The sequence below is a fragment of the Bos mutus genome, chromosome 10, assembly GCF_027580195.1.
Source record: "Bos mutus isolate GX-2022 chromosome 10, NWIPB_WYAK_1.1, whole genome shotgun sequence".
NCBI classification, from domain to species: domain Eukaryota; kingdom Metazoa; phylum Chordata; class Mammalia; order Artiodactyla; family Bovidae; genus Bos; species Bos mutus.
In genome coordinates, this window is record NC_091626.1 from 34,007,227 (window position 1) to 34,151,405 (window position 144,179).

Here is a 144,179-nt window from a genome sequence, read left to right on the forward strand (position 1 = left end):
AAGAACACTGGAGTAGGTTGCCATTGCCTTCTCCAAATATGTGTTCAGTTAATGAATATATAGATGCTTTACATTTTAATTCATAAACTTTCCTAAATCCCTCAAAGGTGAATGTTATATTTCATCCATCTATGGATCTTCAGCTTCTGTGGCCTCTGCTCTCATGAAGCATACTCTGTGGAAGAGATAGAATGTAAGTAAGTAAACAAATGAGGTGACTTTTAGGTGGTGAGAGATAAATCTATGGAGACCACAGCCATATTAATTTTTCCCAGGGCTGCTTTTACGAAGTATCCAGAACTAGGTGGCTGAGAACAACAGAAATGTATTGCTCAGAGTTTTGGTGGCCAGAAGCTCGTAATGAAGGTGGCTTGTGGGAGCGTAACTTCAATTCTTTACCTGGTATTTTCACTGTATACATGTCACAGTTAACTCGCCTTAAGTACTAATACTCTCAATTAATTTATAAATATTTCAAGGTGAAAGACCATGTTGATGATCTCACATTCCATGTATGTGATATTCAAATTGAATATGTATCTAGAAGTAAATAGAATCATTTTATTAGAGAGCAGTTAGCAATTGTTAGAGTGAATAGAAATTTTAAAATGTTGTACATTCCTACTGTAAACTGAACCCAGAAGAAGCTGGAAATAAATTGTTTATCAACAGAAATAACATTTTATGGCCCAGAAATTTGCTTTAAACATATCTTAGCATATGAATTTAGATATTAGAAATTGTCAGTGGTATACACAGAAAAGATCTATTGAATGGAGCTATAATACAGATATTGACAAATAAAAACTTCTCAAAAGGACATTCTGTACCTTCAACCTTTCTTTCTCAGCTAACTAACCTGATAATAGGGTTCTGCTATGTCATTAATTAGAGCTGTATTGGAGCAATCAGCCTGCCGTATGCTTCTCCACCATTGCACTGCATTTGTATGCTTTTGCTGATGTTTGGCTTTATGATTCTTTAGAATGATCTTTACCAAAGATGGGAGGCTGAGAAGATGAACCAGTGGGGACTTTTTATTTTAGAAACTCAGCCCTAAGTATCTAAGAATAGAATTCCAGGGACAGTTTTACTTTACCCTCTCCTGAGACAGTCTTCAGGGAACAGCACATTAGCCATCCAACTCTGCTATGCAATGGAGTAATTTCTTACACATGCTAATCAAGGTACTTAAATTCTGAAACTGAAACAGCTTTGTCAGGTGGTAATTTTACCAGTTGTACATAAGTCTGGAAACTTAGATAATTTTTTAAAATTTATTCATGCACTTACTTTGGCAACCTGATAAGAACTGACTCACTGGAAAAGACCCTGATTCTGGAAAAGATTGAAGGCAAGAGGAGAAGGGATGACAGAGGATCAGATGGTTGGATGGCATCACTGACTCAATGGACATGAGTTTGAGTAAACTCTGGGGGTTGGTGATGGACAGGAAAGCCTGGCATGCTTCAGTCCATGGAGTTGCAAAGAGTCAGACACAACTGAGTGAACTGAACTTACAGATAGAAAATGTCCTTTATGACATTCTATATATTTGATTATATTTTCTAGACTTTATGGACCCTCTGTTTTCTCTTGGGATTTTAATGGACTTTCCAGAAAGTTTCAGGTATATAGGATCTTCTTAAGGAAAATAAACACTTTTGTTAAAACTTTACATCAAAAAAAGTTTCTGTGAAAGTGTGAGTCACTTAGTCTTGTCCAAATCTTTGTGACCCTATGGACTGTAGCCCACCAGGCTCCTCTGTCCATGGCATTCTCCAGGCAAGAACACTGGAGTGGGTTACCATTCCCTTCTCTAGGGGATCTCCCTGACCCAGGGATAGAACTCAAGTCTCCTGCACTGCAGGCAGAATCTTTACCGTCTGAGCCACCAGGGAAGGAAAAAAAGAGTTTCTATAGTGCTTATTGAATCCACAGTTTGTACTATCTTTCTTGAGGAATTTTAGCAACATATCTCAAAAGCTTTAGTGTTTTGCCTTTCCTATGAATTAATAATTCTATCTTTAGAAATTTATCATACAGACATAATCATGAATGTGAATAAAGAGTTAGCTATGTAAATGTTCATCAAAGCTCTGCTTGTAAGAGGGGAAGTATAAGTTGTATTTAGCTGTAAGGCACAGAAAATCATATTAATCATGTGGAGATAGTCTAGTCCTAGTTTTTTCTGCAATCTGATTGAGAAACTATGCTCTTTCTATCCTTCTTCCTTGCCATCCTCATCAGGCAGCATTTCTTAAATTATTTCTCTTGGCCACGGATCCAAGCAACAACCTGGAGAAAAAGAAGTAAATTATAAATAAAGCTCCTGATCTATTGTGTGAGGAGGGGTGATAGTTCCAGAAATCTCCTGACCTCAGTAGACTTGCTGCTACTTCTTATTTGCCAGAAGTGGGTCATATAGCAAATACTAGATGCAAGGAGGCTGGGAAAGTCAGTACCTGGTAAAAAGAGATTTTTCCATGATTTATTTAATATTTGGAATCCTCTTGTATCATTTCCTATGGGCTAAATACATTGAACCTCAAAAAAATCAGAGTTAAATTATCAAGAAAAGGAGAAAGAATGGCCATTGGGTAGGTACAAACACTCTTGCCAATTGTGTGTGTAGTAATTAGGTACAGATACAATAAATCTTTTAAAGTTATGTTATAAATGTGTTTAATATCATGGAAAGTAATTGTTAAATTATAAATATTACAGTTTATTGTACTTTGGAAGATTTTTTTAAAAATTCCTAGATTCAAAACAGGGAAGGAAGACAGAAAGGCTTTGCCCTAAAGTGTTCTGATAATCATCTCTGGGTAGAAGGAATTGTTAGGAATCACAATGAGATTAGAGTTCTGATAGGTAATATTAGACCAGGTAATCAAATATTCCATCCTATGTTTTAGTCATTCTTCTACATGAACCCTCCAAGGAATGAATTTTTTATCTGTCTGTATATCTGAAATCCCAACAGGCTGGTGTCCCAGGATAGATATCTAAGTAATCTCTTAATATCTAATGCCCTCTCAACACCCATTTCCCTATACTACCAAGCCCAACCTTCATCTTTGAACCTTAGTTTCTGGTGGCAGAGAAAAGCAGGCTGGGTCTAATGAAAGGCCTGGATTCAGTTGCAATAACCTCCTATTTGGAGGTTTGAGAAGGAAAAAACCTTCATCCAGGGTTTAACTTTTTAAAACATAATGACTCTAACCATTGGAAAATATACCCTAGCAGCATTCCAATCGATGGCCTATGATGTTAATCGTCTGTTCCATAAAGTGAAAGAGGAGGAAGAGAAGAGAGAAAAAAATGTTTCCCTCTCTTGGTCCACAGGATAATTTACATTTCATATGAACCTTCTAAATTTTCTGCATTGAACATACTTTAATTCTATAAGGAAAATAAATATTATAATAGCATGTCATTTCTGACACAAGCTGCATATTTAATGAGATGTTATTTCCTGAAAGAATGAATGCTGTTTCATGTTGTTTCACTCTTTTGTTTCAAAAGTCATATTTTTTGCTGCAGTAAATAACATATAGTAGTCAATACAGGGAAAGTTATAGAATTTGAAATTAATCTTTACAACAAAGGAAAATAAAATGAATTTTTAAAAGTAGGAATAGGATCAAGAGAAGGAATATAAACAAAAAAATAACAGGTAGAAAAATAATGTTTTAGATTAGAGATGAAGCTTAGATGTTATCTACTTATTCTAATTTTTCCCTCACAAAAGGCACTTCCAAGATACACCAGGTTTTTCTTGGTTCCCTGAATAAATGGGATCTTTTGGCTTTTTGGGGAAAAAAAAAAAAAAGCAATCACCTCTACAACACCCCAAACATAGTCCCTTAAATTCTGCTTGAATTCTTTCAGTCACATTTGTATTCATTATTATTTATATTAGTATAAGTTATATTATCACTGTTTATTTATTACAGGTGGTTTTGGGGTTGTACTGGAAGCTTTTATTTTAAGATCCCACCTCCTCTCCATCTCATGGTCTAAACTTGCAAACTTCCAAATAAGTGTCGGGTGAGATGGATTAGATGGATGTGTACTTTCTAAAAGTTTTACATAATTTACTTTTGCTCAAAAGAGCAAAATTTCTATGACCCCAGTATTATTTAAACCCCCATATCTTCAAAGTTAGGTGCAATGTTAATATTCCTTACTCATTCATTAATAGATAAATTTATTCTTATTTGGTGAACTTTGTTTTTAATACATCTTACAAGTTATGTCTCTTTTTTTCGTGATGCCTTTCCTAATTCTCTGTGTTAACTATCTGGCTTTGTTGTTGAGTCACTAAGTTGTGTCCAACTCTTTGCAACCCCATGGACTGCAGCACACCAGACTTTTCTGTCCCTCACCATCTCCTGGAGTTCACCCAGGTTTGTGTCCTTTGAATTGGTGATGCTATCCAACTATCTTATCCTCTGCTGCCCTCCTCTCCTTTTGCCTTCAATCTTTCCCAGCATTAGGATCTTTTCTAATGAGTTGGCTTTTTGCATCAGGTGGCCAAAGTATTGGAGATTCAGCATCATCCTTTCAATGAATATTCAGGGTTGATTTCCTCTAGTACTGTATGGTAGGATCGCCTGCTGTCCAAGGGACTCTCAAGAGTATTCTCCAGCACCATTTAAAAGCATCAGTTCTTCAATACTCAGCTTTCCTTATGGTCCAACTCTCACAACCATACCTGACTACTGGAAAGACCATAGCTTTGACTATATGGACCTTTCTTTGCAAAGTGATGTCTTTGCTTTTTAATATGCTGTCTGGGTTTGTCATAGCCTTCCTTCCAAGAAGCAAGTGTCTTTTAATTTAATGGCTGCAGTCACCATCCACAGTGATTTTGGAGCCCAGGGAAAGAAAATCTGTCACTGTTTCCACTTTTTCACCTTCTATTTGTCATGAAGGATGGGACCGGATGCCGTGGTCTTATTTCTTTAATGTTGAGTTTTAAGCTAGCTTTTTCAGTCTCCTTCTTTCGTTTTCATCAAGAGACTCATTAGTTCCTCTTCACTTTCTGCCATTAGAGTGGTAACATCTGCAAATCAGGTCGTTGATATTTCTCCCAGAAAACTTGATTCCAGCTTGTAACTCATCCAGCCCAGTATCTCACATGATGTACTCTGCACATAACTTAAATAAACAGGGTAACAATATACAGTCTTGTCATACTCCTTTCCCAATTTTGAACCAGTCAGTTGTTCCATGTTATGTTCTGTTGCTTCTTGACCTGCATATAGGTTTCTCAGAAAGCAGGTAAGACTGGCATTCCCTTCTCTTCAAGAATTTTCCAGTTTGTTGTGATCCACACAGTCAAAGGCTTTTGTGTAGTCAATGGAAGAGAAGTAGATATTTTTCTGGAATTCCCTTTCTTCATGATACAAGGAATGTTGGCAATTTTATCTCTGGTTCCCCTGCCTTTTCTAAACCCAGCTTGTGCATCAGGAAGTTCTTAATTCAAGGACTGCTGATGCCTAGCTTGAAGGATTTTGAGCATAACCTGACTAACGTGGGAAGTGAGTGCAATTATCCAGTAGTTTGAACATTCTTTAGCACTGCTGGCTTTGTGCCACTTCTTCATTCTCCTTATTGATGACTTTATTATACTAGTTGCTTTATTACTGTGTAGCTGTGTCACAACAGAGGACAAAAGTGTTTAATTTTTTTCTTTGTAAAGAATTCTGAATTATTCAGATAGCCTTTATGTTACAAAGTTAGCTCTAGTATGTTTCCTCTGCTCTTAAAATACAGGTGGAAGGTTCCATGTCTTAAACAAATTTTTGTCATTCAGTGTTTAACAGGAAACTTAATTATAAAGTCTGTCTCTACATAGAGTATATAAGGAAGCATACTATATTCTTAATCTATACTATAAATGTGTAGATCACAATAAACTGTGGAAAATTCTGAAAGAGATGGGAATACCAGACCACCTGATCTGCCTCTTGAGAAATTTGTATGCAGGTCAGGAAGCAACAGTTAGAACTGGACATGGAACAACAGACTGGTTCCAAATAGGAAAAGGAGTTCATCAAGGCTGTATTGTCACCCTGTTTATTTAACTTCAATGCAAAGTACATCATGAGAAATGCTGGACTGGAAGAAACACAAGCTGGAATCAAGATTGCCGGGAGAAATATGAATAACCTCAGATATTCAGATGACACCACCCTTATGGCAGAAAGTGAAGAGGAACTCAAAAGCCTCTTGATGAAAGTGAAAGTGGAGAGTGGAAAAGTTGGCTTAAAGTTCAACATTCAGAAAACGAAGATCATGGCATGCGGTCCCACCACTTCATGGGAAATAGATGGGGAAACAGTGGAAACTGTCAGACTTTATTTTTCTGGCCTCCAAAATCACTACAGATGGTGACTGCAGCCATGAAATTAAAAGACGCTTACTCCTTGGAAGGAAAGTTATGACCAACCTAGATAGCATATTCAAAAGCAGAGACATTACTTTGCCAACAAAGTTTCGTCTAGTCAAGGCTATGGTTTTTCCTGTGGGCATGTATGGATGTGAGAGTTGGACTGTGAAGAAGGCTGAGCGCCAAAGAATTGATGCTTTTGAACTGTGGTGTTGGAGAAGACTCTTGAGAGTCCCTTGGACTGCGAGGAGATCCAACCTGTCCATTCTGAAGGAGATCAGCCCTGGGATTTCTTTGGAAGGAATGATGCTAAAGCTGAAACTCCAGTACTTTGGCCACCTCATGCGAAGAGTTAACTCATTGGAAAAGACTCTGATGCTGGGAGGGATTGGGGGCAGGAGGAAAAGGGGACGACAGAGGATGAGATGGCTGGATGGCATCACTGACTCGATGGATGTGAGTCTGAGTGAACTCCGGGAGTTGGTGACGGACAGGGAGGCCTGGCATGCTGCGATTCATGGGGTCGCAAAGAGTCGGACACGACTGAGTGACTAATCTGATCTGATCTGATACTATAATTATTATATATATATATATGTGTGTATATGTAATCAGAAGTATATACATATATATATATATATGATAATGAGAAATTTACAGTGAATCTTGTAACTAGAATTGTTTATCTTTTTGAATCTTTAAGAAGCCCTGACATAAGCAATATTAAGATCTCTGCCAACTCTTAAACTAGTTTATAGTTCTTCCATAAGCAAGCTTTTTATTCCTGATGATAATTTCTTAAGAGTACTGAAAAATAATTTTTAAAAAGAGAGTATTTCAGAAAAGACTGTTCAGTAAAAGAGTGATTACAAAACTATGAAAACAATAAGGAATTTTGAGTCACAGACATACACAAGAGTATAGGATTGATCCTCTTGCCAGACTCATGCTCTGTACATTTTGTGAAATTATAGTTCTTTCACATAAATAAGATCATTTTTGGAATATGCCAAGAAAGATGCTAATCTATGCTTTTGCTTATACTGGTGTATTTGTTCTTAAAAGACAAATACAAAATTACTTATCTTTATTATTCATGCATCATCACACAAATATAAGCACTCTGTCTGGTTTTAATTAGTGATTCAGATAAGAAATAAATTTAGCTTGAAGGATCTTTTGGATTTCTGTTACTGAATTTCCATTTATGGCACAGATTCCAAAAGTCACCCATGAGTTGATTTGACAATTTTATCACAATTTTGGAAGAATGTAGAATTTATCTGCTCTAATTAAAGATTTTACACTCAGCCTTTTTACCCAAACAAATATTTAAACTTCCAAATATTCACAGAATGTAAATTTTTGTTAAGTTTCCTTCCTTTGAAAGAAATCAATAGGGAAAAAGGCTAACTAAATGCACATTACCTATCAAATAATAAATACATTATTTGGAAAGTGCACTAATGGCATTGCTTTGTGTAATTGACATAAAGACGAAGTGTACAGAAAAGTGTATCATTTTTGAGGTCACTCACTTGATTCAAACTCCAGGTTGGTCTGTCACTGTCTAGAAGTGTGATCTCATGATATTTATTTAGCTTCTGCCTCATTTTCCTTATCTCTAAAATGGGGATGATAATACCTATCTTTTAGCATTGTAATGATAATTAAATGGAAACATGTATGCTTAACTTAAAGCTAGACATATACATTTTAACTATTATAATTAATGTAAAATATAGTTTCTGTTGAATTCAAAATTCTATTGGAAGTTCTATCCAGAACAACTGGAGAAATAACAAATAAAAGGCACCCAAATTAGAAAAGAAGATGTAAAATAATTTCTGTTCACAGATGACATGATTTTATATGTAGAAGCACTAAAAATGTTAAAGGTAGTAAGCAAATTCAGGAGAGTTGGAAATATAAAATCAGCATGCAAATTCAGTTGCATTTCTATACATTAATAATGAGCAATACAAAAACGAAATTAGAAGACAACTTCATAAAAGGAGCATCAAAAAGAATAAAGAACTTAAGAATAAATTTAACCATGGTAGAAAAGATTTGTACACTGCAAACTATGAAACATTCCTGCAATATACTAATGAAGACATAAAAATAAATGTTTTAAAGTGTTACATTTATGGATTGGAAGACTTTAGATTGTTAAGATGACAATATTACCCCAAATTATTTGAAGATTCAATGTAATTCCTATCAAAATATCAACAGTGATTTTTTTTTTCCCATAAATAGAGAAAAAGAAAGTGAAGTCACTCAGTCGTGTCCCCCTCTTTGCAACCCCATGGATTGTAGCCTACCAGGCTCCTCTGTCCATGGGATTTTTCAGTCAAGAGTACTGGAGTGGGTTGCCGTTTTCTTCTCCAGGGGGTCTTCCCGACCCAGGGATTGAACCTGGCTCTCCCACATTGTAGGCAGACACTTCAGTGTTTGAGCCACCAGGGAAGGTATAAATAGAGAAACCTATCTTTAAGTATATATATAATTTCAAAGAAACCCAAATAGCCAAAACTATCTTGGAAAAGATAAAGTGGGAGAATTAAGACTTCTAAATTTCAGAATTTGCTACAAAGCTACCATAACACCATGATTCTAGCAGGGGAAACAGATACATACATAAGTGAAACCAAATAGAGAGTTAAAAAATAAAATATTGCCTATCTGGTGAGTTGATTTTTGACAAGGGCATCAAGACCATTAATACGAGAAGGGTTGTCTTTCCAACAAAGGGTGCTGGGAAAACTAGATATCCATATGTAAAAAAATTGAAATTGTACTCTTACCTTCTACCATACACAGAATTTAACTCAAAATAGATTAAAATTTCTAGTTTTGAATAAAATTTCAATAAAACTGAAACTGTAACAACTTTTTAAAGAAAAATTAGAGGAAAATATTCATGACAGTTGATTTGTCTATGATTTGAATATGACACTGACAAAAAGATAAGTAGATAAATTGAACTTCATTAAAATTTAAAACTTTGTCCATTAAATGACATTATCAAGAGAGTGAAAAGGCAATCCTCAGAGTGAGAGAAAATATTTGGAAAGCATATATTTGATAAGGGATTCATAGCCAGAATATATATAGAACTCCTATAACTCAGCAACCACTAAAAAAATAAACAATTTAACTTTTAAAAATGCATAAGGACACTTGGGTAGACATTTCTCCAAGGGGCGTATGCAAATAACCAGTGAGCATATGGAAATATCTCAACATCATTAGCCATTAGGTAAATTAAAATTAGAATCACAATGAGATACCACTTCATACTCATTAGGGTGGCCATTATTAAAAAAGGATGAAATAAATATTGGTGTGGATGTTGGGGAAATTTGAAATCTTGTGCATTCTTGATGGGTTATAAAATGGTTCAGCCACTGTACAAAACAGTTTGGTGGATCCTTGTAAAGCAATACATAGAAGAATCACTATATAATACAGCAATTTCACTTCTTGTTATATACCTAAAAGCTTTATTGAAACAGATACCTGAATGCCTATGTTCATAGATACATTATTCACAATAGACAAAACACTGAAATCAACCTAAATATCCACAACAGGTAAATGGATAAACAAAATATAGTATATACATATAATGGAATGGAATGGAATGGCTAAAAGGGATGAAATTCTGATACATGCTCCAACTTGGAGGATTCTTGAGAACTAAGTGAAATGAAGCCAGACACACAAAAAACAAACACTGTGTAATTTCACATATGTGGGGCACCACTAGAGTATGAAAATTCTTAGAGACAGAAAGTAAAACAGGCCCGTAGGGTGAGAGAATGGAGGGTTATTATTTAAGGGGTGCAGAGATCCTATTTGGGATTATGAAAATGTTTTATGGTTAGATGGTAATGATAGTTGCACAACATTGTGAATGTACTTAATACCACTGAATTGTACATTTTAAATTGCTTAAGATATTAAATTTTATGTATATTTTAACACAATAAAATATTTTCAAGGAATAGGAGGCAAAAGGATATCCCATGCACTAATCTATAGGAATTTGGAATAGAGATATTTTGTTAAAAAATGTTTATATCAAATCAAGTAAAATTACCAGAGGTAAGAAGGAAATTTCAGTTAACCTTAAACAACATGGGGATTAGGGATACCAACTCCTGCATAGTCAAAAATCCACATAGAACTTTACAGTTGGTCTTCCATAGCTGCAGTTTTACATCCAGATTTATCCAAATGTGGATTATGGAATATGTATTTATTGAAAGGGCTTCCCTGTTGGCTCGAGGGAAAGAATCCACCTGCCAATGCAGGAGATACAGGTTCAATCCTTGGGTCAGAAAGATCCCTGGGAGAAGGAAATGGCAACTCACTCCAGTATTCTTGCCTGGGAAATCTCATAGACAGAGGAACCTGGCAAGCTATAGTCAGTGCGGCCATAAAAGGGTCTGACATGACTTAGCAATTAAAGAACAGCAATTTATTGAAAATAATGCATACAAGTTGACCCACATAGTTCAAATCCCTGTTGTTCAAGAGTCAACTACATACAATCAAAAGTTCAGTCAGTAAAAAGACACAACAATCATAAATGTTTGCATATAGCAAATACCAATAGAATTTCAAGCTAGAAGAAACAAAAACTGATAGAACTAAAAGCAGATTTAAATAAACCAAAAATTATAGCTGGGAGATTAGAAACTCCTTTCTCAGTAATCAGTAGAAAGTCAGTAGGATATAGATAAAGATTTAAATAACACCAGCAAGCAACACACGTGGCATTTTGAAAACATCCCAAACCAAAAGATGAATATAGGTTATTTTCAAATCCTATGGATTATTCCCTGAAAGAGAGAAAACAAAAGAAAACTATATCTTAAAACAAAGCTACTATTATCATAAGCCGAATACTAAGCAAATTTAATATAATTGAAATCATGCAAAATGTTCTCTGACTGTAATGGAATTCAACAAGAACTTAATAACAGAAAGATAACAAGAAAATCTCCAAATACTTAAAAATTAAACAACATATCTAAATGATACCTGAATTTTAAAAAAAGTCACAGGTAAATTGAAAAATATTTGGAACTGAATGTGTGTGTAAGTCCAAATAAAAATTTGTGGGATATAACTAAAGCAGTGCTTAGGGTAAATTTATACTCGTAAATGCTATTAAAAAAGAATAAAGGCCTTCATTGAATAATCTTATTTTTTCACCTTAAAAACTAATATATACAAAATAACCCAGATTAAGTAAAAGAAAGGAAATAATAAAGACCAAATATATTCAATAAAATTGGAAAGAGATAAAAAAGAAAATCAGGGGCCTACGAATGTTCTTTGAAAACATTAATGATAGTATTATAATAATAAAATTATTGATAACTTCTGCCAAGACATATAAGTACCTACAGAGAAGCATTTCTCTTAAATAAAGATGAAAAATATCTTCAATATTATACTAGCAAAGCTAATAGAATTACATATAGAAAAAATACCACAACATAACTGAATGATGTTTATTCCAGGAATGGAAAGTTTGTTCAATATTTCAGTCAATGTAATCTATCATATTAACATAATAAAGAAAAATCACATGATAATGTCAATTGACACAGGAAATGAGCTTGACAAAATTCATCATCTATTCTTTCATCATAAAAACTCATCAAGCTGGGAATATAAGACACTTCCTCCACATATTAAACAATATTTACAAAAGCCTACCCCAAATATCACTTTTAAAGTAAGAAACTGAGGGTTTTCCAGGTGGTAGTAGCAGTAAAAACCTGCCTGCCAATACAGCAGATGCAAGAGATGTGGGTCCAATCATCAGTCAGTTCAGTCGCTCACTCCTGTCTGACACCTTGCAACTCCATGAATCGCAGCATGCCAGGCCTCCCTGTCCATCATCAACTCCCGGAGTTCACTCAGACTCACGTCCATCGAGTCAGTGATGCCATCCAGCCATCTCATCCTCTGTCATCCCCTTCTCCTTCTGCCCCCAATCCTTCCCAGCATCAGAGTCTTTTCCAATGAGTCAACTCTTCGCATGAGGTGGCCAAAGTATTGGAGTTTCAGCTTTAGCATCATTCCTTCCAAAGAAATCCCAGGGCTGATCTTCAGAATGGACTGGTTGGATCTCCTTGCAGTCCAAGGCACTCTCAAGAGTCTTCTCCAACACCACAGTTCAAAAGCATCAATTCTTCGGCGCTCAGCTTTCTTCACAGTCCAACTCTCACATCCATATGTGACCACTGGAAAAACTATAGCCTTGACTAGATGGACCTTTGTTGGCAAAGTAATGTCTCTGCTTTTGAATATGCTATCTAGGTTGGTCATAACTTTCCTTCCAAGTTTTAATTTCATGGCTGCAGTCACCATCTGTAGTGATTTTGGAGGCCAGAAAAATAAAGTCTGACACTGTTTCCACTGTTTCCCCATCTATTTCCCATGAAATGATGGGACCAGATGCCATGATCTTCGTTTTCTGAATGTTGAGCTTTAAGCCAGCTTTTTCACTCTCCACTTTCACTTTCATCAAGAGGCTTTTTTTTTTTTAAATTTTTTTAAAATTTTATTTTATTTTTAAACTTTACATAATTGTATTAGTTTTGCCAAATATAAAAATGAATCCGCCACAGGTATACATGTGTTCCCCATCCTGAATTCTCCTCCCTCTTCCCTCCTCCCTCCCCATACCATCCCTCTGGGTCGTCCCAGTGCACTAGCCCCAAGCATCCAGTATCGTGCATCGAACCTGGACTGGCAACTCGTTTCTTACATGATATTTTACATGTTTCAATGTCATTCTCCCAAATCTTCCCACCCTCTCCCTCTCCCACAGAGTCCATAAGACTGTTCTATACATCAGTGTCTCTTTTGCTGTCTCGTACACCGGGTTATTGTTACCATCTTTCTAAATTCCATATATATGCGTTAGTATACTGTATTTATATTTTTCCTTCTGGCTTACTTCAGGCTTTTTAGTTCCTCTTCACTTTCTGCCATAAGGGTGGTGTCATCTGCATATCTGAGCTTATTGATATTTCTCCTGGCAATCTTGATTCCAGCTTGTGCTTCTTCCAGCCCAGCGTTTCTCATGATGTACTCTGCACAGAAGTTAAATAAACAGGGTGACAATATACAGCCTTGATGTACTCCTTTTCCTATTTGGAACCAGTCTGTTGTTCCATGTCCAGTTCTAACTGTTGCTTCCTGACCTGCATATAGGTTTCTCAAGAGGCAGGTCAGGTGGTCTGGTATTCCCATCTCTTTCAGAATTTTCCACAGTTGATTGTGATCCACACAGTCAAAGGCTTTGCAATAGTCAATAAAGCAGAAATAGATGTTTTTCTGGAACTCTCTTGCTTTTTCCATGATCCAGTGGATGTTGGCAATTTGATCTCTGGTTCCTCTGCCTTTTCTAAAACCAACTTGAACATCTGGAAGTTCACAGTTCATGTATTGCTGAAGCCTGGCTTGGAGAATTTTGAGCATTACTTTGCTAGCGTATGAGATGAGTGCAATTGTGCCTTAGTTTGAGCACTCTTTGACATTGCCCTTCTTTGGGATCAGAATGAAAACTGACCTTTTCTGGTCCTGTGGCCACTGCTGAGTTTTCCAAATTTGCTGGCATATTGAGTGCAGCACTTTCACATCATCATCTTTCAGGATTGAAATAGCTCCACTGGAATTCCATCACCTCCACTAGCTTTGTTCATAGTGATGCTTTCTAAGGCCCACTTGACTTCACATTACAGGATGTCTGGCTCTAGATGAGTGATCACACCATTGTGATTATCTTGGTCGTGATGGGGAAACAGTGTCAGACTATTTTTTTTGCGCTCCAAAATCACTGAAGATGGTGATTGCAGCCATGTAATTAAAAGACGCTTACTCCTTGGAAGGAAAGTTATGACCATCCTAGATAGCATATTGAAAAGCAGAGACATTACTTTGACAACAAAGGTCCGTCTGTCTAGTCAAGGCTATGGTTTTTCCAGTGGTCATGTATGGATGTGAGAGTTGAACTGTGAAGAAAGCTGAGGGCCGAAGAATTGATACTTTTGAACTGTGGTGTTGGAGAAGACTCTTGAGAGTCCCTTGGACTGCAAGGAGATCCAAACCAGTCCATTCTAAAGGAGATCAGTCCTGGGTGTTCATTGGAAGGACTGATGCTAAAGCTGAAACTCCAGTACTTTGGCCACCTCATGCGAAGAGTTGACTCATTGGAAAAGACTCTGATGCTGGGAGGGATTGGGGGCAGGAGGAGAAGGGGATGACAAAGGATGAGATGACTGGATGCCATCAGCGACTTGATGGACATGAGTTTGAGTGAACTCCGGGAGTTGGTGATGGACAGGGAGGCCTGGTGCGCTGTGATTCATGGGGTTGCAAAGAGTTGGACATGACTGAGCAACTGAACTGAACTCATAGGCTGTTGATTAGATGAAAACACTTCCTAGATATGAAAGCTGTTGGAGATTTTGTTGCAATTATAAAGAATTTTTTAGACTCTCTGGTTTCTCAAATAGGGTAGTTATTTAGCTACGATGCTATCTCATGCTTTGGGGTTGGGTAGACAATCTCAGGAGGACATTTTAGCTCTGAAACTCTTAAGCATTTATAAATGTTTACAGTCCTCTTAAGTGTCATTGTAATAATCAGAATTTCATCTCTTTCCCTAGATACAGTTCAGCAGATTATTTTTATACTTTGACGTTATCAGTGTAAAGATCTATTGTCAGAGTGTCACTTAAGATTAAAAGCACATTATAAAGGCCAATGGTGTAATAGTCTAAGAACTGAACTATCTCTTAACATTACTTCTAGTTATGCTTGTAATATACATCTCCCCCAAGTCCAAATCAAAAATTGAATTGTGAGTAAATATTTGAAGTAGATATCAAAATGTGGTACATAGATCACAATTTTACTCTCTAAACGTGCTACTAGTAAAAGTTACCCTCTCTATTTGCTACTGGTAAGTTTAAAACCATGTGGGCTGTCCCTGGAAGTACTCTTTGTTATGCTTTTCAATTTTTGATCTTACATAGAACTAGATCTCACTAATGGTAATAACACTGCATTAAATGATACTAAAATTTAACTTTCCATCAAATTCCCATTAAAAGTGACACTCCTAGTTAATTCTTTGTTCTTATGAAACATGCAGTTTTTATATGGATGAGCTTAACTTGAACCATTATAACACTGCTAACATGATAATGCTGCTAATAATTGTAATGAAAGCTGCTATAACCTCTTATAATTGTTATATTGTACTTAACATGCTGAACCACAGATCATAAGTAATAAAAATTAGATGGTAGGTAGAGTAATTATTTTTATTATTATTTTGCTTCAGGGAGAATCTGTTTTGCAATATACAAAGTTTATCTGAAAGTGAACGTGCAGAGGCAGTCCACTATGCTGAGTTTAAAATGCTGTCATCTCAAGGACCTTCAGAAATGTAAATTCTAGTGCACTTGAAAATATTTTATTTTTTAATACATGAAAGTAAACTTCTTATGATAGAGCATTGTTTACTAGAAGGATACAAAGTAGAGCAGGAGATTTCAGGTTAAGATTTTAGTCTGACCCACAGCCTCAAACTTGGCTTCAGAAAGTGCTGGAAGCTATAAAAGGAAGACATGAAAACCAGGTTCCACTCAGTCCTAAAATTGCCATTCCTTTTATCTGCCAGAAGCTTTACTTTCTCCCTCTGCTGACTTTGGTTTTCAGCATGAATAAGGCAGAATTTTTCTTGTTGGTAATAGAAGAACATTTTTTAACAGGATTTGTCCCACTTCTTATTTATTTTGTTTTGGGTGCCAGAAAATGAGTTAACTAGTATATTCCAGGTTTCAGGTATGAAGGTAGGTGCTGGAGGAAATTACCACCATGAGTCTTCTTTCCTATGCAACAAATCCATATTCCTATCAATATGTATTTAAACTAAAGATATAATAGACAACTAAGGTGATGGCACCCCACTCCAGTGCTCTTGCCTAGAAAATCCCATGGATGGAGGAGCCTGGTGGGCTGCAGTCCATGGGGTCGGGAAGAGTCGGACACGACTGAGCGACTTCCCTTTCACTTTTCACTTTCCTGCATTGGAGAAGGAAATGGCAACCCACTCCAGTGTTCTTGCCTGGAGAATCTCATGGACAGGGGAGCCTGGTGGGCTGCCGTCTATGGGGTCACACACAGTCGGACACGACTGAAGTGACTTAGCATAGCATAGTATGGTGATTCTTTAAATGACTGCAAGCAGCTGAAATTTTTTTCAAGTTTCTAATGTGCTTAAATACATAGTAACTATGGCAGTGATACAAGCTAAATATGGTATAAATAAAATAATATTAAGAAACTATAGGGAATCAACCCTGAATATTCATTAGAAGGACTAACACTGAAGCAAAGTTCCAATACTTTGGACACCTGATGTGAAGAGCCAATTCATTGGAAAAGACCCTGATTTGGGGAAAAGAGAGGGCAGGATGAGAAGGGGGCAACAAAGGATGAGATGGATAGATGGCATTCCTGGCTCAATGGATATGAGTTTGAGCAAAGTCCAGGAGATAGTGAAGGACAGGGAAACCTGGCGTGCTGCAGTCCATGGGGTCACAGAGAGTCGGACATGACTTAGCAACTAAACAACAAACAAAAACATGAAAAAACTTTATTTACAATTACTTCAAAACGCTGAGTAGAATTCTAATGATGAGATATAACACTTAAATTTACTCTTGTAGCATTACCTAACTTTGTAGAACAGAAGTCTGAACTTTCACCTAAAGGGTAAGCCTGCCTGATATGAAATACTTTTAATTAGATTGAGCCAGATCCACAGGGTGTCTGAAAAAAAAAAGAGGAAGAATCTTCCTCAGAGCTTTTCTTCCACCACTGTCCTCCTGAATAGGCCTAGAAAATAGCCCAAATTTTCTCCTCGGGACAAAAACATAAAGACGTACCTTGGTTTCACGGTCTTAACATGATTTTCAACTCTATTTTCCATTTGGTAATGAACTGACTTATTAGAAGTCATTCTAAATGAAGTATAACAATGGGATTCTACATAAAAGACATTCTGGATTTCTGAATGGGCACCAAGAAGAATTCACTTGAAATGATTAAAAGTAGAATTTCTATAATAAATCTACCTTGTAGATCAAGTATGAAGATGTTTTGTTGGTTTCTGTTTCAACCATGACTTGCTGAAGACATTTATTCCCTCTGAGGACTCAGGGTTATTGCTTAAGTTAGGACTTATAACACATAAACCTTCTGACAAAAGATACAAGTCATTCTCCATATTACACAGATGACTGACTCCAACCTTATTTGGGAATAGGGATTTTTGCAGAAGTAATTAGACAAAATGAAGTGATTCTGATTAGGGTGGGCCCTAAATCCAATGATTCATGTCCTTGTAACAAGAACAGTCTGGGTCACAGAGATTTACATGAAAGGAGGATGCCATGTGAAGACTGAGGCAAAGGTTGGAGAGTTTCCTCCACAAATCACAGAACGTCAACAACTGCTCACAGAGAAAGCCCAAGAGAAAGGCTTGGAACAGATTCTGTGTCTGAGTCTCAGAAGAAACTAGTCCTACTGACGCCTTCATTTTTAGATTTTAATCCTCCAGCCCTGTGAGAGAATAAATATCTGTTGTTTTGAGCCACCCAATTTGTAGTAATTTGTTATGGGACTCCTATAAAATTAATATGATTCCCAATTATTTTTATAACCAAAATCCCCCAAGCCTCATTAACATTTGGGCAAGTAAAGAGTCACACAGGTAATCATAACTCATTTAATTGAGAATTACTCACACTTTCTGATGCAAGGTACTCAGGCCCTTTGGAAAGATTTCCCCTTCCTCACAATCCAAACCTCGTATTCTGGGCACCTCCAGGGAGAGTTTCCTGCGTATGCACAGATGTCTGCCCTCAAAAGACCTTTCCATGGCTGCTGTGGATATCTCTCTTTGCCTGTGTGTGCATGTGTACTCAGCTGCTTCAGTTATATTTGACTCATTTGTGACCCTATGGACTGCAGCGAACCAGGCTCCTCTCTCCATGGGATTTTCCAATCAAGAATACTGGAGTGGGTTGCCATTTCCTACTTCAGGGGATCTTCCTGACCCAGGGATTAAGGCCATGTCTCTGCTTCTCCTGCATTGCAGGTAGATTCTTTACCATCTGAGCCACTGGGGAAACCCCTCTGCCTGTACTGTCACTGAAAAACTGAAGATGCCAAATTTTCCAGGAGTCTGTGACACTGGAGGGGGGTAATCCTCTCAAACTCTTATGTGTTTCATTGAGATAAAGGAGTTCTAAAACATTACTGATTCAGTAGAATAGCTTTTTAAATTTCTACGTATGCCTTTCTCTCTCTCTAGAAACTAGACAAGGGGTTATGAAGGAAATAGGAAAAGTTCAAATAATATACATCAGACTGAACTGATGATTGACTTCTTCATCAGTTAAGGAATTGAATCTGGTCAGCCCATCATTCTCTCTTGGGATCAGTTTTCTCTAGGTTTTTCATCTCCTATCAAATGGATCTTGGTCAGTCCACCTGCCAGTTTGAGTATATCCAAATTTTAAATGTGAATGAATGAGATGAAATCTTCCCTGAATGTTTGGGTGATTCTAGAGTAAATTCAATGTTTCCTTTCCTTAGCATAAAATGTTTAGGATTCTCTTCTATTTTCCATGTTTTCCCCCTCTATGAGATTTTATAGAGTTCCTGTTTTAATATTGTGGCACGTTTCTTTTTTTGACCTGTCCTGTTTCTTGGAGCTGGTGGTGGGTGGGAAGTTGAGTGAAGAGAGAAAAAAAATAGGTCAACTCTTTTTAAAAAGGTCACAGTCATTATTATAAAAGTAAATATTACCTCAGGTACAATCTCTGTTGCTGCCACTCACTCACATCAGCTGCCCCTCTGCTCCTCCACAGCAAACATGAGAGCTACTGTTACTGCCCAGGGAATATTCTGTAATAGTTGGTCTTGCTGATTTGTTCTCTTACTGGTGGCTCAGATGGTAAAGAGTCTGCCTGCAATGCAGAAGACCTGAGTTCAATCCCTGGGTCAGGAAGATCCCCTGAAGAAGGAAATGGCAACACACTCCATATTCTTGCCTGGAAAATCCCATGGATGGATGAACCTGGTGGGCTACAGTCCATAGGGTCAAAAAGAGTCGGGCAAGACTGAATGACTTCACTTCAACCTTCAACAGGTAGTACTAGACATGATCGAAAAGATGCTGAAGAGATCACAGTTCTATACGAATCATTACTTATAATTTTAACAACTCCTTTTCAGCATGTTAGCAGCTGAGGAAAATGGCCTATATGTGGTTGTGGTAGGTAACTCAGATAGGTCTGAAAATGGAAATGTGCACAAGAGAGAGTGCTAAGGCTTTGATCCTTCTTTCAGTTTCTACTGTATTTGATTCTGACTCTTTCTCTTCTTAACTCCAACCTCTAGACTCTGTGTAATAATGACCCCATCTGTACTATGCAGTCCCCTCTAGGATACACGTTTCTATACACCCATAGCATTGAGACTGAATATGGTAAGAGGCAGACATGAGTTTCAGTTTATTTTCATAAGTGCCAGTTGCCATTCTGTGTCTTCTATTTGTGCAAGTTCCAGTTTGTCCTTGCTCTCATTCAACATCCATTTTTCCCACTGCCCCGCTGGCTAACTATTGTGACTTGAAGCTCACCATTAAACACAGAAACAATAGGCTGCTTCAACCACTCACACAATTTTATGATGTCCAATCCCTAAAATAAATTAATCATTCTAGATACTTGTAGCAGTTCTGTTTTTATGATGTAACCCTGACTGATATATTCTCTAATTAGGTAAATTTAAATATGCTTTAATTTCTAAACTAAGGGTGTGTCCTTGATTTATATTTATTCTAATTGTTTTCATGAGAATCAGCAAATAATTCTCATATAAAAAATTTGAATAGTTATATAACATACAGATGAAAGCTATATGTGGGAGGGACAGAAACATGTATTTATTTTTACATACTAATTAGTATATTGTCAGTGAGTTTTACTTTACTTAGGAATAAATATTTTTAATTTAATGAAAGTTTTAAAGGCTCAAGTTAATTTTAAGACTTCGAAACAAGTGCCCTAAGCAATGTACTTGACACATGCAAATAATATTGAAAATAATTATGGAAGATAATGAAATGCTATAGAGGTGTCTGGAAATGTAAAATATTATTCAATTAAAATATTTTTTTCTTTTTATATAAATTTGACTTTGCAAACTAATTGCACTCAAGTTTTGATTTCTGACAATAAGAGACAGCCAGTCTTCCTGAATTTTCCTTCCAAGACTTTCTGGAAAATAATCAAAATCCAATTTGTCTGATCTCTTGTCTGTCCTGAATGGAAGAAATGAGAAATCTTTGTAATTGCTTAAAGTCAGAATGAGCACATATTGAAGGTCCTCTTTGCATGGCATATGATTTATAATACATAATGTTTGTTGAATAAATAAATGGATGGGTGAACCAATCAATAAGTGAGAACATGGTCTGCACATATTGATCCCTTCTTACATTGCAGAAGAAGGGAGAGCACCAAACTTCTGATGAATTCCTGCCTCATTTTCTAGGTGGAAACTTTTCATAGACTCACTGTAGTTAACCTGGTCATAGGGTAAGACTAGAGACAACTGTGCCAAGTAGTACTCCAGTTAACAAAATAGGCCATAAGACTAAGAGAAGTTGATAATAGCAATATTTTATTTTCTTTGGTTTCTCCTTTATGTAATGAATTACACCTACTAAGATTCATCAGTGGCTTTTGTCTAATAATACAAAATATTGAGATGAGAGGCCAGACTATGTACATTTGATGATCTGGAGAATTTCATGAGTGTGAGCTAAAGGTAATTTAGAGTCAGATGACTTTTGAATGAAAAGATAAAAGTCCTCCAAAATGCCAGTTCCTCTGATTCTAACTACCTGGATTTTTCTTAGTGTGAGGGAATCAGAACCATAGAAGAATTTAGTTACTCCTTAAACATATAGGTAGATCTGATTCTGGCCAATTGTGTTAGAAGTTAAAAAGTGGAAATGAAACTGTGCTCTCATTAAAGGAGTAAAATTCAAGACAAGATAAAGATAGATAAAGGAGATCTAACCAGTCAATCCTAAAGGAAATCAAACCTGAATATTCATTGGAAAGTCTGATGCTGAAGTTTCAATACTCTGACTACCAGGTGTGAAGAACCAACTCACTGGAAAAACCCAGAGCAAAAGGAGAAGGGGGATGAAGATGGTTAGATAGCATCACTGACTTAATAGACATGAATTTGAGGAAACTCTGGGAACACACTGAAACCATACTCACAGAAAAGTAGTCAATCTAATCACACTAGGACCACAGCCTTGTCTAACTCAATGAAACTAAGCCATGCCCGTGGGGCAACCCAAGATGGGCGGGTCATGGTGGAGAGGTCTGACAGAATGTGGTCCACTGGAGAAGGGAATGGCAAACCACTTCAGTATTCTTGCCTTGAGAACCCCATGAACAGTATGAAAAGGCAAAATGATAGGATACTGAAAGAGAAACTCCCCAGGTCAGTAGGTGCCCAATATGCTACTGGAGATCAGTGGAGAAATAACTCCAGAAAGAATGAAGGGATGGAGCCAAAGCAAAAAGAATACCCAGCTGTGGATGTGACTGGTGATAGACGCAAGGTCCGATGCTGTAAAGAGCAATACTGCATAGGAACCTGGAATGCCAGGTCCATGAATCAAGGCAAATTGGAAGTGGTCAAACAAGAGATGGCAAGAGTGAATGTCAACATTGTAGGAATCAGCGAACTGAAATGGACTGAAATGGGTGAATTTAACTGAGATGACCATTATATCTACTATTGCAGGCAGGAATCCCTCAGAAGAAATGGAGTGGCCATCATGGTCAACAAAAGAGTCCGAAATGCAGTACTTGGATGCAATCTCAAAAACGACAGAATGATCTCTATTTGTTTCCAAGGCAAAGCATTCAATATCACAGTAATCTAAGTCTATGCCCCAACCAGTAACGCTAAAGAAGCTGAAGTTGAACGATTCTATGAAGACCTACAAAACCTTGTAAAATTAACACCCAAAAAAGATGTCCTTTTCATTATAGGGGACTGGAATGCAAAAGTAGGAAGTCAAGAAACACCTGGAATAACAGGCAAATTTGGCCTTGGAATACAAAATGAAGCAGGGCAAAGACTAATAGAGTTTTGCCAAGAAAATGCACTGGTCATAACAAACACCCTCTTCCAACAATACAAGAGAAGACTCTATACATGGACATCACCAGATGGTCAATACCAAAATCAGATTGATTATATTCTTTGCAGCCAAAGATGGAGAAGCTCTATACAGTCAGCAAAAACAAGACCAGGAGCTGACTGTGGCTCAGACCATGAACTCCTTATTGCCAAATTCAGACCTAAATTGAAGAAAGTGGGGAAAACCACTAGACCATTCAGGTATGACCTAAATCAAATCCCTTAGGATTATACAGTGGAAGTGAGAAATAGATTTAAGGGCCTAGATCTGATAGATAGAGTGCCTGATGAGCTACGGAATGAGGTTTGTGACACTGTACAGGAGACAGGGATCAAGACCATCCCAATGGAAAAGAAATGCAAAAAAGCAAAATGGCTGTCTGGGGAGGCCTTACAAATAGCTGTGAAAAGAAGAGAAGCAAAAAGCAAAGGAGAAAAGGAAAGATATAAACATCTGAATGCAGAGTTCCAAAGAATAGCGAATTCTTCAGCGATCAATGCAAAGAAATAGAGGAAAACAACGGAATGGGAAAGACTAGGGATCTCTTCAAGAAAATCAGAGATACCAAAGGAACATTTCATGCAAAGATGGGCTCGAAAAAGGACAGAAATGGTATGGACCTAACAGAAGCAGAAGACATTAAGAAGAGATGGCAAGAATACACAGAAGAACTGTGCAAAAAAGATCTTCATGACCCAGATAATCATGATGATGTAACCACTGACCTAGACCCAGACATCCTGGAATGTGAAGTCAAGTGGGCCTTAGAAAGCATAACTACGAACAAGGCTAGAGGAGGTGATAGAATTCCAGTTGAGCTATTCCAAATCCTGAAAGATGAAGCTGTGAAAGTGCTGCACTCAATATGCCAGCAAATTTGGAAAACTCAGCAGTGGCCACAGGACTGGAAAAGGTCAGTTTTCATTCCAATCCCAAAGAAAGGCAATGCCAAAGAATGCTCAAACTACAGTACAATTGCACTCATCTCACATGCTAGTAAAGTAATGCTCAAATTTCTCCAAGCCAGGCTTCAGCAATATGTGAACCGTGAACTTCCTGATGTTCAAGCTGGTTTTAGAAAAGGCAGAGGAACCAGAGATCAAATTGCCAACATCTGCTGGATCATGGAAAAAGCAAGAGAGTTCCAGAAAAACATCTATTTCTGCTTTACTGACTATGCCAAAGCCTTTGACTGTGTGGATCACAATAAACTGTGGAAAATTCTGAAAGAGATGGGAATACCAGACCACCTGACCTGCCTCTTGAGAAACCTATATGCAGGTCAGGAAGCAACAGTTAGAACTGGACATGGAACAACAGACTGGTTCCAAATAGGAAAAGGAGTACGTCAAGGCTGTATATTGTCACCCTGTTTATTTAACTTCTATGCAGAGTACATCTTGAGAAACGCTGGACTGGAAGAAGCACAAGCTGGAATCAAGATTGCCGGGAGAAATATCAATAACCTCAGACATGCAGATGACACCACTCTTACGGCAGAAAGTGAAGAGGAACTAAAAAGCCTCTTGATGAAGGTGAAAGTGGAGAGTGAAAAAGTTGGCTTAAAGCTCAACATTCAGAAAATGAAGATCATGGCATCCGGTCCCATCACTTCATGGGAAATAGATGGGGAAACAGTGGAAACAGTGTCAGACTTTATTTTTCTGGGCTCCAAAATCACTGCAGATGGTGACTGCAGCCATGAAATTGAAAGATGTTTACTCCTTGGAAGGAAAGTTATGACCAACCTAGATAGCATATTCAAAAGCAGAGACATTATTTTGCCAACATAGGTTCATCTAGTCAAGGCTATGGTTTTTCCTGTGGTCATGTATGGATGTGAGAGTTGGACTGTGAAGAAGGCTGAGCACCAAAGAATTGATGCTTTTGAACTGTGGTGTTGGAGAAGACTCTTGAGAGTGTTTGGACTGCAAGGAGATCCGACCAGTCCATTCTGAAGGAGATCAGCCCTGGGATTTCTTTGGAAGGAATGATGCTAAAGCTGAAAGTCCAGTACTTTGGCCACCTCATGCGAAGGGTTGACTCATTGGAAAAGACTCTGATGCTGAGAGATTGGGGGCAAGAGGAGAAGGGGATGACAGAGGATGAGATGGCTGGATGGCATCACTGACTCGATGGACGTGAGTCTGAGTGAACTCCGGGAGTTGGTGGTGGACAGGGAGGCCTGGTGTGCTGCAATTCATGGGGTCGCAAATATTTGGGCACCACTGAGCTACTGATCTGATCTGATCTGGGAGTTATTGAAAGACAAGGAAGCCTGGCATGATGCAGTTCATGGAGTCACAAAGAATTGGACACAACAATGAAGGTGAAAGAGGAGAGTGAAAAAACTGGCTTTAAACTCAACATTCAAAAAATGAAGACCATGGCATCTGGTCCCATTACTTCATGCAAATAGATGGGGAAACAATGGAAACAGTGACAGATTTTATTTTCTTGGGCTCCAAAATAACTGCAGATGGTGAAATCAGTCATGAAATTAAGACTCTTGCTCCTTGGAAGAAAAGTTATGACAAACCTAGACAGCATGTTAAAAGGCAGAGACATTACTTTGCTGACAAAGGTCCATCTAATCAAAGCTATGTTTTTTCTAGTAGTCATATATGGATGTGAGATTTGGACCCTAAAGAAGGCTGAGCGCTGAAGAATTGATAATTTTGAAATTGTGGTGTTGGAGAAGACTCTTGAGGCTCCCTTGGACTGCAAGGAGATCAAACCAGTCCATCCTAAAGGAATCATTCTTGAATATTCATTGGAAAGACTGATATTGAAGCTTCCACCTGACACAAAGAACTGACTCGTTAGAAAAGACCCTGATGCTGGGAAAGATTGAAGGCAGGAGGAGAATGGAAAGACAGAGGATGGGATGGTTGGATGGCATCACTGACTCAATGGACATGAGTTTGAGCAAGCTCCAGGAGATGGTTAAGGACAGGGAAACCTGACGTGCCGCAGTCCATGGGGTTGCAAAGTCAGACATGACAGGGCGACAAGCAACAATAATAGCGATTAAACAGCAACAACAAAGAATCTTTACTTTAAATTCATGCTCTTGTTGTGATACCATGATGGTTGTGATGGATGATGAGTAGTGAAATTAATTTGCAATGTACACATAATTCAAGAATTTTACATAATGATATAACATTTAAAGACTGTTCTTAAGGACTGAATGGTACTTCAATTACTTTATTGTCACTGAAGACTGAAACTCCAATCAGGTTTTCAAATAAAAATGACTAGATGAAAAAACCCAAAAGTTTATCTTAATGACTTAGTGTTGTTAAAAACATTTTTATTCTTATCTTGATGTTTTGTATTCCCTTAGGAAGAGATAAAATCAAAATTATTGAAACTGAATAGTCATCAGGATCACATTTATAGCCCATTAATATTAAGCAGCCAAAATGCCCTCTTTCACCTGTTATACTGAATGCATTTTGTGCTGAGTGATAGATATAATGAATTATCCTTTATTTCAGCCCTTTATAGGGGCAAAGAAGTTAACTGTATAATGGAAAAACTCTTCATAGCAAAAGGTCATGTTTTTCACTTAAAGATCATACCATTTAGTGTAATTGATTTAAAATATCAGGCAATGGGCAGAGAAGGGAAATAACTGAGAAAAGCAGAGGGAAGTCTTCACGTATAGGGAAGCTAGATCATTAGCATTTGAGTCCTTGTTTTAGGACCGCAGAAAGGACAAAGACAAGATGGTTAAGATACCCTGCTAAGTTGCTTCAGTCATGTCGGACTCTGTGAGACCCCATAGATGGCAGCCCACCAGGCTCCCCCGTCCCATGGGATTCTCCAGGCAAGAACTCTGGAGTGGGGTGACATTGCCTTCTCCATAAGATATCCTGCTGCCAAGTCGCTTCAGTCGTGTCCGACTCTGTGCGACCCCATGGACTGCAGCCTACCAGGCTTCTCCGTCCATGGGATTCTCCAGGCAAGAACACTGGAGTGGGTTGCCATTTCCTTCTCCAATACATGAAAGTGGAAAGTGAAAGTGAAGTCACTCAGTCGTGTCTGACTCTTAGCGACCCCATTGACTGCAGCCTACCGGGCTCCTCCATCCATGGGATTTTCTGGGCAAAGTACTGGAGTGGGGTGCCATTGCCTTCTCTTAAGATACCCTACGTCATGTTATTTGGTGTTTAAAATTCCATGATATAGCTATTCAAATTAATTCTGTGGCCCTTTCATCCCAAGGTGAGAACTGGATTCCTGAAAAAATTTGTGGGAGACTTAGACTTTGTGGTTAAGAAACTTAAGACCTTATTTAACAAGCATGGTTAAAATAAGCCAAATTAACTGTAGCACTTTTAAAATACAGCACTCAATTCGTTGAGAGGTGGGGGTGTATATTTCCCCTCTCTCCTTGAATTTGGGAGAACTTGTGACTAGTACTAGAGAAATGATGGTAAGTGACTTTTTAATCTAGATCACAAAAAGAACTGAGACTATTGTTTTGCTCACTGTAGCACTTGTACAAGAGCCCTGAGGTTGTCATGCTGTGAGAAGTCCATAGAGCATGTGCAAAATCACAGGGACAAGCTCCGAGACCGACTGAGAGTGGCCCTGCAGGCACTAGGTACTCCAGCCTCCTTCTCTTCCAGCTCCAGCCACTATTCAAGTGCAGCCTCATGAAAGACACCAAGATAGAACTTGCTGTCATGCTCTCTGGGAATTTCTGACCAGCAGAAATTGTGAGACATAACATAATGATCACTGTATTAAGCCATTAAGCTTTGAACTCATTTTCTGTGGGACAACAGATAATCAGAATATAATTTGGTATCTGGAATTGGGCTGCATTTTTAATATGAACCTAAAACAGCTGGCACTTGCTTTGGAGTCCAGTGGTGAGCATGAGTTGAGTGGACTTGAGGAGACTAAAAAGAAGCTAGGTGCACCTCAAGGAGACTGTTAGTGAAGGCCTAAAGGAAATTGAGAAAAACGTTATTCAAAGCTGGAGGAAAGGAAATTCATTCCATGCAGTGGCATAATGTTTAACAAAGCTCTTAATCATGGAATTATTAAAAAGAGAAAATGTACCTCATGAATTGATAGATCTGGCTAAGATTTGGGGGCAGGATATTGGAAGTGTGAGCTCTTTCAGCCATGCATGGTAAGTTATATTTAAAAACAGATGAAGCACGAAAAGGAATTACTCATTTTCAAGCATAACTTGGAAGAAATATAAAGGATTCAGGGCTTTCTTGGTATTAAGGTAAAATCGTTTTTCAGTCCCAGTTTCTGCAGATAGCAAAAATAAAATAATACGATGTTTAAATTAAGAAGTAACTTCAGGGCAAAGACTAAATCCAAAGTGAGCCTATAAGATTCCTTGTTAAAGAAAAGAAAGTGTTAGTTGCTCAGTGGTGTCCAACTCTTTGCAACCACATGGACTGTAGCCCACCAGGCTACTCTGTCCATGGAATTCTCCACGCAAGAATACTGGAGTAGATTGCCATTTCCTTCTCCAGGGGATCTTCCCAACCAAGGGACTGAACTTGGGTCTCCTGCATTGCAGGCAGATTGTTTACCATCTGAACCTCCAGGGAAGCCCTAAGACCTCAGAAAAATTTAACTGTGTCACATAAATCCTTTCCTTCCTTGTGCATGCTCAGTCCTGTTTGACTCTGCAACTTCTTGGACTGTAGCCCACCGGTCTCCTCTGTCCATAGGATTTCCCAGGCAAGAATATTGGAGTGGGTTGCCATTTCCTATTCCAGGGGATCTTCCTGACCCAGGGATGGAACCCTGGTCTTATGCATTGGCAGGCGGATTCTTTACCACTGAACCATCAGGTAAATACTTTCAAACAGAGAAACAAGACTTCTAAAGATTTTAAGGGCATCCCTGAAAGACCACCCCACCCCCTGCCTCACTGGTAGACAATAGGTCCCCAAGAACCTTAGGAGTATTTTCTCATAGATTCTTCATAGGGAAATCAAGGTAGAAAAGGGCTTATTGTGAAAAGATTGGTGAGTTTGATCTCTATCTGAAATAATCAGTTATAAATTGCTACACAGAAATCCCATAACATTTTCAAAGTAAGTGTGTCAGTGTGGATAGAATAGGACAAAGGAAACCAAAAATACAAAACGTGTTTGGATCTTTGAATCTCTGCAGGCAAGAGACAGTCTGAGAAAATGACTCAGTTCCATACACAGCCTCCTTTTTATGGGAAAGGATAACTCACATGGCAGAACAATGATCCAACAAGATGGAACCAAGAACTCTGGAAGATCAGCACCAGGTTGCAGCACTGGCTTCTAATCAAGGAACTGGAAATGTGTGACTGACTACCTTTAAATTGCTGTATGTCACTAACCCATGTGCTTCCCATTTCCACCTTCCCTCTCCTTCAGAATAGCAGTGTCTGTGGCATTTATCCTATGCCTAAACTACCATTACATATTTCATGTGTATAGGAGGAAAATAACTTTTCATTTTAATTCACACATCTTAAAATTAAGAGGAGCCACACCTGAAGAAATACATGTAAGGAAACTAACCCAGGGATATTCATGACATCTGTAATGAAGTGCTGGGCCTGAGACTGATGCTGTAATGAGATCAAACTTGCAGAGACTATCAGGAGAGAGTGATTGTATTTTGAGTGTGGGAATAATGCAAATAATTTGAGGCCAAAGTGAAGAATCTGGAGATTTAAAAACATAACACCATTTTGTTTGGCATTCCTCCTACTGAGAAGTGGAGTCTATACCCTTTGCTTTAAATATTTAAAGTTTTAAACATTGGAAGCAGTATGATTAGGGCAGAAGTAATATTATGTGATTAACAAGGCTGGGTAATAAAAAGCTTCTGATTGTTCATCAGTTCTTTCATACTGGAGCCCTGAGCTGCCATGTAAGCAGTTCAACTGTCCTGAGCTCACCAGAGCTGGAAGAAAGCCAAATTAATTTTAAAAAGCAGACAAAATGGAGAAGATCTGGAACTGTATGATGAGAGAAAGAGAGAGAGAGATCCCAAGCTTGCCAGCCCTTAGATGTTCCTACTCTCCACTGTTATAGATCCAATTATAGTTTGATGGCTATGTCATGAGAGACCCCTGAATCAAGTCTATTCAGTCTGAACTCTTACAAAGTTCTAACCACAGAGATGATGATAGATGATAATAACATGATTGGTGATGTTTTAAAACACTAAGTCTTGGGATGATTTGTTACATGGCAGTATGGCAGAAAGCAAAGAAGAACTAAAGAGCCTCTTGATGAAAGTGAAAGGAGAGTAAAAAAATTGGCTTAAAACTCAACATTCAAAAAACTAAAATCATTGCATCCAGTCCCATCACTTCATGGCAAATAGATGGGGAAACAGTGGAAACAGGGACAGACTTCATTTTGGGGGCTCCAAAATCATTGCAGATGGTGACTGCAGCCATGAAATTTAAAGACGATTGCTCCTTGGAAGAAAAACTATGAGAAACTTAGACAGCATATTAAAAAACATTTACAAAGAATCATTACTTTGTCAACAAAGGTCTATCTAGTCAAAGTTTTGGTTTTTCCAGTAGTCATGTATGGATGTGAGAGTTGGACTATAAAGAAAGCTGAGCGCTGAAGAATTGATGCTTTTGAACTGTGGTGTTGAAGAAGACTCTTGAGAGTCCCTTGGACTGCAAGGAGATCAAAGCTGTCAATCCTAAAAGAAATCAGTCCTGAATATTCATTGGAAGGATTGATGCTGAAGCTGAAACTTCAATACTTTTGCCATCTGATGTGAAGAACTGATTCATTAGAAAAGACCCTGATGCTAGGAAAGATTGAAGGTGGGAGGAGAAGGGGACAACATAGGATGAGATGGTTGGATGGCTGTAGAATCACCGATTCTACGGACATGGGTTTGAGCAAGCTCTGGGCGTTGATGATGGACAAGGAAGCTTGGTGTGCTGCAGTCCATGGCATCACAAACATTTGGACATGACTGAGCGATTCAACTGATTGAATAAACAACCAGAATGGTCATATAATCAAATCATGGTCAGATAAGTCAAATAATGTCCTTTCATTTGTTGTCCCCTTAAATGCAAAAGCAATAACAGCCTTTTTAAAAATGACATATAGTTAATGTACAATATCATATGTTTCAGAAGTACAACATAGTGATTCACAATTTTTAAAGACTGTATTCTACATATGTGCTGTGCTCAGTCACTCAGTTGTACCCAACTCTTTATGACCCCATGGACTGTGGCCCATCAGGCTCCTCTGTCTATGGAATTTTCCAGGCAAGAATACTGGGGTGGATTACTATTTTCTACTCCAATATTCCACTTATAGTTATTATAAAATGTTGACTGTATCCCTGTGTTGTACAGTATATCCTTGTAGCTTATTTATTTTATACACAAAAGTTTATAGCACTTAATGCTCTATTCCTAACTTAACCCTCCCCCTATTCCCTTTCTGCAGTGGTAACCACTCGTTTGTTCTTGTATCTGTATATTTCTGTTTTATATTCACTAGTTTGTTTTATTTTTTAGATTTCACATGCAAGTGATATACTTATGTATCTTTCTTTTACTCACTTATTTTTCTTAGCATGTGTATGTGTTTGTGTGTGTATTAGTCTCTCAGTCATGTCCAACTTTGCAATGTTATGGACTGTAACACACTAGACTTCTCTATCCACGGAATTCTCCAGGAAAGAATACTGCAGTGGGTTGCCATTCCTTTCTCCAGGGGATCGTCCCAACCCTGGTATTGAACCTGGGTCTCCTGCATTGCAGGCAGATGCTTTACAGTCTGAGTCACCAGATAAGCCCTCTCTTAGCTTAATACCCTCCAAGTCCATCCATGTTGTTGCAAATGGCAAAATTTTGTTCTTTTTTATGGCTGAATAGTATTCTAGTGTGTGTGTGTGTATCATATCCTTTTTATTTAATCATCCATTGATAGACACTTAGGTTGCTTCTGTATCTTGGCAATTGTAATAATACTGCTATGAACATTGGGGGTGCATGTATCTTTTCAAATTAATGATTTGGAGTTTTTTTCAGATATATACCCAGGAGTGGAATTTCTGGGTCATATGGTAGTTCTGGGGCTTCCTGGTGGCTCAGTGGTAAAGAATCTGCCTGTGATGCAAGAGCTGCCAGAGACACAGGTTCGATCCCTGAGTCAGAAGATCCCCTGGAGGAGGACAAGGCAACCCACTCTAGTATTCTTGCCTGGAGAATACCATGGACAGAGGAGCCTGGTGGGCTACAGTTCATAGGATTGCAAAGAGTTTGGACAGGTCTGCAGTGATTTAGCATGCATGCACATTGTGGTTCTATTTTTAGTTTTTTGAGACACTCCGTACTCTTTTCTATAGTGGCTGTACCACTTTACATTCCCACCAACAGTATACTAGTGTTTCTTTCTTTCTAAATCCTTTCCAATGTTTATTTATGTTCTTGTTGATGATAGCTATTCTGACAGGTGTGAGGTGATACCTCACTGTGGTATTAATTTTCATTTCTCTGATGATTAAAAATGCTGAGCACATTTTCATGTGCTTATTATCTGTATGTCTTTTTCAGAACGATGTCTATTAAGGTCTTCTGCCCATTTTTAAAATCAGGCTTGTTTGATATGAAGTTGTGTCAGCTGTTTACATATTTGGGATGAAAGTGAAACTGTTAGTGCTCAGTTGTGTCCAACTCTTTGAGATCCTATGGATTATAGCCCACCAGGCTCTTCTGCCCATGTAATTCTCCAAGCTAGAATACTGAAGTGGAGAGCCATTCTCTTCTCCAAGGGATCTTCCTGACCCAGGGATTGAATCCAGGTCTCCCGCATTACAGGCAGATTCCTTACCATTTGAGCCACCAGGAAGGCCCAATGTTTTGGATATTGACCTTTTAATGTGATATCATTTGCAAATATTTTCTCCCATTCAGGTTATATTTTCATTTTGTTGATGGTTTCCTTTGATGTGCCAAAATTCTGGGTTTAAGTATGTTAGATTTTTTGATCTTTGCTTTATTTCCATTGCTTTAGGAGATAGACCTAAATAAGTATTGCCACAATTTACGTCAAAAGTGTTCTGCCTATTTTTATTTTATGAACTTTATGGATTTTAATTTTACATTTAGGTCTTTAATTCATTTTGAGTTTATTTTTATTTATAGTGTTAGATAATGTTTTAATTTTATTATTTTACATGTAGCCTCCAGTTTTCTCAGTATCTCAAGATACTCTCTTTACTCCATGGTGTATTCTTAACTCTTTTGTCACATATTGACCATAGGTATATATTGTTTATTTCTGGGCTCTCTATTCTCTTCCACTGATTTGTCTGTTTTTGTGTCCATACCATGCTGTTTTTATTATTGTAGCTTTGTGTTGTAGTCTGAAGTCAAAAAGCATGATGCCTTCAGCTCTGTCCTTTTTATCAAGATTATTTTGGCTATTTGAGGTCTTTTCTGTTTTCATAGAAATTTTTAAATTATTTGTTCTAGTTCTGTGAAAAATTCCCTGGGTATATTGACAGTGATAATAATAGGCCATTTAATTAAGAGATTATCAATTGCATTATACATGTCTTAAATTAGAAATGCTAATTATTATCTGGGAGATTCCCTGGTGGCTCAGATGGTAAAGTGTCTGCCTGCAATGCAGGAGACCCAGGTTCAATCCCTGGGTCAGGAAGATCCCCTGGAGAAGGAAATGGCAACCCACTCCAGTACTCATGCCTGGAAAATTCCGTGGATGGAGAAGTCTGGTGGGCTACAGTCCATGGGGTCACAAAGATTATTATTCATCATACATTACTCACTGAAAATGTTTCAGTGTGATGCTGTAAATCCTTTGCAGAACTATGTATATTTTAATGCATGTAGTTCTCCATGCAAATAGTAAATATGTTTATTTGACTTCCTCATTTGGATATGTTAATGACTGATTCAGGTTCTGGATGTCAGAGATAGTAATTTAGAGGTTGTTAATGGAGAAGACATTAAAATATTTACAAGTAGTATCCCAGTAGAAGTTTCCTGAATTTCAAGTATACTAGAATTGATAGCCTCTGAACTGAGAGTCATATAAAAGTTGTATTTGTTTGTTTGCATAATCTACGTTTTTGCAAAAGAGAAATCCAAGGTTACAAAGATATTGAAGAATCATGGCTAATAACAAAGTTTCCAACATTTATATCTATAAATTGTGAAAACTAGGATCCCCATACCTCAACAGTTTCAAGCAGCCCATATCTATCCGTGGTTTTCCTTGAAGCAAAAGAGGCCGTAGATATGAGATGAGTATCTCAGAGGCAGGCAGGGATGAAAGGAGATGCAACTCTGGAGGGGTTGTGGTGTGGTTACATTCTCCCTGGAGAAGTGGAATATAAAGCTTTCAGGTTAATATTGTACAGTAATTGTATTTCTTAAAATGTTATCTGCTCCCTTTAGAAATGGTATGATAGCAAATGATGTTGGTCTGTCTTTCTGAGGGACTAATGAGAAGAGGCAAGAGAACATTCCTGTTGGTGCTACTTTATCAAGGACTCAAGAGTCAGTGTGCAGAATGTTACAGAAAAATGTTACCACAGCAGTGAGAAGTGTAATGTGGTTAATGGGTACAGTTCTCAGTACTAGGGTAAGTGTGATGTTTATGAGATTAATGTAAAGCCATGGGGAAAAAGAGGACTGAAATCCTCCCCATCTTAGCTGTATGCCATTGAGCAGAAATAATGTCTGGAGTAGGATGAACATGAAGGAGGGGTCCCAGTGTTTTACCAGTGAATCTAGATATCAGTTGAAGGAGAACAGGAGGAGGAGGAGGAAAACAAGTAGCTGAAGAATGAATACCTATAGCCCCTTGACTTTCTTGTTGGGCTAGGAAACTCTATGACCCTAACATATAGAGAATATGAATGTTTTTCCTTCTTCGTTTTTTAAATGAACTAGAAGAATGGATAGCAAATCCATGGGAAAAACAAAGGGAAAACCTTCGGAAACCATCCACCAGATAATGAGTCTTTTAACATCAAAATTCAGTTTTTCCTTATCAGTATAACTGAAAGTTAGTGAGGAAACTTGCTTTACTGTTTGATGAGTTATTTTAAGTTCCTCTTATTCTTTTTTCCTACTATTATCCTGCTGTGCCTTAGATGTATATAGCAATTTATGTTCACAGAGCTCAAAATATTATATGTTATCTCATTTATCTTCAATCCCTAGAATTTTATACCCATGTGAAATTTTCCTAGGCAGGTCCTATAAATTCAATGATATATATTTGGGCACATTTTACCCAAGGGGCTCTTAGATGTTAAGAACTGTCAGGGGCTATTTTTAGATTACAGGGAATTTAGCATTTCTAAAAATAAAGATTCCGCCGACTAGATTCCTCTGCATTGCTGAAAGCAGCCTTTGGTGCAGAATCATCAGCAGGAATTCAATAATCCCTGAGTAGAAAGGCCACAGAGTAGCATGCGAACTGACCTTCTCTCTTGGGAGTTGGTAATGAGGCAGATGGCTCCAAAATTAAAGGCATATTCTGCCCTATATTTCTGCACTGATGCTACAAAGAAGTGGATATATCACTTTTAGGATGACCTCTAAAACTATCTATATACCACAGTTGGATTTCAAATAGCAAGAAGCTATATATATTAGACGGAGAAGGCAATGGCAACCCACTCCAGTGTTCTTGCCTGGACAATCCCAGGGATGGTGGAGCCTGGTGAGCTGCCATCTATGGGGTTTCACAGAGTCAGACACGACTGAAGTGACTTAGCAGCAGCAGCAGCAGCTACATTAGAAAGAGTTTGGACTTTTGTGAGAATCCATATTTTAACTCTTACCAGCCCTTTTAAAAATGGAACAGATGCAGGAAAGAATGTATCTTATGGTTATGCCAAGGGACCTGAATTACTAGAGCATAGGACAAATGTGGTAAAGGTGAGTGATAAGTTAAGATGGAAAGGTAAGCAATGGCAAGACAATATATGGCATGAGAAAAATTCTGGATTTTATTCTGATATAAGGGAAGTTAGCAGAGAGTTTTCAGTCAGGAAGTTCTGGTCTACCCCTTGGAAATAGAGTCTAGAAAATTGCTAAGAGACATCTATGCCCAGCCTCATGTACACCCTTCACTTCTCCATGCAAGAGCCTGATGCCCTGCCACCCACAGTGCAGCTGTATGAATAGACCACAGTCTTCAGTGAGTATTCCTTTCTTTGGTTACATTTGTGGAGTTTCTGACAGGCAGTGGAGATTACTGCCAGGCACAGCACAGCCTCTTTGGAGACAGGTGACATACAGAAATTCATCACTGTTTACCAAGTAGCACCCATAAAATCAGCTAACCTGGAAAAAGTATTGAATTGAAATCTGCAGAATCTTTGCAATGAGTTCTAATCAAGATGGGATAAAAATGCAGCATGCTTCCTATCCATTGCCTTAGGATTATTGGACTGAAGGATTGCTGCTTCTTGTCAGGAAGTTAATTTCATTTGCTATTACTTCCAGCCCAAAGCACTGAGAATTTCAAATGGAGTATATTTAAATAGACCAGTTTCTTTGTGTTATTTTTTTCAATTTATAATTTTTTTTCATAACCCTATTGGATGAGGGCTGGATGAAGCACAACCTGGAATCAAGATTACCAGAAGAAATATCAATAACCTCAGATACACAGATGACACCACCCTTATGGCAGAAAGGAAAGAGGAACTGAAGAGCCTCTTGATGAAAGTGAAAGAGGAGAGTGAAAAAGCTGGCTTAAAACTCAGTATTCAGAAAACTAAGATCATGGCATCCAGTCCCATCAATTCATGGCAAATAGATGGGGAAACAATGAAAACAGTGACAGACTTTATTTTTGGGGTTCCAAAATCACTGTAAATGGTGACTGTAGCCATGAAGTTAAAAGACGCTTGCTCCTTGAAAGAAAAGCTATGATCAACCTAGATAGCATATTAAAAAGCAGAATCATTACTTTGCCAACAAAGGTCTGTCTAGTCAAAACTTTGGTTTTTCCAGTAGTCATGTGTGGATGTGAGTTGGACTATAAAGAAAACTGAGCACCGAAGAACAGATGCTTTTGAACTGTGATGTTGGAGAAGACTTGAGAGTCCCTAGGACTGCAAGAAGATCCAACCAGTGCATCCTAAAGGAAATCAGTCCTTAATATTCATTGGAAGGACTGATGCTGAAGCTGAAACTCCAATACTTTGGCCACCTGACTCATTGGAAAAGACCCTGATACTGGGCAAGACTGAAGGTGGAAGAAGAAAATGAAGACAGAGGATGAGTTGGTTACTTGATGGACATGAGTTTGAGCAAGCTCTGGGAGTTGGTGATGGACAGGGAAGCCTGATGTGCTGCAGTCCATGGCATTGCAAAGAGTCAGTCATGACTGAGCGACTGAACTGAACTGAACTAAGTTAACATGGCTTAAATAAACCTTCCAGATCCTGTGGAAGTCTCATACAAGAACATGAGATTTCCTATTAAATTCAATCTAACCAATGCAACCTTAAAATTTTTTGTAGAGAAATTTAAGAAGTAAGGATTTATTGCAATAGAATAACACGGCCCTTGTGGATAAAGAAGGCATTCATGTTCACAAGTGGCCTTTTGATGATGGTGTCCCACCATCTAGCCAGATTGCTGATGACTGGTTAAATCTTTAAAAAAATTAAGCTTTGTGAAAACATGGAAACATGGTTTTTGTGTTGCTACCAATGTGCAGGTCTTAGCAGAGTCCAGTGCTTGTCATCCTGATATTAACTGAAAGTAGAATGAAATATGAGGATTCAGTGCAGTTCATAAAACAAAAGAGGGGGTGGGGATTTTAATAACAAGGAACTTTTGTACATAAAGTATTGTTCTAAAATATGAATGTGCTTCAAAACTCCAATGGCCATAGAAGCAACTGTTGTAATCAATAAAACCAGCATGCCTAATGTTGCCTTAAAAGTGGAATTTGAGATAGGACCTAATTTGCCCTTCTTATTAGCCAACACAGTGGTTTAGTGAATAAGTCTTAGAGAAGCTTCCATAGTAGTCTGAAAAGTAGTTTCACCAAATCACAAGCTTGGCATAATTATAATCTCTGTGTCTCAGTTACAGTCAGCCTATTTTGATACTTAACAAAAGATTCTCATTGTGCAGCATTTAAAATGTACCTATTACTTGTGCCAGTGTGAAATCATGCAGAATTGTGTTGTCTTTAAATTGATTCTCATCCAGAATCTTACCAAAGTATAAAAAGTTTGGGATATCAGCTGCCAAAATACCCAAACACGATACTTATGTTTTTTTTTTTTTTTTTGTGATCAAGTATTGTGACCAATACTTGGTCATACACAATACTTGTATTTTTTTACTATCACAAGGAACTAAAATCCCAGGAACTATGAAAATTCTAATATTTATGTGGTTCATGTCTTCAGTCATTTCAAATACTGAGAGCAGGGCCTGTATGTATATTCACCTGCTCAGTTTATGTTTACATCTCCCATACTTGTACCAGTTCACATCATTTGTGAACAACCATTGGTTTTTATTGAATTTTTACCAAATCTTATGTTGATTATTTTTTTTTTAATTTAAAGTTTATTTGTTTAAATTGGAGTATAATTGTTTTACAATGTCATGTTCAGATCAGATCAGTCGCTCAGTCGTGTCCGACTCTTTGCAACCCCATGAATCACAGCTCGCCAGGCCTCCCTGTCCATCACCAACTCCCGGAGTTCACTCAGACTCACGTCCAACGAGTCAGTGATGCCATCCAGCCATCTCATCCTCTGTCGTCTCCTTCTCCTCTTGCCCCCAATCCCTCCCAGCATCAGAGTCTTTTCCAATGAGTCAACTCTTCGCATGAGGTGGCCAAAGTACTGGAGTTTCAGCTTTAGCATCATTCCTTCCAAAGAACACCCAGGACCGATCTCCTTTAGAATGGACTGGTTGGATCTCCTTGCAGTCCAAGGGACTCTCAAGAGTCTTCTCCAACACCACAGTTCAAAAGCATCAATTCTTCGGCGTTCAGCTTTATTCACAGTCCAACTTTCACATCCATATGTGACCACTGGAAAAACCATAGCCTGACTAGATGGACCTTTGTTGGCAAAGTAATGTCTCTGCTTTTCAATATGCTATCCAGGTTGGTCATAACTTTCCTTCCAAGGAGTAAGCGTCTTTTAATTTCATGGCTGCAGTCACCATCTGCAGTGATTTTGGAGACCAAAAAATTAAGTCTGACACTGTTTCCACTGTTTCCCCATCTATTTCCCATGAAGTGATGGGACTGGATGCCATGATCTTCGTTTTCTGAATGTTGAGCTTTTAAGCCAACCTTTTCACTCTCCACTTTCACCTTCATCAAGAGGCTTTTAGTTCCTCTTCACTTTCTGCCATAGGGTGGTGTCATCTGCATATCTGAGGTTATTGATATTTCTCCCGGCAATCTTGACTCCAGCTTGTGCTTCCTCCAGTCCAGCGTTTCTCATGATGTACTTTGCATATAAACTAACATGACATTGTTTATTTAACAATGTCATGTTAGCTTCTGCTGTATGACAACATGTATCAGCTATATGTATACAAATATCCTGTCCCTTGAGTCTCCGTCCTATCGGCCCCTCTGTGCGTATGAAGTTATTTAAAAACTTATTTCATAACTTCATATGTATCTCCTTTTATATTCCTATGGAAAATCTCCATTTTGAAAATCTACATTGTACAGAAGCACATCTTTAATGACTCCAGACAAAAAAGCTTTATAGTTAATCTTCATATTTTATAACACAACTTAATTAACAGTAGGGATTTGAAAAAAAATTGGAAAGGATATTAAATATTTTTCATAAAATGTTACCTTTGTTTTATTATAGAACATGTAGCATATGTGCTTTAATCTGATGAATATTTTTAAAAGGTAGAGATGCTTTATCATACTTAAAATAATTTCCAATTATTAAATTTCTGATAGTCATAATTTTCCTAAAACACTAGAAGTTTTTTACCAACTATTACTTTTCTTTGAAGTGTAAATTTTTTCCCCCTCTCCTCCCAATCTCTCTTGCAAAAAAAAAAAAAAGTTTTCCAGTAATTGCTGCTGCTGCTGCTAAGTCGCTTCAGTCATGTCTGACTCTGTGCGACCCCATAGACAGCAGCCCACCAGGCTCCCCCATCCCTGGGATTCTCCAGGCAAGAACACTGGAGTGGGTTGCCATTTCCTTCTCCAGTGCATGAAAGTGAAAAGTGAAAGTGAAGTTGCTCAGTCGTGTCTGACTCTTCGTGACCCCATGGACTGCAGCCAACCAGGCTCCTCCCTCCATGGGATTTTCCATGCAAGAGTACTGGAGTGGGGTGCCATTGCCTTCTCTGCTTGAGTAGACATCAAATAATGTATATATCTTTTGTGTTATATAACCTAATATTTAGATACTTGGTCACTTGCTTTATTTTTAACTGATAAAATAATGATGCATAGTAATGTTCAACCATATGTTTATAGTGTCTGGGAAAGTGTGGTTAGAGTTATGTGGGAGATATCATTTGTCAGTGTTCACCAGCTTGTAAAAACCCTAGTGTAAGAGCTTAGACATCTAAATAAAAAATAAAATGCAAAATATAAAATAAAATGTAAAGAGAGATTCTTGGCACTTATTACAGTGAAGCACTCAAGTTTATTTAATAATTTTATTTTACCCTTCCATTCAGGACTTGACCCTATGGACATGTCCTCTCTAAGGCATATGGATTTGATCTCCTTTTCCTTATTATATCCTCCTATCATGTCTCTTATATTCTGAATGCTCAGCTCTCTGGTACTAATAGAATTATCTGTTCTAAAATTGTAAATTCTTGTTTTATTTCTGTGTTTCCCTTTGGATAGTTTCTCCTCCTATGTCTTCAAGTTCATTAACCTTTTCTTCTATAATATTTAATCTTTAATTCACTCCATGTACTTTTTATCACATACATTGTAGTTTTCATCTATAGAAATTTGATTTGCAACTTTTTATGTATTTTTATCTAGAATGCAGTTAAAAACTGTTTTAATATCTTTATCTACTAGTCTTAGCAATTATGTCATTCCTGGATCTTTTGCTATATCTCTCCTCATTGTTTGTTGTAATATTTATGTGCATGAAAATGCATCATTTATTGTGAATTTTGCTTCAGTGGGTGTTACATATATTTTTGCATTCCTATAAGTCTTCTTCAGCCTTGTTTTGGAATGTAGATAATTTGTTAGGAACACTTTGATTGTTTTAGGTTCTCTTTCAAAGACATGAGGTTGGAACCACAGCATTATTTAGTCTAGAGCTAAAGTGTTAGTTGCTCAGTCGTGTCTGACTTTTTGTGACCCCATGGACTGTAGCCCATCAGACTCCTCTGTTCATAGAATTCTCCAGGCAAGAATACTGGAGTGGATAGCCATTTCCTTCTCCAGGGCATCTTTCCAACCCAGGGATAGAACCCAGGTCTCCTGCAGATGTTTTATCATCTGAGTCACAAAAGAAGCCTGTCTACAGCTAATTCGTCCCCAATACTGAAGCAAGATGCTTATGACTACTTCACATAATACTCTGTGAAGTGAGGAAGTGAGATATTTTCCAATCTGGAAGATGGAAATAGGCATTATTCACAGTTCTATATAAGTGACACATACTGTTCCCTATAATCCTTTTCTTGTTAGCTCTTTCCTGAGCCTCAGATAATTTCCTTACATGTGTATTTTAATCAAGACTCTAGGCTGAAAAATTGAGGAATGACCTTATGCAGATTTACAGTGATTCTTTTCCTGTGCTGCTCTTTCCTCTTTGGTCATTTTTGTGAACTGTAGTTTCTTTAGTTTCTTGGTTCTCAGTTCCAGTTTGAGTTGTCTAGGTAAAGTGACCAGTTATCCCAGTATTTGGGTGGAAGGGGATCATGCGATGCAAAATTTTCATATTTAACACAGGGAGCCCTGCCCAGTGCTCTGTGATGATCTAGAGGGGTAGAATGAGGTAGGGGAAAGTGAGGGAGGCTCAAGAAGGAGGGGAGAGATGTATATATATATATATATACATCTATGTATATGTATGTATATATATATATATATATACCTCTATCCCCATATATATATGACTGATTCAAATTCTTGTAAGGCAGAAACCAACACAACATTGTAAACCAATTATCCTCTTATTAAATAAATACGTAAAATTTAAAAATTAGTGCATAAGACAAAAATTAAAATAAAATTGAGAAAGAAAGTGAAAATGAAAGTCACTCAGTTGTGTTTGACTCTTTGTGACCCCATCGACTATACAGTCCATGGAATTCTCCAGGCCAGAATACCAGAGTTGGTAGCCTTTCCCTTCTCCAGGGGATCTTCCCAACCCAGGGATCGAGCTCGGGTCTTCTGCATTGCAGGCAGATTCTTTACCAGCTAAGCCACAAGGGAAGCCCAAGAATACTGAGTGGGTAGCCTATCCCTCCTCCAGCAGATCTTCCTGACCTAGGAATCAAACTGGGATCTCCTGCCTTGAAGGCCAATTCTTTACAAACTGAGCTAAAATTGAGAAAGTCTTAGGCAAATTGGAACAAATTGGTTACCCTACTACAAGGCTATGTCTTGTTTTCCCTGTGGTTCTACAACCTGGAAACTCTCTCAAAATAATCAAATGGAGTACCTATAGGATGACCTCTTTGTTCCAATGTCTTTATGGTCACTGCCATTCATTGCCTGGTCTCAAAATCCACTGTCCCATATTGTCTGTTTATTTTTTCTTTTGATTGTTTCAAATGGGATGTAAATCTTCTATCTTTGCTGGAAGTGAAACTCATTCTGTCCTTATTTCAGTCTATCAGATTTTCTTCACCATCTCTCCCCTGAAAGTGTTCTGATTAGAAGTCACCAATGAGCTGTATGCTACAAAAATGTTATGGTCAGTTTTCAAGTTTCATTTTACTTAACCAATCAGCTGCATTTAACAACTGATTACTAATCTTCTTTGAAACAATATTTTCAGTTGGCTACCAGGATAAAATTGTCTTGGTTTTCCTTTAAGAAGTTACTCCTTCTTAGACTCCTTTGCTGAATCATCCTCATATCCTCAACCTGTAAATGTTATAGTGCCCTGGGGATTAGTTCTAGGACATCTTCTTATTTCTCTCTACACTCATTCTCCATATGACCTTATCAAGTCTCATAGTTTCATATATCTTTAAACACAAACTCCTAATTTTGTCTCTAACTTTCCAAAATTGTGTACTTAAGTGGCTACTCAAAATTTACACATGGAGAAGGTATCTCAAACTTAATATTTCCAAAACTGAACTCTTAATTCTCCCCAGTTCCTGAAACTGTTACTTTCAGATCCATCTTAGTCTTAGTAAATGGCAGCTCTGTTATTCTGATTTTCTAAGCCAAAGTCTTGCCATCATCTTTGGTTACTTTTCCACACTTCTGATCCATCAGCAAATCTAGACAGCTCTATCTTCTCACTATCTTTACTTGCTTACATCCTATCCAAGTCATCATTACCTCTCATTGACATTATTATTATTACCTTACTTATACTAGGTAAGGTAACTCCTTACCTAGTTTCTTGGTTCATATGCCCATGTGTATTTTTCACATGGTTTCTAAGTTACTAATCTCAAATTGTGAACTGGATTATGTTATTCCTCTGCTTAAAATGCTTCAGTGTCTCTCATATCACTCATATTAATATTTAGTCCTCACCTTGACCTTCAAAGGACTATATGACCTAACCCAGTATTAAAAATACAATCACCTTTCTATTTTCTCTATTCCATCTACAATGTTCTCCTTATTTTCTTCAAATATGGAAAGCACACTCCTGCCTTCAGATCTCTGACCACTGCAACTTAACTCTTCTTTCTGCCTAGAGTGCCTGCTCAGAGATGGGTGGTTCACTCCATTATTTCCTCCAGATCTGTACTCAAAAGTCACCTTATCAGATGGTCTTCCCTGACCATCTAATATAAAAGCACATTCTCCAACACAGTCCCTGTCATGTCCCTTAATTATTTTATTATATTTTTCTTCATAGAACACATTCCTATCTGCCCTGTTTATTGCACTGGGTTATTCCAAGAGAACAGGAATGTTGTTTGCAGAGACTTGCCTAGTACTGGCACATAGTAGGTACACAATAGGTATTTGTTGAGTGAATAAGTGAGTGAGTAGAACTCTATAGTTGTGGACATTTCTTATTTAGGATATTAAACAACGCAACTGATACAAATTGAGCCCCGATTACCAGGTAACTTTTCAGGTTGAATGTAGCAGTGTTCTTCTGAGGCCCTCTCAAGTATTCTTATATCAGTTGCTGCTGCTGCTGCTAAGTTGCTTCAGTCATGTCCGACTCTGTGTGACCCCATAGACAGCAGCCCATCAGGCTCCCCCGTTCCTGGGATTCTCCAGGCAAGAACATTGGAGTGGGTTGCCATTTCCTTCTCCAATGCATGAAAGTGAAAAGTGAAAGTGAAGTCACTCAGTCATGTCCAACTCTTTGCGACCTCATGGACTGCAGCCTACCAGGCTCCTCTGTCCATGGGATTTTCCAGGCAAGAGTACTGGAGTGGGGTGCCATCGCCTTCTCCGAAGATATCAGTTAGTTAAGCCTTATGTGTATATGGCTTTTATTGTTGGTTGAAATATCAAAGGATATAAATCAATTCAAAGAATCGTCATGCAGAAGGACTTTCATAATTCGAAGGAAAGGAAAAAATCTTCTTTCAAATGAATAAAGTTTGACCTTTAAGTTTCCAGATTTTCAGCTATTTTCTAATGTTTTGATTAGGGCAAACTGGCCCAATTACTTCCAAAAGTATTATTCACCTGGACACATGATGACAGTATTTCAACAAAACAAAAATTGTACATTTTCCTCATTCAGTTTTAATCAGAAATCAATGTTTCACTTTTTCAGAAAACACTGAAATCATCAACCTGATTTCATTCCTTTAATCTCCAAAATATTCTTTCAATTTGGGTCTTACAGTTTATGAAACATTGTTTGAATATTTGTTATTATTTTTGATTGATGAAAATCTCCCTCCTCAGTTTTAGCAATAGAATTTTTTGCAAAGACAATATTTTAACAAGAGTTCTTTGTACTAGGAATTATATGGTTTCTTCTGTTGTAATGGGTGATTTTTGCTGCATCTCCCAGAATGGTGGTATCAATAGCAGTGATTATAAGGGACAACAGATTCAAAACCTACTTATATACATTTTCACATCTACTCTGAAAATTTTCAGGGTAAAAATATTTGTGCCTTTTATTTAGGTATTTATATGTATGCCTACATTTTGTAGAAAATGTATATGTATATTTCAAAGTCATAGAAGATGACTTTGAAATATATATATTCTGCAATATTATATATGTATATATGTACTGTATATATATATATACACTTGAATCAAAGGCTGCTTAAAATTTAGTTCATTGTAAGGAGTCATCATAATCTCATAATTATAAGTAGATGTCACTTTAATATGGAATTATTTTAATTTTAGAAATCCTATTTTTATCTAGCACTTAATTTTCTCTCCATCACTCATTAATGAGTGACAGCTATGCAAGTGACAGGGCCTTAATCCCTGGGTCCGGGAGATCCCCTGGAAAAGGAAATGACAACTCACTCCAGTATTCTTGCCTGGAAAATCCCATGGACAGAGGAGCCTGGAGGGCTGCAGCTCATGGGGTCGCAAAAAGCGACTGAGAGACTAACATACACAGTTGATAAACAATATCGTGTTAGTTTCAGACGCACAGCAAAGTGATTCAGTTACTTATATGCATGTATCTATTCTTTTTCAAATTCTTATCCCATTTAGGTTGTTATATAACATTAAACAGAGTTCTCTGTGCTATACAATAGGTGTTTGTTATCCATTTTAAATTTAGCAGTGTATATATGTCAATACTAAACTGCCTAACCATCCCTCCTTTTCCCCACACTCCCCCTTGGTAACCATAAATTCATTCTCTAAACCTATATTTCTGTTTTTTATATAAGTTCGTTTGTATTTTATTTTTTTAGATTTCACAAACAAGTGATATGATATATTATTTCTTTTCTGACTTCACTCAGTATGCCAATCTCTCGGTCCATCCATGTCGCTGCAAATGGCATTATTTCACTCTTTTTTCTCTTTAATAGATTGTAGGACCAAGTTCTCAGGTCTCTGTTGATCATCAAAATTATGATCCTTTGCTTTGATGAAAACAGGGAAAAATTGATAAAACCCTTTTGACTTTGCCTCAGCAAGACTTAATGACTTGCACTGGGTGAAAAAACAAAGGGGAAATGTTAACATTTTTTAAATGAATTTTTGTCTCTCTCTAGTTCCCAACTTTTTCTTCAGTAAGGAAACAGTCCCAATAAGTGAGAGCACTTTTCTCTGCTCCAGACTGTGTAAATATAGAATCACAAACTGGTAGTTTATTAACCAGTACTTGTCCCCTAATGTGTGTGGTTGATGAGTCAAAGCCCCTAACATTCCACGTTCTATTACACCCTCTGTTCATAAACTTGCATAACCTGTCTGGTCCCTGAAGGCATCTGAGTCTGGCCCAGAAGACCCATAGACCTTCATCACTGCTGTTCTGTTTTTCCTCTCTGGGTTGCAGATCATCCCTCCCTCACCTTTATTTTGCCCGTGACTAGAGTTAATGCCAGACTGTTGACTGTACATCAATTAGGAGACTCTATTGCCACATTCTATAAACGTCAGCTAGAATGCCTCCCTCTAGCATTACAGAGAGCTCTTTCTGAACAAAACTTATTTTTAGAAATGCAACATAGTGATTTTTTTCGAAAAGTAAAGTTTGAATTTCTATTTTATTTAGAAGCCTTAGGGACATTATGGCTGAGGAAATGCATTCTTCAGCCAAGAGACTTGATCATATTGTCCTTACAAGATGACAGTGGGTATTTTGCTAGAGTAAGGGTAATAAAATTAGACCTGTCATTCTTGCTTAGGTATCTGAGAAGTAAGTGTACAGCATGAACGATGCTGGCTCAGGCTTTTAGACCTGAGAAAAAGGAGCAAAAGTCTTCATTTTCAGTACTACCTGCACTTAGCGCCTGTTCTAGGCAAAGCCACTGCTCAAGGTCACAGTCTCAATTTTTCCTCAAACACGCTGCAGTGTGTAGAGATTCTAGCATCTCTGTTGAATCTATTCATAGCTACAGTCTTTCTATTACAGCCAAGTGTCCCCCAATATAAAGTGAGTCCTGGATGAGTCTCCACTATACCTAGCTTTGTTTAGTTGCTATGTCCTGTCTGAATCTTTTGTGACCCCCACAGACTGCAGCCAGCCAGGTTCCTCTGTCCATGATATTTCCCAGGCAAGAATACTGGAGTGGGTTGCCATTTCCTTCTCCAGGGGATCTTCCTGACCCAGAGACTGAACCCACATATCCTGCATTGGCAGGTGTGTTCTTTACCACTGAACCACCAGGGAAGCTCATATACCTAGCTTACCTTTCATTAACTACCACTCAAAATAAGCCTTGAGCCTGCACTTCCCTCTAAACACTGCCTTGATATCAGGACTGATCTCATGGAAGAAAACACTGGAGTTTGTTTTCAGCAAGATTGGTTATCAAGCAGGGAAAAAATATTCAGGCAAGATTTAGAGAGAGACCCAAGCAGGATTAGAGTCTCAGTGGGCACACTTATTTAAATTCTTTATTAAAAAAATGTTTCAAAAGTTTAATAAGACACATTTTTGCCCATTGCCATGGTTTGAGTTACTTTATAATAAATATTTTTCTATGTAAATATATGATTTTTATAGTATGCTTCTGCTAAATCACTTCAGTCGTGTCCAACTCTGTGCAACCCCATAGACGGCAGTCCACCAGGCTCCCCCGTCCCTGGGATTCTCCAGGCAAGAACACTGGAGTGGGTTGCCATTTCCTTCTCCGATGCATGAAAGTGAAAAGTGAAAGTGAAATCGCTCAGTCGTGTCCAACTCTTAGTGACCCCATGGACGGCAGCCTACCAGACTCCTCCATCCATGGGATTTTCCAGGCAAGAGTACTGGAGTGGGGTGCCATTGCCTTCTTCGTTTTATAGTATACACTTTGATATTTATTTATACTCTGCTGTCTCATACTCAGGACTTTACTCATGTAATACAGAAATATGAAAGAGAGGCTGATACATGAAGGCTGATGTCCACTAACATACTCCCCCATTTTACAACACACAGAGCTTGTTTTAGTTCTTGCCTGATAAGTGATGGTATTCTTCAATGAATTGTTTTGTTGCTGTTTAGGCTCTCAGTCATGCCCGGCTCTTTGCAAACCCAGGGATTGGAGCATTCCAGGCTTCCCTGACCTTCACTATCACCCAGAGTTTGCTCTAACTCATGTCCATTGAGTTGATAATACCATCCAGCCATCTCAACCTCTGTTGCCCCCTTCTCCTCCTGCCCTCAATCTTTCCCAGCATCAGCATCTTTTCCAATGAATCAGCTTGTCACATCAGGTGGTTAAAGTATTGGAGCCTCAGCTTCAGAATCAGCCCTTCCAATGAATATTCAGGGTCGATTTCCTTTAGGATTGACTGGTTTGATCTCCTTGTAGTCCAAGGGCCTCTCAAGAGTCTTCTCCAGCACCACAATTCAAAATCATCGATTCTTTGGCATTCATGCTTTTATTATGCTTCAAGGTCCCCATAGGATGATGAGTTTGCACTTGATAATTCTTTGGTTTGAGTATTATTAATAGCTCCTCTGTCCATGGGATTCTCCAGGCAAGAATACTGGAGTGGATAGCCATTCCCTTCTCTAGGGGATGGTCCTGACCCAAGGATTGACCTTGGGTCTCCCACTTTAGAGGCAGATTCTTTATTGTCTGAGTCACCTGGATGCTTGGGGCTGGGACTCTGGGACGACCCAGAGGGATGGTATGGGGAGGGAGGAGGGAGGAGGGTTCAGGATGGGGAGCACATGTATACCTGTGGTGGATTCATTTCCATGTTTGGCAAAACTAATACAATATTGTAAAGTTTAAAAAGAAAATAAAATTAAACTAGGAAAAAAAAGTTCACTAATCATTACACCATACATGTGAATGTGCATGAGTTTTATCATTTTGTAAGTGAACATGCTTATTTTGTCTGTCCATTCTGAACAGTGAAATTTTCAATAATAATTTTATTTAGGTCTATATCTACTTAACGGAGAAGACAATGGGACCTCACTCCAATACTTTTGCATGGAAAATCCCATGGACGGAGGAGCCTGGGATGCTGCAGTCCATGGGGTCGCTAAGGGTTGGACACGACTGAGCGACTTCACTTTCACTTTTCACTTTCATGCATTGGAGAAGGAAATGGCAACCCACTCCAGTGTTCTTGCCTGGAGAATCCCAGGGATGGGGAAGCCTGGTGGGCTGCCGTCTATGGGGTCACACAGAGTCAGACACGACTGAAATGACTTAGCAGCATATCTACTTAAAGGACTCTAAATTAGGTCTTTATAAACAGAAATTATTAGTTAAGAAAAACTAAATTCATGAAAGAATCAACCATAAACACAGAAATAGAAAATGCCAGCATATATCTGGATATACAAATGCATGTATGCTCACACGCTAACCCTAATAAGTTACAATAAACATGCAGTAGGGAATTCAGAGACAACCACAAATCTCTCTTCACTACTGCATTGACGAGGCTCCCTGCATTGGCTACATATGGGAAATTACTTTTTCCCTCATTATCCTTGCTGTGGTACTCATTTATCTTCAACTGTATCCTCAGAAGTTCAAATAAGATTCATAACTTCCTTGCATTAGAAAATATATACCAACATATATTCTAAGATTGGTTAGTTTCTGTTACAAGTGCTTATAGGTTTGACTTTTTAAAGACAAAATATTTTCAAAGGTCTAACTATTTTTGTTTCTGTATAAGAATATGAAGATTTGAATAAGAATAGCAACTTCAGATTATAAGACTCTCTTTTACTTGCTGCAAAATGGAAAGGACTCATACTCCTCTCTGGTTCTCCACAGAAACAGGAAAAAATATTGGTTTCAGAATTCTCAAGAGGAGAGTTTCCCATTTATAAGTATTTTTTTAAAGTTATTTGCTTTATAATCATTCCCAACTATTTTTTAAGTATTTCCTATATCACTTCTCTCTAACCCAACACAGTAGCAGCTGAGATACCAAACTCTCAAATTTGTACCTCTAGAGTGTTTTACTATTTAACAATTTTGTTATAGGTATCAGAATTTATCTTCCAAAAAGTTTTAGCTACTTAAGTTTTTTAAGGCGAGAGCATAATTTATGAGAGATACCAGTCTTGTCTATGAAATTCCTGACACTAGCAGAGTAGAGTAATGAACCTAAAAAAAAAAAAGCACTTACAAAGATGATTCCGTTCAGTTCAGCAGTTCAGTTCAGTTGCTCAGTCGTGTCCGACTCTTTGCAACATCATGGACGCAGCACGCCAGGCTTCCCTGTCTATCACCAACTCCAATGGAGATGATTAGGCACAATGTAAATTTTTTTTCTTTCTGTGTCTTCCTGATTCTTCCTCTACTTCCATTACCTTGGAAACCCAGATAACGGGAGACAAGATCAGTTTCTGGTGCTTCTCTAACTACTGGGGATTTTACATCCTTTAATAACTATAATTTTGCCAAATAAACTAGGGCTAGATTACTGAATCTCCAAGGCCATGGATTTAAAATCCCAACTCACCCATATTTTGTATATTAGAGAGAAGAAGTCTGCATTATTCACTTTCATCTATACATTTGCATGCCTGTAACTGACTCCAAGAGCAGTAACTTCAGACCCACAGAGAAGCATTCATTCTGAAGCGATTAGCTCGAAACAAAAGGAACAGTATGTCTCTCTGTTACAGGCCACCCAAGGCAGAGATTCTCTTGGTCTCTGTCTGTCCCTGTTTAGTCAGTCCCTGCTTCCCCTACACCATGCTCAAATGACACATCTTCCCTCTTTATCATAGGTTGCTGCTGTTGTTTTAGTGTCTAAGTTGTGCCCGACTTTTTTGTGACCCAAAGGTAGCCCACCATACTCCTCTGTTGATGGGATTTTCCAAGCAAGAATACTGGAGTAGGTTAACCTTTCTTTCTCCAGGGGATCTTCCCCATCCAGGGGTCAAACTTGCATCTCCTGCTTTGGTAGGCAGGTTCTTTACCACTGAGCCACCAGGAATACTTAAACATAGGGCCTAATGTAAATGCTGTGTATTTGCCTCTGCCCCCAGCTAGTGATTATTCTAATCGTTAGACCAAAACTAATTCTACAGTAATAGTTTATCAAAGGAGCAGTGAGGGTCATTGACATGATTTTTACTGATTTCCCTGGTAACTGATGAGTCCAGCCAACCTGATGTCGATTCCCTCTATAACCCTCCCACCCCCAACCCCACCATCTACAGTGAAGATTGCTGCTGTGTCCTGCCTGCAATCTGCTGCATGTGGTGGGATGCCCCTCCAGGATCTCACTTCAGATGTGTAAGATCCCCTATCTGTTAAACCGTTGATGTCTCTGTCACTGATTCTGGGCTCTTTCTTCAGTCTGAGGCTGGGCAAGTACAGGGCTTGTAGGCCAGCTTGGGTGAGCCCAACAGAGACGATTCAAATATTTCCTTTTCGTATTCCATTTTACTATTCATCTTCCCATATGATTAGAATATGGTTTTCTGTATTTGCAGTACTCATTGCACTTTATGACTCTCATACTTCTCAAATATGGTCCATAAGAAACCTTACTCAAAAGGAACAATCCTTTCTAGATGGACTATGTCAAGTGGGGCAGAGTTGTAAGAACCTGTAAGCATTTGTCTGAAAGCAAAATCTGCTTACCTTGCAATCTAGTCTTTTAAAAACTTTCTTACTCTGAAGTAAAAAGAATTGACATGATCCACCTGTACACCAAGACTAAGGCCATACTAGAGCTTTGGTGTCTGTTTCAATTATTTTCCAAAACTTGAACATGTCAGACAAACCCATAATGACACTCACTGTGCATCTCTCCTCCACATCTCAGTCACTTGCCACTGAGAAGATTTAAGCACACAATGCTCCATTCACATCTATAATTTACATTCTTGCAATGAGTCACCTGCTTTATATTCTATAGGCATTTTCTTGGAGCGTTCACCATGGCTGTCCATTGAAGTTTCTGTGTTGGAAATAATTCAAGTATTGAGACAAAATTCACTTCCTCAAAGTGCAAGATACGCTAAGTAGTGACAGAGAAGTTCTGAGTAATAAATGTCAATCATGTGGCCACTTAATAGATACTTAACAGAGTAACTGTCAGAGTTCTGGACTTAGCTGCCTGTATAGTTCTGGACAAGGAGATGTCCCACAACAGGAAGTGCTAGTGAGTAGGATAGACCATCTCCCTATAACACAACTGCCTTGATTTACTTTCTTGATTTCATTAGACACGGAGGGTGCCAGTGACCAAAAATTTCTGTTGAAATAGAACCCATATCCCACCTCCATGAAAATGAATGCTATCAAAACAAGGCCAGCCACCTTTAACAGTTTCATAAAGAAAGTGGAGACCTTCTATTACTCCAATATATAATATAAAGTTTAAAAAAAAAAGAGGGTGGAGACATTTAATAAACCTGATTTATTTTTTTTAACTAAGTTAAAACTTCTGTCAGATTCAGAATATATTCTGAGGGATTCACCTCTAAAAGTTATCCCAAGGTACACATCCCTCTCTTTCTGGGGTTCTGAATTGGTGCCCTGGAACATCTGTGTCTAAATCTGATTTACTGCTTTTTCAACCTTACCCTGTAATTTTCAACTCTTCTTTTTCACTTTTTCTTTGACCTTGTAATGTAAGCCCTGACAGATAGGTTTTCTTTCAATTTTTTTTTTAAATGAAATTTCCTGATTTAAGCTTTGATTACCCAGGCATGTAGTTCAAAGATGACCATGTTAAATAAACATGTTGCCAACCTTGGGTCTAGATAAAGAGCCAGGCCACCCCTCCCTGAATCCCAAGGCCTCTTTAAGTATCTTGGCTGAGTTCAATAATGATCATTTAGACCACTTGTTTTTCTCTTCCTGTGCTTTAAATTCCTACTCATATGTTATAAATTTACCAATAAATAGTGAGCATGTGAAACTCTCGGCCTCAACACTTGATCCCAGTAAAACCAATAAACATGGAACCCAGGCCCAAACCCTCTGTCCGTCTCTGCTTCAGTCTTGCTGTGTGGCCCCAGGAAAACTGTGCAGGTCCCAGGACTTATAAGTGATAAGCCTTTTTTCCTTTTCTTAAAGTTTCCTAATGGTTATATCGGAGGGTATCTTGCAGTCAGAATAAGAACCATGAGGGCCAGTCTAGCCTCAGCATTGTTTACCGATAGGCTGAAGGCTGAACCCATCAAAAAATAGACCTCATCTTTTCATATTTTGGATACTTCATATAGCTTGTAAATGTTCCCTCTGCCTTAATGTCTAGCCATCAGTCTGCTTACTTATCCTTATCCGCAGGCACTAAGAGGTATATTAACTGAGAATACCATCTCTTTTATCTCCCTTAATCAACACCCTGCTCCAAGAGCACTATTTTAAGCAGTGTCTCTGACTCTCCTAGAGGCTAAAGGGGATTAGGTTCAAGAGGGAGGGGACATATATACATCTATGGCTGATTCATGTTGATGTTTGACAGAAAACAACAAAATTCTGTAAAGCAATTATTCTTCAGTTAAAAATAAATTTTAAAAAAGGAATCTGAATACTTAAGACATAGGCATATGGTTCATTCATTGACAGCAGTATATCCTTCAACTATCCAAGGAAAATAAACTACATGAACTACCCAATAGGATTTCCAGTTCTGTACTTCAAGAAGTAAATCCTCCTTCAGTTTGACTAAAAAATTAATTGGACCCAGGATTTACTTAGACTTTAGAGTGAATTTGTCTGTTTACAAAAGTACTCCTAAAAACAGTTAGGATTAAAAGTTCAAAATTCACAAAAAGAGGTGTAGATAATAATATAATGGCTATGAGGATGTCTTACTGTGTGGAGCTTTCTTGAATTAGAGAATCATGGAGCCACCAATGGAGACCTAGAAGCAAGAAGATAATCCTCCAGCTGCAGCCAAAAGGCAAAGGTCCAGGCATCTAATGGAATACAGAGATCAGCCAGGACAAGCTTTCACAAGCAAAGAAGGGAGAACTGGACAGTAATCTCAGTATCTATGTGAACAAATATCAATACATACCTGAAGCTGAGATCAACTCAATACCAGTTTGGGTACGAAAATTTGGTATTTGACGCTGGGTCAGCATTCAACTCTTTTCAAACTTATTTTAAAGAATTGTCTTTGTACTTATGTGTTCCTTTTCAGGGTAATTTTCAATACTGAAATGAATGTCTTTGGAGTTTAAATAATTTAAATCATATTCATAGAGTTGAAGCAGAAATAAAGTAGATAGGCACTGACAAAACTTAGCAGTGCTGTGAAACCATTGCGGCTGAAAATAGTACGAAAGCTATTAGTAGTATTAGTGTTACTATCATTAAAATAATTTGAAAATAGAGTGCTTTGTAAGATGCAGTTGGTTGACCTGTTTTGAAGACTGTTTGTTCTCCTAAGTCACACAACACAATCAACATAGATATAGAAACGTTTAAACTTGAGTAAGTCAGGTGAAATAAGAAGCCTGTTAACTTATAACTCCATATGTATATTAAGATGAAAATTTAATTGACTTCCCTAAGAGTTTAGGTCCATGTAGAGTGCAAAGATCTTACATTCAATTGGTACTGGCTTTAAAAAATGATGAAAAACACCTTTTTCCACACCCCTGTATCATTTCAACCTCATTAAGAGTTTCTTCCTTTACCTATCTAGGGATAAAGGCTTGGCAATATCACAACTGATTGTTTTGTATAAGCTTTTCATTTTAGCTGGATACCTTACTGTGGAACAGACATTAGAGTCAAGCAGCACATTGCTTATTGCTTTCTGGAATATCAAGTTCCTTGTAAAACAATGTGTTCCATACAGTATTGGTTTCTGTTATTAGACTATGTATTATTACCTAAGGGAGGAGACAGGGTGCCACTCTAACAGAAATAGTGCTGATTAAGAGTTGCTGGTCAGTTTACCTTTCCAAATTAAGTGTGATTAAGTGTGATAATGACAGATACAGCACAGTATCATATGCAGCTCTTAAATACTAAGGGAACTTGGAAGTTTGTTTCAATTGATTAATTATAACAATATTCACTTTTCTAATCTGTTGCAGACTGTAATGTGGAGGGTTTTACATTTAACAACCCTCTTTCTGATCTTAAAGAGAAAAATGTCTACCTTAAGTACTTCAAATGATTTATGTTTCTGTTTTGCTCTGTAATAGCTTTAGAGTATCATTTTCACAGTTTTCTCATGAGATAGAAACCACACTGTGCAAATGTTTTCTTTTTCAAATGCTCGTCAAGTAAACAATGTTACCCGGCACCATACTGTTTTTCTTCCCGTTCCATTTTACCAGTTGAAGGTCCATTTCATATGAATTGTGAAAATGAATCATTAGGAAGGACATATTACACAAGACAGCAGGCAATTACAAGAGACTTCTAGGAAGGAGCAGGCAAATGCTTCATTTCATCCTAAAAATTTCGGGTGTGCTTTGCAACAAGTGGCTAACCTGAAGGAGAGATGATCTCTCTTGCTGGGAGGGATTGGGGGCAGGAGGAGAAGGGGACGACAGAGGATGAGATGGCTGGATGGCATCACTGACTCGATGGACGTGATTTTGAGTGAACTCCAGGAGTTTGTGATGGACACGGAGGCCTGGAGTGCTGCAATTCATGGGGTCACAAAGAGTCGGACATGACTGAGCGACTGAACTGATTGACTGACTGACTCATTGAAAAAAACAGTTTTATATTGTCCAGAACAGGAGAAGCTATAATCATACACTTTCAGTTCAGTTCAGTTCAGTCACTCAGTTATGTCTGACTGTATGCGACCCCATGAACTGCAGCACGCCAGGCCTCCCTGTCCATCACCAACTCCCGGAGTCCAGCCAAACCCAAGTCCATCGAGTCGGTGATGCCATCCAGCCATCTCATCGTCTGTCGTCCCCTTCTCCTCCTGCCCTCTATCTGTCCCAGCATCAGGGTCTTTTCCAATGAGTCAGCTCTTCGCATGAGGTGGACAAAGTATTGGAGTTTCAGCTTCAACATCAGTCCTTCCAATGAACACCCAGGACTGATCTCCTTTAGGATGGATTGGTTGGATCTCCTTGCAGTCCAAGGGACTCTCAAGAGTCTTCTCCAACACCACAGTTCAAAAGCATCAATTCTTCGGTGCTCAGCTTTCTTTATAGTCCAACTCTCACATCCATACATGACTGCTGGAAAAAACATAGGTTCGACTAGACGGACCTTTTTTGGCAAAGTAATGTCTCTGCTTTTTAATATGCTGTCTAGGTTGGTCATAACTTTTATTCCAAGGAGTCTTTTAATTTCATGGCTACACTCACCATCTGCAGTGATATTATATATGTATTATATATATATGTAATAATATATATAATTATATATATAATTATAATTAGTATAATATATATAATATTATATAATAATAGTTTTATAATCTATTATAAATTTACATATATATTTATATAATATAAATATAATATAAATATATATAATATATATTTATATATTATATATTATTATATTTATTATTATTATTATTATTATATAATATTATATGTATATAATATACATATATCATGGGCTTCCCAGGTGGTGCAGTGGTAAAGAATCCACCTGCAACGCAGAAGACACAAAGTATGCAGATTTGATCCCTAGGTCAGGAAGGTCCCCTGGAGTAGGAAATGGCAACGTGCTCCAGTATTCTTGCCTGGGAAATCCTATGGACAGAAGAGCCTGGAGGTCTACAGTCCATGGGATTGCAAAGAGGTGGATGTGACTGAGCACATACATACATGTATCAGAATTAGATGTGGCATCTCTTTTACCCAACTTTTATAGTCATATTCAATAGTTTTGAAAGAAATGAAGTGATGCATTTACATATAATAATTTAAATTGCTAAAAGTTATTTAATAGACATTAATTAGATCACAATTTTCTGGCTTGGAATTTTATAAGCCACTAAAGTTAATGTTTCCCTTATGATTATATCTAGGGATTCAGATGAGAATCATCAATATTAGCAGAGGCTAAAGCAGCAAACTAATTTAGGCATCTTTGGTACAGACAGTATTCCTATCAACATACACATGCCATCTGTAATGAGGAAAGGACATGAGTTAAGTTAAATGCAAAGAGGGCTGCCTAGAAAGTTTGAATACATTTTTGTTCAGGCGTGTAATTGATGTTCTTCTAATGCTAAGTTTCTGTAATGATAAAAAGATGTTGGTGTCTCAATAGCATTATCCTTATTCTCTCTGCAAAATCGTTAAGAAGAGCTCTATCATCTCTGATAGCACATCAATGCCTTTGGATAAATTGACCTGTTAAGGGCAATGGAAATGGTCAGCATTTTCCTCACAGCCATAGACAGACATGTTGCCCAGCTTTCAATGAGAAATATCTTCTGTGGTAGAAAAAAAAATTTAAAGACCTACAGTAATTTTGTTTTGGTTATATGTAAGAATATAGCAGGGATTATTAATAACAAGTTTGATGTACTTTGCACAATAAAGATTTGATATTAGTTCTGAAGTCCTAACTATGTAGATATTCTAGGCAGCTTACTTCAATGTTTTGCTTCTCTCAATCTGTAGATTTAGAACCCCAATTGCTTTATTAATTACCACACAAGTAAAAATGATCCATCTTCTTATTTCCTTGTTGTTGTTCAGTCTCTAAATCATTTATTTACTACACTGACTTGATAAGAGAGACTATATATATAATATACATAAAATATATATATAATATATATATATATATAACTAGTCAGAGTAGTAAATAAGAAGTGAGCTATATAATATAAAAGTATAAATCAGATGAATAAATAAGACAATTATATAATATAAGTTATATAATACATATATAATGAGTCAGAGTAGTAAATGAGGCATAACATACAGTATATATCTGATATGTATATTATAGATATCAGATATATATTATATGTATAATATATATATATAAATAATGAGTCAGAGTAGAAAATGTGATACAACTTACATAATAAACATATATCACCTTGCTAACAAAGGTCCATATACTCAAAACTTTGGTTTTTCTGTAGTCATGTGCAGATGTGAGAGTTGGACCATAAAGAAGGCTGAGCACCAAAGAAGTGATGCTGTTGAACTGTGGTAATGGAGAATACTCTTAAGAGTCTCTTGGACTGCAAGGAGATCAAACCAGTCAATTCTAAAGGAAATCAACCCTGAATAATCACTGGAAGTACTGATGCTGAACCTGAAGCTCCAATACTTTGGCCACCTGATGTGAAGAGCCAACTCATTGGAAAAGATGCTGATCCTGGGAAAGATTGAGGGCAGTAGGAGAAAGGGTTGACAGAGGATGAGATGGTTGGGTGGCATCATCGGCTCCATGGATATGAGTTTGAGCAAAATTTGGAGGATAGTGAAAGACAGAGAAGCCTGGTATGCTGCAGTCCGTGGGGGCACAAAGAGTCGGACACAACTTAGTGATTGAACAACAGCAATATTTTAGATTCAGTTCAGTCACTTATATTAGTTTTGATAGAATTGTGTCCAGCTCTTTGTGCCCCCATGGACTGCAGCACACCTCCCTGTCCATCACCAACTCCTGGAGTCTACTCGAACACATGTCCTTTGAGTTGGTGATGCCATCAAATAATCTCATCCATGTTTTCCTCTTCTCCTCCCACCTTCAAACTTTCCCAGCATCAGGGTCTTTTCAAATGAGTCAGTTCTTCACATAAGGTGGTCAAAGCATTGGAGTTTGAGCTTCAGCATCAGTCCTTCCAATGAATATTCAGGACTGATTTCCTTTAGGATGGACTGGTTGGATCTCCTTGCAGTCCAGGGGACTCTCAACAGTCTTCTCCAACACCACAGTTTAAAAGCATCAGTTCTTCAGTGCTCAGCTTCCTTTATAGTTCAACTCTCACATCCGTACACGACTACTGGAAAAACCAAAGCTTTGACCAGATGGACTTTGTTGGCAAAGTAATGTCTCTGCTTTTTAATATGCTGTCTAGATTGATCATAACTTTTCTTCCAAGAAGCAAGCGTCTTTTAATTTCATGGTTGCAGTCACTATCTGCAGTGATTTTGGAGTCCAAGAAAATAAAGTCTGTCACTGTTTCCATTGTTTCCCCATCTATTTGCCATAAAGTGATGGGACCAGATCCCATGATCTTAGTTTTTTGAATGTTGAGCTTTAAGCCAACTTTTTCACTCTGCTTTTTTACTTTCATCAAGAAGCTCTTTAGTTCTTTGCTTTCTCCCATAAGGGTAGTGTCATCTGTATATCTGAGGTTACTGATATTTCTCCTGGCAATCTTGATTCCAGCTTGTGCTCCATCCAGCCCAGTGTTTCTCATGATGTACTCTTTATATATACATATGTGTGTGTGTGTGTGTGTGTGTGTGTGTATATAAAATGAATCAGCAATAAATAAGACACAACTTAGAAACTGAACAACAAGAAGCAAATAAGAACAGGGGTCAATTTTATTCATGTGGTAATAGATAAGACAAGTGGGATTCTAAATCTACAGTCTAAGAGAAGCAAAGCATTGAAACATTTAAGTAAGCTGCCTATAATATCTGCAAATTGTATGACTTCAAAACTAATATAAAATCTTTATTTTGCAAAGTACATAAAGGTAGTTATTAATAATCCCAGATATATTCTTACAACTAACCTAAACAAAATTGCTGTGGTTTTTAATTTTTCTACTATGGAAAGTAGCATACATACTTGAAGCAATGTTTCCTTGGCAGTTTACACCCTCTTTTGTTGTTTGTGTTCAGTCACTCAGTTGTGTTTGACTCTTTGTGACCCCATGGACTGCAGCCATACCAGGCTTCCTGGCCCTTCACCATCTCCAGGAGCTTGCTCAAACTCATGTCCATTGAGTCGGTGATGCCATCCAACCATATCATCCTCTGTTGTCCCCTTCTCCTCCTGCCTTTAATCTTTCCCAGCATCAGCGGATTTTCCAGTCAACTTCCCATCAGGTGGCTAAAATATTGGAGCTTCAGCATAGTCCTTCCAATGAACATTCAGGACTAATTTCCTTTATGATTGACTGGTTGGAGCTTCTTGCAGTCCAAGGGACTTTCAAGAGTCTTCTCTAACATTGCAGCTCAAAAGCACCAATTTTTCAGTGCTCAGCCTTCTTTATGGTCCAACTCTCACATCCATACCTGACTACTGGAAAAACCATAGCTTACACTGTATGGTGGAGAAGGCAATGGCACCCCACTCCAGTACTCTTGCCTGGAAAATCCATGGACAGAGGAGCCTGGTAGGCTGCAGTCCTCGGGGTCGCTAGGAGTCAGACACGACTGAGTGACTTCACTTTCATTTTTCACTTTCATGCATTGGAGAAGGAAATGGCAACCCACTCCAGTGTTCTTGCCTGGAGAATCCCACGGATGGCAGAGCCTGGTGGGCTGCCGTCTATGGGGTTGTACAGAGTTGGACACGACTGAAGCGACTTAACATTAGCATTAGACTATAAGGACCTTTGTCAACAAAATAATGTCCCTGCTTTTTAATATGTTGTTTAGGTTTGCCATAGCTTTTCTTCCAAGGAGCAAGTGTCTTTTAATTTCACAGCTACAGTCACCATCTGCAGTGATTTTGGAGCCCAGGAAAATAATGTTTGCCATGGTTTCCATTGTTTCCCCATCTATTTGCCATTAAGTGATGGGACTGATGCCATATCTTAGCTTTTTGAATGTTGAGTTTTAAGTCAGCTTTTACACTATTCTCTTTCTCCTTCATCAAGAGGCTCTTTAGTTCCTCTTCACTTTCTGCCGTGAGGGTGATACCATCTGTATATCTGAGTATATCTGAGGTTATTGATATTTCAATATCAAAACCTCCTGTACAATGTTATGAAATTCTGTCCATAGTTCTTTAGGCACTCTATCAGATCTAATCCCTTGAATCTATTTGTTACTTCTACTGTACAGTCATAAGGGATTTGATTAGGGCATACCTGAATGGCCTAGTGGTTTTCCCTACTTCAATTTAAGTCTGAATTTTGTAATAAGAAGTTCATGACCTGAGCCACAGTAAGCTCCATGTCTTGTTTTGCTGACTGTATAGAGCTACTCCATCTTTGGCTGCAAAGAATATCTTCAGTCTGATTTTGGTATTGACCATTTGGTGATGTCCATGTGCAGAGTCGTCTCTTGTGTTGTTGGAAAAGGGTGGTAACTATGGTCAGTGTGTTTTCTTGGCAAAACTCTGTTAGCCTTTATCCTGCTTCTTTTTTACTCCCAAGTCAAACTTGTGGTTTACTCCAGATATCTCTTGACTTCCTACTTTTACATTCTAGTCCCCTATGATGAACAGGACATCTTTTTATGGTGTTAGTTCTGAAAGGTTTTGTAGGTCTTCATAGAACTGTTCAACTTCAGTTTCTTCAGCTTTAGTGGTTGGGGCATAGATTTGGATTACTGTGATATTGACTTGTTTGCCCTGAAAATGAACCGAGATCATTCTCTCATTTTGGGGATTGCATCCAAATACTGCATTTTGGACTCTCTTTTTTTGACTATGAGGGCTACTCCATTTCTTCTAAGGGATCTTTCCCACAGTAGTAGATATAATGGTCATCTGAATCAAATTCACCCATTCCACTCCATTTTAGTTCACTGATTCCTAAAATGCTGATGTTCTCTCTTGCCATCTCCTGTTACTCCTGTTCTCTCTTGCCATCTCCTCCTCTAGACGATGAATAGATTGGAAAAGAGACCATGTCTTTCTCTTCATACTTCCCAAAATATAGAACATAGCATACCAGGGGTATAAATATGTTTTTTGAAATGAAAAATGAAATGCAATGCTCTTATTTTGGAAGTATAAAACTGAAAATGAAAGTATTTTGGAATGAAATCTGTATTATAGAAAGCTTACACTAGATAACTTTTGAGAAAACTGAAGCAGACAGGAAAATAATACATTTTCAAAGCTCAGAGGGAAAAAAAAAGCAAATTATGAAATATATTACTGTTCATATCTGTTACATTTGAATAAGTTATTTGTCTCAGGGAATGACAAGGAATTTTAAAGTATATTAATGTTATATTTTCTACTCTTTTTGGTCTTGAGGTGATTCAACTGGTAAAGTATCAGCCTGCAACGTGGGAGTCCTAGGTTCAAACCCTGGGTTGGGAAGATCCCCTGGAGAAGGGAACAGCTACCCACTTCAGTATTCTGGCCTGGAGAATTCCATGGACTTTATAGTCCAGGGGGTCACAATGAGTTGGACACAATTGGGCCATTTTCTCTTTTCAGAAATATATGTGAGCTGTAGCTGGGGTATCAGTTTCTTAATATGATATAGGTAGAAATATCTGCAACTAATTAAATTTTAGACATAGTTGAACTAATTCTGGGGGTGAAAGAAAGAACAAAAACCTACCTTCAGGAAAGAGGTCTCAATTGGTATGCTTTAGATAAAGATGCACTTACAGATGTGCTGAGGAGTTGATTTCTTGGGTTCATGATGTAGCCACATCCAATTACTTTTGTGTAATCTATAAATCGGAGAAGGCAATGGCACCCCACTCCAGTACTCTTGCCTGGAAAATCCCATGGACGGAGAAGCCTGGTAGGCTGGAGTCCATGGGGTCGCTAAGAGTCAGGCACGACTGAACGACTTCACTTTCATGCACTGGAGAAGGAAATGGCAACCCACTCCAGCATTCTTGCCTGGAGAATCCCAGGGACAGAGGAGCCTAGTAGGCTGCCGTCTATGGGGTCACACAGAGTCGGACATGATTGAAGCGACTTAGCAGCAGCAGCAGTAATCTATAAATATTATTTTCTACATGAGCCAAAATATGAAAATGGTTGAGAACTACTTCTTTATGGCATAAGAGTAAATTGTAATGTTGACCTAAGCCATTTATTATGAATAGCAAAACAAAATTTTATTATCCATTTGTACATGAATAGAAACTTTAAAAACCTTTCTGCTGCTTGTTTATATTGACAAGATAATACATGGTTTATATTGGCAAGAAACAAGCATTACCTCAGTAGGCATCAAGTTTAGGAACAATATTAGTTGTCTTTCAGGCATTATCTATTTTTGCTTAAATTAATTTATCCACTTTAATGAAGTCAATTACACACTAGGGATTCATGACACCAGAGACTGAACTCTGGAATCAGGATCAGGGCCAAATAGCAGGTTATTCCCAATTGTTATTTCCAATTAAGGACTGAGAAAGGCAGGTAGCTATATTTGAACCATCTGTGTGAAAGGAGATAGTATTCAGAGCTCAAGAAGTCAGGAAATTAGGATAGAACACAACCATATGCGAAGTCCAGAGATCAGGAGCCAGTTAAGAATTGGAAGTTCAACTAAGAATTAGCAGTCAGGGAGGCTGTCTATAGTAACTGGTTGTCAGTGGCCAGAGATCTGGAAGCCAATCAAAAAGAGGTCAGAGGAAATATGAGGTTCAAAAATCAGACTCAGAAAGCCTAAATTAGTAAGACCAATGTCAAAAAAATTGGCATGCTCTAAAGTCAGAATTCTTGATGACTATTTTTCCTACTTTCTGTCGGGACAGAGGTAAGTCTCAAAAGGCAGAGAGATCCATTCCTAGATCTAAGATCCATTCCTAGAGTCTATTTATTTGATTAGTTCATCATTTATGTGGCCTCTTTCTCTAAGATTCATTCCCCTAATATTTCTGTGGTAGGTTCACTGGGTTGCTAGGTAATCTTTGAAGATGCCAAGCACTTCCAGGGTATACAGATTTGATGTTGCCTTGAAAAGCTCCCTCCCAGACATTTGAAGGGTTCACTTCCCCATTTTGTTCAGGGCTCTGTTCCAATCATAGCTCCTCAGCAAGGTCTTTTTTAACAACCCTATGTAAAATAGAACCATGTATTACCTTCCATCATTTAACTATCTTCATTTTCATTCATAGATCTTATCCCTATGATACTGCATTACATCTTAATTTTTGTTTGTAAACAGGATATAAATTCTATAAGGGTAGAAAATGTATTGTGTTTCTCATCTTATCACAAGAATGTAGACTAAACCCTGGGACATAATATTTATTAAAGAGTAAATAATAATGAACATTTTGAGTAGAAGCTACAGGTAGGTGGAAACTTAAATAAGATGAAGTTACAGATAAATTTGTAAGCTCATTGATGATGATTCTGTCCTTGGGTAAAATTAAGATGACCATATGTTAGAGTTTGAACACGAATTGTTATACAATTATCAGTTCAGATCAGTTCAGTTCAGTTCAGTTCAGTTGCTCAGTCGTGTCCAACTCTTTGTGACCCCATGAATCGCAGCATGCCAGGCCTCCCTGTCCATCACCAACTCTCAGAGTTCACTCAGACTCACATCCATTGAGCCAGTGATGCCATCCAGCCATCTCATCCTCTGTCGTCCCCTTCTCCTCCTGCCCTCAATCCCTCCCAGCATCAGAGTCTTTTCCAATGAGTCAACTCTTCGCATGAGGTGGCCAAAGTATTGGAGTTTCAGCCTCAGCATCAGTCCTTCCAATGAACACCCAGGGCTGATCTCCTTTAGAATGGACTGGTTGGATCTCCTTGAAGTCCAAGGGACTCTCAAGAGTCTTCTCCAACACCACAGTTGAAAAGCATCAATTCTTCGGCACTCAGCTTTCTTCACAGTCCAGCACTCACATCCATACATGACCACTGGAAAAACCATAGCCTTGACTAGATGGACCTTTGTTGGCAAAGTAATGTCTCTGCTTTTGAATATGCTATCTAGGTGGCTCATAACTTTCCTTCCAAGGAGTATAGTCCCAACAAATTATTGGCAATGTTTCTGTTTATTTTCATAATATTTTGGTTTACATGGGTAAGGAAATGGCAACCCACTCCAGTATTCATCCCTGGAAAATTCCAGGGACAGAAGAGCCTGATGGGCTACAGTCCATAGGGTCACAAAGAGTTGGACACAACTGAGCACACAAGAGGAAGGGAAGTCATATAATCATTTGTTTTGATTTGTTCTTTTCCCATTGAAATTGCATGTGCCTCTACTGGTGGCCAATTTCTAAGGTAATGGCTATAATCTCAAATGCTTCAGGAGATAACCAGGTAACCTGAGTGTATGTAATGGGCAGAGTGAAAGAATGGGGAACTGTGAAGACTACATGAAGCTGAATTTCCATGTCCCATTGAAACAGAGAAGCTGCTATCTGACCACAGCCAACTGTATTGCCATGTTACAATACAGGTCCAATAGTATAATTCTTACACATTTCAAATATACACATTTATATATATATATAAATCAAGGAGAGGAGATCATGATGGCAGAGTAGGAGGATGTGGAACTCACCTTCCCCAATAAACATCAAAAATACATCTAGACATAGAACAAGTATCACTGACAGCTAACTAGAAATTAGCAGAAAGATTCCTGTACAACAAAGGCTGTGAAAAAGATCCACAGAGAATTGGGTAGAAAGGGAAGCAAGAGATCAGGTTGGGACCTGTGCCCTAGGGAAAGGACTCAGAGGAAAGGAAGGTTACATGAAAGGAGATCCTCTCTTTGGTGTGAGTAGTTAGATCCATATATCGGGTGCTCTGCCCTGGGATCCAAGATAAGTTCTCTTGGCTGGTGGTAGCAAGGATTATGGGACTAACAGGAGGCCTATGGGCAGCCTGGATTCTATTCCAGAGGAGCATGTACACACTTTCTTACTCCTAAATGAGGGAAGAAAGGGCAGATTGAAACTGCAAGGATGGCTGGTTTCCCTGACCACACTGGCACATGCCCTGCACCAAGCTAAGTGACTGCTCTGGTCTCACTTGCTTTGTGACACAACTCCACTTGGGCAAGGGCTGTCTCAGCCAAAAAGAAAGCTCAGACGTGAGACACCAAAGCAGCTTAGATCCAAAGTAATGTATAAGCAGAGTGGGTGCATCCATTGTGCTTATACAGGTAGTACATATATAAGTATGTGAATTTAAAAATTAATATAAAAAAACTCATTCTGGCAAACTTTGGTAGCAGTTACAAGTAATCTACAGAGGTAGTGGTAATAGGCAGACCAATTCTAGTATGTGCTTAGGGACATTATTATTGGTCTGATCTGGCCCATTCTGCGATTGAGAGCTATTTAATATCAATTAATAAATTCTTCTTCAGCTTAAAATAGTCAATTTATATAGTTTGCAATTAGAAAGCTTGATTAATAAGACCCTTCCAAAATAATACCTTTCCATTATTCTTTCTATTTTTTCCCATGGAAGGGCATTGCATTTTAATCCCTTCTCCCAATCCAACCCCACTGGTAACCATAAGTTTGTTCTCTAAGTCTGTGAGTCTGTTTGTAAATAAGTTCATTTGCATTACATTTTTTTTAATTCTACATATAAGCAGTATCATATGATATATGACTTTCTCTGTCTGATTTATTGCACTTAGTATAATAATCTCCAGATCCATCCAAACTGCTACAAGTAGCATTATTTCATTATTTTTAGTGGCCGAGTACTATTCCATTATGGGCTTCCCTAGTGGCTCAGATGGTAAAGAATCTGCCTGCAACATGGGATACCTGGGTTCAGTCCCTGGGTTGGGAAGATACCCTGGAGGAGGTCATGGCAAACCACACCAGTGTTCTTGCCTGGAGAATCCCCATGAATAGAGGAACCTGGCAGGCTACAGTCTGTGGGGTCACAAAAAGTCAGACATGACTGAGCGACTAAGCACGCACAATATTCCATTGTATATATGGATAAATGTGACATATTATCATATTTTATTTATCCACTCATCTGTCAAAAGACATTTAGTTTGCTTCCATGTCTTGGCTATTGTAAATAGTGCTGCAATGAACACTGGGGTGCATATAACCTTTCAAGCCATGTTTTTCTTTAGATATTGGGCATATATATACAGAAAATCCACCTACTCTTTTAAATGACTAATATTTTTGAAAACCCACTACATATTTGTCATGATGCTAAACATTTGGATTCCATTACTTCAGTTAACTCCCTTGGAATAGGTACAGAACTGCTCTTAAATGCTCACTATATGGCCTCTCCAAGACCTATGCATGATTAATGTGTATGGTGTCTAAGATGGTGGTTTGCACTGAGTTGGCACTCAATAGATATTAGTGATATACTAAAAAATTTCATAGAGATTTTGTTTTAGTCTTCTCAAGATGCCATAATGATACCATAAACCAAAGTGTATTTTCTCACATTTCTGGAGGCTGGAAGTTTGACATCAGAGTGCTGGTATGGTTGAGTTTCGATGAGAGCTCTTCTGGCTTGTAGGTGATTGCCTTCTTGTATCCTCGCGTGGAGAAACAGAAAACAAGCGCTCTTTGGTGTCTCTTCTTATAAGGGCACTAATCCCGCATGACCAGGACCCCACCCTTATGAGTGAGTTACCTCCCAAAGACCCTGTCTCCAAACACCATCACATTGGAGGGTACAGCTTCACTGTGTTAATTTTGAGAGGATACAGGCATTTTGGAGAAGGCAATGGCACCTCACTCCAGTGTTCTTGCCTGGAGAATCCCAGGGATAGGGGAGCTTGGTGGGCTCCCTGGAGCCCTCGGACATGACTGGAGTGACTTAGCAGCAGCAGCACAGGCATTTAGTCCATTGGACTATGAACAAATATAAATTTTGTGGATTTTACATTGGGTAGAGGCAGTAGAGACATATGAGCTGAGACATAAAGTGGAACCCATTGGAAGGAGTTTTCTCTTTGGAGAGATGGTTCGAGAAAATGTGAATAGAATAATACAGTTACTTTGATTAAGCAACTGTAAAACCTTGCAGATTGGTAGACCTATAAAAGAAAAAGATTTCAATCATATTTCTGTTGTTCAAATTAATGAAGTAAGCTTTAACATAAAAGGCTTATCTTTAGAAATAATGCTATTATTTTTCATACCTCTCATTGTGAGTCTCCATTTATTTGGAATTTTCTCACCAGATCTTTTAGAAGGATCTGAAGATATAGTAATGGAGGGTTATGAAGCTTCCTCAGGCAGTATAAGAAGAAATGGAGGAAGAGTTAAACATCCATCTCTATGCAATTTTTGCTATTCATCCCACTTGCGTCTCCTGTGGCTTTTGGCTCTCATCTACTTGAAGATTTGGATTAGATAATACCCTCTGAGTTATTATTTAAGTTCATTATTTAGTCTTATTCCCACCCCTGGCTTCAATCTAGTGAGCTAGAGAAGGACAATGAATAGAAATTGGGATTTGTTAATATCTGTGATTCTGCATTAATGAGACAAGATTCTGGAGCTTTGAACCATCGCTGGCTCAGGAGGGGAGAACAGCAGTATCTCTTTAACGAGTATGTTCTGGCAGCAGCTAAGCCAAATCACAGTGTAGCCCTTCCAGCTACCCCATGACATGGATCACAGTGCAAGCTGGCAGAGTAACAGGCATTTCATAGACTTAAGCTGGAAAAAGCTTAAGCATTCCCTATTGTGGTGACAAAAATGGGGCTTATAGCAAACTTCATTTCAAATCCCAATTAAGCCCCTAACTAATTGGGAACAATTCATTCATTGTCCTATGGCTCAGGATTTCTTCAATAGATGGGGGAATAGTGCTTGCCTTCCTTGTATGGATGTTATGAAGATTAAATATGTGTTGTGGAACACACCATGAAAAGATGCTCAAAACATTATTTAACCAGTCTAATGATTGAAAGGGCATGTCTAATGTGCTTGTACTTATATATGGCATATATATATATATATATATATATATATATATATATATATACACACACACACATGTATATGTTCAATATATGGTAGCATTTGTAGGCCAGACTAGGGAAGGATCCCATCTCCTAACCTTATCTTCATGGTTGGTTGATGTTGCTGTTCAGTTGCTGGTCATGTCTGACTCTTGGCAACCCCATGGACTGCAGCATGTCAGGCTTCTCTGTCCTTCATTATCTACCAGAATTTGCTCAAACTCATGTACATTCTCATCCAGTCATCCCATCCTATGCTGCCCCCTTCTCTTCCTCCCCTCACTCTTTCCCAGCATCAGGCTCTTTTCCAATGAGTTATCTCTTCCCATCAGGTGGCCAAAGTATTGAAACTGCAGCTTCAGCATCAGTCCTTCCCATGAATATTCAGGACTGATTTCCTTTAGGATTGACTGTTTTGACCTCCTTGCTGTCATAGGGATTCCCAAGAGTCTTCTCCAGCACCATAGTTTAAAAGCATCAATTCTTTGGCACTCAGCCTTATTTATGGTCCAAATCTCACATCTGTACATGACTACTGGAAAAAACCATAGCTTTGACAATAAGGGCCTTTGTTGGCAAAGTGATGTCTCTGCTGTTTAATATGCTGTCTAGGTTTGTCATAACTTTTCTTCCAAGGAGTAAGCATCTTTTAATTTCATGACTTCAGTCACCATCTGCAGTGATGTGAAGCCCAAGAAAATAAAGTCTGTTACCATTTCCATGGTTTCCCCATCTCTGCCATGAAGTGATGGGACTGGATGCCATGATCTTAGTTTTTTGAATGTTGAATTTTAAGCCAGCTCTTTCACTCTCCTGTTTCACTTTCATCAAGAGGCTCTTTCGTTCTTTGCTTTCTGCCATAAGGGTGGTGTCATCTGGATATCTGATATTCTCCAATCCAGATATCTGGATTACTGATATTCTCCCAGCAATATTGATTCCAGCTTGTGCTTCATTCAGCTCAGCATTTCACATGATGTACTCGGCACATAAGTTAAATAAGCAGGATGACCATATACTGCTTTTATGTACTCCTTTCCCAATTGGGAACCAGTCCATGGTTTCATGTCCAGTTCTAACAGTTGCTTTTTGACCTGCACACAGGTTTCTCAGGAGGCAGGTGAGGTGCCTGCCTCTGAGAATGCCCAACTCTGAGAATTGTCCACGGTTTGTTGTGATCTTCATGGTTAACATCCTTAAATGGAGGAGAAATTCATTCATCTGTTTCCTCAGATTCCAACATGCACACTGAAGTGTTACATAAGAGCACATGACAAGCTCCCTTCTCTTTCCTATAATCCATGTCACCCAAGTAGCAAGTGACAGGCTACTCTCTCCATGTGCCTATTCTTTGAGTCAGGAAGGACAAGGGTACATTGGCTCTGAATCAAGTCTAGGACCCTTCTTTTCAGTTTGTTCCTTCGTGTACCTAGAATAAGATAGGACTTGGATTTCAGCTAGTGGATGAGAAGGAGACCTCTAGGCCCTTACTCACATGTTCCTCTCCAGCTTTCCTTAGATTCTTAGGTACTAGATATATCTGGAATATTGTGGACCCTCTTTTTCTTGCCATCAACTTGAATTGCAACAACTATACTTAATTCAAATGTTAGCTTGGATCATATAGAACTGCTGATTACATTTTTGATCAACAAAAACAGTGATTTCATGAAGCTTAATAAAAACAAATAGAATTACCCCCAAGCAAACCCCTGAAGCATGATACATGTTTACTGAACAGATTTTTTTCAGAAGATAAAAAGGGAGCAATATTCCTTAATAAACCCTTTTACCCCCCACTTCCTCAATCCCAACCTCTAAGGCTGTTCTTACATCTCTCATGCTTTCCTCTCTTTTTTCATTGCCTTTCTCTGTCACCACTTTTCCAGGGCCCTCAAAATCCATTTTTAAACACTTGTCTCTCTCCCATTCTGGTATTAGGCAATTTTTCCTTAAGTAGAAGAAGTTGGCTTTTTTAGCTTCCTAATTTTTCCTCTTCATCTGTCACCCCACTAAACACAATAAAAGTCTGATAATTACAAAAACAAGGAAATCTCCCTCCCTACCAAAGAGGAGGGTGATAGGATTATAAATATTTATAATTCAATATATTCCCCTGACAGTACAAAAGATTTCAGGTGAATTATAATTATCATCCTATTTGTAAGAAACATATGTAGATAGAGGGGAAACAAACCCTGTTATTTTCCAAATACGAGAGGGGATCTCATCTTTTCAGCCTCCAACCAAGTCATCGCTGCCTCTCTGCTGCAGTATCAGGCATTTTGTGCCCTGAAACTTCATTAGCAGAGTAAGAGAAGATGGCTGTAAAAGTGAAGTTGCTCAGTCCTATGCGACTCTGCGTCCCCTACCAGGCTCTTCCATCCATGGAATTTTTCAGGCAAGAGTACTGGAGTGGGGTGCCATTTCCTTCTCCAGGGGATCTTCCAGACCGGAGGAGATCGAACCCAGGTCTCCTGCATTGCAGGCATACACTTTACCCTCTGAGCCACCAGGGAAGCCCCATCTTGACAGCCATGGGGCTCCTGAAAAGTGACCAACTGTCACTTTTTCTGTGCAGTGAGGTGGGTAACTAAAAATCTAACAATTTTAGAAGTACAGAATATATTTGCACATGTAAATGTGCAAACACACCAATAATGTATACATATAAACTATATGCACATAATCTCACCATTGCAGGCTGAATTGGGCCTCCCCAACCCCTCCAACCCCCCCAACCATCAAATTCATATGTCGAAGCCCTGACTCTCAAAATGGCTATATTTGGAGTTAAGGATATAATAAAGGTTAAATGAGGTCACAAGGGTGGGTCCTTAATCTGACAAGACTGGCTCCTTATGAGCAGAGGAACAGATTTCAGGGGTGTGAGAATACAGGGGGAAAAAAAAAACCTGCAAGCCAAGAATAAACAAATCTTTAAATAAATTGACTGGTCATGGTGGGTCTCTTTTGAAGGTGCATTTGAGTAAAAATTTGAAGGAGAGAAGGGAGTTAGTTGACCACAAGTATATTTTGAGGAAGAGCAATTCTGGTCAGAGGAAATATTAGTGCAAACGCTCTGAGATAGGAGTGTGTCTGGTGTCTGAAAGACCAGCAACAAGCCCTATCCTGGCCTATAAATCAGATTATGAATTTTAGCTACATTCTCTGATTGTTGATATGTACATTAACATTTGAGAAACCACAGCAGAAGTCTCTTCTTTCATGGTATGCTAAGTCACTTCAGTCATGTCCAACTCTTTGCAACCCTATGGGCTGTAACCCACTAGTCTCCTCTGTCCATAGGATTTTCCAGGCAAGAATACTGGAGCAGGTTGCCATGCGCTCCTTCAGGGAATCTTCCTGACCCAGGAATCAAACTTGTGTTTCTTATGTCTCCTGCATTGGCAGTTGGATTCTTTATTACTAGTGCCACCTGGAAAGCCCCTCTTTAGCATGGTAGTAACAACAATCACATTTACACTTTAAAATTTTGAAAAGCTCCTATGTTTGGAGAAGAGTTTCCAGGGGGCCATTATTTAGTCCCACCCTGGCTACCCCAGTTTATAGGGTACATTTTGTGAATCTCTGGTGGGGATTTGTGCTCCTTTTTCCCTGATCTACATTTGTATTAGAGGGACATGACCTTACCAAGAAAAATATTTTCTGATCCTGTTCTTATCTAAATACAAACAATTCACCAGTTCTCAGCAATGAAATATGAGTGGAAATGATGTGTGCTACTTTCAAGACAAGGATTCTAAGCTGTTATCAGAACTTCTCTACTCTTTTTCTCCATCCAGGTAGAACTACACAGAGAACTGAGGCTGTAGTCAGAGAAAAGAGATTCAAGATGGAAGGTGTCTGGCTGCCTCAGTCATCACATGGGAAAAAGCAGGCCATGACTACACTGAGCCATTATGTGAGTGGAAAATGAATGTTTATTATGTTAAGTCACTGAAAATTTAGAGGTTTTCTTCTTTAGAGTGGCTAAAATTATCCTAACTCAAAGATTGTCTAAATTTCGGGTGCATCAGAGTCACCTGGAGGGCTGGATAAAGCACTCATTGTTGGACTCCAGCATTTCAGATTCTCTAGGTCTGGGGTCAGAGATCAGATCAGATCAGATCAGCCGCTCAGTGGTGTCCGACTCTTTGCGACCCCATGAACCGCAGCACGCCAGGCCTCCATGTCCATCACCAACTCCCAGAGTTCACCCAGACTCATGTCCATCGAGTCAATGATGCCATCCAGCCATCTCATCCTCTGTCGTCCCCTTCTCCTCCTGCCCCCAATCCCTCCCAGCATCAGAGTCTTTTCCAATAAGTCAACTCTTTGCATGAGGTGGCCAAACTACTGGAGTTTCAGCTTTAGCATCATTCCCTCCAAAGAAATCCCAGGGCCGATCTCCTTCAGAACAGACTGGTTGGATCTCCTTGCAGTCCAAGGGACTCTCAAGAGTCTTCTCCAACACCACAGTTCAAAAGCATCAATTCTTCGATGCTCAGCCTTCTTCACAGTCCAACTCTCACACCCGTACATGACCACAGGAAAAACCATAGCCTCGACTAGACGGACATTTGTTGGCAAAGTAATGTCTCTGCTTTTGAATATGCTATCTAGGTTGGTCATAACTTTCCTTCCAAGGAGTAGACGTCTTTTAATTTCATGGCTGCAGTCACCATCTGCAGTGATTTTGGAGCCCAGAAAAATAAAGTCTGACACCTGTTTCCACCGTCTCCCCATTTATTTCCCATGAAGTGGTGGGACCGGATGCCATGATCTTCTTTTTCTGAATGTTGAGCTTTAAGCCAACTTTTTCACTCTCCACTTTCACTTTCATCAAGAGGCTTTTGAGTTCCTCTTCACTTTCTGCCATAAGAGTGGTGTCATTTGCATATCTGAGGTTATTGATATTTCTCCCGGCAATCTTGATTCCAGTTTGTGTTTCTTTCAGTCCAGCGTTTCTCATGATGTACTCTACATATAAGTTAAATAAACACAGTGACAATATACAGCCTTGACGTACTCCTTTTCCTATTTGGAATCAGTCTGTTGTTCCATGTCCAGTTCTAACTGTTGCTTCATGACCTGCATACAAATTTCTCAAGAGGCAGATCAGGTGGTCTGGTATTCCCATCTCTTTCAGAATTTTCCACAGTTGATTGTGATCTACACAGTCAAAGGCTTTGGCATAGTCAATAAAGCAGAAATAGATGTTTTCCTGGAACTCTCTTGCTTTTTCCATGATCCAGCGGATGTTGGCAATTTGATCTCTGGTTCCTCTGCCTTTTCTAAAACCAGCTTGAACATCAGGAAGTTCACGGTTCACATATTGCTGAAGCCTGGCTTGGAGAATTTTGAGCATTACTTTACTAGCGTGTGAGATGAGTGCAATTGTGCGGTAGTTTGAGCATTCTTTGGCATTGCCTTTCTTTGGGATTGGAATGAAAACTGACCTTTTCCAGTCCTGTGGCCACTGCTGAGTTTTCCAAATTTGCTGGCATATTGAGTGCAGCACTTTCACAGCATCATCTTTCAGGATTTGGAATAGCTTAACTGGAATTCTATCACCTCCACTAGCTTTGTTCGTAGTGATGCTTTCTAAGGCCCACTTGACTTCACATTCCAGGATGTCTGGCTCTAGGTCAGTGATCACACCATCGTGGTTATCTGGGTCATGAAGATCTTTTTTGTACAGTTCTTCTGTGTATTCTTGCCATCTCTTCTTAATATCTTCTGCTTCTGTTAGGTCCATACCATTTCTGTCCTTTATCGAGCTCATCTTTGCATGAAATGTTCCTTTGGTATCTCTGATTTTCTTGAAGAGATCCCTAGTCTTTCCCATTCCATTGTTTTCCTCTATTTCGTTGCATTGATTGCTGAAGAAGGCTTTCTTATCTCTTCTTGCTATTCTTTGGAACTCTGCATTCAGATGTTTATATCTTTCCTTTTCTCCTTTGCTTTTCACTTCTCTTCTTTTCACAACTATTTGTAAGGCCTCCCCAGACAGCCATTTTGCTTTTTTGCATTTCTTTTCCATTGGGATGGTCTTGATCCCTGTCTCCTGTACAATGTCACGAACCTCATTCCATAGTTCATCAGGCACTCTATCTATCAGATCTAGGCCCTTAAATCTATTTCTCACTTCCACTGTATAATCATAAGGGATTTGATTTAGGTCATATCTGAATGGTCTAGTGGTTTTCCCCACTTCCTTCAATTTAAGTCTGAATTTGGCAATAGGGAGTTCATGGTCTGATCCACAGTCAGCTCCTGGTCTTGTTTTTGCTGACTGTATAGGGCTTCTCCATCTTTGGCTGCAAAGAATATAATCAATCTGATTTTGGTGTTGACCATCTGGTGATGTCCATGTATAGAGTCTTCTCTTGTGTTGTTGGAAGAGGGTGTTTGTTATGACCAGTGCATTTTCTTGGCAAAACTCTATTAGTCTTTGCCCTGCTTCATTCTGTATTCCAAGGCCAAATTTGCCTGTTACTCCAGGTGTTTCTTGACTTCCTACGTTTGCATTCCAGTCCCCTATAATGAAAAGGACATCTTTTTTGGGTGTTAGTTCTAAAAGGTCTTGTAGGTCTTCATAGAACCGTTCAACTTCAGCTTCTTCAGTGTTACTGGTTGGGGCATAGACTTGGATTACTGTGATATTGAATGGTTTGCCTTGGAAACGAATAGAGATCATTCTGTCGTTTTTGAGATTGCATCCAAGTACTGCATTTCGGACTCTTTTGTTGACCATGATGGCCACTCCATTTCTTCTGAGGTCTTCGTGCCCGCAGTAGTAGATATAATGGTTATCTGAGTTAAATATTCCCATTCCAGTCCATTTCAGTTCACTGATTCCTAGAATGTCGACATTCACTCTTGCCATCTCTTGTTTGACCACTTCCAATTTGCCTTGATTCATGGACCTGGCATTCCAGGTTCCTATGCAATATTGCTCTTTACAGCATCAGACCTTGCTTCTGTCACCAGTCACATCCACATCTGGGTATTGTTTTTGCTTCGGCTCCATCCCTTCATTCTTTCTGGAGTTATTTCTCCACTGATCTCCAGTAGCATATTGGGCACCTACTGACCTGGGGAGTTTCTCTTTCAGTAACCTATCATTTTGCCTTTTCATATTGTTCATGGGGTTCTCAAGGCAAGAATACTGAAGTGGTTTGCCATTCCCTTATCCAGTGGACCACATTCTGTCAAATCTCTCCACCATGACCCACCCGTCTTGGGTTGCCCCACGGACATGGCTTCGTTTCATTGAGTTAGACAAGGCTGTGGTCCTAGTGTGATTAGATTGACTAGTTTTCTGTGAGTATGGGTGGGACCTCAAAACTTTCACTTCTAACAAACTTCCTTGTGATGGTGATGTTAATGGTGTGAGAAGCACATTTTGAAAACCACTGCACTAGCTAACAAAATAGACATAGGAGAGTGGGAAAGCTCATAACCTCAAAGGATATATCTCCAAATCAAAAATATGAAATTAAAAGTAGACCAACTTATCCCTACGGGGGACCAATTAGTGCTGCTGTATCGGCTGATTCTACTTAGCGTTGCACTGTACCATGTTCAGTTCAAAAAAGGATATGGAAAGGAGTACTGAAATCCATTCACCTTAATTTGGAGGGACGATTTTACCAATAGTGGCATCTCTGCTCTTCTAATTTCCCTGCCTTTCGTCCTGCTCTTCCAGTCCCTGAAGAGAAGCAAGCAGTTGATTTATGAGCCTCATAGAGCTCTTAGCCCAGGTGGTCTTGCTTGCATCGGTGGAAATACTACTGAGCTTCAGGTGACAGTGAGAAGCCAGAGGGTCCTCTGCCTCTTATGGGAGGTGAGGGCCATGTAACTCTTTTCCTGGCCCCACCTTTTACAAACCACCCCAAAATTTCACTGTTACTTAGTGCTATAATTTAAGTTGAAAGGTTTTTGCCTGTCTCTGCTGGAGTCTTTTGGACTAGGCTGACGTGAATTAACTTCTTCACTTAGAGAAAGTTGCTTCACTTTTGGAAGGAATGACTGTAGGTCTTTCCAAATTGGACTTAGACATTTTAAGTTGGCTCATATAAATAAGCCTTGAAATTCTTCAGAGAAACTTTGATAGCTCTTCTCAGTGAAGACTATTATTAAATTACCACTCTGGATCATTTCCCTGACAGTTCCACTTCTTAAAATAGAGAATAGCTATATTCCTAGACACTAGCCTCAAAAAGCTGAATCTCAAATTCTAATTTTCAAATGGTCACTGGTTTCTAACTACTACTTTTCTACTTTACAAGTTCGCTTGATTTAGAAGACATGGCATGTATCTTCTTGAAATATCTTTTGTTCTCAGTACCTACACATAACAAGTACCATTTTTATTTGCTTCTCTGTTGCTAATTGGTGTCTGGGCCCCATTTTCTTAGCTAGGTGTTTTGCATCTCTGACTCCCACTTCCAGCCATATTGATGTCAGGGCAGAGGTTTGGAATAAATTTGCTTTGACACTGGCAAATGCCCTCGGGTATAACCTGACTGGGTCCTATCTTGGGAAATGCTTCCCTTCACTCCTTTCCATCTTTAATCACTTAGTTACTATCTACTGTATGCCAGACTCTGTTGAATCTTGAATAAACAAGGTGAACAAAATTATGAAACTTATATTCTAGGGGAGCACAGGAAACAAAAATTTTGCAGACAAATTTAAATAGTATTAAATGTTCTGAAGAAGATGAAGCAGGGTATAGTGACAGTGTGTACTGGTCTAGAGTGGTATAGTTGATAGCGAATGGTGAAGAAAGTCTTGCTTGAAGAGGTGCTATCTGAGCTGACCATTAGTGATAAGTGAGTCACAGGAGGATCTGAGGGAAATGTGCTCCAGACAGAGAGAAAGGCAAGTGTTAAGACTGAGTTGGGAGCCATTTTGTTGTACCCAGGGAACAACAAGGAGGCCTTTGTGGTTGGAGTCTAATCAACAAGCGGGGGGAAGGGCATTGTCTGATGAGTTTGGATCTGGAGGTCAGATCACATGGATCTTAATTAGTGAATTCCTTTAAATCATTTCATTCAAAATCTTGATAGTTGAAAGGACTGAATTCTTTTTCATTATTTTTATTTGTGTGACCTGCTTAATTAGCTGTTTCATTTCTTAGATGACACTCTGTCTTAACTAGTGGGTGCTTCGAGAGTAAAAGCCTGCTTTAAATTTTGGTACTGAGAGAGCCAATTCGTAGGCAGGTTGATAAGAAATCTGGGGTCCCCAAGGAGGAGAAAGGGGTCTGGGGCTCTCAAGGAGGAGATAGGTGTCGAGAATTCTCGAAGAGTAGGAAAGGACAAAAACTTTTTTTTTCTACATTCCTTAGTCTTAGCCACATAAAATGTTTTTGTTTTTGTTTTTTTCTTTAAACCAGGAGCTGATGATTATACAACAAAACAACTCAGCTTAAACTCTGCACTAAGGATTATGTACCAACAATGTATCCTGCTTGAGGACAATTTCTCCTTGAAAATCTTCTAACTAATCCTATTATCTTAGAATTTAAATTGTGAGGGTGGGTCTGGTAAGATCTTTACAAACTTGAGACATGCTTTTGATTTATTGTTAAAACCAACTGAAAAAGTATATAGCTCCCTTGCTAAGACTAGCAAGAGGGGCACTTTCAGTCCCTCTTCTGATGCCTATGGCAGAAGCTTTCTCTATGCCTTTTATGCTTTAATAAAACTCTGCTACAAAAAAAAGCTCTTGAGTGATCAAGCCTGGTCCCTGGTCCTAAAGCTAAATCTTTGGCGATCATGAATCCAACAGCGTTAACCGTAAGCTCTCAGCACTAGTGTTCTAAGTACTCCTGCTCTCCTCCCCTTTCTGTTTTGGGGACCAGGGCATGCATAAGCCAGCTGCAGCAGGTTGAATGATATTGCACTGGATAGCCATTCAAAGTTATCCTGGTTGGAGTAGTGGAGATTTCTGGTTGAAGGAAGCCAACAGGGACATTCCAGGTATAGCAAATCAGTAAGGATTTCCTGAGGAGAGAAATTTCTAGTTGTCACATGCAAAATATGTTTAATTTTTTTTGACTCAAGTAAATGTTTCCATTGAAAATGAAATGTTTTCCAATCAAATTGAGTTAATATGAAAAGAAAATATGAGCTTTCTAATGAAATACTGTAAATTAAAAAGAATATAGGATTTCTTAAATTGATTTTTTATTGGAGCATATTTTCTTTACAAAGTTGTGTTAGTTTCTACTAAGCAGCAAAATTAAGCAGCTATACATGTACATATATCCCCTATTTTTTGGATTTCATTCTCATTTAGGTTTTCGTAGAGCACTGAGTAGAGTTCCCTGTGCTATACAGTAAGTTCTCAGTTGCATGATTGATAATATGTATGAAATACATGGTGTATGTATGAAATACATGAAATATGTATGAAATAGATGAATGGTGATGGACACGGAAGCCTGGCACGCTGCAGTCCATAGGGTTGCAAAGAGTCAGACACGATTGAGCGACTGAACTGAACTGATGAAATAGATAACTAATGAAAAGAGCACAGGATTTAGAATCAGAAGACTTTGCTGGGTCATATCTTAGCAAGCCCTTTAGCCCTATAATGATGTGAACCTTTGTTTCTGTGAGCCATGTAGCTTGGGGATTAAGGTCCCATAAAGAATCCATCTGCAATGCAGGAGACCCTGTTTTGATTCCTGGGTTGAGAAGATCTGCTGGAGAAGGGATAGGCTACCAATCCAGTATACTGGGCTTCCCTTATGGCTTAGCTTGTAAAGAATCTGCTTGCAATGTGGGAGACCTAGGTCCGATCCCTGGGTTGGGCAGATACCCTGTAGAAGGGAAAGGTTACCCATACCAGTATTCTCGTCTGGAGAATTCCATGGACTGTATAGTCCATGGGGTTGCAAAGAGTCAGACATGACTATGCGACTTTCACTTTTATTTTCACTGCAGGCAGAATGTGGTAAACTCTTGGTTCTTTCATCTACTAGCTATCATCTGAGTAAAGGAACAAAACCTCTCAGTGACCCTGTTTTCTTACCTATAAAATGGTGAGCTGTTATTGAAAGTATTAAATTATGCTTTTAATTTCATGGCAAATACTCAAGAAATACTTGGGTCACTATGTCTAACTCATGGTAAATGTTGTTATTGCCATTACATTGCTTTACATACTAGTGTTGTTTAGTCGTTCAGTTGTGTCTAACTCTTTTGCAAACCCATGGACTGTAGCCTGCCAGGCTTCTCTGTCCATGGGATTTCCAGGTAAGAATACTGGAGTGGGTTGTCCTTCCCTTCTCCAAGAGATCTTTTCAACCCAGGGATTGAACCCATATCTCCTGCACTGAAGGCAAATTCTTTACCAATGAGCCCCTGGGGAAGCCATTTTATCCACTAGACTAAGCACTTGATTTTATTTTTTTAATTTTGAAATCTTATTTATTTATTTTTGGCTGTACTGAGTCTTTGTTGTTGCACATGGGCTTTCTTTAGTTGTAGCCAGTGAGGGCTACTCTGCCTTGGAGTGTGCGGGCTTCTCATTGCAGTGGCCTGTCTTACTGTGGAGGATAGGCTCTAGGCATGTAGGCTGTGGTAGTTGCAGCACATGGCCTCAATAGTTGTGGCTAGCGGACTCTAGAATGCGGGCTTCAGTAGTTGTGGTACACGAGCTCAGTTGCTCCAAGGTATGTGGAATCCTTCTGAACCAGGGGTGGAACCCACGTCCCCTTCATTGGCAGGCAGATTTTTTATCAATGGACCACCAAGGAAATCCCTAAGCACTTAATTTTGATTGAAAGAAAGTGAAGTTGCTCAGTCGTGTCCGACTCTTTGCGACCCCATGGACTGTAGCCTACCAGGTTCCTCTGTCCATGGGATTTTCCAGACAAGAATACTGGAGTGGGGTGCCATTGGATTAGTACTTATGGGATTTCTTTGGAGGGAATGATGCTGAAGCTGAAACTCCAGTACTTTGGCCACCTGATGCGAAGAGCTGACTCATTGGAAAAGACTCTGATGCTGGGAGGGATTGGGGGCAGGAGGAGAAGGGGACGACAGAGGATGAGATGGCTGGATGGCATCACTGACTCGATGGATGTGAGTCTGAGTGAACTCCGGGAGTTGGTGATGGACAAGGAGGCCTGGCGTGCTGCGATTCATGGGATCGCAAAGAGTCAGACATGACTGAGTGACTGAACTGAACTATAAATTTATCAGAGTAATTCATTGAAATAGTTTAAAAACTTAAAATACAGTAAGACATTTGACAACAAAAAACAAAAGTCTCTTGCTCTCAAAACACCACACTCCATTCAACTTTTTAATTTGTATCTAAATATTGTACTGTTTTATTTGTAGGCTTAATAATCATCTGGAGAAGGCAGTGGCAACCCACTCCAGTACTCTTGCCTGGAAAATCCCATGGGTGGAGGAGCCTGGTAGGCTGCAGTCCATGGGGTCACTAAGAGTCAGACACGACTGAGCGACTTCACTTTCACTTTTCACTTTCATGCATTGGAGAAAGAAATGGCAACCCACTCCAGTGTTCTTGCCTGGAGAATCCCAGGGATGGGGGAGCCTGGTGGGCTGTTGTCTACGAAGTCGCACAGAGTCGGACACGACTGAAGCGACTTAGCAGCAGTAGCAGCAGCAGACTTTTACCATGGTGGATCTACTTTCCCTCCCCTACTGCCTTCCCCCAGCACTGCTCCTCAATCCAGTATGGATACATTCCAACATAGCTATATCAGTATCATTACACAGACCATTTCCTGCTCAAATAGTGTACTCTGATTATGCCCTTTTAAAAATAACTTTTTTCCCTGAAGCTATAAAGGGTCTTTTTCTCTTTGGTACATCTCTCTCTTACACTGGTGTGTTTAGATTCCTATGTAAATAACTATTATTAATTTTTCACAAATTCTTTAATAAAATTGTAAACTCCATGGAGTTATGTTTCCTATCAGATCAAACAAACCAGCTTATCTATCAGGTTTCCTTTTCTTCTTAGGAGTATACTTCTTATATTTTCTGTTCTCTTGAACACTAGAATAGTTGCTCTCTTGACCTACTGCTACTGCTGCTAAGTTGCTTCAGTCGTGTCCGACTCTGTGTGACCCCATAGATGGCAGCCCACCAGGCTCCCCCGTACCTGGGATTCTCCAGGCAAGAACACTGGAGTGGGTTGCCATCATGACCTAGGGCATATGCAATCTCTCAGGACCTTCATTTTTGGTTTCCTGGATTCAGTGTATTCCTCTTTGGCTCAGTTAAGTATTTCTTGCTATTTAACTTCCTGAGAAAGTGTACAGTTCAGCTCAGTTCAGTCATGTCCGACTCTGCAACCCCATGGACTTCAGCACGCCAGGCTTCTCTGTCCCTCACCAACTCCTGGAGCTTACTCAAATTCATGTCCATTGAGTCAGTGATACCATCCAACCATCTCATCCTCTGTCATCACCTTCTCCTCCCACCTTCAAACTTTCCCAGCATCAGCAAATTTTCAAATGAATCAGTTCTTTCCATCAGGTGGCCAAAGTATTGGAGTTTCAGCTTCAGCATCAGTCTTTCCAATGAATAATCAGGACCAATTTCCTTTAGGATGGACTGGTTGGATCTTCTTGCAGTCCAAGGGACTCTCAAGAGTCTTCTCCAACACCACAGTTCAAAGCATCAATTCTTTGGCACTCAGTTTTCTTTATAGTCCAACTCTCACATCCATATATGACTGCTGGAAAAAACATAGCTTTGACTAAACAGACCTTTATTGGCAAAGTAATCTCTCTGCTTTTCAATATGCTGTCTAGGTTGGTCATAACTTTCCTTCCAAGGAGCAAGCATCTTTTAATTTCATGGCTGCAGTCATCATCTGCAGTGATTCTGGAGCCCAAGAAAAAAAAGTCTGTCACTGTTTCCATTGTTTTCCTATCTATTTGCCATGAAGTGATGGGACCAGATGCCATGATCTAAGATTTCTGAGTTGAGCTTTAAGCCAACTTTTTCACTCTCCCTCTTCACTTTCATCAAAAGGTTCTTTAGTTCTTCTTTGTTTTCTGCCGTAAGGGTGGTGTCATCTGCATATCTGAGGTTATTGATATTTCTCCTGGCAATCTTGATTCCAGTTTGTGCTTCATCCAGGCTGGCATTTCACATTATGTACTCTGCATATAAGCTAAATAAGCAGGGTGACAATTTACAGCCTCAACATATTCCTTTCCCAATTTGGAACCAGTCTGTTGTTCCATGTCCAATTCTAACTGTTGCTTCTTGACATGCATACAGATTTCTCAGGAGGCAGGTCAGGTGGTCTGGTATTCCCATCTCTTTCAGAATTTTCCACAGGTTGTTGTGATCCACACAGTCAAATGTTTTGGCATAGTCAATAAAGCAGAAATATATGTTTTTCTGGAACTCTCTCGTTTCTTCCAAGATCCAACAGATGTTTGCAATTTGATCTCTGGTTCCTCTGCTTTTTCTAAATCCAGGTTGAACATCTGGAAGTTCATGGTTCATGTACTTTCATGTTGAAACCTGGCTTGAAGTATTTTGAGCATTACTTTGCTAGCATGTGAGATGAGTGCAATTGTGCAGTAGTTTGAGCATTCTTTGGCATTGCCTTTCTTTGGAATTGGAATGGAAACTGACCTTTTGCAGTCCTGTGGCCACTGCTGAGTTTTCCAAATTTGCTGGCATATTGAGTACAGCACTATAATGGCATCATATTTTAGGATTTGAAATAACTCCACTGGAATTCCATCACCTCCACTAGCTTTGTTTGTAGTGATGCTTTCTAAGGCCCACTTGACTTCACATTCCAGGGTGTCTGGCTCTAAGTGAGTGATCACACCATTATGACTATCTGGGTCGTGAAGATCTTTTTCGTATAGTTCTTCTGTGTTTTCATGCCATCTTTTCTTAATATCTTCTGCTTCTGTTAGGTGCATACCATTTCTGTCCTTTATTGAGCCCATATTTATGTGAAATTTTCCCTTGGTATCTCTAACTTTCTTGAAGAGATCTCTAGTATTTCCCAGTCTATTGTTTTCCTCTATTTCTTGGCACTGACCACTGAGGAAGGCTTTCTTGTCACTCCTTGCTATTCTTTGAAACTCTGCATTCAAATGGCTATATCTTTCCTTTTCTCCTTTGCTTTTGGCTTCTCTTCTTTTCATAGCTATTTGTAAGGCCTCTTTAGACAGCCATTTTGCTTTTTTTCATTTCTTTTTTTGGGGGATGATTTTGATCCCTACCTCCTGTACAATGTCATGAACCTCCATCCATAGTTCATCAGGCACTCTGCCTATCAGATATAATCCCTTGAATCTATTTCTCACTTCCACTGTATAATCATTAGGGATTTGATTTAGGTCATACCTGAATGATCTAGTGGTTTTCCCTACTTTCTTCAATTCAAGTCTGAATTTGGCGATAGGGAGTTCATGATCTGAGCCACAGTCTGCTCCCAGTCTTGTTTTTGCTGACTGTATAGAGCTTCTCCATCTTTGGGTGCAAAGAATATAATCAATCTGATTTTGGTGTTGACCATCTGGTGATGTCCATGTGTAGAGTCTTCGCTTGTGTTGTTGGAAGAGGGTGTTTGCTATGACCAGTGTGTTCTCTCAGGAAACACACTCTCCCTGCTTCATTCTGTACTCCAAGGCCATATTTGCCTGTTACTCCAGGTATTTCTTGACCTCCTACTTTTGCATTCCAGTCCCCTATAATGAAAAGGACATCTTTTGGGGGCATTAGTTCTAGAAGGTCTTATAGGTCTTCATAGAACTGTTCAACTTCAGCTTCTTCAGCATTACTGTTTGGGGCATAGACTTGGATTACTGTGAAATTGAATGGTTTGCCTTGGAAACAAACAGAGATCATTCTGTCTTTTTTGAGAATGCATCCAAGTACTGCATTTTGGACTGTTTTGTTGACTGTGATGGCTATTCCATTTCTTTTAAGGGATTTTTGCCCATAGTAGTAGATATAATGGTCTTCTGAGTTAAATTCACCCATTCCAGTCCATTTTAGTTCGCTGATTTTTAAAATGTCAATGTTCATTCTTGCCATCTCCTGTTTGACCGCTTTCAATTTGCCTTAACTCATGGACCTAACATTTCAGGTTCCTATGCAATACTGCTCTTCAGAGCATCAGAGTTTACTTCCACCACTAGTCATATCAACAACTGGGTGTTGTTTTTGCTTTGGCTCCAACTCTGCATTCTTTCTGAAGTCATTTGTCCACTGATCTCCAGTAGCATATCAGGCACCTACAGACCTGGGGAATTCATCTTTCAGTGTCCTATCTTTTTGCCTTTTCATGCTGTTCATGGGGTTCTCAAGGCAAGAATACTGAAGTAGTTTGCCATTCCTTTCTCTAGTGGACCATGTTTTGTCAGAAAGTGTACATAGAAGTGTGCATAGGATGCAATTAGACATGTTTATCATCCAAAAATGTCTTTGTTCTACTTCTCATACTTTATTGATCTCCTGGCCAGTTAGACAATCGTCAGTTGGAAATAATTATCTTTAGAATATTTTAATATATTTTACTACATTTCATGATACACACACAAGCAAACATCCTTACATTTACACACCATGCCCATACTTTTATCCCAGTGTATCAGTGTAATGAAACCACATGTGCTTTTTGCTATGTCAGCTTTTTGCTTTATCTCTTCCTTTTTGCTTGGATATCTGGCTTATTCACCTCCCAATTTCGGAGTGTATGTTTCTCCCCATTGTTTTTTAACTTCAATGTTGCACTTGTACAGCCCCACTGACGCATTTTTAAAATTATGCTTCCTTTGTATATAGTCTGTGATTTATACTCTGAATCTTTTAGAATCCTCTTTTTATCATTGGTGTTCCAAAATTAATTGACAGCATGGCTTAGTGTGGTTTCTATTTTGTGTCAGTTCATGTGACAAGCACTTGGGGAGCCCCTTTAATCTGGAAATGCATGTTCTTTAGTTCTAGGAATTTTTCCTGTAACTGTTTTTCAATAATTTCCTCTCATCTCTTTTCTATTTTTTTTTTCCTTCCTGGAACTCCTATAAATTAGTAGTGGGGCATCTTGGATTTTTTTTGAAATTCTCCTTAATATTTCATTTTATTATCCTCCCACTTAAAATTGGGAGAAATCCTTAAATTTATCTTTCAATCCTTCCAATGAATTTTAGTATTTTCTTATTCTCTATTCAATAAAAACATTCCTTTTTTATATGGAATTAATGGCTTTTCACTTCTCTGAGGCTACTAAAACATTTAAAAAATATTTGTATGTTTTCTTTATTGTCCATGCCTTCTGCAGTCTCTGTTTTCACTGTCTTTGTCTTTCATGTTGGAGGTTTTCCTCAAATAGCTGTTAATCTTCATTATACTTTGTTATTTAAGAGTAAGGCACTCTATTGAAGAAGGCAATGGCAACCCACTCCAGTGTTCTTGCCTGGAGAATCCCAGAGACGGGGGAGCCTGGTGGGCTGCCGTCTATGGGGTTGCACAGAGTCGGACATGACTAAAGCGACTTAGCAGCAGAAGCAGCAAGTCACTCTAAATAGTAAGACTGTAACTACCCAATGTTGGTAAAGACATGAAGGAACAGGAAACTTCTAGGACTACTTTGGAGAAGGTAAATTGGTACGAAATAGCTAGGAAAAAATAACTTCTATATGAAGTGGAAAATATGCATACCTTAAAACCCAATGGAGATACTTGAACATACACATAAAGAGGTAAATCCAGGAATATTCAAAGCATCAGTATTTATACTATGCAGAAAATGAAAACAAATGATGGGCATATCAATAGTAGAATTGATAAAAATGTGTTCTTACAGTGGAACATTATACAGCATTGAATAAACTGGCCTATAGTTATCTACAGCAACGTGGAAAATGGACTAAAGTTACCTGCAACAAAATGGATAAATCTCATGAATATAAAGTTGAAAAAAATATGTGCCAGATACAGTAGAGTGGATGCATTAAATTGTGGCATTGTCATCCAATAATACCATACAGCAGTAAAAAACCAACTTTTAGCATTTTTAAATTCATAAGTTAATATCTCTTGAGCATAATGCTTGGGGGAAAAGGCCAGGCAAAAAGAATATATGTGTTAAATACATCCATTTAGATAAGATTCCAAAGCAGGCAAAACAAAACAGTGGTGTTTAGAATACAAAATATCAGTTATATTTGAGAGGAGGCAGAAATTGGTTTTTGCCATGGGGAGTGAAGGGTGGTAGTTTCTGGTTTGCTAGAGGTGTATTTTTCCTTGACTTGTCTAGTGGCTGCATAGGTATTCACTGTGTGACACTTTATTGAGTATATTTACTTATGTTTTAGGCACTGTTCTGTATGTGTTGTATTTTACAATAAAAATAGTTTTTAAAAAGAATGAAGAGCCTAAAAAGACAAAATTTTGATGTCTATGGTCAAAGCTGACCAACTTGTAGCCTTCACTGAAAATCTAAAGGGCAGGGATATAGAAGTTTCCTAAGGGGACCCTATATTTCAATATTTATGAACATTTTTTTCCCTTCCTGAATCTATTAAATTATTCTGGAGGACAGTCTACCAATTACATGCCTGAGGCAGTATTTGCTTGGCTGCCAGTATTCCTAAAGCAGAATATAGAAGAGAGGTGTGGGGTCTTGTCATTCAATATGCTGATTTTAAATCAACTTGCCTATTTTCAGCAGGAAGCCTCCCCTTCCCTAATCCTCCCTGTGTTTAGGATATTCATGTTTAGTTTCTCCATCAAATAAATCCTGTTAATGTACCAGAGAATGCCAGGGGATATAACTATTTCTAATATATATTTTCAAATAAATATCTTGTTTCAACACTTTGCTTCTCTTCCCTCTTCGGGAGAATTAGTTATGATCATTTCCAGGGTTTTCCTGGTGTTCAGTGTTTGAGATGCTCTATTTCTTGTTTGTATCCCATTGTCCCTGACTCCATGTGCACTAGGCACTCAGATTTCTTAGATCTTCTATTCTTCTGTCCATAGTTTCATCTTCTAGAGCTCTGACTTTTGTTTCCATTTTTTGCTTTGCGGGCTGAGTTGAATTGTGCCTTCCTAAAATTCATATGTTGAAATTGCAACCCAATACCTCAGAATGTGACCTTATTTGAAGATAAGGTCTTTAAAGAGGTAATCATTTAAAATGTGGTCATTAGGGTGGGCTTTAACCCAATATGACTAGTATCCTCATAAAAAGGAGAAATTTGGAGACAGACAGACAGAGGGAGTGCAATGTGAAGAGACACAGAAAGAAGACAGCTGTCTACAAGCCAAGGAGAGAAGGGTTGTAGATCTGAGTTCTAACAGATCTTTCACTCAGTCCTCAAGAGGACCTATTCTGATGACACCTTAATTTTAGACATAGGCTCAAGAACTGTGAGATAATAAATCTCTGTTCTTTAAGCACCCAATTTGTGGTACTTTGTTATGGCAGCCCTAGAAAACTGTAATACAATGGCAAATTACTTGTCATCATTACAGTGGCATTTTAGGAAGGATCAGATCAAACCTCTATTAAACAGGAAATTCTGATAGTCATTTTACATGCATGATTTCACTTCACATGTGCCATGCTATAATGTTTTTATTAAGGATAAGATAGATGGAGAATGTAATTTGAGGTGTGCTAAATGGTGGTTTAGTCACTAAGTCATGTCTGACTCTTGCAACCCCATGGACTGTAGCCTGCCAGGTTCCTCTGTCCATGGGATTCTCCAGGCAAGAATACTGGAGTGGGTTGCCATTTCCTTCTCCAGGAATTCAAGCCTTAGGTTCTTGGTTATACCACTAAATCTCTCTGAGCTTCAGTTTCCTCATCTTTAGAGAGTAATAACATGGCTCTTGTTTATGTAATTTGAAAGGACAAAATAAAAGTGTCAGTGAAAGTGCTTTGTCCATTGTCAGCTGTCAGTGATAGTTACACTTACTATTTGAGAAATGAATGGCTACCCACTCCAGTGTTCTTGCCTGGAGAAACCCTCCATGGGGTCACAAATAGTTGGACATGACTGAGCAACTAAGCACAAAAAAACCCCACAAAACATAGGATGGAAGAAAGGACTAATGTTTGCTAGTTCTTACTATATGCTAATTCATTTTTGATTCTCAAAATAGCATTATTGAGGATTGTATAGTTATTACCATTTTAGAGAAATTAGGCTCAGAAAATCTGTCTTAGATTGTAAAGTTAGAAAATGAGGGAGATGGACAAATGAAAATCCGGATGCCACGTTCATCACACACTTTTTCAGTTATAGGCCCAGCAAGAAGAGATGCAAATCATGTGGACAGAAGGTGAGTCACATCCAAAGTTACTCCAGAGACCAGGCTGTTTCCTTATTTTAAAGCACGTGGATGCACTACATCTATCGGTTTGTGATGATTTCACTGAACTCGCCAGATTAACCCGTAGCTACTTTGACACTCATGTGTTGTCCATGGATTAATAGCACCAGCATTACCTGGAAGCAGAACTGCTGACTTCACCGGACCTTCTTGAATCAGAATCTACATTTTAACAAGATTCTTCCTCCAGTGACTGTATGTACAATTAAGCTTGAGAAGCACTTAGGATAACCTTAGGTGGTCAGGGGGCTGTGTTAATTTGACTGAACCCTGTTCTTCAGGAGACTTCTCTCTTTTGTTTTTGCCCATTGCCCGTTGTCTGTGGTTCCCTGTTTTCAGTAGATCTGTCCCTGCCATTTCTTACTCATTATCTCACTCTTTCATCCAACTCCGTCAGTGATCTAGTGGCACACACTAGTAAGTGCTTGTCTGCTCTTGAGAAAGTCCTCTATCTGAGTACCCTCTGGACTACAGGCCTTTCCAGTCACGCAGGCTCACTTTCACTCTATCTTGCTGCATCATCTATTTCTGAGTGCTGCTAACTGCACTGAATAACTTGGGATCACCCTTTTGGTTTACTACTTACCATGTGTATGAAAGGTTCTATTTTTTCAAACTCTACAGTCAACTCTTTCTCATTAATGAAACTCGTCCTGAAGGAGAAATAACCCAGTGATTTCCATTAAACAGTTATTTCCAAACTGGAGCAGAACTGTATATTTCCGTTCTTTCCTTCTATCTCATTCAAGGCGTGGAATATGATACTTGCACCGTCACTGTTTCCTGAATGATTCATTGTTCCAGACAGTTCAGCATTTATCTAACTGCTTTATTGGACCGTGAGATGGGATAAAGTTGTATTTAATTTCTGACTTCCTGGTGAATGTTTCCTGTTTCATGACTCTAAGCACATGATCTTCTGTCTTCACATGCATCCATCTTCTCTGCATCCTGAAGTGTCCTATATGCCGGAACTATATGCCATATGCCACTGAATGTCTTGTATGCCATACAGATTTGCTTATTATCAGTTTAGGATGGGTAGTTTGAGTTTTGTGGTGAAGGTAAATTGAATGAGCCCAGTCTTCTTTATTTCAGAGGTAATTCAATTCTGATAAGAGAAGCTGTAATTATTGAAGGTTCTTATTTTGATCTGGGGCTGGGGAAGTTTTCATGTACTCAAAATAAACCTTTGAATCTTCTGATGTTTAATCATCTTCACATTATTTCCTATATCTAAAGAATAGAAGACACAATGATGGCTGGGTTACAAAATAAATGAATGTTCAAAGGGTCTCCAGGGATCGTGAAAAGACTTATTTAACAAAGGAGGCAAGAATATACAATGGAGAAAAGACAATCTCTTTAACAAGTGATGCTGGGAAAACTGGTCAACCACTTGTAAAAGAATGAAACCAGAACACTTTCTAACACCATACACAAAAATAAACTCAAAATGTTTTAAAGATCTAAACATAAGACCAGAAACTATAAAACTCTTAGAGGACAACATAGGCAAAACACTCTCTGACATACATCACAGCAGGATCCTCTATGACCCACCTCCCAGAATATTGGAAATAAAAGCAAAAATAAACAAATGGGATCTAATTAAAAGCTTCTGCACAACAGAAGAAACTATAAGCAAGGTGAAAAGACAGCCTTCAGAATGGGAGAAAATAATAGCAAATGAAGCAACTGACAAACAACTAATCTCAAAAATATACAAGCAACTCCTGCAGCTCAATTCCAGAAAAATAAACGACCCAATCAAAAAATGGGCCAAAGAACTAAATAGACATTTCTCCAAAGAAGAAATACAGATGGCTAACAAACACATGAAAAGGTGCTCAACATCACTCATTATCAGAGAAATGCAAATCAAAACCACAATGAGGTACCATTTCATGCCAGTCAGAATGGCTGCGATTCAAAAGTCTACAAGCAATAAATGCTGGAGAGGGTGTGAGAAAAGGGAACCCTCTTACACTGTTGGTGGGAATGCAAACTAGTATAGTCACTATGGAGAACAGAATGGAGATTCCTTAAAAAACTGGAAATAGAACTGCCATACGACCCAGCAATCCCATTGCTGGGCATACATACCGAGGAAACCAGAATTGAAAGAGACACGTGTACCCCAATGTTCATTGCAGCACTGTTTATAATAGCCAGGACATGGAAGCAACCTAGATGTCCATCAGCGAATGGATAAGAAAACTGTGGTACATATACACAATGGAGTATTACTCAGCCATTAAAAAGAATACATTTGAATCAGTTCTAATGAGGTGGGTGAAACTGGAGCCTATTATACAGAGTGAAGTAAGCCAGAAAGAAAAACACCAATATAGTATACTAACACATATATATGGAATTTAGAAAGATGGTAATGACAACCCTGTATGCAAGACAGCAAAAGAGACACAGATATATAGAACAGTCTTTTGGACTCTGTGTGGGGGGGATGATTTGGGAGAATGGCATTAAAACATGTATAATATCATATAAGAAATGAATCGCCAGTCCAGGTTCGATGCAGGATACAGGAGGCTTGCGCCTGGTGCATTGGGATGACCTGGAGGGATGGTATGGGGAGGGAGGTGGGAGGGGGATTCAGGATGGGAACACATGTACACCCGTGGCTGATGCATGTTGATGTATGGCAAAACCAATACAATATTGTAAAATAAAAAAATAAAATAAAATAAAAATTAAAAAATAGGAAAAAGACTTATTTAATAAAGAGGCCATTTTTTGAGCTTTATTTTATGCTCTCAAGCCTACCTGCAACAACAATACTTCATTAATGGGATTAAAACCATATATTTAAATTTCTTCACTGTACAACCCTTCCAAGGCCAGTTTCTATGCCTGATACATGATGTAGATTGAAAATTCTGTAGGCAAAGAGCTGGAACCCACAGAAAAAAAGCTCAAGATTTACAAGGCTTTGCAATCCTTTGAAAAAAGGATCAAATATTTGTGAAATATCTTTAAAAGTTTTACTTTCATGCTCTTCTCCAAAGTTTGTTTTAGGAAATTACATCTTAAAGATGTAGTCCAAATACAAAAGCAAAATCTTTTCTCTTTGAAATTGTATAATAAAATCTCGCACAGTTTTTATCAAAGGAAAATACCAGAGGCAGGCACAAAGAGAAGAGGTTGGATTTAGCTGAAATAGAGTCCAGGAAAAGAAGTCCTGATCTCATGGGTGTTGGCTGGGGGATTTGATATGCTGAATCTGGGTTTTAAATAATACACCATATCCTTTCTTTTTTGATATTTCCGGTAGTCATGTATGGATGTGAGAGTTGGACTGTGAAGAAAGCTGAGAGCCGAAGAATTTATGCTTTTAAACTGTGGTGTTGGAGAAGACTCTTGAGAGTCCCATGGACTGCAAGGAGATCCAACCAGTCCATTCTGAAGGAGATCAGCCCTGGGTGTTCTTTGGAAGGAATAGATGCTGAAGCTGAAACTCCAGTAATTTGGCCACCTCATGCGAAGAGTTGACTCATTGGAAAAGACTCTCATGCTGGGGGGGATTGGGGGCAGGAGGAGAAGGGGACGGCAGAGGATAAGATGGCTGGATGGCATCACCGACTCAATGGACGTGAGTCTGAGTGAACTCCGGGAGTTGGTGATGGACAGGGAGGCCTGGCGTGCTGCAATTCATGGGGTTGCAAACAGTTAGACACGACAGAGTGACTGAACTGAACTGAGGATCTCTTCTGCGCAGTACTTTCATCACCCATCCCTTCTTCCTCTCCTGTTTCCAGACCTTACCTCCTCATCTTCCTTTATCATTCCTTATCCTACATGAGATGCTTTGGTCTCACTTAGAATCAAAATAAGATGATCAATTTTAGCTTTTTGCAAAACATACCCATATTTCTTTCTGAGGTAAAATTTCACATTTCCAACTGGGAATATAGCTCCTGAATGTAGCTCCTAAGAGGAAAACTCTGACACTTTGCCTCTGGTGGAATTATGAAATTTTATGAATTTGCCACAAGCAAAGCTCACTGTTTCTGCAGAGATTAAACATCTCTTTTGTTTGTTTGTTTGTTTACAGTTAAAAACCAACATTCGTGACACTTCTCTATTTAAAAAAAAGTCTCTGCAATATGTTTTCATTAAAGTGTTGAAACTTTTTCTTAAGCAGCAAAACTTATGGAAGATTCTTTTCAAATGTCATTATTTCTTCTTTCCTACTTGTAGGGTAACTGACAGAAGGGACTCCCTTCTATATATACTGAGCACCTGCTCTGTGCAAGTCAATAATTTTAGTAGGTATTATTTCTATTTTGGAAGAATGTTTCATGTATTTTCCTGAATTCTCTCCCTAGCTACCTGATAGTCCTAAATTAAGAAAAAATTCTTTTAAAAAATTATGGAAAATGCATTACATTGACCTGACAACTTTAGAGCCAACTAAAGTATGGTCAGACTTTGGCATATTTCCTTTTTAACCCTAATCTCTTTTCTTTAAGTATGTTGTTGTTGTTGTTCAGTCCTTCAGGCATATCCAACTTTGATCCCCATGGACTGCAGCATGCCAGGCTTCCCTGTCCTTCAGTATCTCCCAGAGTTTGCTCAAAGTCATGTCCATGGAGTCTATGATGCCATCCAATCACTTCATCCTCTGTCACCCGCTTCTCCTCCTGCCTTCAATATTTCCCAGGATCAGGGTCTTTTCCAGTGAGTCAGTTCTTCACATCAGGTGACCAAAGTATTGGAGCTTCAGCTTCAGAATCAGTCCTTGCAGTGAATAGTCAGGGTTGATTTCCTTTAGGATTGACTGGTTTGATCTCCTTGCTGCCCAAGGGACTCTCAAGAGGCCTTTTCAAATATAGTTGACTTATAATATTATTAATATATAGTTTTAGGTGTACAACATAGTTGTTCAATATTTTTATAGATTAGATTCTGTTCAAAGTTATTACAAAATAATAACTATATCTCCCCATGCTGTATCCTTATTGATTATTTATTTTCTACACCGTCATTTATGTCTTCTAGTCTCCTGTCTCTTCCACACCCCCTTTCCTCTTCCCACTGGTAGTGACTAGCTGTTCTCTGTATCTGTGGACCTTTTCTGTTTCACTGTATTCATTTGTTTGTTTTTATCTTTTAAATTCCACATATATGTATGTGATAACATGTAGTATTTGCCTTTCTCTGTCTGACTTACTCTACTAAGTACAATACTCCCTAAGTCCACCCATGTTATTGCAAATGGCAGAATATCATTCTTTTTATGGTTGAATAATATCCCATTGTGTGTATGTATATGTGTATATATATATATATAAATATATATGACACATCTTTATCCGTTCATCTGTTGATGGACACTTAGAGTGCTTCCATATCTTGGCTATTGTAAATAATGCTCCTATGGACACTGGGGTAATATATCTTCATGAACTAGCATTTTTATTTTCTATGAATATATACTCAGGAGTGAAATTGCTTGACCACACAGGGGTCTAGTTTTATTTTTTTGAGGAATCCTCTACTGCTTTCCATAGTAGTTGAACCAATTTACAGTCTCACTAACAGTGTATGAGGGTTCCCTTTTCTTTACACCTTCAACAATATTTGTTATTTGTGTTCTTTTTGATGATAGCCATTCCAACAAGTATCAGGTGGTATCTCACTATGGTTTTAATTTGCATTTCTCTGATTAGTGATATTGAGCATCTTTTCACATTGCCTCTTAGTCATCTATATGTCTTCTTTAGAAAAAGTGTCTAGTTGGTTTTCTACCCATTTTTAATTGGATTTTTGTTTATTTGACATTGAGTTGAATGAGTTATTTATAGACTTTATATATTAACCCCTCCTTATTCATGTCATTTACAAATATTTTCTCCCATTCCATAAGTTGTTTTCTCATTTTGTCACAGATTTCCTTTTTGTGTAAATGGCTTTCCATTTGTTTTTTTCCTTTTAAGTTTAATTAGGTTCTGGAAAACTGGACAGCTGAGTGTAAAAGAATAAGATTAGAAAAGTTCCTCATACCATATATAAAAACCTCAAATGGATTAAAAACCTATATGTAAGGCCTGAAATCATAAAACTCCTAGAAAAGAACATAAACAGAACACTCTTTGACATAAAACATAGCAATATTTTTTAGCTCTGTCTCCTAAGGCAAAAAGAAATAAAAGAAAACATGAACAAATAGGATCTAATTAACACCAGTCTTTGTGGGCATCTTAGGGCACCCTGGAACATCCAGCAAGCGAGTAATTCATAGATAACTGCTGGGTCCTAAAAGATGTCCCAAGTCTTTTGTAAATCTCCTTCCCCAGTTCCATTTATCACAAATTCTGAAATATTGGTTTAACATAGGTTTTACTTGACATTTTAGTTTAGTTTTATATTTAAGTAGCATAGTCTGATTTCTCACCCCCACCAAATGTTTCTCTGCCTTATCTTTCCTTTATTCCAATTTAAAATAAGATTTATAATGCAGAGACTATGGGAAATGGGTACCATAATATGAATAGCTATCATTTATTGGCATTCCTCTGCACAAAGATACTTTCTTTCTTTTTTTTCCATTTCTCATCTTTGCTATTTATTATGTCATAATATTTTTAGAAATAAAAACTAGACTGTTTTGAGGGCATGTCAAATTTCTTTGGCACTGGGAGTGTTAATTCAGTAATCTGTTTTTTTCTTTTTAAGGTGAAATTTAAAAAATCATTTTGCTTATTTTACTCTCGGTCTTTTTATAAAAGGATAGTAAAACATCATATAAAGAACTCTATATCTATTTATAAATTCTTTGTGTTCAAAAATTATAATCCTATATAGCAATTCTAAAGTATATCTTATTATCCACATATAACTACTATAGATATCTAAAATAACTGTTTCCTACCTAGATAAAGTAATGTAAAACATATATTTAAATTTTTGTAAAACTGACATGCTAGATAGAGACTTTTCTTAATATGGTTTCTTTAAGATTCTTGTTTTGTTTTCAATAGGTCCATGAATATTTGGAGAATTTTCTAGTGTACTCCTTAATGATATACTTGTATACAAGCTCCCAAATTGTAAGGCTTTCAGAGATGAAGAACTTTGTACAAGGCTACTTTCTAGTTACTCCTTTAAACCTCATAACTCCCTCTGCAGTGGGCCTGATTATCCACCATCCCTTTGTCAGGTTAAGTGAACTGAGGCCTAGAGAGATGGACTCACTCACTCCAAATCACACAGGGAGGCACAGCAGAGCAAGGATTCAAAACCAGGCCTTCTGGTGCTGGCATTGCAATCCCAGCGCTTCTAAATGACGACTACATTTTCTCCATAGTTATGAATGACTTATACTCTAGATATTTTGAGATCCAGTTTTGAAGGGATCCTGGATATGGAGGAAGGCAAAAGAATGAAACAACTATATGACCGAAGTGGGAGGAGAGGCAGAATTAAGGAAAAGGTCAATGAAAGAAGTGTTTTCTGGCTAAGTATTCGCTAGAGGTTACCCTGGACATAAGACAAAGTGTTGTTTCTTACTTGGTAAGAACAACTACCAATTACAGTCAAGCCCCTTATCCATGGAAGATACATTCTAAAAAGCCACAGTGGATGCCTGAAACCACAGATGGTACTGGATCCTGTATATGCTATGTTTTTTTCCCTATACGTAAATACCTATGATAAAGCTTAATTAATAGATTAGGCATAGTAGGGGATTAACAGCAACTAATAACAAAATAAAACACAATAATACATTTTGGTAAAAGTTAAGCAAATGTCGTCTCTGTCTCCCTCAAAATATTGTATGAATTTAATACCTTTCAATCTTACCACTTACACAACATAACTTTTGCGGTTTGAGGAAAGACAATAAAACTAGCATGAATTTATTTCTTTCTTTAGAATTTCATATTTGTTCTTATCATAGATCTTGGAAATCTCAGCATATTTTTTTTTTTTCCTTACACTGAGAACTTTCACATTTTCACTTAAAGAAAGCACTTTTTGGCTTTTCTTTGGCACATTCAAATTGCTAGCCTCACTTCCCTTGAGATTTAGGGCCATTATTAAGTAAAATATATATATAATGTGTTCCTTGAACATAGCACTGTGATGTGTTACTGCAACAGTCCGTCTGATAACCTAGATGGCTACTCAGTGACCAACAGACAGGTTACCCTGAACAAAGGATGATTCACATCTTGGCCAAGCTGTGTGAGACTTCATCATATTTCTCAGAACAGCATGCAGTCCAAGATGAAAGTAAAGTGAAAGTCACTCAGTCATGTGACTCTTTGCAACCCCATGAACTACATGGTCCATGGAATTCTCCAGGCCAGAACACTGGATTGGGTAGCCTTTCCCTTCTCCAGGGGATCCTCCCAACCCAGGAATCGAACCCAGGTCTCCTGCATTGCAGGCAGATTCTTTACCAGCTGAGCTACCAGGAAAGCCCTTATTGATTATTTCTGGAACTTTCCAGTTATATTTTGGACCCAGTTGACTGGGGGAAAACTGCAGCCATGTGAATGGGCAAATGGAATAGCAAATTCAAATGATTTAGGGACCTCTTTTAGACTCCCTTTTCTAGGATCCTTCACTTATATATACTGTCTTCTAAAAGAATCACAGGTGATGAGAATTAATTTCTCTGTTGTCTATCATGACAATGCAATACCTAAATGACATGGCAAAGGACCAGATGGAAAATAGCAGAAAAGCAACTGATTTGCAAATTAATTAATTATACCAATTAATAGAAACTCTTGTGACTCTGGTGTTAAAAATATCATTTATAGTTGAATTGTAATTCATTGGGAGAAATTTCCAAGAATAGCTGTGTGTTTTGTATTCATGCATAGGGTGAGATCTAAAGGTTATTCTACTTGTTTTCCATCCCTGGGGTGAAATAGGTCCATCTCAGCCTTTGTCTTGAATATTCAGCATTTATTTCTGTGTGATTATTTCTGCATTTTCTACCTCATACTCAGCATTTGCAAGTTTCCTATCTCTGAGCAGCAATGCTCTTATTAAAGCTACTATTTGACATCGCCATTCTCTGTTGATATTCTTGGAAGCTGTTTGAACAGTGTTTGTACAGCTGTACTCTGTTTTCCATCAAGAGAGGACAGTGAATATACTCATGCACTTTTCTGCACAAATCCAGAGAACATGCCCAAGTAAGGCTCATGTGACTTGAATTCCTATTTTCATTTCTTTCTGACATAAGTTCCTTAACCAGGCAAATGTATCAAATTGGGTACCATCAATGTCAGCAATATACTTCCCTTGCTTTTGGATTTTGCTTTCAAATATTTTGCCAGAGGCAATTAAGGCAGAGTTTTGTTTTGGAAACACTAGAGAGTTCTGGCCAAAATTCTGCAGGATGAGAGTGTCAGGCATAGAGTTCCCAACTAAATTTATTTCTAATGAGAAATAACAACTAGGCATACAGAATGCTCCTGAGAGGAGTGCTCACCACTTAACCATCAGGCAGAGCATTACAGAACTCATCCACTAGCCTGGAGGGGTTTCACAATCTCCCTGCACCTGTGTGCTCACTGAGGCAGGAAAGAACAGAGGAACTGTGTGGCTGAGGATGAGAGATAGAGTAAATGGATGAGCCAGCATGGCTGAGAGAAACTGGGGCAGGATATAGGAAGTCACCAACTGTTGAGATTTTAGAGGACCAATATCAGAACCAACTGTGAGGGGCACAGACAGCAGAAAACTAAAATATAAGCACTTCTACTGGTAAAGTTGGATTGAAGAAGATGGTTTGGAAGTGGGGGTTGTGATGAGCTTCCTAACAGTGTACCTGAGAATTAGATCCACTGTACTCATCATAGGCAATGCTGGATAACTTCAGGTCTCCTTCTCAGATGGTAAAGAATCTGCCTGCAATGCAGGAGATCCAGGTTTGATTCCCAGGTTGGGAAGATCCCCTGGAGAAGGGCATGGCAATCCACTCCAGTATTCTTGGACAGAGGAACCTGGTGGTCTGTAGTACATGGGGCCACAAAGAGTCGGATATGACTGAGCAACTAGCACTTTCACAAAGGTAGGGCTTGCCTCTATAAGACTGCCATGTGGAGGAGCAGGTTGGCTCAAAAAGAAAGTGGGAAAGAATGAGGACTGTAATCCTACCAAAGGTCTCTCTGCAGTATGACATGAGGTGAGGCTCATGAACCAACTACAAGGTTTAGCATCATATTATATAATGGCATCTCTTAAACTTCACCTTAAAGCCAGAACTGCTTTGTAGGGCACAGCCCACAAGGTTCTTGAAAACTTTTCACATACCTACCTGTTTCTAGTCTTCACTGTGTTGGCTCCGCAACGTGAACTCTGTGTTCCAGTCATACTGAACTGCTTGCAGGGCTAGGAATAGCTATGTCCTTTGTTTGGAATGCACTTCCTACCCCCAATTATTTCCAGTGCTTCCTCTTGGTGTGTAAACCTTGCTGGATCTTGGGAGTTTTTCAGTCCTACATTTAATTGTCCTTTCCTCTTGAAAAGCTTCTCTTATCTCTGTTGGCTAAGACTTTGGAGTTTCTGTATTTCCTGTGCTAGGTACTGCTAGTTGTTAACCAGGTTGTACTTCCCCACTTTTTCCTCATTCATTAGAAAACTTCATGTTACGATTAAAATAGTTACCTTCTCATACTACCAAAGAACATAGGTGATTGAACCATTTCTGACCACTAAAATGTGGAAAGTTCTAAAGCTCTGGGAAAACTTTTTAAAGGGGCAGATTGACCATATGCTTCTCTTCGAGCTTCGTCGCTTCCTTCTTCTTCATGAATGTGAATATAGGGTGTGGGTCTAGTTACACCAGTTCATGACCATGAGATTGAAACTCATATCCAAAGGATGATGGAGTTAAAAGAGACTCTAGGTCCCTTATGCCGTGTTTAAGCCACAGAATCAACCTGGGCTGACTATATCCCCAACCTGGGCTGATTTCTTGTTAAATGAGTGAATAAATTCCTTCCTCTTAAAGCCACTGTTAATTGGGTTTTAGTTTGCTGCTGCTGCTGCTGCTAAGTCACTTCAGTCTTGTCCGACTCTGTGCGACCCCATAGACAGCAGCCCATCAGGCTCTGCTGTCCCTGGGATTCTCCAGGCAAGAACACTGGAGTGGGTCGCCATTTCCTTCTCCATTGCGTGAAAGTGAAAAGTGAAAGTGAAGTCGCTCAGTCACGTCCGACTCATAGCGACCCCATAGACTGCAGCCCACCAGGCTCCTCCGTCCATGGGATTTTCTAGGCAAGAGTACTGGAAGGGGGTGCCATCACCTTCTCCGGGGTTTTAGTTTACTTGTTGCCCAAAACCTTTCAGAGGTACCCATCACTGTTTTTAACCCCTGCTCATTCTTTGGTCCCATTCGTGAGCATTCTGAGATAAACAACTGTGCTTTATTCATTGTTTTCTCAGCACTTAGCAAGCTTTCCAGCACAGAGCAGTAGCTCAAAGCATCTGTTTTTACATCTATGAGATTTGTAGTATTATTACAAATTATTCTCCTTGCTGATGATCACAACTATATTATTAATATTGCACTTATATCCGTAAAACCCATAGCTTTCCAGTAACTGAAAATAATTCATTGCAATAAGATATGAATTTAAAATCACAAGATTGATTTTTATGTGTATTTTTTGTTATCAGCCTCACAGTTTTATCTAAAACCTGTGACTGTTGAATCTAATGGTGAATATTAGCAGAAATCCCAATAAACAAAAGAAAGACAAGGATTAGATATTTATCTTAGAAAATTACCTTCTTTCTTTGAAGTCAATGAATTCAGTTTGGTGGAGAACTTTGAACAAACAGTTTTTAACTTTATGGAAGGTGTTGATCATAGATTCCCTCTCCCCACTAAAGATATGCTAAATAAATGAATGTTTTTCCTGTTTGATTCTTGGTGATACACCCATACATGATATAAAATCTTGAGCCACATTTTGGGTTTACTTTCTCGAATTAGAACAAGCAAACATGAAGCATATTTTCTCTAAGACTGTCTTCTCTGTTTAAGTACTGGTAAAAAATAATTTAAAAAGCTTCATGATTCTTACTTGCATGAGTCTTTATCACTGGACATGATTCACTCTCACGACATGCTTGTGGGATTAGCAGGATCCATCTTTAGTGAGGCATCTAAGCAGGTTGTTTCTTCTTTCCAAGTTCACTCTCAGGCAGGGCATGTGGATCGGTGGCAGCAGCCAGAATCACAGAATGCTGATCTCCGCAGCAAACATCCAAGCAATAGTTCGGATAAAAGGCACAGGCACAACACTATATAGACATTTTCAGCATTAACTACTCAATAATCAAGGCCTGTGCAGAGGCACTGCATAAGCAAAGACTTGGATGTAGTTAACAGAGATCCTGGCATAAGAAATTGGCATCTCGACAAAGATCAAAGCTCACTTACAACAAGAATAATGAGAAACACATAGGTTGGATCAATGTAGAGACAGTTATCCCGGCCACAGTCTCTGAGTGATGATGAGCTGCTATCTGACATTTGAATCTATTCTAAAGCATTTTAGGTCACTGTATATAAACTATATGATTAGGCTTCCAATTCTCATTACAAAATGAGAGATTGCATTCTCAACAAAATTTTAATTATATTTTCTTTAAAATCCCTGCTAAAAATCTAGGTTCTTTGTATAGACAAGGTAGATCCAATATGATAATTAAGACGAAGACATAGGTGCCTAGAGTGGGTCAAATCAGATGAAGAGGCCATCTTGCTTACGTGTGTCTTAATGAAGCCCATTTTTCCATATATGCTACAAATTAATAAAAAAAAATTTAGATTTTTGTTTATTGTTCTTCTAATCATTACTCTTGGTGAGCTGACTTCAGTCTATGCTGCAATGTATAAGATCTCTGAAAATCTATAGTTACCTTAAATAAAATTGTTGGATGATTTGCAGAAGTATTTGAAACATGATTCATTGCTTTATTCATGAGAAGTAGAATTTTTTCTTCCAATGGGTGAAAAGGTAAATGGTAGTGATGAATGGCAGTCTTTTCTAGGGTGTTTTTTTTTTTATCACTTTCCTACATGATAGATCACATTTTAAGGATTCTGATATTCACAAGTCAAGACAAGAAAAAATGTGTTTGTATGTAGATATGGATAATCACCCCTCCTACACAATATTACTCAATATCTTTTATTACAGATATGATTTTAGATTGATTGATTTTATCTTTCTGCTGGGAAGTGACTATCATCCAGGAAAGAATCTGCCTGTATTGCAGGAGACCTGACTTCAATCCCTGGGTAGAGAAGATCTCCTGGATATGGGAATGGCTACTTACTCCAGTATTCTTGCCTGGAGAATTCCATGGATAGAGGAGCCTGGCAGGCTATAATTCTTGGGGTCACAAAGAGTCAGACATGACTGAGTGACTAACACTTGAAAGATGCAAGGGATGATTACAATCTTAGAGCTGAAAAGCCACGTGCTTGTTATTTTAGAGTGTGAATTAGATGATTATTTTTATATACACACAAACACATACACACACAAGGCTTCCATGGTGGCTCAGATGGTAAAGAATCCGCCTGCAATGCAGGAGATCCTGCAGGAGACAGGAAGAATAAAAGAAAAGCAGTCCCCGGCAAGGGCCGCAAAAGGAATTTGTAATTATTGATTAACTGGATGCTGTAAGGCATGAGACTCTTGGAATAAGTCCAAAGAGAACAGTTCATAATCTTGAAAACAAGATATGATCCTGGGGTTGGAAAACCGACCTCAGACTGTTTCCGAACTGGCATCTCAGAGTCACATATTTTATGTATCTGGAGGAAAATCTATAGATATGAATATTAGTTACTGATTTGTTATTGATTACTGTTCCTTGGTTACTCAGTGGTTAATGATCACTTTGTTCTTTGGCCCTGAAGGCCACATGAGTTATAGCTTAACTCCCTGCACATTCTTTCCATTACAGCTGAGAGTATAATAAAGCTGGCATGGATTCAGTTTCGGCACCTTCACCCCGGAGCAGCGTTGGTTCCCCGATCTTCACCTTTCACTGAACTCGTGTGTCTCGTTTCTCATTCTCCCGCTGCATCACGGTTTTGGTATCCTGATTCCTGCGTGGGGAAGATCCCCTTGGAGAAGGGAATGGCTACCCACTGCAGTATTCTTGCCTAGAGAATTTCATGGACATACACAAAGTGTCATACAAATAATGAAATGCATTTTCCCAGTTAATTCCACCAACTTTTAGAGGAAATAGTGGAACGTTAAACGGATCCATCTGTGTCAATGTGTTATTGGTTCACTTTTTCAGGAGACATGGCAGACCTAGCAGGAGAATCACACACATCATATCTGGGCTTCTTTCTCCAGCTCCCAGTTTTCTCACAGACACCCCTCTTGAGGGCTGCAGTTCTGTTGCCTTGATGATCTTGTAAAACTTGGGCCCTCTTCTCTCAAGAATCTCTCTCTTTTGCTTTATTTCTCTTTAGACAACACTTTGGAAATCCCCACTTTTGCAAACTTCTTTATTTTTGTTCTTGCTTCTTCAGGAAGGCTTATGATGTCTTAATTAATGTTTTTATCTAGTCACTATTGTGACTGCTTTCCAGGTCAGTGGTAGGAGGGGAGCTTTATAAATAAAGTGATTATTCCCTCAAAATCAAACCAGGCAGGATTTCGCTTCCCTTGCCTGGATCGATTGTGCACTCAGAGGCATCCTCCAGCTGAAATCTGCATCCATGATCAGTCCCTTGCACGTGTGCGTAGGAGAGGTAGAATTGCACAGCCTGTTTACTGGAGTTGGTTGACATTGTTGGGATGCTTGTGGGTGGCGTCACAGCTGCTGTTTGGAAGCTGCCACAGCAGGGAAGAAACTACTACTAAATGGTAAGGAACAAACTGTACCAAAGTGGGAAAAAAATGGTGCAATTGACAAAATGATTCAGTAGCAGCAATAGCCACTGAACCTAGAGGTTATCACCAGCAAGTCCCCTCATTTGGAGAGTGTCTCAGTTAGTATGCCTCATGGTTTTCTTTAATCTCTGCCACAGCAAGCTTTCAAATGGTATCAGGTAAAGGGGACACAGAGCACAGGTTCATGGCATCTCTGGTACCCAACAAAGGCATTTAGAGTCCTGTATATCCATGCACAGTGATAAAGGTCCCCAGCCCAACAGGGCTCTGGGGCTGTAAACAGTGAATGTGGAAACTGCATTTTCATTTCCTTTGACTTTATTTTAGAGCTGTGAAAATACTCTCAGCATCAGCAATCATCACTCAAAGCAGGGAGGAGAAGACTTATGTCTCTGAGTGTTTGCTACATAATTGAGTTTGGTTTTTAATTACAAAGAAGGGTCATGTGGCAGGAAAGTAACCGTCACTGCAGTGCCCCTTCACCGTTGAGTTCTGCCATTTTTGGCAAACACTACATCCAGTACAAAAGCTCTGGCTGAGTTATTAATCATGTTTGTCGGGCAAGCTGCAATAATCTGCTGCCTGGATACAAAGCCAACTACAGTGTTGCTGGCAGGATATGATGATAAAACACTTGATACCTCTCACTCTTAGAGCCTACTCCTGCTAAGGACTTTTTAAAAAATCTCCATTTAATTAAAGGGGGTAAAAATGAAAGAAAGTGATTTCAATGATGTTTCATGCTCTCAACTGTCATGTTCTTGATTACAGAGAAATAGATGACATGAAGTTTTGTGGAATTGTTTGAATGTAGGGCACATGGGCTGTGGGCTACAGAAAGAAAGCCTCAGGGCTGCTACAGAAAAAAGGGATGAAGAATAGGGCTTTCACATCCAGTCAAAAGCCTTATAATTACTGTCTCCTTTTCAAGGGGCCTTCTGATGTTCTATAAAACTCTGCTAATAGAGTCAGGGAAGAGGAGTCATCACTCATCCATTGACCATTAGAGATGGCCCTCAAGCTAGAATTACTGAGAATTAAAGTTCTCACCTGCCCTTATCTTTGGAAAAGATCTGTAATCTGATTTAGAGCAAGCAGCTATAATGTCCATAGTATCCAAGATTGAATAATGATCAACAATTAAGTTATCCAAGGACTGAGTATTTGAGAGGTCCTCTATCTAGCCAGAAAAGCCTTAACTCTCATAAAATGATCTCAAATAGTTTATAGAATTAAAGGGGTTGCTCCTTTCATCAGAACAATAGTTCTCAGAATTCATACCTTGGAAAACTGATTCTGTGGATGTTGAGGGCTCAATGATAAAGAAGTTTGAAAAATGTGAAATGAAATAAGCTTTTAGAATCTGTAATATGCTAATCAGCATTTTGAGTCTCCAAAATGGAGATATATGTTATTTTATAGGGGACATTTTTTATAAAGTCATTCTACAGAATGAAAGTACTCAAATCTTAAAACATCTTTTCTCTTGTTCTCTATGGAGAAGGAAATGCAACCCACTCCAGTATTCTTGCCTGGAGAATCCCATGGACAGAGGAGCCTGGCAGGCTACAGTCTATGGGGTCACAAGAGTCGGACACTATTGAGCGACTAAGCACAGCATGCACACTTGTTCTCTATAGTCTAAGAATGTTCACTCTGGAATTTAAGCTTCTCCTTTTCTCTCTTACCTTCCTCTGTGATTTAAATGGTTAATAGTGCAGTCTTTGGACTCGTATCATCCAGATATTGTTACAGTGGTCACTTGCCATCCTTCTGAATGTCTAGCATCTGAATCCCCTTATTGACTTTGGAGAATTTCCAATATGTGGCTACAAGTAAGAGGCCAGGAAAACTCTCACTGTTCCCTGGCAGTTAGGATGGGAATATAACCAAAGCTTAGCATATTAGCTGTTTCTACTGTGGAAGGATGACTCTTAATTGTGTAGCACAGGCACACTCCAGTGAGTGAGACTGGAACTGGGGCAGGATCCAGCAGTAGTGATCCTGTGAATGTCTCCATTGTGACTAATCTTAAGTTTCTGTTTATTTCTAAGCTGGTCTTCTTGAATCTTATATCCAGATTTTTCAATAAATCCTTTTTAAAATCCAGACACCAGAGTGCTTTCTTTTACGTACAAGCACTGACTGGTTGAGAACTCTAACTAGGTTTCTGAAGTCTGTGCTCCAGAGAAATGCAGTCTAAAAAGATACCATCACAATGTCTGTTCTCTCTTGCTTACCCATGGAAAAACAATACCCTCTGAATTTTTAAGACATCTCCCCCACATTTTCACATCTCTCCTGAAGAGCATGTGGTTTTAGGTTCCACCTTTTCTAAATGCATTCCTTATGCAGAAAAGATACATTCAAAACCCCATTAATTATTAAGCAATGCTTATTAAACACCCTCAAGTGCTTGGTGATAAATTGATGCTTTCCAAACCTGGAACAGGAGGAGCCACATCTGATATAAACTGACATTCAATTGCAGCCTCTCTGCTAACCTGCTGTGATCCTCAAATCGCTTTCTCCTGCATCCTTGCACACTCTCCCCCAGGTCCCACCCCCTCAGCCCAGTCACCTTGTAGGAACAGTTGCAGAGAGAAGGAAAACGAAGAGAGAAGCCAAAATGATACTAAGATGCCTATTTGTTTTCAACCTGAACCCTTGTATTTTCTTATACTGTGTGGTTTGTTGGCTCTGTGTATTACAAATTTTCACTCTCTTGGTACAGTCAAACAAGTCAATTTCCAGAGATCACTTGTCCCATAAAACTTCTGTTGAAAGTCAGTGTAATTTTGACCACACATACTCCAGGCTTGGGGGTTCTGCAGGTTGTGTAGTGGTAAAGAATCCACCTGCTGATGCAGGAGACACAAGAGACACAGTTTTCATCCCTGGGTTGGGATGATCCCCTAGAGTAGGAAATCGCAACCCACTCCAGTATCCTTGCCTGGAAAATTCCATGGACAGAGGAACCTGGCAGGCTACAGTCCATGGGGTCTCAAAAGAGTCAGACATGACTGAGCACGCACACACTCCAGGCTTAGCTTCATTGTTATCACCTCTTCTCAACAGTCTGCTTTTATTCCCCAAGATATGTAGTTCACCTCTGAGCCCCATAGTATTGATGCTAACTCCTCTGCTGGTTTTTATCCTGCCTGCTGGTGTGTTGGGGTCTTCCTGTGTAGACTCAATAATCTAAGGGTAGAGACATGATGATCAGATTCATCACACTTTCTTAGCAATTAGCACAGGGGATCCTAGTGCCTGTATAGAATGTGCATCCTGGTGCTATATACCCTCACCTCACAGTCAACAGGATTATCTGCCTCATCCTTCTTTTGACTTAAAAAACAGCCAGAACCTAAAAGTTGAGAAAGAAAGAAAGAACGAAACTGAAGTTGCTCTGTCATGTCTGACTCTTTGTGATCCCATGGACGGTAGCCTACCAGGCTCCTCCATTCATGGGATTTTCCAGGCAAGAGTACTGGAGTGGGTTGCAATTTCCTTCTCCAGGGGATCTTCCCGATCCAGGTATAGAATCTGGGTCTCCCGCATTGTAGGCAGAAGCTTTACCATCTGAACCACCAGGGAAGTTAAAACTTATGTTTTATTCCATGAGAATTTTAAGGACTTCAAGCTGAGGAGACAGAATCTCAAGTAACTCTGAGAGAACTGCTCTGAGGAGGAGAGGAAAGGAGCCACATTATATAGAAGTTTTAAAACAAAAGGCTGGTAGTCTGAACATAAAAGGATTATTATTAATTAAAAAAACAACAACAGATATCTCATGGAATTTAAATTTTTTCTATGTATGGGAAGATGCAAGAATCAGGGTTCACTGAACTCATTCCTTTCATATTGTTTTTGTCTTAGTCTGCCCCACTCTTTGCAACCCCATGGATGCAGCATGCCAGGCTTCCCTTTCCTTCACTATCTCCTGGACTTGTTCAAACTCATGTCCATTGAGTTGATGATACCATCTAACCATCACATCCTCTGTCATCCCCTTCTCCTCCTGCCCTCAGTCTTTCCCAGCATCAGAGTCTTTTCCAATGAATTGGAAAGTCTTTTCCAGTGAGTCAGTTCTTTCCAACAGGTAGTCAGAATATTGGAGCTTCAGCTTCAACATCACTCCTTCCAGTGAATATTCAGGGTTGATTTCTTTCAGGATTGACCGGTTAGATCTTCTTGCTGTCCAAAGGACTCTCAAGAGTCTCCTCCAGCACCACAGTTGAAAGCATCAATTTTCAGTGCTCAGCCTTCATGATCCAACTCTCACATCCATACATGAATACTGGAAAAATCATAGCTTTGACTATACGGACCTTTGTTGGCAAAGTTGTATCTCTGCTTTTTAACATGCTATCTAGGTTTGTCATAGCTTTTCTTCCAAGGAGTCTTTTAATTTTGTGGTTGCAGTCACTGTCTTCATTGATTTTGGAGCCCAAATAAATAGTCTGTCACTGTTTCCATTTTTTCCCCATCTATTTGCCATGAAGTAGTGGGACCAGATGCCATGATCGTAGTTTTTTGAATGCTGAGCTTTAAACCAGGTTTTTCAGTCTCCTCTTTCACCTTCATCAAGAGGATCTGTAGTTCCTCTTTGCTTTCTGCCATTAGGGTGGTATCATATGCATATCTGAGGTTATTGATATTTCTCCCGGCAGCCTTGATTTCAGTTTGAGCTTCATCCAGTCTGGAGTTTGGCATGATGTACTCTGCATATAAGTTAAATAAGAAGAGTGACCATATACAGCCTTGATATACTCCTTTCCAAATTTGGAACCAGTTCATTTTTCCATGTCTGGTTCTAATTGTTGCTTCTTGACCTGCATACAGATTTTTTTAAGAGGCAGGTCAGATGGTCTGGTATTCCCATCTCTTTAAGAATTTTCCACAATTTTTTTTTCTTTTTCGTAATCCACATAGTCAACGGCTTTAGCATAGTCAGTGAAGCAGTGGATGTTTTTCTGAAACTCTCTTTTTCCATGACAAAATGGATGTTGGCAATTGGATCTCTGGTTCCTCTGCATTTCTAAATCCAGTTTGAACATCTGGAAATTCTCAATTCACATACTGTTGAAGCCTAGCTTGAAGAATTTTGAGTATTATCTTAATGGCATGTGAAATTAGGGCAACTGTAGGGTAGTTTGAACATTCTTTGGCATTGCTCTTCTTTGGAATTGGAATAAAAATTGATCATTTCCAGTCCTATTGGACACTGCTGAGTTTTCCGAATTTCCTGACATATTGAATGCAGCACTTTCACAGTGCCATCTTTTAGGATTTGAAATACCTCTGCTGGAATTCCATCACCTCCACTTGCTTTATTAGTAATTATGCTTCCTAAGGCCCACTTGACTTCACACTCCAGGGTTTCTGGATCTAGATGAGTGATCATACCATCATAGTTATCTGGGTCATTAAGATCTTTTTTGTATAGTTCTTCTGTGTATTTTTCCACCTCTTCTGAGTATCTTCCATTTCTATTAGGTCCAAAGCTTTCTGTTCTTTATTGTGCCCATCTTTGCATGAAATGTTTCCTTGGTATCTTAATTTTCTTGAAGAGGTCTCTAGTCTTTCCCATTCTATTGTTTTTCTCTATTTTTTTGCATTGTTTACTTAAGAAGGCTTTCTTATCTCTCCTTGCTATTCTTTGGATCTCTACATTCATATGGGTACATATTTCCTTTTTTCCCTTGCCTTTCATTTCTATTCTTTTCTCAGCTTTTTATAAGGCCAAATTTACCTGTTACTCCAGATATCTTTTGACTTCCTACTTTCGCATTCCAGCCCCTATGATGAAAAGTACACCTTTGTTGTTAGTTCCAAAAGGTTTTGTCAGTCTTCATAGAACTATTCAACTTCTTCAGCACCAGTGGTTGGGACAAAGACTTGAATTACTGTGATGTTGGATGTTTTGTCTTGGAGATGAACCAAGATCATTTTGTTGTTTTTGAGAATGCACCCAAGTACTGAATTTCAGACTCCTTTGTTAACTATGAGAGCTATTCAATTTATTCTAAGGTATTCTTGTTCACAGTAGTAGATAAAATCATCATCTGAATTAAATTCACCCATTCCCTTCCATTTTAGTTCAGTGATTGCTAAAATGTCAGTGTTTTCTCTGGACCTAACATTCCAGGTTCCTATGCAATATTATTCTTTACAGCATAGGACTATACTTTCACCACCAGACACATGCACAACTGGGCATCGTTTCCACTTTGGCTCAGTGTCTTCATACCTTCTGGAGTTATTTCTCTTCTCTTCTCCAGTAGTCTATTGGACACCTGTCAATCTGAGGGGTTTAATCTTTCAGTGTTATATCTTTTCACCTTTTCATACTGTTTATGGGGTTCTCAAGGCAAGAATGCTGAAATGATTTGCCATTCCCCTTTCTAGTGGACCATTTTGTCAGAACTCACCACCATTCCCTTCTCCAGTGGCCATTTTGTCTGTCTTTGGTGGCCTTACATGGCATGGCTCACAGTTTCATTAAGTTACACAAAGCTGTGATCCGTGTGATCATGTTGGTTAGTTTTCTGTTATTGTGGTTTTCCTTCTGTCTGCCCTCTGATGGATGAGAATAACAGGCTTGTGCAAGTTTCCTGATGGGAGGGACTGGCTGTGGGGAAAACTGGGTCTTGCTCTGGTGGTGAAACCATACTTAGTAAATCTTTAACCCAATTTTCTGCTGATGGATAGGGCTGTGTGTTTTTTGGCAATACAGAAAAACATCTACTTCTGCTTCATTGGCTACACTAAAGTCTTTGACTATGTGGATAATAACAAACTGTGGAAAATTCTTAAAGAGATGGGAATCCCAGACCACCTTACCTGTCTTCTGAGAAACAACAAGGCCAAGAAGCAATAGTTAGAACTGGATATGGAACAAAGAACTGGTTCAAAATTAGGGAATGAATACATCAAGGCTGTATACCGCCACCCTGCTTATTTAACATATATGCAGAGTATATCATGTGAAATGCAGGGCTAGATGACCCACAAGCTGGAATCAAGATTGTCAGGGGAAATATAAGTAATCTCAAATATGCAGGTAACACTACTCTAATGGGTAAAAATTGAAGGAAACTAAAGAGCCTCTTGATGAAAGTGAAAGAGGAGAGTGAAAAAGCTGGCTTAAAACTCAGCTTTAAAAAAACTAAGACCATGGTGTCCAGTCTCACATGACAAATAGATGGGGAAATAATGGAAATAGTGGCAGACTTTATTTTCTTGGGCTTCAAAGTCACTGTGGATAGGGACTGCAGCCATGGAATTAAAAGATACTTGCTCCTTGAAAGAAAAACTATGACAAACCTAGATAGCATATTAAAAAGCAGAGATATCACTTTGCCAACAAAGGTCCATATAGCCTAAGCTATGATTTTTCCAATAATCATGTATGGATGTGACAGTTGGACCATAAAGAAGGCTGAGCACCAAACAATTGATGCTTTTGAGCTATGGTCCTGGAGAAGATCCTTGAGAGTCCCTTGGACTGCAAAAAGATCATACCTGTCAATCCTAAAGGAAATCAACCCTGACTATTCATTGGAAGGAGTGATGCTGAAGCTGAAGTTCTAATACTTTGGCTATCTGATGGGATGAGCCAATTCTTCAGAAAAGTCCTTGATGCTGGGAAAGATTGAGGGCAGGAGGAGAAGTTGATGACAGAGGATGAGATGGTTGAATGGCATCATAGACTCAATAGCCATGAGTTTGAGCAATCTCTTGGAAATAGTGTAGGATAGTAAAGCCTGGTGTGTGGCAGTCCAAGGGGTTGCAAAGAGTCAGATGTGACTTATCAACTAAACAACATCAACAATTCCATTTCTCACTTCCAAAACCCATATACTCACCCAGCTCTGTTGACAATTACTTCCTATCCAATCAGAAAGGAGAAGTTATTAGAAGTTATTAAAATTAGAAAGCACTAATTTTGGAGAAGTTAAATGATTCTTCCAAGGCCACACAGATAGGACAGTCAATTCAATCAGATTGAATCAGTAACCTCAATCCAGATTTAGGGATTCCAGGGTCCTTTTCTTCCAACCTCCCTACTCCTCCCCCACCCTTGAAACCTACAGGTAACTGTGGCCAGTGGTTTCTTTAAAGTACTTCAGTAGTAATATTAAGTGGCTTCTCCCTGGGGGAAGGCTGGGTGACTGAGTATCTTCAGTTAAATTTTGTTGCAAAAGATTGTTTTATAATATAAATAACCTTATTATGCTAATTCCACTTTAGCTTTGAACATTAATTTTTTTCACAAATTTGATTATGTGAGTGGCACAAAAGCACAACCCCTTTTTCCCTCTCCATTGGGGTATGATCATGAACACCAACCCCAATTTAAGTTGATGTAAAATTGTAGAATAAATTTTATGGTACCTGGCTTGTTACCTACACCTGGCTTCTTTAACCCTGGGCCAGGACTAATAGAAATTAATATCTTAACTTTTTAAAATCAGAAACACTGTTATAGTTTTGCTTATTTTTTTTTCCTTTTTAATACTCCACTAACCTTTAATCCCAGGATATATGTGTATATGCATATACACACACACATATACATATAAAGTTTTCATATTTAAACAGTGTTTATTATTTGTTGGTATAAAATAGACCACTAAGTATTTCTCCAACAAAAATGCATTTATTCATGTTGAGCAAAGAATGCTATTTTAAGTCTGTACCTATGGCCAACCACATGCAAATCCCTGCACAGCAAGGAGAGAAGAACACTTTCATAAAGGGGGAAAGGAAGCTGGGAAAGCTACAGCAAGCAAAAAGTCTATGGCTTTTCATTGGCTGAGTCCTTGCCAGGAAAGAAGAGGAGTCTTTCTTCTCTCTGTTGGTCTCTGCTATGATCACAGGGCACAAGAGCCCTGCCTTCTGGCCTCCAAACTCCATTTAATTGAATTTTCTAGTGATTATTTTTTACAGTCTGTTGAGAAATAATAGAGAAAGAAATATGAATAATTGTTTTAGATTTCAGGATTTTTTGCACTTCAAATGTGTCACAATTCCTTAGTTAATTCTTTTTGGTCTTGTTACCTCCAGAATCTTGGCTTTCTCTGCCCACTGGAGCTGAATAAAAAATATGGAGACAGAGTTTGGAGGAAATAGAAAGAAAGATGGCTGTAATCCTCAAGTTGGCAGAGGGAGAGAACACAGTAGTTGGTGCCTCAAGGACTGTGTCTCCCCTCCATAGGAAATTGAGAGGGTCATATGGTTGAGGCTCACAGTCAGGGGTTGGAGAGAAGGGACAAAGGTGTAGCATCCTGTATTCTTCTTTCCTCTTGCATTGTTTGGAAACAGTCAATAGACCTTGTAATTTGGTTCTGGCAGTTGGTGCTGGAGTTGGGTCCATTGTCCTTTGCGGACTGCATTGTGACTTTCTTTCTGTAATACAAAGAGGGGGAAAACAAACTACAAGGGGTGGTTTGCAAAGAGTGTAGCATAAGGTTAAACATCAAGATGTGATTAGCATAAATAAAGGGAGGGAAAAACAAAATACAAGGGGTGCTTTATGATACCATAAAGTGAAGCATCAGGATGTGGCTGGCATAAAATTAAAAGATAATTGATGCAGAGCGTGGCTCATGCAGAATTGCAGGGCAATATTTGTGGAATTTAGTTTGCATAAGAAGTTAGTCTTCTGAAAAGAAGACACTTAGTTATCAACTCAGGCTGTAGATTAGGAGCAGTTAAAGTAGAGAAGGACTCAAAAAGAGAAAAAGAAAAACTTTTTTAAATTCACTGCAACAGTTTGACTTCCATGAAAAAAGTATATGATGCCAAATTTACCAGTTTCTCACCATGTTGCAGGGAAAAGTCAATTCTGACTCCATGTTGGAACTGTTTCTTTGACTTTCTTTTCATTGCTTTTGTTATTATAACTGTATAGCCTGCCTCAGAGAATCCTGCCCCTTAGCCTGACCTGTAACTAAAGTGCCTTTGTTCAGAATCCCGGCTACCTATAGATGGCAGGAAGGAAGTAATTAACACATTCCCTGTCTGAGGCTTGCCATTCTAGGAGATATTTGCAAGATTAAAGGCCTTTTTTGCTTTGTTGCCTTACCCACCCCCCCATCTCTGATATAGAAAAAAGATCTGTCATCCAGATCCCCCCTCCACCCTCTCAGAAGATGGTTATTTTGAGACATTAGTCTGCCATCTTCGCAGTCAGCCACGTCTCTGAATTAAGTCATATTCCTTGCCTCAAGACCTTGTCTCTGACTCATTAATCTGTCTTGTGACAAGCAGAGCAAGCCTGGACTTGGTAATAGCCATTGCCTGAGTGTTTGTTCTGAGTCCTGGATCAAGAGAGGCAGTTACCTTGAGATTTACAGCCTCTTATGTGAATTGGACCTAGAGTAAAGAGAAGCTATCACTTGATTTTATTAAAATAATAGCTTCCACCCCTTCCCACCCCCCACCAGTTACCATCAAATCTGATGCTGGGAAAGATGGAGAGCGTGAGAAGAGGGTGACAGAGGATAAGATAGTTGGATAGCATCACTGACTCAATGGACATGAGTTTGAACAAACTCTGGGAGATTGTGAAGGGCAGGGAAACCTGGCATGCTACAGTCCATGGGGTTGCACAGAGTTGGACCCAACCTATAATTAGAATACAGCCTTGATGTATTCCTTTTCCTTTTTGGAACCAGACTGTTGTTTCATGTCCAGTTCTAACTGTTGCTTCCTGACCTGCATATAGGTTTCTTTGGAAGGAATGATGCTAAAGCTGAAACTCCAGTACTTTGGCCACCTCATGTGAAGAGTTGACTCATTGGAAAAGACTCTGATGCTGGGAGGGATTGGAGGCAGGAGGAAAAGGGGAAAGCAGAGGATGAGATGGCTGGATGGCATCACCAACTTGATGGACGTGAGTTTGAGTGAACTCTGGGAGTTGGTGATGGACAAGGAGGCCTGGCATGCTGTGATTCATGGGGTCACAAAGAGTCAGACATGACTGAGTGACTGAACTGAACTGAATAATTAGAATGCTGCTGCTGCTGCTGCTAAGTTGCTTCAGTCGTGTCCGACTCTGTGCGACCCCATAGATGGCAGCCCACCAGGCTTCCCTGTCCCTGGGATTCTCCAGGCAAGAACACTGGAGTGGGTTGCCATTTCCTTCTCCAATTCATGAAAGTGAAAAGTGAAAGTGAAGTCGCTCAGTCGTGTCCGACTCTAGCAACCCCATGGACTGCAGCCTAGCAGGCTCCTCCGTCCATGGGATTTTCCAGGCAAAAGTACTGGAGTGGGGTGCCTTTGCCTTCTCCGAATAATTAGAATAAGAACCATCTAATCTATTCATGGTATAGATTTTCATTGTTGCAGGGTAAAGGGTTATTTTCTGCAGCAGTACTCAGTGGCCTATACTGCTTGGCGGTAGGAGTGATGGACAGCGGAGTTTCTAGGAATCTACACACAAAACCTATACCTTTGCCTCCAGGACAAACATTATGCTGGGCCCAAGAACTACCTGCTCACACCACTTTCTCCCCAAATACAGACAGTAATTTCAGGGCAACTCTCTCACTTATCAAAAACACCTCCTTATTTCTTATAAACTTTGATATTCCTTAAACAAGCATATGCTCATTTTATAAATTAAAGATAGAGTTCTAAGTGCAGATAGTCTGGGAATAAGATATTAACCAATTTAAGGCATAAATGGAGATTAGTTTTCAAACAAGTAGTATAGCCTTGGGGCAGAGTGGGCAGAGAATAGGAGCCTAAAAACCTTTTGAATGTCATTCTAAATTCTGACCCCACTTTTTGCAGTACAGTCAGTTGTTTAATTGCCTGCACCTCATACCTGTAACATCAACAGATTGGCTCAGGAGGTTCAGAACTGTCTTTACCTCCCACCGCCACCTCCCCCCCCCCTCCACTGACAACTTGTGCTTTCCACACTCATATAGAATTGCTATATTAGAGCATGAAATGCCTAAATGGGAATGAGGCAGAGAAATCAGACCTCTGCTCACAAATCTGTAATTTCTCTTTCTTGTCTATATAGATACAGTAGTTCAAGAGCAGCAGTTTAGTTTTCAGAGAGGAATATTCCCTAGGGCTTGGTGAACCTGGACCATTATTCCTGCATCACTATGGGGGGGACTGGGCAGAGATTAGAGGTGAAGGGCAGGGAAGGAGAGGAACATGCATTCCTGAACCACCTTCTCTTTCAACACTCATTACATCCATTGTCTTACCTAATCCTCAAAACAGTTATGTCTTTATGTCAATTTACAATGGAGGAATGGAGGCTCAATGAGTGTAAGCAACATGTTAACACAGCTACTAAAAACAGGAGTTCCAATGTGATCAATCTGATTCCACTTCAGCATGAAACTGAACAATAGCTGGGGAGGTAAGAACAGGACTGTTGGATGAAGTTAAAAGGTTTAAACCAGACTTTGGAAATTAGTGTAAGCTCTGAACCTCCCTGCCCCAGTTTGAGTGCTCTTGTAGAATTCCTTCCCAACTTCTTACCTGTTTTGTTCATTTCTACTTGCTTTTGTTAGGTAGTTAGAATAGGAAAAGGAGTCCAGAATGGTGGTGGCTAAAAGACAAGTAAAGGAAAAGCCCGTGAAGATAGAACAAAGGAAGTTCCGAGGAATGGAGTGAGGACCTCAGGTAGAACAAACAGCACTCCTGGCTAGCCCAACTTACATAGGGCAGGCCCAGAAGGAGAAGAAAAAAACATAAAAAGAGGAGCCAAAATTGGGCCAGGAGGCCTCTCTTCTCTTCAAGTCTTTTGGGTCAGCATGCCCTCACACTTAGAGGATGTATTTTCCTTTACTTTCTAAATAAAACTGAGCTGTAACATGAAGCTGTAACACTGGTCCATCTGAGAGCTGTAACATTGGTCTGTCCAAAGGCTGTAACACTAGTTTGTCTGAGGGCTGTAACACTAGTCTGTTGCTTCAAATTTTTGTTGTGACAAGACAGAACTGAAGAAATTATACACTCCCCTGACACTTTCATCTGTGTGCTATGCTTGAGGGGTCAGAATGAAAACAGAATCTGCTTGTATGAAGTTTTACTTGACCATGTGACCCTTGGAAACAGTTTTGCACAGACTCTCTCCCATTTCATCCAGTGCACCCACTGACATTTAGTCCCTACCCTCTACTTACAGGAGTTTTCCACGTTTGCTTGCTGGGCCATTCACTGTTCCCAGTATTTGCCTTGGCTGTGTTTTATGGGATGAGGTACTGACTCCACCAGGGCAGGGATTATATCTGTTCTGCCCACCTTCGTGGGCCTGTGACCTAAAGAAGAGTGTGGCACAGAGCGCAGTATACACTTAATTAGTATTGGATGAACTTCTGATCCAAGAAGTGTTCTTCTTTCTCCTCTCCCTGGACAAAGTCTAGACAACTTTAGGCTAATTTTTAAATCTATCTTTGTGAAACTTTTACATATCCTAAACAGACATTTGCCCCTAATGAATTCATCTTTTTCTGAACTCAACTGTGGAAATTCCTCAAGTAATAATTTAGGTTAATTTACTATTCAGTTCTTGTATTCTATTAAACTTTCAGGCCATATGACTTCTTTTACTATACAATAGCATATTCTTTGTGGATAGATACTACTTTATTCCCCAGGACACAATTCTCAGGTAAATGGAAACTTAATAAATATTTAAGGGTGATGCTTTTCACCCATCTGTAAAATGACTGCCCAAATAGTCATGTAGTTACTATTCAAAATAAATCTGGACTTAGATTTTTTATTTGTTCAGTTTTGTGTTTTGAAAATTTTTCTAAAAAATCACCAAATGATAAGTTTTTCATCATTACATATTTTGCATTAAATATTTCAAGTTAAAATATTGTGGTTTTGGAATGGTCTTTATTACCAACTTTTTTAATCTAATGAAGATTCAGCCTAGAGCAGAACCTCATTTTGTGCACAAGGCTGCCCTGAGGTAATTCTCCAATTAGCAACAACAGCAAGAAAACAACAAAGTGAATCATCCTTGCCAAGTATGAGGAGATTACAGGTTCCCATTTATACAAAGGAAATACTAAATATAGATGCACCCCATTGAGCTGCTGCATCAGAAAGAAGAGAGAAAATGCGCAGGACAGAAGAAAATGGGTACAAGATCTGAAAAATCAGAAACTTCTACAGAGCATCTTGTCTTCCATGATCACAAACTTTCTCGACTGAATTCAGCCTTCTTTCTCAAACATTTCCCAGGCAGCATATTGTGGGCTATTCTGGGGAAATATTTGCACAAAATATCTCAAACTTATGTTTGCTGACAAGCTATGAAGTCTACATTTTTAGTAAGAAAATTCATTTTACTCTAGAATTTCCTGATCCAACTGGCACACCTGCTTCCCATGAATCTTGAAGAAACAGATGGAAGTGGGAAACTGATTTTTACTGAGATTGAGTCCAGCCTTAGGAATACTTTTTAAATTCCCTTATTAATATTTCACAAGGTTCTGCTGTTTTATTAAGTAGACTGGTTCCTCTCAGGAAAATCTTGAGAAAATAAAAAAAATAAGAGGCTGCTTTTAATGAATATCAATATATATTAAAATCAGTTTTGCTAAATGAGTTCAATCACTGATTAAAAATGATGATGAACATGAGCTATGTCTGTAAAATATGACACAGATGATAGTAATACCATTGTTACTGTTAATTGGTTTCCTGAAAACATGAAACAAATTGCATCTTGACCCTCTTGTTCTATAAATATGCTGCCTTTGCTCTATTTGAGCCTCGGCCTAGTAGCCTCCTCTTTTTTGATCAAGAAATATTTTGCTACCTGAAGAAAAGAGGTTAGATGTTTGGTAGGAAACATCAGTGGAAAGTCAGACCCTGGAGTGTTTTGGCTAGTTGGAGCTCTACTGAAAAATCTGTTTCTCCACTCTATGAAAGGCTAGTTTAGATAAAAGAGATGAAATGCATTTTGTTGCCCTTTCTACACTCAGGGCACCAAGGCCTGGGTTATGATCCTTTACTATCAATTGATATTGGGAAGTTAGAGCAGTAAAAGAAAAATATGGACACATTTTTTCACTAAGTGTTGAAACTCAAGTGGAGCTTTTCTCTGGGTCCCCTAATAAATGTCACTTTTGTTCTTTACAAAAATGCCAATCATTTGACAATTTTATTTAAATTTCAGTCTATCTGCTTAGGGAAGTTAGGAAGTGCATCTTAGGAAGTTAATACTTATATGTTATTCTTTAAAAAATACACATACTAATTTGGAGACAAGAGCCAATATTATCTTAGTCACTCAGTCATGTCCAGCTCTTTGCAACTCCATGGACTGTAGCCCATCAGGCTCCTCTGTCCGTGGGAGTTCATAGGCAAGAATACTGCAGTGAGTAGTCATTCCCTTCTTCAGTGGATCTTCCTGACCCAGGGATAGAACCCAGTTTTCCCACATTGCAGGCAGATTCTTTACTGTCTGAGCCACCAGGGAAGCCCTAGATTTTTCAGAGCTGGAAGAAACCTGAGAGGATATTTAGTACCATGATTCAATTTTTTTATTTTATTTTATTTTTAAACTTTACAATATTGTATTAGTTTTGCCAAATATCGAAATGAATCCGCCACAGGTATACCCGCGTTCCCCATCCTGAACCCTCCTCCCTCCTCCCTCCCCTACCCTCCTTCTGGGTCGTCCCAGTGCACCAGCCCCAAGCATCCAGTACCGTGCATTGAACCTGGACTGGTGACTCGTTTCATACATGATATTATACATGTTTCAATGCTATTCTCCCAAATCTCCCCACCCTCTCCCTCTCCCACAGAGTCCATAAGACTGATCTATACATCGGTGTCTCTTTTGCTGTCTCGTACACAGGGTTATTGTTACCATCTTTCTAAATTCCATATATATGTGTTAGTATACTGTATTGGTGTTTTTCTTTCTGGCTTACTTCACTCTGTATAATAGGTTCCAGTTTTATCCATCTCATTAGAACTGATTCAAATGTATTCTTTTTAATGGCTGAGTAATACTCCATTGTGTATATGTACCACAGCTTTCTTATCCATTCATCTGCTGATGGGCATCTAGGTTGCTTCCATGTCCTGGCTATTATAAACAGTGCTGTGATGAACATTGGGGTACACGTGTCTCTTTCCCTTCTGGTTTCAGCTTATGTTTGTATAGCCAATTTTAGCTCGTGTTTTCATTTACAGAATTTAACTTGAGGTATACTGGGGAGATATAATTCTGAAAAAGTGTATTTAGATTTGAAATGATCTTTGAAAAACTGAGACTGCAGTTTAGTGTCAAAATCAACTTGGAACCAAGTTCTTCTGCCTTCCAGTCCAGTTCTCTTCCTATAGATGTGTTACCCTGTTCGGCCCAGAACAATATATCCATGGCTCTTCAGCTCAAGGGCTAGATTTCAACCAACCCACCTCCTTACCCTCCAGCTTTGCTTCAGAGCTCTCCAACTTTTGCAAGTTTAATATCCCAAGCTGAAAGAAAAATGTCATAAATTCCAAGCCAAAGTATAGGCTTTGCAGTAAGCCCTTTCTTGATCCCCAGAAAAGGCCCAGCATTTCTTTGTTGTATGTTTTACTTAGCCCAGAAGAAAATCTATCTCCTATGAAGTACCTTTGAAGCCTTCCTTTTAGTATTTTGGATAGATTTCTTTATTGATTCATCAGATCTTTGTTAATAGATTGATATGTATCAACTCTGCATTGTCACTTTATTCTTTCAGACTGTTCTGTTTATAATGCTTGCTAATGCATTACTCAGATAGATAAGCTTAGGTGTTTAGTAAATGACTTTTTTGTCTCTCCATTTCTTCTCATTTTTAATAAAGTAACAAGAGCAGATGAAACAAAAGAGTTAAATCTCACTCAAACATCTCTAGGCTAAAACAGCACTATTTCATAAGATGAACTCTTAGTATCTTGTGGCTTATATACTCGTAACTGGCATGTGAAGATATATTTCTCAAAAGTCAAGCATGCTAATGGAGAAGCTCCGTACAAGGTAAAAGAGGAACTCAAAAATGTTGTCAATACTTCCTGGGTATCAGGACAGTCTCCAGTGAAAAGGCATACCTTGAGTCAGTATTGAAAAATAAGTCACCGATTCCCAGAAGAATAGGGAGATGGAGAGGAGGGCCTAGAGGCAGAATGAATAAAGGCAAGAGTCACACGCTTTTGAGGAAATGCTCCATCAGTACACAGTACAGTTCATATGAATTGTTTAAATTGAAACTATTATGTTAACCTTCGATGTTGTAACACTTGATAGGTCTATACATAATTAAAACCTAGCTTAGGCATTGTGTCATTGTGATTTGTAATACAAATAAAAAATTATATTTGGTCTCCCTCCCATTTCCAGCACAGAGTTCTCAACACCTTTGGAATTGCCTATGCGATGAAAGCCATAAAAGTGTCTTTTATTATATTAACAAGGACTTTTGAGGACACTTATAGATGGGGCTGGTTTCCAATGACTCAACAAAGTGATTGGAGGGTCAGAACTTTTAGTCCTACTCCCTCAATGTCCAGGGAGGTAAGAAAGGCTGGAAGTTGAATCAGTTTCCAATGGTCAATGATTCAAACAATTATGCTTATATTATGAAGACCCCATAAGACCCCCAAATGGAGATGGTTTAGAGAGCTTCCAGGTGCACAGGACAAGGTGTGAGGAAAGGGCCCATTGAGTGCTGAGAGAGTGGCATTCTCAATGAGTCATTTCCCCACACCTAGTCCTGTGCATCTCTTCCATCTGGATGTTTCTGAGTTATATCCTTCTATAACACACTGGTGATCTAGTATGGAAGATGTTTCTCTGAGTTCTGCAAGCCCCACTCTAGCAAATTAATTAAAGCCAAGGAGGAAACTTGGGAACCTCTGATTTATAGCTAGTTGGTTAGAAGTACAGGTAACAACCTGGATTTGTGATTGGCATCTTGAGTTGGAGGAGCATTGGTCGGAAGCACAGGTGACACGTGGACTTGTGACTGGCATCTGAAATGGGGAGGGGGAACAGTCTTGTAGGACTGAACCCTTTACTTGTGGGATCTGTTGCTGCCTCTGGGTAGATAGTGTCATAACTGAGTTGAATTGTAGGGCATCCAGGGGGTGTCTGAGAATTACTTGTTGCCTGATCCAACATGTTGAAATTGGGTTCAGGAACCCACCTTACAAACATATATTCCTCATTTCAGATGAATTCACATTCATGTTTCATCCTGGAACTGACCCTCTCTCAGGCTTCTAAACCCTAAGTCACTACTCTGTTAGATCCTCTCATAATTGTCCTGAAGTGGCCTCCATCTCTTCTGGGTACACAGACCCATGGCCACCTGTGTTAGACTGCTTCTGTCCTAAATGTCCTCTGGTTCTCAGCATAAATGTTTTCCTAAAGCTCCAGATTGATCATCTCATGTGGGGAACATAGAGTTTACATTTTCCAAGCCTTACCATCTGCCCAGTATAACTAGGGTTTCCTCACAAATCGCCAAGCAGTATAAATATTAAATTAAGAGTATCTAGTTCTACTTGCAGACAAAGTGGACTTTGACCTCCATTCCAAATCTCCATTTGTTAGGTAGGTAGTTAGACATTAGTAGCAAGGAGGTGACAGAGGCAAAAAGACAAGAGAGGAGTAACCAAGCCAAGCCCCAACCATCTGGGAACCCTTCCTTGCAAGTAGCAGCAAAGAGGTGATGGCAGTTAAAGACAAGAGGGAAATAGTCTGATTAGGCCCCAACCATCTGAAGACACTCTCCTGACCTCACCCAGAATCAGTGAAAGTGGCCAGATGGTTGGCAACTTATCCTGGTAAAGAGGAAGCAGTAACAGGAGAGAATTTCTCTGGGCTGTGCATACCCACACTAGAAAAGTGTACAAATTCTAGTAAACCCAAACTCATTATACAAACATTATAATAAAATCTATATGTGGCTTTGCCCTCCCTTGGTTGGGCTCTCCTGAACAAATCAACGGTAAGGGCATACTCAATAACAAACTTGTTATAGAACTCGGGACAGTCAATTAAATAGCAATCTCCTGGCACTCACCCATGATCACGCCTGTCTCCTTGTAGAACAACTGCTAATAAACACCCTAAGCCTGTATGGGAGGGCTGGTTTCACTTCCCAAAAATAGCCTGCTCTCCTTCTGAGAGGGTATCTATGCTTTAATAAAGGTTATTTTGCACTTAAGCCCGAAGTGGTAGTTTGCAAATTTTTGCTTTCTACTGCCAGGACCATGACTGCTGGTCTGAGTCTCCCTTTGACCTCTTCAGTTCAGTTCAGTTGCTCAGTCGTGTCTGACTCTTTGCGACCCCATGAATCGCAGCACGCCAGGCCTCCCTGTCCATCACCAACTCCCAGAGTTCACCCAAACTCATGTGCATCGAGTCAGTGATGCCATCCAGCCATCTCATCCTCTGTTGTCCCCCTCTCCTCCTGCCCCCAATCCTTCCCAGCATCAGGATATTTTCCAATGAGTCAACTTTTCACATGAGGTGGCCAAAGTATTGGAGTTTCAGCCTCAGCATCAGTCCTTCCAATGAACACCCAGGACTGGTCTCCTTTAGGATGGAGTGGTTGGATCTCCTTGCAGTCTAAGGGACTCTCTTAGATGAAGCTATCTGACACAATGCACACCAACCCGGTTAACATATTCACCTTTTTTTATTCCTTAGCCAGGGGCATTCTAGTGCCAAGCCTCTATCTCCAAAGCTGTGGCATTTGCCTGTACAGAGAGAGTCTTTCCATGTCCAAGACTTTAAAAAATATTTTTTTACAAATACAAATCACAATGCCTAAGCTAGGTTTTAATTATATATAGACCTATCAAATGTTACAACATCAAAGGTTAACATAACAGTTTCAATTTAAACAATTCGTATGAACTGTACTGTGTACTGATGGAGCATTTCCTCAAAAGCGTGTGACTCTTGCCTTTATTCATTCTGCCTCTAGGCCCTCCTCTCCATCTCCCTATTCTTCTGGGAATCGGTGACTTATTTTTCAATACTGACTCAAGGTATGCCTTTTCACTGGAGACTTTCCTGATACCCAGGAAGTATTGACAACATTTTTGAGTTCCTCTTTTACCTTGTATAGAGCTTCTCCCTTGGCATGTTTGACTTTTGAGAAATATATCTTCATATGCCAGTTATGAGTATATAAGCCACCAGATACTACTAACCACCAGATACTACTAACCACCAGATACTACTAACAGTTCATCTTATGAAATAGTGCTGTTTTAGCCTAGAGATGTTTGAGTGAGATTTAACTCTCTTGTTTCATCTGCCCTTGTCACTTTATGAAAAATGAGAAGAAATGGAGAGACAAAAAAAGTCATAGTTTTATAACTTTAGTTAGTTGAAACCAGGGCAAGAGTTATTAGTATATTGCTTAATAATGACAAACTTCAAGCCTCTATTGGATGTTCATAGAATTCAAACCTGATTGTTTGTGGACAAGAACACAATTTTTAAAAGCACATGAAATTCTGGATGCATTTTGTTTAAGAATATGTCACTGGTATGCTTTACTTAAAAACACTTAAATGTTTTTTGGTTTGGATATTAGTAGGCTTTAAAGGTCATTGTGGTGAATGCCAACCAAAGATTCTTGCTTCTCATGAAGCTCTACAAGGATTAGTTCATTAGTCTCAGCAGTCACTGACCTCTGTCGACAAAAAAATTTAGTCACAACCTGAAAGTAGAGAATTATTTTATTTGGTGGGAATGTTTAGGACTTGAAGCCAGGAGACAGAATTTCAATAGCTCTGAGAAAACTGCTCCAAAGAGGCAGGGAGAAGTTAGACTATATACAAGATTGCAACAAAGGGAGCAGGCAGTCTGAACATCAAAGATCAGGTATCAAGTTAAAGAATTTAGCATTCTATGTATGAGAACATGCAAGCCTCTGGGCTCACTGAATTCATTCCTTTCACATCAGTTCAGTTAAGTTGCTCAGTTGTGTCTGACTCTTTGTGACCCTGTGGACTGCAGCACGCCAGGGTTCCCTGTCCATCACAAACTCCCAGATCTTGCTCATATTCATGTCCATCGTTGTTGATACCATCCAACCATCTCATGTTCTGTCATCCCCTTCTCCTCCTGCTTGCAATCTTTCCCAGCATCAGGGTCTTTTTAAATGAGTCAGTTCTTTGCATCAGGTGGCCCAAGTATTGGAGTTTCAGCTTCAGCATCAGTCCTTCCAATGAATATTCAGGGTTGATTTTGTTTAGGATTGACTGGTTGGATCTCCTTGCAGACCAAGGGACTCTCAAGAGTCTTCTCTAAAACCACAGTTCAAAAGCATCAATTATTTGCTGCTCAGCCTTTTTTATTGTCTAACTCTTACATCCATACATGACTACGGGAAAAACCATAGCTTTGACTAGATGGATATTTGTCGTCAAAGTAATGTCTCTGCTTTTTAAAATGCTGTCTAGTTTTTTCATAGCTTTTCTTCCAAGGAGCAAATATCTTTTAATTTCATGGCTGCAGTCACCATCTGCAGTGATTTTGGAGCCCAAGAAAATAAAGTCTGTCCGTGTTTCCTTTGTTTCCCCATCTATTTGCCATGAAGTGATGGGACTAGATGCCATGATCTTAGTTTTTTAATGTTGAGTTTAAAGCCAACTTTTTCACTCTCCTCTTTCACTTTCATCAAGAGGCTCTCTAGTTCCTCTTTGCTTTCTTCCATAAGGATGGTGTCATCTGTGTATCTGTGGTTATTGATATTTCTCCTGGCAATCTTGATTCCAGCTTTTGCCTCATCCAGCCCAGCATTTCTTGTGATGTACTCTGCATATAAGTTAAATAAGCAGGATGACAGTATGCAGCCTCGACTTACTCCTTTCCTGATTTTGAACCAGTGTGTTGTTCCATGTCTGGTTCTAACTGTTGCTTCTTGACCTGCAGACAGAAATCTCAGGAGGCAGGTAAGGTGGTCTGGTATACCCATCTCTTGAAGAATTTTCCACAGTTTGTTGTGATCCACACAGTCAAAGGCTTTAACATAGTCAATGAAGCAGAAGTAGATGCTTTTCTGGAATTCTCTTGCTTTTTCGATGATGCAGTGGATGTTGGCATTTTGATCTCTGGTTCCTCTGCCTTTCTAAATCCAACTTAAATACCTGGAGTTTCTCAGTTCACACACCTCGGCTCAGTTCAGTTCAGTCACTCAGTCATGTCAACTCTTTGCAACCCCGTGGGCTGCAGGACCCCGGGCTTCCCTGTCCATCACCAACTTCTGGAGTTACTCAACAGCTATCTGGGCCCATCCTGTTTCCTTGTTCACCTTGCTTCGTGCATTCCCCTAGCTCCTCAGCAATCACCATGGGAGTGGCAGCATACACTGGATTGCAGTTTTGGGAGCCCTCATTCACATTTGGAGGCCAGAAATCACTGGTAGCTGTGACATTTCTTGTTGATTAACATGGCAAGAGATATTTTCATTTCACACCTCCAACACACCTTGTGAAGAATTCAAATTGGAGATCAGGAATGAGCCACTCTGTTTGAAGGAAAAGTGCTAAAACAGGCCTTCTGATAGATATTGTCAGGAGAAAATTCTATGAAACGAGTTTCTTGCATCTTCTCATACCTAGAAAAGCACTAAAATCATCAGTGGAGACATCTGCTCTCCATAAATAGCAGCTGCCTTCTACTGAGTGTGTGGCTGACTGTGCAAATCCCCCTCCACCAAATTCATTTATATATACTAACCTCTCTGACCACACTTCTTTGGAACAGTTTCTCTGAGACTTCTGAGAAGCTGTTTTCTGGGCTATAGTCATCAGTGAGACACTGAACAAACTTGTAGCTTTTATGGTATGTGTGTGTGTGTGTGCATGTGTGTGTGTGTGTGTGTGTGTGTTTTCAGTCAACATGAATTGAGTTTGAAGCGATGCTAGGTCAAGTCAAATGTGCAAGTTTGACTTTTCCTACAGGCCTTTCAGAGCATTAGATATGCTGATGTTCATGATTATTCTCCATGAGAGAATGAATATTAAGCATTTCCAAAATGTGTTTGACCATAAGATATTCTTTTTGGTGAAGCTTATTTTAAGATTACAGTTTAAGGAAACAATTTTGGGAGAACAGAATGTGCTCTCCAGAAATTTGTTAGGAGTCCTTTCCTCCCTCCATCCTCCTTTCTTGTTCTCTATCCCTCTCCTTTCTTCCTTCTCTCCTTCCTTCCTTTCTTCTCCCCTTCTTTTCTTCCTCTCTCTCCTTTTCATACCACTTTCTTTTTGCTCACCTCATTGACTCCCTCCCTCTCCCCCTCTTCCTCCCCTTCTTCTGTGAGTTCTCAAATTTGCAAATACCATTATAGCATATGCTATTTGTTACAAAATATAATACTTTTTCCCTATGTATACTTTATAGTTTTCCCCATTGGAATAAGTATAATGAGTCTATATATTAGTAAGTTCTACTCTTCTGGTCACTGAAAACTTTCTTATTTTGGCTAAGAAATATCACTTTTACTTTAATTTTCCTTCATTTCCTATTTACTTCTGTCAAAACATGATCAGCTGGAGTTTTTTTTTTAATTCTAGGGAAGCAGGTGATATTTTTACACTTAGAAATAAAGTCTCTATCACACTGCTTGCCTGCTAGCTTTGCTTCAGTTGTGTCTAACTCTGTGTGACTCTGTGGACTGTAGCCAGCGAGACTTCTTTGTCCATGAGATTCTCCAGACAAGAATACTGGAATGGGTTGCCATTTCCTTCTCCAGAGGATCTTCCCAATCCAGGGATTGAACCCATGTCACTTACATCTCCTGCATTGGCAATTGGTTTTTTACCACTGGTGCCACCTTTACATCCCAAGATTTAGGTAAGCAGGGGAACAAAAACCTCATCGAGATATGCATAGGTGCTTAGTAGGTGCTTACTCACTGGCTGAGTATCTTTTTTTTTCTGTCAGCTTCAGAAATCCAAATTCATTTCTTAATACAAACAGTGACATTTTACTATAGCTAAACTAGAGTTACTTCCAATTAGTTGAAAGAACTTTTCTTTCTAGCAATGTCAAGGGTTTCCTGTAACAAGTTCATACTGTTTTACCCATTAGTCTTTTGTGAGCTTTATTTGTTTTTTATCTGCTTTGAGACAGGATCCTATTTTTAGACACTAGCCAAATTGTTTCTGGATATGGAAGCTGAGAGTTTGACTCTCTATCTGTAATGACTTCCTGGAAGACCTAGTCCATCTGTCTTCTGGACAACACTTCCCTTGACACATGTCCCCTCCATCCAAGGCCTCATCATTACCTTTATTGAGTAGACTACTCCATAACAGTGCTATCCTGGGCTCTCAACATTCATTTATTTCTTGGAACTCAACATTGAAGGCTGGAGTGTAAATCTTTTTGATTCTGTGGGCCAGAGTCTCTACCACAAGTATTCAAGCCTACTGTTTTGGCATGATGGCAGTTATAAATACGTAAGCAATGGATAGCTCAGTGTTCCATTAAAACTTTACTTACAAAAACAGGCCATGGACTGGATTTGGCTCACAGGCTATAGTTTTTAACCCTCATTCACAACCAGCCTATGAAATAGATACTTTCATCTCCATCTTATAGAGGAAGAGACAGAGAGACACTGAGGTTAACATCTAGGATCATCATGTTGGTTAACAAGGGACCTGTGATTTAAACCTAGGCCAGCCTGGTAAAAAACCTCATATTCTTTCTACTTTGTAGTCTTAACCTTACACAAGAGGGTAGGAGTTAGATATCTAGAAAGGAATGGGAGAGAGCTTATATCCAGTAGGAGGGAACAAAAGAATCAAAGGCACAGAGTTAATGGTCCATTTTGGTGGCAATAAGTAGATGAGCTTGACAGTAGAAGAGTCTACAGCAGAAGTGAAACAGGTGTGGTTGGGAAGGAAGGCACATGCATCACAATTGTTTATAATAAACATACATGTATGAGAAATCTGGAGACTGGCAACCTGGGATTGGTATAGCATCAGTGCAATCAGAGATTGAAGCTTGCTCGGTATTTCTGCTTAGCCATCCCTGGCATATGTCATTATTCCATAGCATTCTTGTCTTGTGGTTTTGTCATGAAATACCTATAACATTAAGTCCATATTCCAGATTGTAAGATGGGGTAAGAGGCAGGGGTAAAATCTGTATTTCTGCAGAGACTTCTCCTTTTTTTTTCTTTAAATTAATTATCTTAAAATTTTTGTGTGTTTTTTAAGTTTATTTTTAATTGAATGTTAATTGCTTTATGGAGTTCTGTTGGTTTCTGCCAAACATCAGTATAAATCAGCCATCAGATCAGTCACTCAGTCGCGTCTGACTCTTTGTGACCCCATGAATTGCAGCACGCCAGGCCTCCCTGTCCATCACCAACTCCCAGAGTTCACTGAGACTCACGTCCATCGAGTCAGTGATGCCATCCAGCCATCTCATCCTCTGCCGTCCCCTTCTCCTCCTGCCCCCAATCCCTCCCAGCATCAGAGTCTTTTCCAATAAGTCCACTCTTCACATGAGGTAGCCAAATTACTGGAGTTTCAGCTTTAGCATCACTCCTTCCAAAGAAATCCCAGGGCAGATCTCCTTCAGAATGGACAGGTTGGATCTCCTTGCAGTCCAAGGGACTCTCAAGAATCTTCTCAAACACCACAGTTCAAAAGCATCAATTCTTCAGCACTCACGCTTCTTCACAGTCCAACTCTCACATCTATACATGACCACAGGATAAACCATAGCCTTGACTAGACGAACCTTTGTTGGCAAAGTAATGTCTCTGCTTTTGAATATGCCATCTAGGTTGGTCATAACTTTTCTTCCAAGGAGTGAGCATCTTTTAATTTCATGGCTGCAGTCACCATCTGTAGTGATTTTGGAGCCCAGAAAAATAAAGTCTGACACTGTTTCCACTGTTTTCCCATCTATTTCCCATGAAGTGGTGGGACTGGATGCCATGATCTTCGTTTTCTGAATGTTGAGCTTTAAGCCAACTTTTTCACCCTCCACTTTCACTTTCATCAAAAGGCTTTTTAGTTCCTCTTCACTTTCTGCCATAAGGGTGGTGTCATCTGTATATATGAGGTTATTGATATTTCTCCCAGCAATCTTGATTCCAGCTTGTGTTTCTTCCAGTCCAGCGTTTCTCATGATGTACTCTGCATATAAGTTAAATAAACAGGGTGACAATATACAGCCTTGACGTACTCCTTTTCCTATTTGGAACCAGTTGTTGTTCCATGTCCAGTTCTAACTGTTGCTTCCTGACCTGCATACAAATTTCTCAAGAGGCAGATCAGGTGTTCTGGTATTCCCATCTCTTTCAGAATTTTCCACAGTTTATTGTGTTCCACACAGTCAAAGGCTTTGGCATAGTCAATAAAGCAGAAATAGATGTTTTTCTGGAACTCTTTTGCTTTTTCCATGATCCAGTGGATGTTGGCAATTTGATCTCTGGTTCTCTGCCTTTTCTAAAACCAGCTTGAACATCAGGAAGTTCACGGTTCACGTATTGCTGAAGCCTGGCTTGGAGAATTTTGAGCATATCTTTACTAGCGTGTGAGATGAGTGCAATTGTGCGGTAGTTTGAGCATTCTTTGGCATTGCCTTTCTTTGGGATTGGAATGAAAACTGACCTTTTCCCATCCTGTGGCCACTGCTGAGTTTTCCAAATTTGCTGGCATATTGAGTGCAGCACTTTCATAGCATCATCTTTCAGGATTTGGAATAGCTCAACTGGAATTCTATCACCTCCACTAGCTTTGCTCATAGTGATGCTTTCTAAGGCCCACTTGACTTCACATTCCAGGATGTCTGGCTCTAGGTCAGTGATCACACCATCGTGATTATCTGGGTCATGAAGATCTTTTTTGCACAGTTCTTCTGTGTATTCTTGCCATCTCTTCTTAATATCTTCTGCTTCTGTTAGGTCCATACCATTTCTGTCCTTTTACGAGCCCGTCTTTGCATGAAATGTTCCTTTGGTATCTCTGATTTTCTTGAAGAGATCCCTAGTCTTTCCCATTCTGTTGTTTTCCTCTATTTCTTTGCATTGTTCACTGAAGAAAGCTTTCTTATCTCTTCTTGCTATTCTTTGGAACTCTGCATTCAAATAGCTATATCTTTCCTTTTCTCCTTTGCTTTTCGCTTCTCTTCTTTTCACAGCTATTTGTAAGGCCTCCCCAGACAGCCATTTTGCTTTTTTGCATTTCTTTTCTTTGGGAATGGTCTTGATCCCTGTCTCCTGTACATTGTCATGAACCTCATTCCATAATTCATCTGGCACTCTGTCTATCAGATCTAGGCCCTTAAATCTATTTCTCACTTCCACTGTATAATCATAAAGGATGTGATTTAGGTCATACCTGAATGGTCTAGTGGTTTTCCCTACTTTCTTCAATTTAAGTCTGAATTTGGCAATAAGGAGTTCATGGTCTGAGCTATAGTCAGCTTCTGGTCTTGTTTTTGCTGACTGTATAGAGCTTCTCCATCTTTGGCTGCAAAGAATATAATCAATCTGATTTCTGAAATCAGCCATAGATATACATATGTCCCCTCTCTCTTGAACTCCCCTCCCTCTTCCCTCCCATCTAGCTTTTCAAGGTTTTTACAGAGCCCTGGTTTGAATTTCTTGAGTCATACAGCAAATTCCCATTTGCTATTTATTTTACATATGGTAATGTATTACTTTCCATATTACTTTCTGCATACATCTCACCCTCTCTTTCCTCACCCTCCCCATGTCCATAAGTCTGTTCTCTATGTCTGTGTCTCCATTGCTGACCTGAAAATAATTTCATAGATTTCATATATATATATATATATATATTAGTATGCAATATTTGTTTTCCTCTTTCCAACTTACTTCACTCTGTATAATAGGCTCTAGGTTCATCAATCTCAGGCTTCTTTTTAAAGAGCTTTTGTGGAAGTTCCACCTTGCAACTTCTGCTTATATATCCTTATCCAGAAACTATTACATGACTATTTCAGCTACAATGAAAGCTAGGAATTATATGAAGCTAACTGCTTAGAACAAAATCATGGTCTGTTAGTAATGCATAATGGATGGGTATAAATATCTAGATTAATAAATATCTAGAGCACAGAATGTAAAGTATACACACATACACATAATCACTTGAAAAGAAAGATAAATATGCTTTGGGTGAATAATGGGTCAGATGCAGACATATCAGAAAGAGAAAATACAGCTCTGAGATTATTATTAATGAGGATTTAAGGTGGGTGGTGTGTTGGGGGCTAGATCATAAGTTTTTTGAAAGTAGAGGGCATGGATACACATTCTCTAGAACATAGAAAGAAGCCTGGCTGATAGCAGATGCTCAAAAGATGAACGATTGAATAAACACAAGAAAAGGATAAGTCAAATGTGTGTAGATGACTCAGTGAATCAAGACAAATGGGGAGGTAGTGGAAAATTGAAGACAAATAGACAAGGCATGAGGTTGGAGTTTGAAAATTTTGTTCAACTACAAGCAAATACTGATAAACTGCTTTTCGGTTCAGTCCAGTACAGTTCAGTCACTCAGTCGTGTCTGACTCTTTGCGACCCCATGAATTGCAGCATGCCAGGCCTCCCTGTCCATCACCAACTCCCAGAGTTCACTCAAACTCACATCCATCGAGTCAGTGATGCCATCCAGCCATCTCATCCTCTGTCGTCCCCTTCTCCTCCTGCCCCCAATCCCTCCCAGCATCAGAGTCTTTTCCAATGAGTCAACTCTTCGCATGAGGTGGCCAAAGTACTTGAGTTTCGGCTTTAGCATCATTCCTTCCAAAGAAATCCCAGGGCTGATCTCCTTCAGAATGGACTGGTTGGATCTCCTTGCAGTCCAAGGGACTCTCAAGAGTCTTCTCCAAAACCACAGTTCAAAAGCATCAATTCTTTGGTGCTCAGGTTTCTTCACAGTCCAACTGTCACATCCATACATGACTACTGGAAAAATTTTAGGACTTGATAAATAATGGGAATGACTACTGGAAAAACCATAGCCTTGACTAGACGGACCTTTGTTGGCAAAGTAGTGTCTCTGCTTTTCAATATGCTATCTAGGTTGGTCATAACTTTCCTTCCAAGGAGTAAGTGTCTTTTAATTTCATGGCTGCAATCACCATCTGCAGTGATTTTGGAACCCAGAAAAATAAAGTCTGACACTGTTTCCACTGTTTCCCTATGTATTTCCCATGAAGTGATGGGACCAGATACCATGATCTTAGTTTTCTGAATATTGAGTTTTAAGCCAACTTTTTCACTCTCCACTTTCACTTTCATCAAGAGGCTTTTTAGTTCCTCTTCACTTTCTGCCATAAGGGTGGTGTCATCTGCATATCTGAGGTTATTGATATTTCTCCTGGCAATCTTGATTCCAGCTTGTGCTTCTTCCAGCCCAGCATTTCTCATGATGTACTCTGCATAGAAGTTAAATAAACACGGTGACAATATACAGCCTTGACGTACTCCTTTTCCTATTTGAAACCAGTCTGTTGTTCCATGTCCAGTTCTAACTGTTGCTTCCTGACCTGCATATAGGTTTCTCAAGAGGCAGGTCAGGTGGTCTGGTATTCCTATCTCCTTCAGAATTTTCCACAGTTTATTGTGATCCACACAGTCAAAGGCTTTGGCACAGTCAATTAAGCAGAAATAGATGTTTTTCTGGAACTCTCTTGCTTTTTCCATGATTAGCAAATGTTTATTGAGAGCCAGTCATGTGCCAAACAGTACTAGACACAGGAGGTTCAACAGGGGCACAATAAAAACATGGTCATACCCCCCTCACCTGGAGATCTAAAAGCATGCCTTAAGAACTGGAATAAATCGTATCGCCAATGAAACTTTTCCTTATTCAGATGCTTGCGCTAACCACCAGAGGTCTTGTAAATGCTCTGTGATGCTTATAGAATGATCTCCATCTCATAAGACTTCCCTTTAAGGCCAAGTTTTCTAATAATTTAATGTATCTTTAGCACCACTGGCCTGGAGGTGATACAGTAAATGGAGAATAATCATAGTTTTTGCCTTGTAGGCTTGTAACGTATTAAATATTATTGTCTCTCTTTGTACTCTGAAAGTTCAAAGTCCTGAAGCCGAATGTAACAAGGTCATTTTAAAATAAAAGTATTAATCAAAATATACAGCTTTAAAATTACTTCCTCTTTCTCAGGACATTCATCTTCTATATGTATTTATTGCTGTGGGCTAGCAAGACGCTTGTGGAAATTTCTTTATGGTATAAATTTCAGAAAAGAATTATACCCAAATTAAGTAATCTTCATACAACTCACTTCTCCATTGTTTTCTGCAGTCCAATTACTCTACTGAAATGAATTTCTTCTTACTAACCAATATCAAATAGGCCAATGACCTATTAAGACCAAAATTCTTTAAGAGTGAAGACAAACTCTTGCAGAGGTAGCTTTATGACAATTCTGTGACTTAAAACAATACTCAGGTACAGGCTCTTAAAATAAGGGTTGATTTGTTGATTTCTGCAGAGTTAAATCATGCAGTCACCTTCCCCTGGGCCTCCTTAAGACAGCATCCTGGCCCTCTCCTCCTTCAGCCTGCTTCTTAAGGTTGACAACGTCTTCGGGCTTTTTCTCTAGGACATCTCTTTAAAAAAAAATTTTTTTTATTAGTGTATAAGTGATTTACAATATTGTGCTAATTTCAGATGAACAACAAAGTGAATCATATATATATATATATATATATATATATATCCATTTTTTCAGACTCTTTTCTCATATAGGTTATTACAGAATATTGAGTAGAGTTCCCTGTGCTATACAGTAGGTCCTCATTAGTTGCCTATTTTATATATAGTAATCTGAGTATGTTACTCCCAGTTTCTTAATTTATCACTCCACCTATGTTTCCCCTTTGGTAACCATAAGTTTGATTTCAAGATCTGTGAGTCTGTTTATGTTCTTCAAATAAGTTCATTTGTATTGATTTTATTAGATTCCACATATAATCAATATTGTATGATATCTGTCTTTCTCTGACTTGCTTCACTTAGTATAATAATCTCTAGATCCACCCACATTGGTGCAAATGGCATTATTTCACTTTTTTGTGTGACTAATATTCTATTGTACCACATCTTATTTATCCAATTCCCCATCGATGGACATTTAGAGTGCTTCCATGTCTTTGCTGTCATAAACAGCATTCTGATGAATAATGGGTGGCATGTATCTTCTTGAATTGGGATTTTTTTTTCAAGATATATGTCCAGGAGAGGGATTGCTGGGTCATATGCTAGTTTTATATTTAGTTTTAAGGAACCTCCATATTGTTCTCCATAATGTTGTACCAATTTACATTCCCACCAACAGTGTAGGAGGGTCCCCTCCTCTCCACACCCTCTCTAGCAATTTGTTGTTTGTTGATATTTTTGGTGATGGCTATTTCTGACCAATGTGAGGTGATACCTCATTGTAATTTTGATTTGCAATTTTCTGATAATTAATGATGTTGAGTATCTTTTCATGTACTCTTTTGTCATCTGTATGTCTGTTTTGGAGGAATGTCTATTTAGATTTTCTGCCCATTTTAAAATTTTTTTTAATTGAGCTGCATGAGCTGTTTGTAGATTTTGGAAATTAATCCCTTGCCAGTTACATCATTTACAAACATTTTATCTGTGGATTGTCATTTTCTTTATGGTTTTCTTTGCTGTGCAAAAGCCTTTATTAGATCACATTCATTTATTTTTGCTTTTGTTTTCATTACACTAGGAGAAGGCAATGGCACCCCACTCCAGGACTCTTGCCTGGAAAATCCCATGGATGGAGGAGCCTGGAAGGCTGCAGTCCATGGGGTCACTGAGAGTCAGACACGACTGAGTGACTTCACTTTCACTTTTCACTTTCATGCACTGGAGAAGGAAATGGCAACCCACTCCAGTGTTCTGGCGTGGAGAATCCCAGGGACGGGGGAGCCTGGTGGGCTGCCGTCTATGGGGTGGCACAGAGTCGGACACGACTGAAGCGACTTGGCAGCAGCAGCAGCAGCAGGAGGCGTATCAAAAGATATATTGCTTGATTTGTGTCAGAGAGTGTTTTGCTTATGTTTTCCTCTAAGAGCTATAGTATCTGGCCTTACATTTAGGTCTTTAGTCCATTTTGATTTATTTTTGTGAATAGCATTAGGGAGTTTTCTAACCTCATTTTCTTTTACAGGTAGCTGTTCAATTTTCCCAACACCACTTATTAAAGAGACTGTCTTTTCTCCATTATATATTCCTGTCTCCTTTGTTGTAGATTAGCTTAACACAGGTGTGTGGGTTTATCTCTGGACTTCCTTTTCTGCTCCACTGACCTGTATTTCTGTTTTTGTGCCATTACCATACTGTTTTGATGACCAGTTTTGTACTGTAACCTGAAGTCAGGGATCCTGATTCCTCCCATTCAGTTTTTCTTTCTTAAGATTAATTTGGATATTCAGGTCTTTTGTGTTTCCACAAAAATTGTAATTTTTTTTTCTAGTTCTGTGAAAAATGCTATTGGTAATTTAATAGGAATTACATTGAATCTGTAGATTGCCTTGGGGAATATAGGCATTTTGACAGTGTTGATTCTTCTAATATAAGGACATGATGTATCTTTTCATCTGTTTGTGTCCTCTTTGATTTATTTCATTTGTATCTTATAGCTTTTGGAGTATAGGTCTTTTGCCTCCTTAGGTAGCCAAACTCATCACAAAAAAAGTGAGAGGGCTCAAATCAATAAATTCAGAAATGAAAAATGAGAAGTTGCTATGGATACCACAGAAGTATTCATACAAAGGGCATAAGAAACTACAAGAAGCAACTATTTGCCAGTAAAATGGACAACCTAGAAGGAATAGATAAATTCTTAGAAAGATACAACCTTCCAAGACTGAACCAGGAAGAAATAGAAAATATGAACAGACCAATCACAAGTACTGAATTTGAAAGTTTGATTTAAAAACTTCCAACAAATGAAAGTAAAGGACCAGATGGCTTTACAGACACATTCTATCAAACATTTAGAGAAGAGTTAACATCTGTCCTTCTGAAACTCTTCCAAAAATTGGGACATTTCTTTATGATGCTTTCAATTGTCAAAAGAATCAATGTCTCCATCTGCAGAGAGTAGATTATAAAAGACATTTTTTATGTCTTTGGAAGGCATTCCATGTTTGTTTTTAGTTCACTTTCCTGTTCTCCTGGCATTTGTACAGTGGTCACTTTCCATTTATCTTTCCCAATGGCTTGCTATGTAGATATGACAGCCTGCATTATCTCTATTTAACAAATGAGAAATTCAAAATTCAGAGTTTATGGTTTGCTAAAAGTCACATGTTCAGAAATAGAGTTGGGACAGGAGCCCAGGCTTTTTGACATATCAAGGAGAACTAATGCTGATGATTTTTGTAAATTATAAAAGTATAATTTATAGTTTAAAAGATTCATGTGCTTCAATATAGACATACCTCATTGCATTGTGCTTTGCTTTATTGTGCTTCAGATACTGGTTGTTTTTTTTTTCCAATGAATTGAAGGTTTATGGCAATCCTGCATTAAGCAGAACTATCAACATCACATTTCCAACAGCATTAATTTTTAAATTAGGATATGTACTTTTTTTTTTAATAGACATAGTGCTATGACACACTTAATAGACTGTAGCATAGTGTAAGCATAACAACATTTATATGCACTGCTGCTGCTGCTGCTAAGTCGCTTCAGTCGTGTCCAATTCTGTGCGACCCCATGGACCGCAGCCCACTAGGCTCCTCTGTCCCTGGGATTCTCCAGGCAAGAATGGGTTGGGAGTGGGTTGCCATTTCCTTCTCCAGCGCATGAAAGTGAAAAGTGAAAGTGAAGTCGTTCAGTCGTGCCCGACTCTCAGCGACCCCATGGACTGGAGCCTACCAGGCTCCTCTGTCCATGGGATTTTCCAGGCAAGAGTCCTCGAGTGGGGTGCCATTGCCTTCTCCGTTATATGAACTGGTAAGTCGCTTCAGTTGTGTCCGACTCTGTGCTACCCCATAGATGGCAGCCCACCAGGCTCCCCTGTCCCAGGGATTCTCCAGGCAAGAACACTGGAGTGGGTTGCCATTTCCTTCTCCATATATGCACTCGGAGACCCCAAAATTCATGAGACTTGCTTTATTGCAATAATTGCTGTATTGCAGTGGTCTGGAGCTAGTTCTGCAATATTTCTGAGGTATGCCTGTACATTCACCGATTCTCTATCTCATAGGTAACATGTATTTATTGTCTGGTACATACTCTTCTAAATTTTGGTATGAAGATACTTTTAAAAACAACATTTATATATATAATTTAAAACATATAAAATGGCACTGTATTGCAAATACCATTTGCTGTATATTTTTACATTTAATAATAAATTTCTGGCATTTCTGTCAGACCACTCATTCTTTTGACTGTTACAAAATAGCTTACACATGAAGATAACATAATTTATTTAACCAAGCTGCTGTTAACAGGTATTAATATCTTTTCCAAATTTTGCTGTTAAAAATAATATTGGAAGGAAAAGACTTCTATTATATATGTGAGGACAAGGGTGACTAAAAATATATGATGGTTTCCCAAAAAATATAAGTATATAAATTGGAAATGTTAATAGATTTTTTCTAAGTTGACCTCGCAAAAGCCTTCAACAACCTGAAGCCTTAAAAGTATAAAGTCCTATTTCTTCATACTCAAATCAACACTGAATATGATCAACTTCTGCTTTTATCTTTGTTACTTCTTTCTACTTATTAAGAGATATTTTTGTCTGTATTCCAGGCTTTTAGCTGAATATTTACATTTGATCTTTCTTCATTTCAAATAAATATATTAAGGCTACATAATTTATTTTGAACACCAATTAAGGTGTTCCAGATTTTAGCCTATAGATAATATATTATCTTTCATTTTCCTATAGTGTGTAATTTTTATACTGATTTCCAACATATAATTGGTATCATATGATATTTGTCTTTCTCTTTCTGACTTACTTCACTTAGTATGATAACCTCTATTTCCAGCCACGTTGCTGCAAATGGCATTATTTCATTCTTTTTTATGACTGAGTTCCCTGTGGGCTCAGTGGTAAAGATTTCACCTGTCAATTCAGGAGATGGGGTTCAATTCCTGGTCCATGAAGATCCCCTAGAGATAGAAATGGCAACCCATTTCAATATTCTTGCCTGGGAAATTCCATGGACAGAGGAGCCTACCAAGCTACAGTCTATGGGGTCACAAAAGAGTTGGACACGGCTTAGCTACTAAACAACAATAACAAATATTTCATTTGCACATATACACCAAATCTTCTTAATTCATTTATCTGTTTATGGACATTTAGCTGGTTTCCATATCTTGGCTATTGTGACTAGTGCTGCTATAAACACAAGGATGCATGTATCTTTTTGAATTATAGTTTTGTTCAGATACATACCCAGGAGTGGGATGGCTTAATCATAGAGTAATTCTGTTTTTAGGTTTTTGAGGAACCTCCATGCTGTTTTCCCCATACTGACTGTATCAATTTACATTCCCACCAACTGTGTAGAAGAGTTCCCTTTACTCCACACACTCTCCAGCATTTGTTATTTGTAGACTTCTAATGATGGCCATTCTGACCACCATGAGGTGGTATTTCATTGCAATTTTAATTTTAATTTTTCTAATAGTGATGTTGAGCGTACATTTCATGTGCTTCTTGGCCATCTGTATGTCTTCTTTGAAGAAATGTTTAGGTCTTCTGCCCATTTTTTTATTTGCCATTGTTGAGTTGTATGAGCTGTTTTATATTTTGGAAATTAAGCCCTTCTTAGTTATATCATTTGTAAATATTTTCTCCCATTCTGAAAGTGGTCTTCTCATTTTGTTTATAGTTTCCTGTGCTGTGTGAAAGTTTGTAAGTTTGATTAGGTCCCATTTGTTTATTTTTGTTGTTATTTCTATTGCCTTGGGAGACTTACCTAAGAAAACACTGGTATGATTTATGTCAGAAAATGTTTTGCCTATGATCTCTTCTGGAGTTTTATGGTGTCATGTCTTATGTTTAGGGGCTTCCCTGGTGGCTCAGATGGTAAAGCGTCTGCCTGCAATACAGGAGACCCGGGTCATTTTGAGTTTATTTTTGTGTAAGATATGAAGGAGGGCTCTAATTTCATTGGCTTGCATACATCTACACAGTTTTCCTAGCACCATTTGCTGAAGAGACTTTTTTTTTTTAACATTGTGTATTCTTGTTCCTTTGTCAAAGATTAATTGACCACAGGACTGTGGGCTTATTTCTGGGCTATCTATTCTGTTGCATTGATCCATATGTTTCTTTTCATTGCCAATATCACACTATTTTGATTACTGTAACTTTGTAGTGTTATTCAGTCAGTTTAGTTCAGTCGACCAGTCGTGTCTGACTCTTTGCAACCCCATGGACTGCAGCATGCCGTGCCTCCCTGTCCATCACCAACTTCCGGAGTTTACTCAAACTCATGTCCATTGAGTCGGTAATGCCATCCAACCATCTCATCCACTGTCATCCCCTTTTCCTCCTGCCTTCAATCTTTCCCAGCATCAGGGTCTTTTCAAATGAGTCAACTCTTCACATGAGGTGGCCAAAGTATTGGAGTTTCAGCTTCAACATCAGTCCTTCCAATCAACACTCAGGACTGATCTCATTTAGGATGGACTGGTTGGATCCCCTTGCAGTCCAAGGGACTCTCAAGAGTCTTCTCCAACACCACAGTTCAAAAGCATCAATTCTTCAGTGTTCAGCTTTATTTATAGTCCAACTCTCATATCCATACATGACTACTGGAAAAACCATAGCCTTGACTAGACGGACCTTTGTTGACAAAGTAATGTCTCTTCATTTTTAATATGCTGTCTAGATTGGTCTTAACTTTCCTTCCAAAGAGTAGCGTCTTTTAATTTCATGGCTGCAATCACCATTGGCAGTGATTTTGGAGCCCCAAAATATAAAGTCTGACACTGTTTCCACTGTTTCCCCATCTATTTGCCATGAAGTAATGGGACTGTATGCCATGTAGTGTTATTATCTCGTTTTAGATGTTTTCTTTTCTAGTATTCCCTAAATCTTTCCCCTCTTTAGCTGTAATAAGTTTTCTCAATTCCTTTGCCTATATCAGAGTTATATATGATATTTGCTTTTTTCTAAAATTATTATTTCATTTTAAATAAGCATTATGTATCTTATAACTATAGATAATTGATGAAGTTATGTTAATTTCTTCTGAAGAGGTCAAATTTCTTACCACTCTTGTACTTTTTTGGCCCCTACCATATGAATTGTTTCCTTGAAAACACTCAGAATTAATCTCTAGATTGTTCTTATTGTTTAATTAGGATTCTAACTGGTTATATTAAATGAAATAAATGGAACTAAAGTGGATGGGAATGGGTGGATTTAATTCAGATGACCATTATATCTATTACTGTGGGCAAGAATCTCTGAGAAGAAATGTAGTAGCCCTCATGGTCAACAAAAGAGTCCAAAATGCAGTAATTGGTCACATTCTCAAAAAACAACAGCACAGCCTCAGTTGATTTCCAAGGCAAACCATTCAACATTACATTAATCCAAGTCTATACCACAAACACTGATTCCAAAGAAGTTGAAGTTGACTGGTTCTATGAAGACCTACAAAACTTACAGCCAAAAAACCAAAAATGTCCTTTTCATCTTAGGGAGTTGGACTGCAAAAGTAGAAAGTCAAGAGATACATGGAATAATGGGCAAGTTCAGACTTGCACTTCCCTGGTGGCTCAGACAGTAAAGCGTCTGTCTACAATGCAGGTGACCTGGGTTCAATCCCTGAGTCAGGAAGGTCCCCTGGAGAAGAACATGGCAACCAATTCCAGTACTATTGCCTGGAAAATCCCATGGACGGAGAAGCCTGGTAGGCTACAGTCCATGGGGTCACAAAGAGTCAAATGCGACTGAGCAACTTCACTTTCACTTTCTTTGGACTTGGAGTACAAAATGAGGCATGCAAATTCTAACAGACTTTTTTCAAGAGAACATGCTTGTCAAATAAAATAACTTATCCCAACAACCCAAGAGATGATTCTACACATAGCAATCACCAGATGGTCAATACCAAAATCAGATCGATTACATTCTTTGCAGCCAAAGATGGAGAAGCTTAGTCCTATGCGACTCTGTGTCCCCATGGACTGTAGCCTACCAGGCTCTTCCATCCATGGAATTTTTCAGGCAAGAGTACTGGAGTGGGTTGCCATTTCCTTCTCCAGGGGATCTTACCAACCAAGGGGTCGAATCCGTGTCTCCCACATTGCAGGCAGGGAATATTTCATGCCAGTATGGGCACCATAAAGGACAGAAAGAGAAAGGACATGACAGAAACAGAAGAGATTAAGAGGTGACAAGAATACACAGAAGAACTATACAAGAAAAATCTTAATGTCCCAGATAATCACAGTGGTGTGCTCACTCACCTAGAGCCAGTTATTTATGATTGTGACATCAAGTGGGCTTTAGGAAGTATTACTATGAACAAAGCTAGTGGAAGTGATGGAATTCTAGTTGAGCTATTTCAAATCCTAAAATTTGATGCAGTTAAAGTGTTATACTCCATATGTCAGCAAATTTGAAAAGCTCAGTAGTGGCCACAGGAGTGGAAAAAGGTCAATATTTATCCCAGTCTTGAAGGTCAGTGCCAAAGAATGTTCAAACTACTGTATGGTTGGGATCATTTCACATGTTACCAGGATTATCCTCAAAATCCTTCAAGTTGGACTTCAGCGGTGAACTGAGAACTTCCAGATGTATAAGATGTGTTTCAAAGAGGCAGATAAACTAGAGATAAAACTGCTATCATTCATTGGATCATGGAGAAAGCAAGAGAGTTCCAGGAAAACATCTACTTCTGCTTCATTAACTATACTAAAGTCTTTGACTGTGTGGATCACAACAAAGTGGGAAATTCTTAGAGATGGGAACATGAGACTACCTTACCCATTTCCTGAGAAACCTCTATGTGGGTCAAGAAGCAACAGTTAGAACCAGACGTGGAACAACTGACTAGTTCAAAATTGGGAAAGGAGTATGATAACCTGTTTACTGTTATCCTGCTTATTTAAGTTCTATCCAGAGTACATTATGCGGAAATGCTGAGATGAATGAATCATGGCTGGAATCAAGATTGCTGGGAGAAATATCAACAACCTCAGATGTACAGATGATATGATTCTAATGGCAGAAAATGAAGGTGAACTAAAGAGCCTCTTGATAAGAGCGGGAAGGAGAGTGAAAAATCTGCCTTGAAATTCAACATAAAGAAAACTAAGATCATAGCATCTTGTCCCATCACTTCATGGCAAATGGAAGAGGAAAAAGTGGAAGCAGTGACAGACTTTTTCTTGGGCTCCAAGAAAAGACCACTGTGGATGGTGACTTCAGCCATGAAATTAAAAGATACTTGCTCCTTGGAAGGAACGCTATGACAAACCTATGACAGTGAGTCTTAAAAAACAAAGATAACACTTTGCCAACCAAGGTCCATATAGTCAAAATTATAGTTTTTCCAGTAGTCATGTATGGATGTGACAATTGGACTATAAAGAAAGCTGAGCACCAAAGAATTGATGCTTTTGAACTGTGGTGTTAGAGAAGACTCTTGAGAGTCCCTTGGACTGCAAGGAGATCCAACCAGTCCATCCTAAAGGAAATCAGTCCTGAATATTCATTGGAAGGACTGATGCTGAAGCGGAAACTCCAATACTTTAACCACCTGATGTGAAGACCTGACTCATATGAAAAGACCCTGATGCTGGGAAAGATTGAAGGTGGGAGGAGAAGGGGATGACAGAGGATGAGATGGTTGGATGGCATCACTGACTCAATGGACATGAGTTTGAGTAAACTCTGGCGGTTGGTGATGGACAGGGAAGCCTGGTGTACTACAGTCCATGGGGTTGCAAAGAGTCGGACACAATTGAGTGACTGAACTGAACTGATCTTTCTACCATTTCTATTATAGTCTTCTTTTCCCCTTTCTATTACCACATTAAAAACCTGAAACATCAAGAGTGGAAATATTATTAAATTTTAAACATTGGGAGAAGGAAAGTGGAGTTAGTTTTCTA